The 144,179-nt window shown below is 26.2% G+C and overlaps 1 protein-coding gene across 2 annotated transcripts; it reads right to left on the reverse strand.

Moving 5' to 3' along the window:
• Positions 1-15,928: 15,928 nt before the first annotated feature.
• Positions 15,929-101,762, reverse strand: LOC129976447 (uncharacterized). 2 transcript variants are annotated; one of them, XM_056090037.1, is made up of 4 exons: positions 101,545-101,762; positions 99,325-99,438; positions 17,207-17,316; positions 15,929-16,090 (listed from the first exon to the last, which is right to left on the reverse strand). In XM_056090037.1, exons 1-3 carry the CDS (start codon positions 101,709-101,711, stop codon positions 17,229-17,231), a joined length of 369 nt encoding a protein of 122 aa, XP_055946012.1. In that variant the 5' UTR covers positions 101,712-101,762; the 3' UTR covers positions 15,929-16,090; positions 17,207-17,228. The 2 variants fall into 2 exon arrangements, with proteins under 2 accessions (XP_055946012.1, XP_055946004.1); XM_056090029.1 differs by having other exon boundaries at positions 17,207-17,319.
• Positions 101,763-144,179: the final 42,417 nt, after the last annotated feature.

The raw sequence follows: 144,179 nt of genomic DNA on the forward strand, positions 1-144,179 counted from the left end.
ACTTATGGCAATTATTAATTAGTTGGGTAATACTTAGTATCAGTTATGTTCACACAACGTCTGCTTTCAGCGAAGCTTTTAATTCTTCCGCTGTTAGATTGGATATTTGATACCATGTATAATGTGATACCATGATTGAATTATTGTTTTAATTAATCGGACTGGATTGTTTCTGTGTAATAAGTTTCGTTAACCGCTTCTATAGATTTGGGAAAGAAAAAGGGGCTTTAACAAATCTAAATTCTTAAGATAAAAAAAATAATGCACAATCTAATACATTATGAATTTCTTTTCTTTTATATATCGAAGTTCTCTTTAATTTCATAATACATAATCGTTTAATTTTGCCAGTATCGACTAGAATTTTCGTTTTTTAAGAGAAATCCAACATTTTTTTTTTTTTTTTTTTTTTTGCGATTTAAAAGTATAATTAATGTTTTTATTGAAAATATAATTGGAATATAAAATTAAGAAGTATATTATTTTACAATAATTTCACATCGAAATATAATTATTAAAAATTTGTTAATGTGCTTCTACTTTTGATTTATTTTTTTAATAAAATTTTAAATTCTATAATAATTTAACATTATAATATGAAAATATCAAATAACTGTACTTTTAACCAACATTAAATGTTTTCATTTAAACCAAAATTCATTTAACTATACTAACAATTTAAGCTAGTTTGGCACGAGTTGCAGCATTCAAATAATATATTTAAAGAGTGATACATAAATCTTCCTTCTCATCATTTCAAATTTAAATTAAATCTTTCGACATTTTAGACACAAATCAAGGAGAAGCATTAATTACATTGGATGGAGGCGGTGAAAATGCTTAAAAATCAATACTAATCGAGCCTATTCTACACAGAAGAATAATTCTGCATTTGTACTCTGAAAACTTCAGTATAATATAATGGGTTTGAAATGCGATGCAATTTCCGCTGAAATACGTTACTTGCAAAGATATAATAATCATCAAATCGGCTACTTCTCCAAGAATTTAAATATCTCTCTCTATTTTTTTTTTTTTTAAAGAAATGTCGCTTCGCTTATTTTAATTTCTTTTCAATTAATAATAAAAGAGAATGCACGTACACTTATTGCACAGATCATTTGACATACCAAATTTGTTGCAAACATACTTTGGCGAAAAATGTCATTTCGGGGGGATATTTAAAAAAAATAAGCGAATTAGATTGGTGTATTTACATTATAATTCTTGAAAATAGAATACACACATACATTGTTGTTATGGAAAAAATCCAAAAATACATTTCGGATTGTTCGGTGAAACATGCAACAGTTTCAGTAAAAAATAACGATACTATTCTATATTCTACACAAAATAGAAGCAACAAAATGCAGACGAAGCCTACATAAGACAGAACTTGCAGAAAACAGTACTCACACGCAAGCAGAAAACCACTAGCCAATCAATACAACAAAACAAAACGTTCAGAGATAATTCGCTGAAGAGATTTCGCTTAATTACTTGCTTGTGCTCAACTCAAATGAGTGATCAGTCATTCCTTTCAGTTCTATCTTTTCGACCTTTTACCGTTTTCGTGACAGGGTAAAGAAGTTTAAGATACAGACGCTGAAATTCAAGTCGTAATGAAGATATCGCCAAGATTGACAAATATTCTAATTCCTTCAATTTTTCTTGTCAAATTTGTTGACATTGCTCCAACTCATTGATTCAGCATCCATCAGTATTCATTATTCTTCATTCATTAACTTTAAGATTAGAGCTTTTAAAATGCTTCTTATCAGAAAATCAACTGTGTAGGGAACTCATCTAAAAAAAATATTATATAATTTTCATCAATAGGTTTCATGAATGGATGCTTTGAAATTCAAATCGCTTTCATTGTTTGATCAAATTATAATCGCGTGATTTTTCATCCATTGATGGAAGCTAAGGAGAAGAGGAGAGGTTTTGCTTATTACTTATGTAGTTTACACGATGAATCGGAAAATGAAATTGCAGATAGATTTCCTAGAATTTAAATTTTTAAAAAGTAGCACTGTAATGCCTTGGATCTCAGCTTCATTAGGAATGTCCCATGTACATAATAAATAGAACAGAAAGATACTTATGATACTGATTTAATTCTATCACATTTTGATGCTTAAAAATGCATTGTTGAGAGAATCTGACACAAGAGATATAATTGAAATTTGACAGAACAGATATTCCTGTAAACTATGTGGCTAGTTATAGTATAAAATATAAACCGGTGGGAGTGGTCTCCTTAAAACGTTTTCGCATACTCTCTAATAAACTTGGTCTTGGCGGAGAATTTTACGAAATATTAACTTTTGGCGTGAATTTTTTTTACTGCATCTATCCATGAAGAGTTATTTGGCGATTAATTGTCGGAAAGCGTTATAGTATCCAAAAATCGAATTCGTATTTAAGATACGTTTTTCTCAATCGATTAAAACAAAAATTTGGCATAAAACTGCACATGTAGTCATAAAATCATATACCAGATTAATATATTTACATCTTGCACGCTTTTGAATAATCACTTTAACATTTTTTTTTTTTTATAAGTACAAACCGACAGACCGATAACTTGCTGTTGGATTTGGCTGCAAATTTCACAAGTGTCTACATTGTAGATGTTCAATCTATGTACCGAATTTTATCTATCTAGCTGTCTTCGTTTTGTAATTATCTTGTTAATTTATATTCAAAGAGCCGGATAGACAGATTATCTATGAACGGATTTTGCTCAAAATTTGACAAAAATCTACAAATTTTTTTGTAAATATATCAACTTTCAACCGTCAAACTCAAAGAGTTTTTTTTAGTCATCTTTGTCACATACATAGACATTTCCCCAAAAAAATGCGTTTTCGAACTCACAGAGATCTAAAGCGTGGAGATTCATCGAAATCTCAATTTTTTTTATTTTTTTTTGACGATTGCTATACTTTCTCTTATACTATATATACAAGAAAGTAAAAAAAAAATCTATATTTATTTTATAAAAATTTAGTTTTTATCCTTAATTATTTTAAATTTTAATATTTTTCCTATCTAAACTTTTTTTGTAATTTTGTATCTTTAATGCTTATATTAATCACAAATTTAATTACAATAATAACTCATTTATGAAAAATTATGATATACGATACTAATTTATTAGAAGCCAGGAACTTGTTAGGTTTCAGCGTCAAGTTCAAACAAGGTGGAAAAAATTCCTAATAATAAGGACATTGTAATGTCCTGATCTAAACTGATCAAATAACGAAGCAGAATTTCCAGACAATTCTTTATTTTACAGCCTTATATATACAAAGAACAACTTGTTCTAATCTTGGTTAAATAAATAGTTATTTACATCTGTAGTAGGAGATACAACAGTCAAAGTTGAAGGTTTTTCTGGAAACTCGGTTCTCTATCACGTCAACACGACCACTCCAGGGGTAGTTTCTCGGACTCCGAACTCGTGGACGTAGTCCAACCGTCTCCTGCAATTCGTTTCTTCTCTCCCATAAAAAAAATCTCCGCACTTTATTTCGGCGACAATCTAAGCCTATTAATTTACATTGGTCATTTGAGCTCTCTTTCGGCCAATTGGGGTTCAGCAATATGCTCTCTCAGCGGCGCCAGTGGGTCGTGGGAAGGTCCTTTCACAAAAAGAAACATATAGCATCCAGATGTTTGGACACCCCTTTCTCTTTGAAGGTGGACACCCCTTTCTCTATCAATACCTCTTGAATGACGATTTTGGCGACAGAAATGAAGAATCGTGAATATCCAAGAATCTTGGCGATATCTGTATCAGGACTCGAGTTTCTGTGCTCTTTTTTTAGAACATTTGATGTTCTGTTACTCTGTTACAAAAGCAGAAACACACAAAGAAGTTTCACACTGTTATTAAGTCGAGTGAATTCTCTCTTTGGAGTGTTGGTTTATAGTGAGTTTTGTCTAAACGCTTTGTATTGCGGTTGTTTAATTAATGATTTTATGCTTGTGTTTTATTGATTTCTGAAAGTGCTGTTATGAGTACTCATCAACTGCGTTTCGTATACAATAAAGCTGCTCTATCGCTTATTGAACCTATTGGACTTTTGATCATATACCAAGGTAGCAGATTTCTCCTTAATAATGTCAAAGAATTTTGTATATCTATCATTAAAATCCTGATTACTAAGAGCTTAAAATTTTTCTATCAAAATAATTGTTTGTTTGGAAAAGTAGATGAAGAAAGATTGTAGAAGAATGTGCACAAGATAAAAACTGTTATTTTTATGTTATTTAAAACTGATTTTTATGTTTGCTTCTTATATCGAACATTGTAAATCTTACATAATTATTTAACGTTTTCTTTATAACCAAAAAATGATATCACTTCAGTGAAACCAATTTTTATTTAAACAAAAGTTCGAAAGTTTTTTATATTATTATTATTATTATTATTATTATTGCTATTTTTGATGTACGGAGACCAATTTTTAATTTTATTTTTCTTTCTTGATTAATTCTGCTGTTTGAATCATCAAAAACAAAACAAAAATAATTATAAGTAGATAATGGATTTTAAAATTGTGACACAATAAAAGATAATCTGATAAAAAATTCCATTTCATTTTAAAAAGTTCTATTAGTGTCTTTACTACTACTTTTAATCTACTGATAAATATGATTTGTTCTAAAATCAGTTTATATATTAGAATTTCTTTATTTAAAAAATTAACAGACGACTCGTGTCTCTAGTAAGGAACATCGTAATAAGAAAATGTTTTTAATTTGATTGGTTTGTTTCTATTTTATTTTAAAAAAATTTATTTTTATTAATATAATAACGATAAAGTGCACGCAAAAATTCTATTTAATATCAACGGAACGCGGATGAGTATAAATAGAGTATTAAAAAGAAGCTTTACTGTAAAATATAATAATAGTGTTTTTAGAAATTTATTAAACTTAAAGAAAGAACTGTACTGCCTGTTTATGAGATATGCTATGTTGAAAACTTTTCAAAAAAATGGTATTACTTTTAATTTTTTCGTCGCTTTTGATACTGACATAAAATATTTCTCAATCAATGATATTTTTAGTACATAATTATATATAATTCATTACATGAGTGCATATATATATACCCTGTATTTTAGAAATTTTACGTAAAAAACTGTAAAGTTCTTTTTAAATAATTGATCCACAAGGCATGTGATTTTATTATAAATTAGACTAATTTTAAACTAAGTTCTGATGAGAACATGAATAATTACAGACAATTTTCCGTAAAAATTGCATTTTCACTTTCTGTCTGCATTTGCTATTATCAAGTTTTCTGTGTATGTATTTTTTTCAGCTTGATAAATATTTATCATGTGAAAATTAGATTTTCTTTGTGGGATGTTACATTGTGGAAAAGAGTACTATTTCTTCATTACTTTAATTAGAATCCTACTCAGAAATTGAGTTAGAACTACATAGGAACAGATAAAAATTTATTTGTTTAGTTTTTTTTTTTTTTTTTTTTTGTACAATTCTGTCCAACTTATAAAGGTTAAAAGGGAAAAATTTTACAATTTTATTTCTCATTCAGTTAAAACTAGTTAGCTTTTATAAAAATACGCGTAGGTTTAAAAAAATATGACAAATTTCATTTTACAGATTAAATATCGATTCATTTGACGGCGTTGTAGATAAGGTATTGGTAGATATGACGATTTCCTCATTTATAATATTAATTAAAAATTTTCTAGAAAATAAATGGAATTTTTTTTTCATTCAGTTTTTTTATGTAGTTAAGCAATACTGCACGTTTTATGTTTAAAGTATCTCACGAGAGTAACCATCAAACTGCCTAGGCTAGGTGAGTGCATGAATGACTGTCGTCACGACAACCCAAAGGACAAGAATTAAGGATGAATCCTAGTGGTCATCATTATCTATGATATAACTCCACCAGTAGAAAGCATGCACCGTCATAGAAGTGGAGGTAACTCGATCCCACGGCCTTAATGAAGAGAGGAGAATTAAGAACCGAAGAAGAGAGAATTCACCATCATTCCTGGGAAAATCTTAATCCCATATATGAGATGATCTCAGGTGGGATTTAACTTTCTAGTACAGAATATAAGAAGAGAATTGAGTATCCTGTTGCATATTCTTTCAGAAGACCTCTGCAAAGGGGAATAACCATGCTATTTACTTTCAGAAAAGTATTTCATATGCAACACAGATGTATAAAAGGACAATGGCGACAAGAAAATGATCAGGCGTGGTTGGTTGGTTTCAGAGAGTTAACATGTTGGTTTTGGACAGGTCGCACACTTTATTAACTGTGTTGGTCACTGTAACTGGGCATTAAAAATTGAGATAATAAAGTTCAGAAAATACAGTTTTTTCAAATATTAATTCATTAATTATTAAATTTAATTAATTTTTAATACTTTAAATAGAGGTTTAGTAGTTTGTAATGAAATTTGAAAACAACAGGCAGTAGCTCAATCGGTGAAATACAAAGATTTCAGTATTTTTCCCTTGAAGGTGAAGAATGCGAGTTAAATTCTTGCGAAAGTAGTAATTAATTTAAAAAAAATATTTTTATATTACTTGTTTGATTACATTATTATTATTATTTTAATTATATTGCTACTAATGGAATCTCCAAAATTTTTCGAAGTTTTCTAATAGTATTTATCATTTCTATTAAATAGTTAAGTGAGGCGTTGAATTAGGCTCAGCTATAAAAAAAAAGTTCAAAGAAGAAATTTAAATTGTTTGTACTGCGGTATATTTCAAATTACTATTTGAAAAGAAGTAATAAGAACGATCTCTGTGCACTGTACATTAGCGTTTTATATTTGTAGATTCTGAGTACATGTTAAAATTGGTATTTATTTTGTAGAATTTTTTTAAATTATTTAAAAAAATTTTAGCATTTTGATTTATTGTTTATTAAATATCTAGTTAAGATTTTGAAAATCCATTTTTAGCACTCTTTTACTATCTTAAACCATACTTAGTGCCTAATTTGATATTTAAAATAGATACAATTTGTTGGTTTCTAATAGTTTTCATTGGTCACTGTTGAACAATTTGTTTAAAAGAAAGTTTATATTGCAAGCATTCATAAAAGCACAGAAAGTAATTTTAGCTTATGGGAAGGTTTTACAGCCGAATATCGTAAAGTCAATCACTTAAAATAAAAATTGAGAACGAACTCTGTTAATTGTTTTCTGTAATAACTCATGCCCAATAAACATGTCTAAAATAAGTTAAAAAGTTTTAAAATTCTAAATTTTCAACAGTTTTGAACTTTTTGCTTATAATTTATAAGTGTCATGGTTTAGAAAGGCATAAATTATTTTAAATTTATTGAAAATTTAAATGGATGTACTGAATCAGACGTTTCTATTCAGATTTAACAGCGTTATCTCAATTAAAAACAATTAATTTTCATTTGTTTTGCAAGCAAATCAAAGGTGAGGGGGGGGGGGAGAATGACGATTTTCTTAAAACTCAATTCAATTCAATTAATCGCAATTTGTATCATAAGATTTTGAATTTATTAAAATAAGTCTAAACATTTTGAATTCTAGCTTTAATTGGAATTCAAAATTAAATTTATCAATTTAGTTAATAAAATGTTTTATTCAATTGCTTAGTAAACAATTAAAATGAATCATTGTTAATTTCAAGGTATTGTACACAAACATATTGGTTAAAATGTTTAACGATATCAAATAATAGATAAAGATATATGCAATTTGAATGAAAAAAATTAACTGAAATCTGTGCAAGGAATTGTTAAAAATAATAACAAAGTTGAATGAACTTTTTTTTTGCGTATATATTCTTGCCAGAATCCTAAAAATTATCGGACCGAAAGTTAGCAATCTAATGAATTTTTTTTTTGTGTGTGTTCCATACAAAAAACAGTAAACCACTCAAAATGAATTCGATAAATTTCGTAATATAAATATTTGTGTCCTCTAAATATTTTTTGTTGACCCATTTGCATGCTGGGAAATGACTAATAAAAGCTAATTAATGGAATTTAGTTTTTATGTTTTTTTTTTTTTTAGATTTAAAAGAGCTGACAGTATTTCGATGGTCTTTAGTTACTATGCTCATATTTATTATTATTTTTTAAAGAGAAATCTGAAACATTTTATAATGGGAATTATAAATAATTACCTATTCTCGAATTAACATTTTTGAAATTCTTTTCTACGAAATACCAAATATCTGACATCTTTTTGTGTTAATAATTTTCTTTTTATCAACATTTATTTTCAATTTTATTATTTATATATATTTTTTGCAATGCTATCTTTTTATTAAAGGCGCTTATATTTTTTATTAAAAATGAAAGTATTTATCTGGAATTTATATGCTCTGAGAAAAATTAATAATTCATAATATGTTACGAAACAAATTTATTTGTTATGTATCAAATTATAATGGCAAAAGAAGATATGGATATGTTAAAAATTTTTCTGATGTTAAAAAAAAAGACATTTTATAAAATTATAATCAAATTAGTTTTTAAACATATTTCAACTGCAAATAATGCCTTTTTTGGGGGAAGTATATCTTGTATTTTGTTTTCAGAAATATCGTGTTTCTAAATATGGCAATAAAGAAATGCTGTAAATAACAATGAAAGCTTAAAGGTCACTTTCGTTTCCATTTTTATTTCCTGATGTCTTAATAAATAAAATTTTAGAACTATTTGCAAAGTGCATTTTATATTTTTTGGAAGAAAATTTGGAATTAAAAAAGTCTTCTGTTTCTAATTGTTTCTATTATCAACTTAAAAATAGTATTAAAAACATTTTACACTTATTTGAAATAAAACAAAATTTGGGATTAAAAATTTATGCGTTCTTAATCCTATTTCTAATGATAATATTTTATATCAGAATGATGATACTATAATTTAATGACTATTGTTTTTCCAGTACTTTTGTCAATATATAAAGGGTAGATATGGCCTTTGGTCCCTGAATTTTGTGTAGATAAACTGCCATCTTGTGTAAGCATTTGAACTATCATAAGCAATATGGACTATTACTTAAAAGAAACCATATAGACTTTATATTTAAATGGAAATGTAGAACTGTTTATTTTTTTATATGTAAAAAATAAAATTTTTGAAGAACAAATTTCCAGAATTGTTTCAGGATTTGCTTTAATATTCCTGTTTTTGCCTAATAATTTGGTAAATATTATATTCATTTGTAAGTTCAAATATAATTCGTACATGCATGCTAATAGCTACAGCTTTTAACTCCCCCGGAGTTTAAATCTTACACAATTGAGATTAGGTTCTTTCTTTTCTCGTTGCATCTTTCTTAGGCTAAAACAGGAGTTTACAACAGAACAATCTACAAAATGATCAAAAGTACAAGACTCTTTTGGATGTAATTATAATCTTTTTAAAAAAATTATGCAGTTTAATTTTATATCTCAAAACAAACTAAAAAAATTAAAAATTATTTCTGAATAAAACTAAAGAAGATACAATTGTATTTAGAGAGCGCTAATGCTGCTACTACTAAAACATAGATGAACTTAACTACATCAGTAAAAATACCAAGTCAATACTAGCGAAAAGAAAATATAAAATTAAAAAAGGAAGAAATTAAGAATCCGGCCTGCAGACTTTCTCAAGGGTCACCCTCAGGCAAGGATTCAAACAAGGGAGTTTTTCTGTGGGGGTCTGACTTTGTTCAACAATATTGACCCCTCGTGAGCAGAAAATCCCCTGAAATTTAAGCTTTATAGATAAACCATTTTTTATAGAAATAAAACAACAAATTACAATCTCCAATTTGAGCGAAAATTTGTCAGAAAAATAAATTGAAGTTTATTCCAAAAGTGTAAACTTTTGGGCCACACATCCGGTATTATATATATAACATATTTTGATTGAAGTAGAATGCAGGTTCGAAACAGTGAAGAGACTTGGTATTTTTAATTACGTTTTATTCTATTCCGAGTGACAGGCATGATTATATACAAGAAAACGCAGCACGGGGCCAGTACCAGCCCAGTCACCTCACGCTGCTGACATAGAAAGACCATGGCATTCAGTAAAGCCAAGTTAATTTCCACAACTTCCTGCCATCTACAGGAGATAGCTTCCACGGAAGCGGGCTCTCCTTAAACTTCTCCATCGGTCGCACACAGAAGTAAGAAAAGGGAAAAAAAGGGTCAAACAGATGATCACTAACCTTATATAACATTGGATTTCTGGCCAGGCGCCAATTCAATACACGTGTGACCTTTGACACCTTTTCAAGGGTAAAAGTATCACTTTCATTTAATACGTAGTACTGATGACGCATTATTTTTACAAAAAGGGATTAATTAGACCGAAAGTGGAATTGGATCAAGAAATAAGAGAATATTTTAGAATGAAGTTACGATGGGCTATAAATTAAGATAAAGTTTTGGAAATTAATTTGGATTAAATTAAGAGTTTAAAATATCATTATATATATATGATAATAATAATTAAATACCACCATATTAATCAAACTGCCTTTAATGTTTCAAGTTCTCTATGAAACAGAACATGATAGATTTATATCTGATTGTATCAATGTATATAATTTATGAGAAAATATGCCTATCTTTTAAAATAAATCAAGAATTTCCATACACATTTTTTATTGTGGTCTTCCTTTATTATATCACTTATCTATTTATTCACGGATCTTAGTGTGTTTTTCGTCTTTGGAAGAATTCTCAAAAACCCTTTTTCTAGAGTATTTGCAAATAATCTAATTTTATTTAGTATTTGCAATAATCTAAATTTTATTGCATTGAAATTCACTTGTATAGTAATGATAACGATAATACAAGATGTACTTGAAATTTTAAATTAGTTTTAATTATGTTTTGTGGCTGACTGTAAATATGTCAATCAATGAGTATGTTTGAGATCTATTTTTTGAAATGTAAAACACTGAATTAGAAATTTTTAAAAAATTTTGAGAAAAGAAATGTTCTTTCAATTATAGAATCTCAACAAAAAAAAAAGATATACGCACATTAGTTTTTGTTTTTATACACAAAGCTTTGAAAAAACAAACTATATGTAACCCTAATTTTTTTTTTGGTGAAGATTAAATCGGCGAACATTAATGGCGGATTTGTAAGTAATTAAATGCTCTTAACTATCATTAAGATAAATTGTGTAATTAAAAGCTATTAACTATTATTAGAAGCTATTAAAATTAAGACCACGTGAATTATACAAAGTGTTATTGCTAATAAACAGACAAACTCAGAGAGTTATTAGAAGGCATCAAAAAGAAAAAGAGTGACCTTTTCCTATGTTAGTGATCTGTAGAAATCTGAGGGTGAATTTCAACAACTGCGCAGAAATCTTTGGTCTTAGATGAACAAGAATTGCAGTCGGCTATGATGTCCAAACCATACTGAACAGGTGAAAATCGCAAAAAAACATATGCAGGCTTGGAATTGTGAACACACATAATGTACACATGTGAAAGATGGATTATCCCTATGTCAGTGTGCCATGGAAATCTCAACAGAGGTTTAGTTTCAACATGGTGCAGGAATCTGGTTATTATTTCTTGAGCTGTTCTTGCAGTTCAAATGCTTGAATAGATAGACGTACTTCAATTCTCTGCAACATGCTCTCGAAAAAATATTTTAAAGTATGATGGCTGTGATGTAAAAAGGGATATAGTTTGTGCATGAAGGCATCCCTGCTTATTTTTCTCGTGAAGCTTATTTTTCGTGATATATATATATATAAATTCAAGTGTGAAAATTGTAGAAGGGTTAAAATTTTCATTCCTTCATTATTTCTTAGTCATCTATTAAAGATCATTGCAACTGGGAAAGTAATTGCTTCATCACATTTAATTACACATCTATTTTTATTGTTTTGAAACTTGAAATCACTTATATGTTAGAAGTCTGTAATCTTTCTCATATAAAGAACATGCATTTTTCATTTAGCTGTAAACTTATGTGTTCATTTGCTAATCCAAGTATTACAGCATGTTATACAAGATTGTGCGATGTATTCAATATTCAACAATATTGTATAATAGTGTTAATATTGGTTAATGTCCTATAATATTGTGCAATATATGTGTGCTATTACGAAATGAGTTTGAAATGTCTTTTTTCCTGATATCACATTTCTTTATTCTAAAAACGTTTGAATTGGGGTTTTTTGCACATTTTGCTTAAAATATAAGTTCTGTCGTAGAACAATGATTCTTATGTTGAATTTTTCAGATGCATTTTGTATGTTCAGAGCTGCAGTTGCTTTGATTCTTTTTTATAGCAACATTATAGGGGAATATTCGGAAGGGCAATTCATATGCATTATTGATTGTGATTGAACGTTTGCATGGTTCACAGAGCCTTTTGCAGCGAAAAAATAAGCAAGCAAAGATAAAATACCACTGAATAGTGATACATTTGTTGCGTTTTTTCAATAAATTTTAATATAATGTAAAATACCTTTATAGTCTCCTGTTCTTCATTTCTTTCCTATTTTTATTTTCTTACTATTTAATTAGTTTTGAATAAAGTAATGAATTTTTAGTTGTACTGTATTTGAATTTTCTTCCATTTTTTTTTAAAAAAATGTTTAAAGGTGAATAAGAATTTTCTTATATCGGATTATTAAGTTTCTAAATTCGTGTCATATGTATTTATTAATGTAATATGTATTTTAATACAGCGTAAACTACATGAAATAGTCATACAAAAGTAATATTCATTTTGTAATTTGTTGCTTGATAACGCATTTTAAATTCCAGAAAAATGTAGCGCAGAAAGCAAATGAATAAATTAAAATATTAATCAACTGCTTATCAGACAAACTCATTGCTGTTAGTTGAGATGAGGTGAATTCTTCTTATGTAATGTCGTGTATCACTACATTATGTTCAAATTCTTGAAGGCAATGATAAATATATGTAATAGGGATATTCATGCTTTGTTAATACAGTAGATAGTATTAGAAAGACCCATGTTGTATCATGTATATGGTGTAAACATCCAACCCGAGTGTTTGGATACCTGGAATCATCTAATATTTTTTGAGGAAACTTTTATTCAGAATATTTGGGTAAATAATTAGTTCGGTGGTGACTCCGTCAAGAAATGTGCTTCTAGAGAAATGATGCCATAGTATTTCGGTCCTGAAGTTCTTCATAACTAAAACAAACTTAATTTTTGATTAAAGATGAATGGGATCTGATGGTTCCATATATTGATAGACACAATCGCTAGATCTATCGTTGTTTATATTGTCTACTCATACACTGGACTTATCATACCTTGTCTACATTTAAAATTTCTGCATGCTAAAGATAATTCGGTTATGTATAAAACCGTAGTGTTTATATTTGCTTATGTGTGTAGAATGTGTGCGCATGTGAAAAATTTGCTACTTTCTTATTTCCTCATCATTGGACTTGTGATGGTGAGATGGCTTCACTATTGCAGCTAAATAATTGAGACTCAATTTTGAACACGTGATTCCATTTAAAGCTTTCACCCTACAAAACAAAACATTATGTGTTGATGATGTGTCCGCGTTACCACGGAAAGGGGGTGCAGTAGCTTCTGAGGGTAAAGACCCCTAAGCACCCGAGGGCAGAAGTCTGCCTTCTAGCTCATATGAAGATGACACACACACATTCGCTTGCACAACCCCTTTTTACAGGGGGGCACATTCACACACCTCACAGATAGAACACAGATGAAGAACAACCATGCCCGCACCGGGATTCGTACCCGGGAGGCTCAGATCACGGTGAAGGTGTGCTACCCCTATGCCAGGAATGTTAAAATAAAAACTAATACATACAATTTAAAACCAACGAGAGTGGTCTTACCCAAATTGTTCTCCCATACTCTCTAATAAAGGTATCACCTCAGAGAATATCGTGTATAACATTAACGTACAATAGTTACGAAATATTGACTTGTGACGTGAATTTTTTCTGTATCTATCGTGTCAAGCTTGGCGAGTTATTTGGCTATTAATCCCTGACATGCGAGTAATTATATCCGGAAATCAAATGTGTGTTTTAGACGCGTTTTTTTTAACCTATTAAAGAAATTGCCACAAACTACATTTGTATGCACAGAATCACATACTAAATGCGATATATTTGAATCACCATGACTTTGAGTCATCGCCTTTGCATATTTCTAAATGTACAGACCTACAAAAGGCCAATAACTTGATGGATTTGGCTCAAAATTTGATAGGTGTTTAGGCTATACATGCTAATACTGCTTGTAGAATTTTATCTCTCTAGCTCTCTTTTTTTGTTGTTATCGTGTTAAATTATATTCGAACAACCGGATAGACAAACCTTCTCTGAGCGGACTGTGTACCAAACTTCATCCGTATAGATCACAGCTTTTTTTAGTTATCTTTATCATAGACAGACAAACATAAATTTTCCAAAAATGTAGTTTTCGAACACAAGGATGTCTAAACCGTGGAGATTCGTCAAAATCTGGAGTTCGAATTTTTTGGCGATTATTTACTTAATTTTTTGGCGATTATTTACTTAATACTTTGGCGATTACTATAATACATATACGATTTTATCGTATATGTATTATAGAGAAAGTATAGTAATAGTTATAAAATAGTTTAATGTTTAAGAGAGAACAACTGGACTATATAAAAATTTATATCTATTAAATAATTCACAAAATTTGGTGAGAACAAATTGGTAATTAAATAAAAGTTTGAGAGAAATGATGTGTTATTTATGAAAGAGCAAAAAGGAAAATTTGCGTAGAGCTTCGATCTTTGATACAAAATATATACAAAGAATATTTATGACTGAAAGTGCAGAGAGAAATATAAGTATTTCTGATGAATAAAATTTATTCTGTTTTGTTGTTTCAGTATTAAGATGTGTAGTCTCACAAATGATTCCCTCATTTGAAATTTAAATATCTCGACATGGGAGATAGGTTGAAAAACGAAGCCAGTGGTATATTTATTATAAAAACTATAAAATTATTTTAAAGAAATTTCATATTTAGTTACAAATATTATTGATAGGACAAATATTCGCAGACAGATCTTTTAAAAAGTTCTCTGAAACATACAAAATTTCACATTCAGACAGCTCAGTTATTTAAATATGATAGGAAATTAATTTATTAGACAATCAACCAGGGCAGCTTTATAGTTTATTGAAGATGAGACCATATCATATTATAAACTTGATTGTTTGGCCTTTCTTGAGAAATAATTCGATAATACAGTTATTTTTAAGAAATTATTCCTCATTTACAGGAATAAGTATGGATTGACCTTTATATTCAACCGATCATATCCTTTGTGACGACTCTTTGTTATTGGGTACTTTGAAGGACTCTATTTTCTGAACTATGTTGCTACTCTGGACGATTTGAAGGGATCTGTGAAGTATGTTTATTTTTGATGATAAATTACAGAGGGGGCGCTGAAATTTTTAATCTTTGTATTCATTCTTTCTCTGCTATGGAAGTACATGTTTTAAATTGATTAAGATGAAATGATGCGATTTTTTTGCGTCTATTATAATATATATATTTTTTAAATTATGTAAAACGATAAGAGTGAACAGCTCTATCTGGTATAAATGTTAATAATAAATTTTGGAACTTCTGGATGAGAGTTTCACAGTTTTTGAAATAAAAACATGAACTGGTTTCATTTTTCTATGGATCACAATTATTGAATTATTTAATTTTTAAATGGGTATATTCTCTTCTGTACCAAAATATTATTATTCTTTGTTTTATGCCTATAAAAATTTCATTTTTTTAAAATTCATCCTAAGAATTTTCCATTTAAGCTGGGAACGGAAACTTTTCTATTTGCTAATAAGTGCATGACTGAATGAAATTGACAAAAGCATGACGGAAAAATAATTTATTTACAAAGCGCACATCTTAAAACAACATAAGCACATAAAACAGCAAAGTTTCAATAATTTTTTTAATCTTTAATTTTTTTGAATGATTACATTACATAGACTGGGAGACAATCATGAAAATAGGACTTGAAACAAAAGCCAATTTCCAAACAAACCTGTAAAGAAACAAATCAGTTAGTTGTGCAAAATTCAATCCACGCTCAATCAATTCAATAAAAAACTCCACTTATTACAATGTTATTAATTATTACCGTTATATATCTGAAAGTTTATCAGTTTCGTTTCAAAATTAGTTACTCAGATTTAATTGTAATATAATAAAGTTTTTCTCAATTAAAAACTAGGGATATGTTTGAATTGAAAGAATTTATCAAGCTATTTTTTGTCATCAATAATTCACTGCAGATTATTGCAATAAAAGATAAATAATAATTTTCTCGTTTTCCTTGGATATAGTTGATTGCTGTCAGCTTTTCCAAGATTAGCATTCTCAGATTCCTAATCTATAGTGTACAACGAAAGTATTAGAACCAACTAAGAAAAAAATGATCATAATCTACAAAATGTTATCATTTTCCACTTAAGAACGGCCAGAAGCCAATCAGGAGAAGGATAATGGGGAAGAAGTATTAGAAAAAATCAGGAGACAGCAAAGATCAGGAGACTGTTCTTTTGCTCAATAACTCAATCTAAATTCGTCTATTTCTATAATGATTTTCTGCTATCAGTTTTCATTTTCGTTCTTAATTTTAATGCTTATTTTCATCATTTTTGTTTTATTCCACGTTTGTTCCACGGCTAAAAATATCTAAACTCAATAAACGTTTTTTAAAGTCATAGTTAGCAGCCACTGTATTATTTCAGTTTCTATTTTCACTCTGTCTTCAAACTTGGAATAGGATTCTTTTATTTAATAAAATTCGCTTGAAGGTCAGTTTAATATAATGATTCAATGAAGAATTCGATAAAATAATCTCATTCAAACTTTACTATAATCTTTAAAAGAATTGGCAAGCATCACAGACAATATAAGTGATTTTTAAAAAATAAAAATAAAGTTTTAGAAGAAGAGAGAGAAAATATTTAAGTTATTGCTTACACAATTGTTAATTATTTATTTTAGTTTAAAACAGCTGCTAAATATGAGACATTTTTATCTAAGAATTTGCAGCCTTAGCAACTGAAAGGAACGAAGAAAATATTTTTGAAAATAATGTCAAACGGAATTCTTTTAAAAGAATTAATACCAAAATAGCTAAAAATTCACTTACTTTTTGAGGGATAGAATGGGAGTTACTTTTCTTCTGATTCTTCATTCTGCATGAAGTAATCCTTCAGAAGTTCCTTGATGATGTAATCTCGGTTGCCATCGTTATACTCGCTGCTGTGAACGAAAGAAAAAGAATTTCGTTAGTTATTAATTTAACATTACCAAAAGATCTTTTTTAATTTTTAATATAGATATTCAAGGATGCAGAGATATATAGAACAATTTAGAACATTTTTCAAGTAAAAAAAGGATTTCATTAACACTGTGTCTTATTTTAAAATTTTTTTTAAATGTCGAATATTTCTTGTAAATATAATCGTAAAAATAAATAACAAACTACTACCGTGGTTTTCTGAATGATTTCACAATGGAATTTTACTATTATCAGCCAGGTTTAAAAATAAAACAATTAATATTTTATTTTATTAATAGTCAAAAGTTTAATTTTTACTTTCTCATGTACGAAGTATAGCGAAAGTATTTTAATCGTCACAAATTCGAATTTCAGATTTTTACAGTTCTCCTCCTTTCAAACCTCCCGGAACCCGAAACATAGCTTTTTGGCATTATGTCTGTCAGTTAATCAGTCAGTTTGTCTGTATCTCATTTAGTCAATCTGTTTGTATGTCCTTCAGTATGTTTGTTTGTGAGTACTATAACTGAAAAACTTTTTGAGATAGTTGACAGAAATGTGGTATATACAAATGTGTAGATTTCTATCAATAGCACTCTATCTGTTTGACTGTTTGAGTATATGTGAACTCAATAATTACAAAACGCAAATGTATAGGAAGTTTCAATTTTATATTCAGTTTTATCATCTAATACATAGGTACTTGTCAAATTTTGAACTCTGTAAGACGGTTGAATGTGCATGCCTGTAAACATAAGAGCACATAAAAGCAGTGGGATAAATCTATGAAATTCGGTATAATTGTTTTGTGTCAAATTTCGGTGTCAATCCGTCGGCAAAATAGTGTCCGAAATACATATTTTTGCGATAAATTTAATAAAAATGCTAGATTTACACCAAAGATCCATATTTCGTTGCTATCGTTCACCAAAGCCATGCAAGGAATTCGTAGCCTTACGCAAACTCTACAATTTTGTGCGAGTGAAGAGAGATAAAACTTTACTTGGAAAAAGCTTCGAGTAGACCACTTCCGTTAACTTTTGGACAAATAAATTATTAACGAGCTATTTTAAGTTTTGATCCAAAAAATATTGTCTATTATTCATAGAAATATATTTTCTAATCAATTAGATTTTATTTGTCAACCTTAGAATTTTTTTCTATTAATATTAGAACAAGTAGATGCATATCACAGCTGCTTTAAATTCATGGCCCGGCACCACGTTAGAATGATATTCAATTAGAGATTATATCATCTTTTGATTTTTACATAATTTCCTTTTTTCAGAAAACGATATGAATATGCAATTCTAGAGGGAAAAAAATGCCATTTCATAATCGAAAAAAATCATCAATGAATACCATTATCAATTCTTTCGTGCCAACAAATTTCCGCTAGAACTGAATTGCACAAAAATAATTATAAAATAAGAGACATTCGAAAGGATTACGCTCAAAAACAAATCGGTATTCATATGGTTCAAAGCATTTCTTGAATTATTAATTGATAGAAAATGATTGGATGGACATTTTCATTTGAACAGATGCCAGTAGATCAAAATTTTATTCATTTTTGGAAATATAGAAGGAAACTAAAGTTTATTTTTTTATTGCTTGCTTTCGATCGGTGGTCTCTCATGCTAAAAGGACTTTATTAGCGGACTTATAGTTTTTGCATGGAATAAAGCATGGACGCAATTTAATAATTGAGAGGTAATAAGTAAAATTGTATTACCAACTGATGTGTTTGTAACATTTTGCTATTCATATAATTGTGAAATAAAAAATTGTTAACTTAGTTTTTTAAATATTAGTATTATGAAGATACCATTAGTTTCAAAATTTTTGAACAGATTAATGAATGCAGAATGAGATTTGATATTTCCGAAAACACTGTCGAGACACGACAACAATTGACATATCTTTAAATAAATTGAATGTAATATCTTCAATACTAAATACCAAGAAACTCAATATAATAACAAATCGGTGAACACATTCCGTAATGAGAAGCGACAGAAAAGAATAACATTTCACAGATATCAACACGTTTTCAATTCATAATATAAAATAGCTTCAAAAATTTCGATACTATTAAGAAAAAAAAAATGTAAGAACTTTTTAAAATTAATTTAAATGACCAGTTAATTTTTAAAAAAAAATACAATGACTTTTAAAACAGAATTCACCGATCTTGCGATATATAAACAAGAAAGAAGGCATAAAAAAAGTCTTCAAAATAAATGTTTTAACTGGACGAAAAAATGTTTTGTTTGTGGTAATTATTAGAAAAGGAATTTCCGGATATTTTCTCGTAATCTCTGCTAGAGTTAAAAGGAATATTATATAAAAAACGATAAAAAAACTCTATTCATGATTCGATTGTGTATAAAGCTGCTCTATCTTTCAATTATTTCCATAAAATTTAAAAATTCTTCTAGGAAAAAATATTTTAACTTGACAGTTATCAAGATCCTTGCATTTTTAGAGTATTTAGTCTTTGACAAAATCATTTCGCCGAGACAAAAAATATTACATTATAATATTCTGGTAAAAATAATTATCTTTTGATATAAAGATTGCGTTCGTTTCACAAGTCTTCAAAATAATCAAATTCCCCTTTTATCTACCAATTTCTATATGTATTTTATTCTTTTAAGAAAATTATCAGTTAAATAAATTACTCTTATCGTTTGCATAGTCCATGCATAGGACATTGTATAACTTTTGAATTTTAACTTTAAAATACTCTAAATACAAAGCTTGTCTCTTAAAAGAATAAAACATATCAAAATTAAATGAAAGCGAAATTAAAAATATAATAAATATGCAAATAAAAATGAATAAATAATATAATAAGTATGCAAATGAAATTGAATAAATATAAACATTATAATCGAAATAGCTCTAGAATAACAAATTCATTTTTGCAACAGCTCATTTTTTTTTATTTTCCATGCAAAACCAGCGTATTCTAAAAGCATAAACATTCAATAACAAAAAACGGTACACTTGTCCTCTTTAGTGTTCATTTGGATAGTGAACTCTTAATTAAAAATTTAAAACTGAATAAAAAGTAAAAATATAATAGCATTCAAAACAGAAATAAAGACAACGATTCAATGATTCACTTGTATAAATTTAACACAATGGCTACAATTCACTAAGACGTGAATAATGTTTATAATACACTCTATATTTTCATAAACCTTTTTTTTTATCATTTCTTTGAAAAATATCAGATGTTAAATTTAAGACAAAAATTTAACAATCACACCTTTAAATGAAACCAAAAACAAACAAACAGAAAAAAAAGGTGGAAATATTATTATCTGTTTAAATAACCAAGCAGCGACAAAGTTGTGAGTTTTGAAATGAAAAGATTACTTTAATAATACCGTTTTGATGTGGAATTCTTATGCGGACATTTTTCTTTCCTCAAGGTTTGTTGAAAATTTTAACATGACAATGATTTGTAATTTCTCATCTGGAATATAAATTAAAAAGAATTCAGAGAATTAAACAATAGATTTCAAAGCTGCAATTTCACGAAAACTGTGAAAATTTAAGCTGCTTTAAGAAAATGTAATGTAATAAGTACGTCATGAATTTTTAAAGATACTAAGCTTGTTCATTCGATATTAAAATTTTACAGAATTAAAATCTGTCAGTACCCCGAAATGAATGTTTTAACACAGTTCAGTTGATAGTGTTCAAAGTAAATAATATTAAAATAATCACATGTTGCTTACACAAATATTTCGAAGCGCCTATGCTGCAAATAAATTAATTTTTCAAAAAACAATTATGTCTTCTTGCTTCACATTTAAACCTTTGTTCATTGATTGCCTTATTTGAAGACAAATTGGTATGTTTTTAGTTAATTAATTAACAAGCAGCTATTAATTAATTTACATAGAAGGGGATTTCATCGGGAATCTTAATGTTATTGAAATTATTCCATTTTCTACTTTATAAAATTATTCAGTTTACCTATACTCTATAAAATGTAGAAAAATTAGTCCTCAAAGAATTAATACTCTCACAATATTTTGTACCAATATCTTGAAACGATCTTATTTATTTCATTTGTCTTATATTAAATGCTGAAAGGCATTTATAACTATTTGAAGTGAAAAAAAAAAGCTGTAAAAGGTCAGAATTTCTATCAGCTAATTTCCTATTTTATTTATTAGATGTATTTGGGATATTAAAATGTGTAAATTAAATCAAATAAGTTTGTTGAGTACCATCGATGTTTAATACCCAACAGTCTGAAAGAAAATAATTATTCAATTTTTCAGAAGGCGTATTGATAATTTTTAATTAACACTCAAGTAAAATGAGAACTGAAATATGGGCACTTGACAGGGATCAAAGTAAATAATATTTACAAAGAAATAAGCAGTTGTTGCTTTATATATTTGAAGAATGCTTCTTATAAAGCTTAGTATTGTAAAACACAATAATTTAAAAGTGATATTCTCCATTTATAAAAATATGTAGTTAAATTTTATTATTATGATAATTATTTTAATTACAATGTTTATACTATACAATGCTATACTACAATATTTTTTGTTTTATCATTTTAATTTGATTGTTTATGTAAGATATTTATTATAATGATAAAGAGATTAATTTGTAAATTTTATAGATAATTTTAAATCAATGTTTCTTAATAGTTTTATATTGTTAAGACCACATAATCAAAATTGGAATAACTTAGTTGGAAAAACAAAAGAGAAAATAGTGAGAGCTTAATTAACTTTTTCTTTATTGTTTAAAAAAATAAAAATTAAAATAATTTATAATATGTTCCAAAGAAATGAAAATATTTTTAAAAAATCATATCAGTTAATATATTGATGCTCATTAAACAAAATTTATTAGAAACTATTAAACTGAAATTGGGCAAATCGCTCATATTTTATTAATTTTTTTTAGAATTGCCAATTTTATACTAAAACAATCGAAATAATAAAATCAATTTTTTTTATTTAATTTAATTTTACTGTTCTTAAGAACTGATAAATAATATTTTATAAGTAATTGGAATATATACAAATTAACTCAGCAAGAAAAATATAATTAATAATCCGTTTAGTATAAAGCATAATGAAACTATAATTGAGTTAAATATTTGAAAAATTTTAATCGATGTAAAAATTTAGAACGAAAAAAAATAAATAAAACATAATAAAAACTGAAAGAATATAAAATTCATACAAAAAAGATAATCATTTGTTTTCAGATACAAAAATTTATAATAGCTTTTACTTATTTTAACAATGTAATTTCCCCTTAACTTTTTCATTCCAAAATGCGGAAGAATTTTCATGTAATGCGTTCGGTTTAAGGGAGTTTCTTTTTATTTACACAAATTAAAAAAAAGTAGTAACATAATTTGAGTAATTTTCCCTTAAAATTTTTCCAATATTTTAATTGGTGCTCTTTATAGGATTTTCCATTTAATACTTACACGATCAATATTGATTTTCCATTGGCTCAAAAATACGAAAAAGTCGTATTAATTATAAGTGTCAAACTTCGATCTCACCGTTTTCATTAAAAAAGATTATTCTTAAACGAAAAAATTAAATTGCTGCTGATATAGGACTTTTTTTTTTTCTGAAATCAATAATTATTTGCCTTCTTTAAAAACTGCTTGTTTGAACTAATGAAATTAATATTGCGGAAACTTTTCATGGGAAACCGTGTTAAATGCCAGTCAACATGCTGACTCTACTGAATCGGTTTCTGAAAAGAGGAATATAAAAATCTTTACTATGATTCTTCAATAAAAAGGCAAGTAGCAGCAGTCAAATAAGAGGGAAATCAAACAGTCGATAAATCATGATGTTCATTTGAAAATATATGCGAATTTTCTTTTAAAAAGAAAATATTTCACAATTTTTTTTGTTTAAATTGTTTTATCAAAATTAACTGATGATGTCTTCTTCCCTATCAGAATAAATTGATTAAATATTAATAAATATATGGATGAAAAATTTCACAAAAGCAATAGCGATAGCATTTTATCACACATTTTTAAGTAATACTATAGATAATTAAGTATCTATCTATACTTATAAATAAAGCTCAATGTGTGTGTGTGTGTGTGTGTGTGTGTGTGTGCTCGCGCTCTACAGGCCAGGTCATTTGACTTACAGCTACCAAATTTGGTACATGTATACCTTAGAGGTCGGGAATGTGCACCTGGGGTCCCTTTTTTTGAAATTTTAATTATTAATTAAAAACTAACCTTCCCGCCAAAAAAATCTTCAATTTTCCCCACCGCCAAATGAGTAAGGCTTCAGTTTTTTTTTCTCCCAACAGTAATAAGGCTAGGGTTAAAATTGTCGGCGGATTATTTCAAACGATTCTGTTTATTTTCTTAATGTTTTATGCATTTAAAATTAAACATTGTTAATTAATCCATGTTTCAGATTCATTCTGAAGTACTTTTGAATTAAAATAACACAGAATAAAGGAAATTAAAAATGTATAATCTGCATAGCATTACCCCAACTGGCGTAGAAAAATTCACGCATTTGCGTTACCGTAACTGGCGAAGAAAATTCACGCATGCGCATTGTGTTCTGATTGTTGACAACCGTTATCAACGGATGATTTAAAATTTTTTTATGTTAGTTGCAGGCTTTTGTAAGTAAATTGTATTTATGTTAGTTATATATTTTTTGTATATGCTTATAGTTTTAAGTACATCGTTTTTTAAATAGTTTTTTTAACCTGTTTTCAATGATTTAAATTATTTTTAGGTTAGTTGCATGCTTTTGTAATTAAATTGTATTTATGTTAGTTATATATTTTTTTGTATATGCTTATAGTTTTAAGTACATCGTTTTTTAAGTAGTTCTTTTAAACCTGTTTTCAACCGATTATTTTAAACGATTCATTTTATTTTCTTAGTGTTTGATGCATTTAAAATTAAACATTGTTAATGAATCGATCTGTTCATGATGAATCTGAGAAAATTTTGTTGACAAATTCTTGAGATATTACATAAATTAAGAAAGATATTCTTTAGTGCCCATAAAGTTTAAACACTCAGTGACTCTATTATCAGTAATCATATTATTAAAAAAATATGCTTTGTTTCAGTAAAAAATATTATTATATTAATTGCAGATTAATCATTTACACTTTAATTTAAAGCATAAATTTTACGAGAGCTAACAGAAAATTAGAGAGATACATATCACATTGTGACTGAAGGCCTTTATAATATTATGAGTGAATTATATGACTATCAAAATTTGAAGTTTTAAAATATTTTGCTGAAGAATCTATTAAAGTTGGAATTGCGTAAAATATTTAATGGTACGACTGGAGTTTAACCCCCTGCTTGGGGGCTAATTTTAAAAATAGCCAACAACGGCCTTGCGAAATGTTCAAAAGCAAAGGAGCAGATGTTCAATTATAGTGCATAATAAAGGTTGACAGCTTTGGCGCGTTATCGCAACTTGGCGAAGAAGGGGGTTAAACTCCGGTTCAACCTATTTAATTATTAAAATTTAAACGAACATTAAGATTGGCGAACCGGCTGGTCGTCAAAGGCGGCTAGTACTTATATAAAGCTCAATGTGTGTGTGTTGGCGCTCTACAGGTCAGACCGTTTGACCTGCAGCTACCAAATTTGGTACATGTATACCTTGGAGGTCGGGAATGTGCACCTGAGATCCCTTTTTTTGAATTTTTAATTAGAATTTTAATTATTAATTAAAAATGAACTTTCCCGCCAAAAAATCTTCATTTTCCCCACCGCCAAATGAGTAAGGCTTCAGTTTTTTCCCCACGCTAATAAGGTTAGGTTTAAGATTTTCCGGCCGATCATTTCAAACGATTCTGTTTATTTTCTTAATGTTTGATGCATTTAAAATTAAACATTGTTAATTAATCGATCTTTCAGATTCATTCTGAAGTACTTTTGAATTAAAAGAACAGAATAAAGGAAATTAAAAATGTATAATATGCATACAATTACCCCAACTAACGTAGAAAAAATCACGCATTTGCGTTACCGTAACTGGCGTTGAAAATTCACGCATTCGCATTCTGTTCTGATTGTTGACAACTGATGCGGACTTGATTTAAATTATTTTTAGGTTAGTTGTATGCTTTTGTAATTAGATCGTATTTATGTTAGTTATGTATTTTTTGTATGTGCTTATAGTTTTAAGTACATCGTTTTTTAAGTAGTTTTTTTTAACTTGTTTTCTTAGTGTTTGATGCATTTAAAATTAAACATTGTTAATTAATCGATCTGTGAGGAAATTTTGTTGACATAAATTCTTGAAGATATTGTTTAGTGCTCATAAAGTTTAAGCGCTCAGTGACTGTTTTCAGTAATCATATTACAAAAAATTCTTTGTTTCAATAAAAAATATTATTATATAAACTGCAGATTAATCCTTTTCACTTTAATTTAAAGTATAAATTCTACGGGAGCTAAAAGAAAATTAGAGAGATACATATTACGTTATGACTGAAGGCCTTTATAATATTAGAGTGAATTTAATGACTATCAAAATTTGAAGTTTTAAAATATTTTGATGAAGAAGCTATTAAAGTAGGAATTGCATAAATATTTAATTATGAAAATTTTAATGAATATTAAGATTGGCGAACCGGCTGGTTGCCAAAGGCGGCTAGTTATTAAAATAAAAGTTTAAAAAATGAAATGCCAAAACTTGACAAGGAAATATACATCGTGATACTCATATTAATATTTAATACGAGTATTAAATACGAATATTTTTAATTGAATCGTGTTTCGTGGCATTTTAATGGCCTTAGAAAAATTCAGTGCAACCTATCAAGCTATCTGCACAGACATAAAGAGAATCATTCTTCCTTAGCTTTAAAAAGGAGGATATCACGTAATTAAATATTTATGAATCAATGAAAACCAATCAAATTTTGTTGTTGATAATTATCCAAAAAATATCAAAAGAAATGGTCAAATTTCAGAAAAAGTACTTTACGACAAATAAAGAGGTATCATTTTGAACACATGTTTTTGTATTTAGAAATGGCATAGAATTCCTTTTTTTTTGCAATAATATTTTTAGGAATTATGACGAGAAAAATCAGGTTTAATTTTTAATTATTAATTTAATTAATTAATTTAAATAGTAATTCAAATTTTAAAAAAATCACTCCAAGAAGAAATAGGTACCCCCCCCCCCAATAACCACACATTCATTTTGATTAATAGTACAGATAATTAGATTTTTAAAAAAACTGAAATAACTCATTTAGAAAAATGAATATGAAATCTAATAAATGAATAAATACATATACTATTTATTTGATTTCTATATTTACTTCCCTTTCAAAAACTGGAATCTTAAAACTGGAATTGATACTTCCTTCATTTTACATAAATTTTATACCATTAAATGATTAATTTATCTGTATACTGCTCCTTCAAAATGAAAAAGATTTATTTATTTTACTATCCCAATTAAAGCTGGCTGGAAAAAAATACTGAAATGAGAGAAATGATTTTTTGAGCAAGATCTTAAAATAATTCCTGTTTAGGTGTGTTTCTAAGTCATAATATAACTTGTTTCAAACTTTTATATGATTCTTCTAGTCCATTTTTCCATCACAATTCTTTTCTAAATGTTGAGTTTTTATCAAAGAAAAGTTTTTTACTTTCCCCTTTTCTTAGCTGTTTCGTTTTTCTCCAGTTGTGAATGCATTTGAAACTTAATGCACACGTGATTGAAAAAGTTTGAAGTGGAATTGTGATTGAAAAAGTTTCAAAATGCTGATTCGAGAGTGTATCACAGAAGCATGTTCCAAGTGAAAACTATATATCATTTTAGAATTTTGATCATTGAATTCTGTCTGTGTTTGATAAGGAATTTGAAAATATTTTTGCTTTAGCAATAACAAAGTACTTGGAGCCATTATCACAAATGTGAAATATATCTGGCAGTATATTCTTTATCTAATATAATTTTTGATCTGCCAATAATAAATTAATATTTTCGTGATTTGGCATTGTGTTACTTACTAAGCACACTATAAAAAATTCTTTATACTTAGTATTTTTTCATATTATAAAAAAATTCTTTATATTTATTATCATTTTTCCATATTACAAGAAATTTATATATATATATATATATATATATATATATATATATATATATATATATATATATATATATATATATATATATTACCATTTTTTCATATTATAAGAAAATTATTTAAATTTATTAACATTTTTTTCATTTTTAAAAGTATGTACCAATCAAGAAAGGTATTTTTATTTCGAAATTTTGAAAGAGGAAAAATAAATTAACTAATGAAAGCAACTAAATCATTCATTTTTCGAACACTGTTAAATAAACGATACTAAACTCTCCGTTTTAAAATAATAATGGGCAGCAATTAGCTGAAATAAAAATTGAAACTTTAGTTTAATTACTAGTAATATTATGCCAATTAGGGAAATAATTGTATCCCTTCGAAAAGAAAACAAAGATAAAGTATTCTTATTTAAATTTCCAAATTATGTAGAGAATTAATGCGGGATTTTGTACTTTGTTAGTGGTAAAAGGAACGATGAAAGTGCAACAAACATGTTAAAGCCAGAATAATATTTCATCACCAATATTGAAATTAGAAGTAATTTTATAATTTCTGACATTATTTTGTTGCAGTCTGACAAAGAAAAGAAAATAATCACTTATGAATTCCGTTATGGTAAAAATAAGAATTGAAAATGGGATGATCATTAAAAGGATCCAAATTAAACAATTAGTGCATTTTATAAATTTGCGGAAAGGAATAGAATAAACACGTTTGTCAATAAAGGCTTTATATGCTTGTTAAAATGAAGAATATTGTTGAAATGAGTATTATAGACTATGAACCTAAAGAATTATGGTATTAGCATTTTAAAAAATTAATTTAATGAATAGGAATCAGAGCAATTTAAAATGACAATCCAAAATTTCTGTTTTATTATTATGATCGAACAGACGGGAAATATTTTCTTTTGTAAGATAAAAACAATTACACAATTAAAGTAAATTTATTTTGAGTTAAAATTGTGTAACTGAAAAGTAATTGGTGGATGTTTATCACAAGTTCTAATTATTTCAATTTCAACCATATAAAAGATTAAGTTTATTAAAAGTATGCTGCAGGATTTTTACATTTCTCTGCATATAATATATATATTATAAATTGTTTCATATAAGCAATAGCTTAAAAATACGAGCGTATGCTTATAATTGTTATTTTACAGATATTGAGCATTCTGAATGCTTAGCAATAAAATAAAATTGATATTATTCATTAAAAGATCCTTTCATAAAAGTGTAGTTTAAGCAATTAAATTCACTGTTTTCATTTTCTTAATGATTTACAAACTTTCCACATTGAAATAGTGCGCAAATAAAAATTGAAATAACTATTTCAATAACAGAATTACATAAACTATTGCATTATCAAAGATCTCTTTGTCTCGTGAACATTTTAATGTTTCTACTTTTTTAAATTCAAATGTTATCTTCCTAAAATCCATTTAATAAAAAATTGAATTGTTCAATAATTAGTATATAAAATGATGTAGAAACTTAATGTTCCATATGATAGTTTTCCATATAATAATGTTTTAGTAAAGTGATGAATATAATTTTAATTAAAAGTAGAAATTGGAAATTCGATGTAATTTACTCGTTGAGATTCCCTGCTTTTTAAAGATAATTTTTTAATATATTGATTAAATAAAAAAGCATTGTAGAAACGCAATTTGATTTGAAACTCACTTTTACATTATTCTTGCTTATCGTTTCATTATTTTTTTCCTTTTTGTTTATTTTTACTCACAGTAGAAATACAAATTTACCGAACAATAAAGAAAAACAAACAAAAAACATTAAAATTTAATTTTGATATGTTTCTTTTCAATTTTAATGTTTAAAACTAATTTCCTTTAAAAGTAATTTTCTTCTTAAATAAATTCACAGGATTGTCTTTCTTTTTTTTAAATTTTACATATTATTTGCTTGCTTCTTAATATTTAACAAGAAATTATACGGAAATGTTTTATAATTTCGTTTGTTTACATTCGCATTTCATGCAATAGCGAATAACGATGGACAGATTTAAAAGAAAACTCTTTCGATTACATTTGAAAAACCTCTTAATCTTATAAAAATATTTTTGCGCTTTATTCTTTAAGTGTTTAAACAAATATTTAAAATACAGCTTAATAGGGAAAAGAAAAGACCTAAATTGGGAAATGAAGAATAAGCAACACGGAAGAGCTTTGTTATTTAAATGAAATAACCCGAGAGATTTGAAAACTACTTTTCCTGGGTAATTTCATTCCGAATTTGAGGGAGAAACAAATCCTCAAGAATATCGTAAATGAAATGATTTACTCCATTTTACATTGCGAATAAATGTTTTTTAAATTTGTAAAAAAACATTAATTCGTAATTGAATTAAAATACCGACAAAAATTTGGCATTTAGTGATAAATTTGCAATGTTTTTCATTTAAAAGGTCGAGTTCAAATTATTTGCTGATCTTAAAGAATTTTTTTTAATATTGTGACTAATTTTTTCAAATTTAAGAATACTCTACTTCTTTTAGTTAGAAATTGTTTTCGTTTACTTTAATATGAATAATATTATATCGAACGGATAATTCAATAGCAAGGAAAAGTTTAGCATATAATGTACATTTTTCTCAACAAATTTCTAAGTTATTAATATTTATCTAACTTTCTTTTTTTAATTTTTTTATGTTGGATTAATTATTTTTATTTTCATATGAAATATCACTTCTTTCATATAGTTTTGTCTCCAAAACCTCAATTTTCTGGGATTTTCGGGTCACGAGGGGTCAGTTTGTTGGACGAGAGTCAGGCCCCTCACAGAAAAAATCCCTGGTTTGAATCCTTGCCTGAGGGTGACCCTTGAGAAAGTCTTCAGGCCGGATTCATTTTATCTTTCTTTTTGATTTTTGACTGTAAAATTAATATTTATTTCAAATTCTATTTTGGTTAAGCTCATTTGTGTTTTAGTTGTAGCAGCATTAGCGCTCTCTAAATACAATGTATATTTTATTATATAGATTCAGGAAATTTTATATAGATAATTTTCATATTGTTTATTTCTGGATTGACAGTTGCTTCTTTCATATAGTGATATTTTTATCACCGTTTCAAAAGAAATTTCACATGATAGCATGCAATTATTTTTGTTTTAATTTTTTATTTATTCATCAAATTCTTTTGGAGAACAACTGTTTCCCAAGGAATATTGTCAGCTATCAATTCCTATTAAATCTTTATGCATAATTTTTTGTTATAATTATTTTATAAACATATTTAAGCCTTAAATTGTGCTGCATTATTTTAATAACTTTACTTACATCTGTTTTGCTTATTGCGTCAATGAAACTTCTTAACAAAAAAAAAATCCTATGATACCATAGCGTTATTAAAAATTTAACTGTCGGGTTAAGGTACTTTCTAATCGCACGTTGCCTTTCATAATACATTAATTATGCATTTCATTCCTTACATTAACTGTGTAAATAATAAACAGTAACTTCCTTTTCAGCTATCCTAAATGGAAGAAATTTTAATTAATGAAGAAATGAAATTTTACATATTTGAAGAAACAATGAAAATGATTAGAATTTCGTTGCAGAAATAAAAAATATTGTATAAGAATATTAAAAAAAATAGTTAAAAACCAGAAATACTGAATTATAATTGAATTACTCTTAATTTTTTTTTTTGACAGATTTTGAGTTTGAAGATAATGTAAAAATTATGAAAATTTGGAAAAAAATATCTACAGTTTTAATCAAAAAGTTATATATTAAATTTCATATATTTAGATCACTGCATTTCTGAGTGAACATGTTCGTAAACACAAGAACTTTCTTTTCCTAAATGGATTTCTTCAAAAAAATCTAAAATAAATCAAAAAATTTTGATATTGAGGCCATGTCCTAGTTTGCAGTAAGTTTCCTTTTTAGCTTTAGTGTTATTGAGGTAGTTTAGCTTTCCATAGTTTTGAGTTATCTTATTCACGAGCAGACAGTTATAATTCCGAAAATATTTTATCAAAAAAGTAAAAACAAAGAGAATCTTCTAAGTTTTTTTGATCGGAGTTTTCAGGATTGCAATTCTTCCTTTTTTTATGCGAAAAAATCTTAGTTAAAATACTGAAGAGCAGGATTTTACGCTTTGCTGATCATTATCTTTTGTATAAATACATTATATTAAAGGGGAATACGGTGACTGTTGTTCAGTATTGGGTTCGAGATTCGATTATTACACTAGATTTATCATGCGCCTAAGGATAGTACAAGTTAAATTTATCTAATTTCAAACGCCCTCAGCTTAGTTCTGCATGGAATTTTAGAGGGAAAGGAGGTTGCTAGCATAGACCTTCTGACAATAGATTGAAATTCCATGATATGTCTCGATAAAAAAATGAGACATTAACTAACTCAACTACCTTAAGAAAGTCTCTAGATTTCTTTTTTCGTAAGGTACTTCCTTAATTTTAGTCTATCCAGTGGAAACTGTTTTGACAAAAATAAATAAATAGAAGACATCTAGACTGTCTGTTAACAATCTCTCAAATCTGGTTATAGGTTATCTGGCTTTTTCTCAATCTTCATGGAGTAATTCTTTTTCTTTTTGTTCTTTGCTATAGGCAATTTGTAGAGCAGTAGGACATTTTCTATACGTAATGTTTATAAACATTCAAATTATTAAAATCCAGTTGAAGTAAATAATAATTTGCTGGCAGAAAACAATTGTAATCTACTAATAGCATGGCCAAACACGAAATGACAAAGATATTGAAAGAAAATATTAGCAGTAACATTTAACCAGCCTTGAAGTCAAAATATGATTAGTTTATTGACTTCCGTTAATGACGTAGACCAAATGAGCGAGTGATATTTATAACCTCTCCTAACATTATAGATGGCGTAAGAAAATTATTTACACTGATGACAATTTCTGTCTTTTATTACAATATTTCTTAAAAAACTATTTTTCTCTAGCTTAATTGGATAGAATCTTTAAAGCATGAAATTACTAGTAAGTTCAAGAAAGTATCTTAAATATTTTTATATTTTATCTGGTAGCTTCCAACAAAAAAGTTTAAGACAATATTTAATACAACATATTCAACACATTTCTATTTAAATGTTTTGTCTTATAACATTTGAAAGTAAATTTCCGATTTAAATCTTCAGAGTAAATAACAACATGCAATATCTAAAGTAATTAATATTTCTAGAAATTAATTGTAAATGATATTAATTAAAGATAGTTGATTATAGAAAAAAGCTACGAAACGAAACTCCCTTTCTGGCAAGATTAATCAAAGACTTCTTCCGATGTAAACATTTAAATGTATGAAAATAATTAAGATTCATTTTATAATTATTAGATAATGAAGAAAATTGCAAAAGCAAAATATAAACGAATTTATCTTGGTAACTGCCAAACATATGACAGCATCTTTATTTGAAAGTAAATTCGTTAGGATTTATCATTTTTCATTATTAGTAATAGAATTTCCACTAATAATTTGCAATTAGAATTAAACTCACACTTTTCCGTTGCAGTTTCAAGTGTATTACAAGTGAAATATATTGTTACAGTGTAAATATGTATTTAATTAAGAAGTTAAGATGCATCTTCATTTAATACTCATTCTAAAGAGTAAATATGACTTTTTCTATTACAAAATAATAAGGTACGATTCCTTAAGTTATTTGAAAAATTATTCAAATTATATATTTATATCGCATGTCAGACATATAAATTGATAGCCTATTAAAAGTTAAAATGTGACATAAGTTACTTAAAATGTACTTATTTGTACTAAACAATATTCTTATGAAATTTTGTCATTCTTGAAAAATGAAATGCATTTTGGCAACTTATAGCACTGCGCGATGCTTAAAAGGCCGTTATGAAAGCGAAATCAAATCTATCACCGTTCTTTATTTTTACTGTTAAATGGCATATAATGAAAGATTTGAAACAAATATCTTACAAGGATTTGAAATACAGACAAATAAAATAATAGTTATTGGCTCGTGAACGAGTAAATTTGAAGATAAACTTATACCAGTAAGTTTATAAAGGTAAAAAACTTTATGTTAATTAAATGTAATTTGAAGAATCATTAATTTGAAAGCTATTGATAATAATTAAAAATATCTATTCAAAATTCCTTTCCAATACTGAATTAAACAATAGAATTTCATTTTTAAAATTATTTTAATTTTTGATAGTCTAAAGATCATTTTTAAAATTCTCTACCAGAGGCATTATTGTTGGGGAATCAAAATTTAATTTAATTAATGGTTATCTGGTAATTACGTTTTGGAAATATACACTGCTGCATTATCATAGAGAACACTCATATTCATAAAATTCTAAAATCTTCACAAGATTAAAAGGAAATCAATTATAAAATTCTATTTGTAAAAAAATAAATCTTAATTAAATGCATAAAAGTGTTCCATTTTGTGAACGATTTATTGTGATTGAAATTTTACTATTAAGGTCACTGTTATTAATTTTAATAATTTATTTCTGAGTATCATTTTAAAATAACCTCCATCTATTTTTTTTAACTTTTTGAGAGTTTTAATGCTAAGATGTTCTGCAGTTTTTATTCATTTTCGTATACCCGGAAGTTGCACCAAAATATGACAAAACCCAATTTCCTTTTACATTTTGTTCAAGAAGGCTCCTTATTGAGCTTTTAAAAGTTTCCTACAATAAAATACCCCAAAAAATGAGCAAACTGATAATCTCCTGTCATTTTTTATTTTCATCCCAACTGATTTGAAATATAACACAACGCATTATGAAAAGCTGATCCTTTAGGTATAAAGTTTGCTCCCTAGGGAGATCTTGAGATGTTTGGGAGAATTTCTAGAATACATAGGAGAACTACTAATTCGTATTTTGTCTCCTCCTTGAGGGAATAATATTGAATAAGAAACTTATGCTTGCTTCTACTTTTGGATATCATTTAATCTCTCATTTCTAAAGAGTTTTTAAGTGTTTATAACACGTTTTCCTAAAAACATTCAATCGATAGTGAAGTAAACAGGAGAAAAAAGGCATACTTTTAAAATTAAATTTTCACTTAGCTCCCGGGGGATGTTGTACCAAAAGACTGACTTTCCTTTTAAATGGCTTAATATTTTTTCAGATGATAATTCCGTCCCTGAGGTATAAAAAGTAGTTTTTATTAGATTGACTTTGCAAAAGATCCCAGTGAGAAAATTTAAACAGAAAAGAAAAAAAAAGTTCTATTTCAAAATGAAAAGTTTTTCATCGTTTAAACTTTTCAATTAAGTAAGCAGTTAATTCGACTTTTAAAGTCTACTTATGACTTTTTTAGGAGAACATGTATAAGATAATTAGCCTTTAATATAGAATACCTTAATGGTAAACTGTTGATAATATTTTTATTTTTGTTTGCATGACTGAAATGTAACGTTAATGAATGCTTAAGAATAAAATTCGAAAATGACATGACATTTCAAATGTTAACACGACTTCAAAAGAATGTTATTCCTATACTATTATGATTATTCTTTTTAAATAGAAAAAAAATGGCGTAGCAAGTTTTAAAGTGAAATACCAATAAAGAGTGGCGACTTAAAAAATTCTTTCAGATGATTACTCTCCAGACTCCATTTTAAATTTAATTTTCCTTAAAGAACATGCACAAGTAAGATTTATATATATTCTGAGTTTTATAATATATCTTTAGTAATTAACCAATGGTAAATTGTTCATATTCTAAGGCAAGAAAATGGTTCCTCTGAATATATTCAATTTTTATGGATAATTGCATTGTTAGAAGAAAAATATTTAGAGTATATGATAAATTGTAAGGTATGGCTATAACGTATTTCGAATTCTGAATTTTATAATTTTGTATCTTAAAGTAGCTAACCAATGGTAAATTGTTCATATTCTCAGGCAAGAAAAAGTTTCTTTAGAAGATATTACATTTTTATACATAATTGAATTGTTAGAAGAAAAAATACTCAGAGCACAACATGATAAATTGTAAGGTATGGCTATAACGTATTTCGAATTCTGAATTTTTTAATTTTGTATCTTAAAGTAGCTAACCAATGGTAAATTGTTCATATTCTAAGGCAAGAAAAAGTTTCTTTAGAAGATATTACATTTTTATACATAATTGAATTGTTAGAAGAAAAAAATACTCAGAGCACAACATGATAAATTGTAAGGTATGACTATAACGTATTTCGAATTCTGAATTTTATAACTTTGTATCTTAAATTTATTGACCCAATGATAAAAATTTCAAATTTCAAGGCAAGAAAATGTTTACTCCACAGATATAAAATTTTTATAGATAATTACATTGTTAAAGGAAAAAATACTCAGAGCACAACATAATAAATTATAAGATATAGTTATAACATATTTTGAATTTTGAATTTTATAGTTTTGTATTTTAAAATAATTAACCAATGGTACATTTTTCATATTTAAAATCAAGTAAAAGTCTCCATCTAAGACATTCAATTTTTATGGATAATTACGTTGTCAGAGGAAAAATACTTAGAGCACAAAGGATAAAGGTTAAAGTATGGCTATAACGTATTTCGAATTCTGAATTTTATAATTTTGTATCTTAAAGTAACTAACCAATGGTAGATTTTTAGATTTCAAAACAAGAAAATGTGTATTCCAAAGATATTAAATTTCTATGGATAATTACATTGTTAAAGGAAAAATACTCAGAGCACATCATGATAAATTGTATACTATAATATATTTTGGAATTTTTAATCATACACGAATTTTGCAGTAATTAACTGTGAATTAATTTATTTATTTATATAATTGCTTTATGAAAACTTTTCAGAAAAGTAACTTCCTTGTAATGCTTTCCCTAAATAGAATTTTTGCAAAGAATAGTACAAGTTGCAAGACCTGGTGGGAGGAGTATTGTCACATAACCCAAACTCCATCGTCCCACCTGCATTTTATTCGACAGCGATTGAAATCGAATTCCTTGCAAGAACTCTGTTTTTCTCTCCACCGTGTTAATATTTGAGAGCTTTGTTTCAGCAGCAAATTCCACTGCTGTTTCCTGAGAGATGTCGTAACCTTTCATATGCCTCGGAGTGCAAAGAGTCACAAACATTCTTAGAAAAAGTTCTTTGGATTTTCATTCTATTTTGATTTGCAGTAAAATGTGTTCAAGAGGTATGAATATTGAAGTGAGGTTGCAGAAAAGTCAAGGAAAAGAGCACTAAGCTACATTTTTGTCAACAAGTATTTGAAACATATATAGAGAGTGATATAAGCTTATATTTGAATTTTTACAGCTGGAAAAAAAGTTCATGAAAAAGATATGGAATTTTATATATTATGTGTCATATAGGGAAGATGAGCAATTTTTTTATAAAGAATCTAAGAAGAAAAACCCTGTCAGAATGAAACACGTTAACAAACAATCATAGACATTTTTTTAAATGTCTTCTTATTAAATGACAGATAAAATAAATAAAAAAGAATAGTTTCAAAATTTTCTTCATAAGATTTAAAGAAAAAAGAATGTTTAATTTTAATTTTAAAATATATTTCAGCACCTTGAAACATCACCTCGTCCTTATGATTGCGATTTAGGAGACTCATCTTTGTTAGACTTCTTGTTATGTAAAATAAGATGAAATGGTCATCATGTGAGCTCAGAAAATTTTTCTTTTTTATGTTGTTGTTGTTTCTAATGGCACTTGTCATAGACAAGCCCGCTGACTAAGTTAACGATTTTAAGCAGAGGGAGAGTCTCTTGTTTCTTCTTCTCTTCTAGTGCCATCTAGGGCCAAGAGAACGTCTACTCACGCGTCACAACTTTTGAAGCTCCTTTTTTATGCAATTAAAAATCAAAATAAATAAATGATTTTTTTAAATGAAAATGAATATTAATAATTTATATTAGAGACAAAATAACGAATAAATTAAAATTATCAAAATATTTTATTTGTGCATAAATACAATAATAATAAATATAAGGATTTGTTAATTGGATAGTAAAAATAAGGCTTGTTAATTGGTTAGTAAAAATAAGATTTGTTAAGAAAAATTGTTAATAAATATATATTTTTGACGCTTTTAAAGGCGAGAAATATAAGATGAGCTTAAAAAATATTCAGTTTAATAAAATTAAAAGCGAGTTTTATTTCCACTCAATATAACTTATATAAAAATAAAGGCAAGCAAATCAAAAAAATGAATTTATTCTATAAACGAACTTTCTTTACCTATTTTTGAAACAAAGTAATAATTTCTTTTTTATATAATTAAAAATTGAAGATTTATATATTTTATTCAAATATCATATCAAAGCTTAAAATATAAATAGAACATGTCTTTTTTTCAAAAAATGTTATTTTATTTTCTCTTTAAATTTTAAGGAAGAAACATTTCACTTTCTTTTAATATTCAAATGCATGCAATTCATGGGTGCGAATTTTATCTAGAATTACTCATTTGTTCTAACTTAGTTCAGACTTATCTTCATAAAATACCTTCATATATTCCAATTACAGGGAAGAATATTTCGTACATATTGTGAGAAACACCATTTAATATACAGATAAATATTTTGTAACGGAAATTTTTTAGGACTTCGCAAATATTAAATATTTTATTTTCATTTATATTTGATGTAAGATAATACTATACTAAAGAAGTTAGAGTAAACCAGATCATTGCATGCCTGTGACCTGGTTAAAGAATTCAAACAATGAGAAAATAAATATAATTAAGGAAACCCTTTAATTAATAGCAATTAACAAGTGAATAATATTTTTGTTCTATTATATTTAAAGAAATCTAATCTAATCTAAATATTTAAAGAAATGTTATACTATTTACTAAATTTTGACAAACATAGGGATTCACTAATTAGTTAAAGTTGTTTGAATGATGTGCGATAAAATTCATTTAATGCATCAGACAATTTAGTACAGTGAATTGAACCAATTATCATAGAACTTGAAAATAATTATTTCATTTGAACGACAATTTATGAGTATAATAGAAAAAATCTTTCATTTTATTACTAAAAAGTTATTTAAGAAAATGATGTAAATTATTTATTAGATACTCAAGATATACTTGTTAACAGAATGTTTTATAAATCATCAATTATTAGAGAAAAAATGAACAAAAGTTTCTCGAAACTAAATAAAAATACTTTGAATTTGGTTCACAATCTTCAGGTTATCAAAGTAAAATAAGATTTGACGGAGGAAAATGCACATTATTATGCAACAGAGAAACTGAAATCCAATTTTCATGCATTCCTTTTCCCGTAACATTCTGCTGCTTTTATTAGAGAAAAGCTAAGGAAAAGTCGTACCTATGATAAGATTATTTATACATGTGAATACCTTATTCTCGGAAATAATTTTTCGCATATTTATTCTGAAATAACTGCCATATTTTTAGTTTTTCTGTTTAGAAAATTGCATTTTTATTGCAGCATATTTGTTTGCGTTTTGCTGACTAAAAGTAAGATGATTTCTCCGTTCATTACATATTTAAAATGATTCGATGAAAAAGAAAATATTCTATGATACAAAGTTCAAAAATTTATGGATTCTGTTTATTGGATTGTGTTGATCTGATTCATCCTTAAAATGAATTTTTCTGTGGAATATTTTTGGCCCTTAGAAGTTTTATTTCCTATTTTCAGAAGAAATAGAATTAGAATAGAATGTTTAGGAAAATTATGGTCAATTGGAAGATATTAATACTATGCACTTTTATTTTTTCAGGCAGAAATATGAAAATTACAATGTTTAGTTGTTAAGAACCATTTAAAAAGAGCTCTCATAATATTGTAGAATTAATTAATAATATCACTTGTGACTTTTAAACTAAAATAAACTATTCTGTATTGTTAATATAAATTATATTATTATAAATACAATATATTTATAAATTATTAAATGTATCTTTCCATAATTTAGACATGATTTTTTAAATGAAAATAATACTAAGTATCCATAAAAATTGAAATAGCAAAAAACGAATTAAATGATATTGGATGAATTATAATAATAAAATGATACTTTCAATACGTTGTCAGTCTTTAAATGTTTTATGAAATTTCTGTACAAAAATGTAACATTATTAGGAAACAAATCCTAATTATATATTCTGCAACATTTAATTTTCCTTGAAATTTAATTTGAAAAAAATGACTTATTACAAATACCTGGAATCTTGTTTACCTGGAATCTTATTTAGTTTTTTTTTGTATATTGTGCATAAAATAATCAAAGATTCAGCAAAATTAATTAGAATGTATTTTCGAATAATTTTCCGAAACTGTATTTTTATTATCTACGATGTTTATTTACATTGTTGCCATTCTCAACTGTGAAACTTTATCGTCTTTAAATATATATATATAAAAGTCTGTCTATTTATTTAACGAAGCAATAATTAAATCGTCTGCATCAGTACAAGTAAGGCAAAGAAATATTTTATTAATTTTTTTTGTTTGACAATAGCTATTACTTTTTTAACAAGAAATGGTTGAATTTCATCAAATGAAGTATGTTTTGATGATCTTAGATGTTTTACATTATTTCTACTCTAAATTGACTTTTTTCATTCTGTTTAAAACCAACGGATAATTATCTATTTGTTTCTTAAGGATCATGAAAGTTGTCTGTTTTGAACAAATAAAATAAACTTTGGCGTTTCCTGGCTTGAAAATATATTTTATGGATATTTTGAAATTAATATATTAAATATTATTAATAGATCAAATTAAATAAAATACAGCATAGATGTTTAGGGAAAAAATTATATATTCGTCAATAAAGTAATAAACATAATTTGTTTTTTAAAAAATTAACTGCCAAATTATGCAGTTTCTTAGCTTTAAAGATTACCTAATAACTATATGTATGTCAGTAGAAAAAGAATTAGTTTTCGTAATCCATTTATAATTCTCATTTTCCTAGAAATATACTTAGATTCTTCAGTTTAGTCTAAGATAAACTCAAAAATCTTAATTAAGCTAAAAATAGATTCGTCTAAAATATTAAAACGTTTGGAAGAAAAGATACATCTTCTTTTAAATAAAAGCAAACTTACAGAGTTAAGTACTGAATCTATTATATATTGATGTATCATATTCTTCAAAATTTTGTTAATCGGGTTTCTAACTTTCAAGTATTTCAGAATAATTTAACAAGCAGATTTTTACAAAAATGCTACCTGAATGAAAATGGAGTTTCTAAATTTAGTATCAAATGAAAAGTTCCATTTATGAAAACGAAATTTCTCCGATAATAAGTGGTACTTTAATGATGACTTTCTAGAGAAAAGTTTATAGTTGTGTTATCATAATCTTCAAAGAAATTATTTTTCCTTAAAACTTAACGTTTTTTGGGAGGTGTTGCCTTCTTTCATGCTTTTAGATATTTGGTGTGGATCTCCAACATGACCTTAATAAGTCAAACTTTATACTCAAAAAGAATTATTATTTTAACATTTTTTTCACTTTTTTATTTGAAAAATAATGGTTGCCTTATAAGCACAACTTTAAAAATAAATGAGTAAAAAACTTAGTGGTATTTTCTTTTCCATTTTAAAGGTATGTTGGTTTCAAAATATTCTACCCAAAGAAGCTTTACAGAAGGAAGCTATTTTTAAAGGAAAAACTAAATGCATTTTTAATTAGAAAAAGAAATGACATTTTAAATCAGATATTAAAGATGTATAGTAAGAGATAGACCTTTCTTTCTATAAGCTACTTTTTTTTAGTGAACCTCTTTTGAAGAAGCGGAACTTTATATTCAAAAACAAATTGTTTCGTTGAATGGTGCAAAACTTTATTGCCCCAGACTTTTCTAAAAGATTTCGATTTCGTGATATTAATAGTTCATCTTAAATTTATAACCAATGGGAGTATTCTCTCCTCAAATTTTTCGTAGATAATCAGCACTTTTTTTTTCTTCTTGTAATCTTTTCCACATCTTTTTAACTCATAGTGTTGGAAGGAACAAGCCCCCCCCCCCCCCGAAAGTCATGAAAGCTTCTTAACATGAGTATCCCCATCTGCTTCCTGGTTTAGTATGACGCGTTTTGTGCCTCGTAATATAATACATTTTGTATACTTTCTTCCACCAGCTGAATCGAACATTTGACATAAATCTACAATTTGGGCCAAAACAATGTATTTTGGATTTCATTTATCTACACTGTTGAAATTTTGACTCTCTGCTTTTACATACAGGATATTTTTAAGCGCTACATACTAACTTAGAAAAAATAGGAAAGATAAAAAGGATTCAGAATTACATAGGAAAGAAGGGTCCAAAATGCTTCTTTCAAATGTTAAAAAACATAAAAATAAAGCAAAGAGACAATGTACAAAGTAGTATTAAGTGCTTTATTACATAAGAAATAGCACAATAGTTAGAAACATCAGAGTTGATGTTCAAAGTTTCGTCCAACGGCATTCAAGCCGGATTGCTACTTACACTGCGTGGATTAAAGAACATATTAAAAAAATGAATATCTGCAAACAAAACGTAAGCGAAACGATTTATGATCTCTTCACTCAGTTGCCAGTTACAGTGAGAAAGCCAACGCACCATAAATGTTCGCTTACAACGCCACCTATTCATTTCGGATCTTTCTTTTCCATATGTTTCTGATTCCTCTATGACTTTCTATGAATACCTCTTCTTTAAGTTTGTACGCGGAGTTCAGAAACACCCTGCATACGCGAATATACCACCACCAAATGGTTTGCCTCTTACAAATTTGATCTAAAGTTTGTTATAGAATCTACAATTTTCATGATAAATACCAATAAAATTTCGATTTGCATAATAAATTTTGTTCATATAGATAATTGGATTTTCAAATCATCGTGTACAAATGTATATGACAGACAAAAAAGCTCACTTTTTAAAGGATTTTTTTTTAAATTTTAGAAAACAAATTTACAAATTTTTGCTGAGACTGCATAACAACTTTCAGTGCTCTTTCTCAATTCGGTTTTGAAATATTCACAAACAGACATAAGATACAAACAGAGAAAGTAAAAATTGGACCATCTAAAAAAAAGCATACAAAAAATCCTTTTTTCCAAAAAAGATGTGTTTTGCGCTATGATATATACATATAAACACAGCGATGCCATATATTTTTTAAAAAGAGAATGGCAACAGTCTTGAACAGACATGCTTTATTTCACGTTTGATACTTTATCCTGCGGCATTCGAGCTTTCTTCTTATCACAAAATCGCGCTTATTTTGTAGGCGTATGTTTTTCGAGAGAAACAATGGTTTGTCATAAACTGAGTGACATGAACTTAACGCTGCAAGGTGAAAAAAACATCAAAAGTAGGCCTCAACAGTTTTTTTTTTACTGAAGTAGTAAAGACTGAAAAAACGGAAAGTCAGTGATACGTAAAATAAAGGCCAATGTCGAATAAATACCTCAGACACCGTGGGAGGATATCAATATGTTATGTTATCGAAATAACATAGGGTAATTGAGAAGCTTCTTAAAATAAATATTTTTTCATTCCGTGTAGAAAATTATAAAAGTAATAGATGATTTTAAAGTTAAAGCAATTCCTATCGGGGTGATTTTTGAAAAGAGTTTGATTTTCAAGTGTGACTATTATTATTATTTATTTATTTAGTATTATTATGCTTTTCTTTTCACAGAAAAAATTTGTGTTTCAATATACTTATAGGTTCTCTTACTGTGAATTTAGGCAGTCGCTTAGCTCATAACCGTTTTAATAGAAATGCACAATTAATTGGATTCCAGCTATTGAGATAAATGACATTATAATAAAAATAATTTATTGCTGGGCTGCAATAATAGTTCCGAAGGATACAATCATATAATTCAAAATTTAATAATATTTAACATGCTTTTTCGTGGATGAAAATGCATAAAAAAATAGAAAAACAAAAATATTTAGTCAAACTTATGATATATAAAGAAAATTATGTACTTCGAAAAAGTAAATATCATTGTATTGATTACAATTTTTATCACAAAAAGTAACATCACATTTAACTTTATGATAAATTGCTATGAAGAGAACAAAACATCAAATTGTATCATTAACGATATGAAGTTTTTAGAATATTTCGTTTTGCCTTTCAATCTATACGAATGTCTTAAGTTTCCGTAAGAACGGTATGATGGTTTATGTGACTGTCTTCGCTTTTTGGTTCATATAAAAATATAATATATATTAGTAACATATGTCCAAAAATGGAAGCACTTTAAGTTTACATTTTTGGTGATACGAGATTTTTTTTTGAGGAATTGAAAAATAAAAATAATATCTGCATGAGTGTGGCAAATCATGTTCAGGTCGTTAAGATCTATCACTAAAAAATTAAAGATAAAAATTAAAATATCTATCATTTAAAAAGTTAGTAATAAAAATTTTAATAAATAAATGTTAAGAAGAAGATTTTAATAATTAATGTTAAAGAAGACGTTTAAGGATTTAGTTACTGTAGTTAGATTTCTGTTTTTGAAACGGGTATTGCCCCAAAACTTTGATTAAATAATTGGAAATTTTCCTGAAAAGAAGAAATATTTTTCATCTAAAAAGATAACTAGTTCTTGATAGATAATGACTTGGCTGAAACTATTTTTGCCAATTAGAATAATTTATTAGTACTTGTGGTATTACGAAATATCAGAAATTTATTTTTTCAATATTTACAATACAAATATTTTTTTTACAAGTATTATACAAATATTTACAAATATTTTTTAGAAGCTATAATCGGTTGAATCATATTAATTAAAAATATATATGAGCTACAGATTAGATAATACTTATATTGCAAAAAATTGATACAGCAATTTTTCTAAGATAAGATTTTAAAGAAAATTAATTTAGCTTTCCAAAACTCAATTTTTGAGATCTATTTAAAAAAATCAATATAAAATTTTATATTTTATGATAATAACTCTACAAAATACAAGCATGAATATAAACAAAAATATTTTACCTAACTGAAATAAAGTACTCTCTTTCGAAAGTGTATATTGAAGAGATAATGTAAAGAAAATTATTTATATAACTTAAGAAAAAATAAGGATAACTTAAAAAAATAAAGTAAAAGAAAGAGAAATAAAGGAAATTTTGTATTCAACATTGAGAAGATATTTTGCTGTAAAATGGTAAAAACGTTTTTTGATATTAATAGACAGTTTCCAAATATAGTATATAAATTTTAAGAAAATTTCAACGTGAAAATATAAAAAAAATCATTTGCTTATTCAGAATAAATTCCCTTTTTAGAAAATAAAAAGTTTCAATTTAAAAAAAAAAAATTCGATCAGACAGTCTCAGAACTTAATAGAAAAAACTTTAAATACCAATATGGATAAAAGAAAAGATTCGAATTTTATAGAATGCCTACGATAGGATGGTTAATCAACCAAATCAGTAAAATTCTGAGTCGAAACAATGAAAGATGAAGATTAGAAGCTTAAACTATTTTTTTAAGAAAAACAAAGAGTATTTGTCCTCTAAAATATGATAAAATGTGCAGATTAAAGAATAAAAAAATAAAAAAGCCAAATTATAAAATCCTTCCAAAAATGAAACAAGTCGTCCATGAAATTTAGTTTATGGAAAATATGTGAAAAGCTTTCTAGAGTATTATTTACCTTTTATGAGAAGATTTCTATTTTTTTGTGCTTATAAATCGGTTCTAATACAGAAAAATAATACTTTTCGAAAATAACCATGTTTTTGTTAAAGAAAAAGCTTGAAGAAATATTATTTGAGATATCTTAGAGAGGTTCCTAAGTGTAAATATATTTTATCATCTAACAACTATTCATATGAAAAAAAAAAGACATTTCTTCTTATATTCTTTTTAGTTGCAAAAAGATAAGAGAATGATTATGAGAAAGATAAATAAAACATTTAAGATATATAAAAATATTATAAAATATCTAATATTTAATAAAAATATAAAATATTTATTAAATAAAATTTAATCAATTTTAAATTATAAAATATTTAAAATTTTTTTTATTTGTATGCAAGCACGTAAATATATTAATTTAAGATATAGATTAATAAGGTATTTGATGCAAAATATTATTTTGTAAAAAAAAAAAAAAATATGAAAACCAAAAGTAAATGGCAAATGTGTGAGGTGCTGTTAGAAATATTCTAACAAAAAATTTAAATTTTAATTCATTTGTTACAGAGAGTGTCTAGAATTCTTGATCTCATTACAGAATTATGCAAAAGAATAATTAGGTTTTTAGGAATAATTAGATGGCGTTTTTTGAAGCTACCTATTACTAACTTGGTTCATAAAATCTCATTTCAAAAAATTGTTATTTCTCAGAATATGTTAGCTAGTTCTGTATACAGCCTGATGATGGTTTAATGTGAAAATTCATAAAACTTTCAAAATTAATTTCCTTAGATTTTACTCATTCGTGGTTATGAAAAGATTGTGCGTAGCAGACGTCTTGGAGTAACTTACATGTTTTAAAGCAGCGTATCACAGCTGTTATTTTATCTATAACTCCTCAGATTCTTGCAAATGCATAACATGAGACTGAACATCACTTGGACATACGATAAGCAATCAAAAAATCTTACATTTATATTAATTAACTTTAGCAGTTATATTATAATTAATTAAACATTTTGCTTATGACTTCTAAGGATTTTTTATTTGACATAATTTTGTAATTTGTCCAAGGTTTCTATACATTGGAATCTGCATTTTAACAAATAATTTACAAAAATTCTTTTTATTCGTTTCAGATGAATTTTATTGCTTAAAGATTGCTTCAAGATATTGAGAGATATCAAGATTTTGATATCAAGATATAAAATTTTTTATGACAAATAATTTTTTTTAAACAAATTAAAAACAATGAATACGAATAATTTTTTTAAAAATAGAAACAATTAAAAATTTATAATTAAATAGATGATCTGTTTGCCGATATGTTATAAAAAAAGTAAGTGATAAAGAAACATAATTCATCGATGTTTTAGTTTGCTGATAGTGATCTAGTGATTATACAAAATAATTCTACTATAGAAACCGTTCTTGCAAATTGCATACTTATTGACTTAATAATTATTAAAAAATTGTAAACTATTTGAATGCATTCTTTCTTTTTATTTCCCCTTTAAAAATATTACAGTTCTTTATAATGATCTTATTTATATATTTTTTTTGTACTAGAAGCATATTATAAATTTATACTCCAATTTTTTTTGATAAATAAGCCATATGTAATTGTGGGTATCGAGGAATGATACTTTATGAATTTTGAAATCAACAAAATAAGTTAATAATAACTTTGGTAGAAGTAATTTTAGTGTTTATTATTCATGGTGAAAACAACGTACAATTAGTTCAAAAATGTGAGCCTAAAATTTACAATTTACTGGATCTAATAACAAAGAAAAATATTCTACTAATTCTTTAGTTGCATAAAACGATTCAAATTACAAAATATCACAATTACAAAATGAAATCTGGAAACAAAAACTGTTAACTCTTGATGTTTGATAGAAAAAAATAACAAAATATTCTAAAGTAAAATTGCAGTTATTTCATTTAATATGGGAGATAATATAAAATTGTCCGCTTAATGAAAGCCTCTTATCCTAAGAGAATATCAAAGAGCACAAAAAATACCCGAAATTCAACTTTTCACTTAAAGCTACACGGATAGTTTTAATTTCAAACCATAAGACGACATTTTGAGGTTATTAATGAAACCAAACAGCTCAACTTGAAGTTCTTATTTGAGAGACAGTCAACAATTCTTAAAATGAAATGAAGAATTGTTCCGAGATGTACTAGCCACAAGTCATTTATCCAACTTCATGCAAATTAAAGAGGGAATTGCATGTTAAAAAGCCATTTTTCAAGTCCAAATGTAAGACTTGATTGAAGTTCTGTTTTGCTTTCAACAACATCTTTTACTTTGATAAAGCTTTTTCAAAAATGACTTTTATATGTATGTGTTTCATATTTGTTCAGGTAAGATTTTATTTAAAAAATTATATAAATAGAAATGCCATAATGTTACTCAGTGGTATGTAGAATTGTTTTTGATGTTCCTCGAGCGTCGCTTAAAATGGAGTTGAAAAAAAAAGTAATGCATATTCTTTCATATTGTTATTATATGTTTTTATATTAATGTTTTTTTCGCGAAATAATTATATTTCAATTCGAAAATGAAAGTTGAAATAAATTTCAATTAAAATAATGGTATCATCTTATTTAATTTTAATTACAATACAAAAAATACAATTCATTGAAATAATATGTGCCATTATTATTATTAATATTTTTAGGAGATTTATTTGAGAGTTTCTACAAAAATCATCTTGTGAAAAAAAAATAAGTAGATAAAATTTTATGCAAATCTTAATATTTATGATAATTAATAAATGTTAGCATTTTTATAATCTTTATTATTAGATGTTTGTTTATAAAGAATAATAACCAAAGATGATGAGTCTTTTTCTTTTCTTCACCTTAAGGACTGGCACAAACGATTTACCACTTAATTAAAAGAACCTAGGAAATCTTAGCAGGGTTGACTTTTCTAACTTGTAATAAATTTACTAATAGTTATGCTTTAGAGTCCAACTGTTTGACCATGGTTCAGGTGGCAAGATATATTGCTTCTGAAAACAATGAAAAGTCATTGATCTTTTTTTCTCAATTAATTTCTCGGGAGACGCTGTCATTTTAGTTTTTTTTTAAAGAATCCTATTTTAAAACGATATATAGGATGATATTTCAACCATTGGCTATGAAAAAGAGCTCACATAAATTTAATCTGCATAACTAAGTTGGACAAAATAATATATTGTTGATCGGGAACGATTTTATAATTTATTCGGATGTTACAAGCTAATCAAGCCAAGAAAAAGAAAATACAGTTATAAGACACTCGTGTTTCCTATTATTATTGAGGATTTTATTCTATTAAATGATTTTTTTATGTTTGTAATATGTTTTCATCATCTTTTTGTTGAAAATTGTCAGAACGACATCTGTTACGTTACTTTGATGTATAATATAAATAGGTGAAAAATTAATAAAATTTGGAAATAATCACTTATCATAACTATTTAAAATGTGAATTTTTAAATGTGGAATTTTTTTATAATGTCAAAAAGATAAATATGGCAGTCATAAAATGTTAGTTTTCCTTAAATTAATAAATATTTTTTTCGATCAAATTTGCTTAGTTGTCAACCAAAATATATGGCATCAACAAAAATGCTTTAACAAAGATTTTTATAAAATAAAAATTGAAAATTTGCAACTTAAATTTTTACAAGAGGAGTTGAATATTTCCTGAAAGTATTTGCATTGTTATAAGATCTGAAGTAAGATCTAATGAAAGCTTTAAATAATGTTGAATAAACTGAGTTTCAATGAAGGCTTTGAATCAAATATTCGAATAATAGTTCATTTGTAAAAACATTAAAATCTTTTTCTGAAATATTTGAAAATGTTTAATCATACGGAAATATTTCAAGCTGAGCAAATTGAATGTTTCACAACTTTGAAAAATAATCTGAAATAGATAACTTCTAAAAGAAAATAAATTGGTTGAAAAATCGTTTGCGTGAAAAAAAATGTAAATGAACCGAAACTAACCAAAATATTTCTGTTTTTTTGACGTTTTTCATGGAGGAAAACAGCTAACAATTAGTCCTTTTTTCTACATTTTATAGAATCAAACTTTTCCATTATATTTTCTTTTGTCTTTAGTAAAGACATTTAAACTTATCTTTGTTTCTGTCGCGTTATGTTGATATGCGTTTTAATAAAAAAATCTTTCATTTGGATTGAAATAAAAAATAGTCTTGGTGTTCCATATGATTTTTTACGCAATTAATTTTGGATTATGAACTAGTGCATCTTTTTAAAAATCTTATCTTTGTGTTACTTTTTTCGGAAAATTTTCCATAATCATGGCTAAACTTTGAAAGAATGATTATACAGCATTTATAATATCCCGCGTAATCATTAGCATGCGGAACTTAAACGTCAAATTATTTTTCAAGCATATATTGAAGAATCTAGTACAGTTGTTATTCTTTATTTTTGTTTTTCTTTTTTTTTATCAAGAAGCTTTATTAATTATTAGCCATTAAATGATTTAAATGCCTGCGTTTATGATTTTCTAAAACTCTTCAAGATATTGATGATTAACTGAAAATTTTGGTTGGGCAAAGTTCTAAAAAGATAAGTGTTGATGAAAATTTAAAAAAATAAAAACAAGAGTGGAGTTTTAAAATAGTTTTAATTTAAAAATTTGTGACCAAAGTCTCTTTTTACTTTACCTAAAAGTATGCTACGTATTTTGAAATTACATTGTTTATTTGATGTATAAAATATATTTATATTTTTAAAATTTGTCTTTACTTGCTTAATTCACGAAAATTAATATCAAAATAAGATTCCAGCAATTTTTTTCAAGATGGATATCGAGATTGATATTTATAAAATATTTATATTGCTTCCCTTTTAATGAAGCAATTTGAATCTAATATATATATATATATATATATTGTGGAAAAGACCTTATTTAAAATAATTATTAGTATCTTTGTAAAAAAATTATTTTAAATGCGATAAATTATCTCCAAGTTTAGTTATTTATTATGATTAGTCTCGTTTTGAATCAATATGAGGTCTATTTTAGGAAAGATCTTGTAATTACCATATAAATAGTGGCGAGATGACAAAAAAATATCTGAGATGGCACCTCTTCCCCTAAATTTCCAAATAAAAATCATTTGACTTCGTTTATATACACCAGGTTCGATGGAAAGTAGGATTCTTCGGTAGAACTGAGCTTCTAATCAAGAATTCTTCGACTTACACATGGGAATATATCACTAGGTCACTGTAGCCTTTCGCTTCCAAGATAGTTGGTCAACTCTGGAGTCTACGTATGTATAGTTATTATAATAACAAACACAAGAACCCTGTGTTTGTTATAATAACAAGCGTCAGCATTATTTTTGATGGGTAGTTGAGGCTTCTAAAGCCGTAGGGAATCTTTCCCTTCGGCTACAAAACTGCTTGTTTGCGGCTTATTGCAATCATATGATGAAGAGAACAGGTTATGCTTTTCGAATTTCTTTCCTTCGACTGATGGAACAAGAAATTCGTTGCAGACCGATAATTTTGGTATCAAAACTACACACCAGCTTTCACTAGTTATTGTGTTCGTTTACACATGGGCATCCGATACGTTGATGGATATGGACAAAGATTTTAAACGCACCAAAGATTTTGGATTAAGGATCATACAACAAAATTCATCCCTTTAGAGTATTATTATTATTATTTGAATTTTTCAATTATCGCGTTCACATACATAAAGAGAGACATAGACTCCCTATTTTTAAAAAGCTTAACTTGATATTTTAATGTATGATGAATAAAAAACAGGGTAGCAATATTGAGATTCGCAAAGGTAATAGAGTATAGCATATCTATACTACTAATCAAGATGAATAAATGAATGTGTTTTGGCGCTCTATAGGCTAAGATCGTTTGACTTACGAAATTTGGCATATGTATACCTTAAAATATGGGAATGTGCATTTCGAAGCTATAACTTTGAAATTTTAATTAGAATTTTAAATAATTAAAAATTAAGGTGACTTTTTGGCAGTTTTCCGCAATAATTTCCAAAAATATTATTGTGCAAGAATGAATTTTATATCATTTAAAAATATTAAAAAATGTCTTTTTAATGAAACCATATATAATAATTTCTGAAATTTTCTGAATTTTAACAATTTTTTTAAAAAAAAGTTTTTTTTGGATAAATTTTAGCAACAAATTATAATGTTACCCTGAAATTAAAATCATTTCAATTGATTAATCACGCAACTTTCCTCCCATTCATGAAATCTAAAGAAAATGTTTCTGTTCAATATCTGTGTAGTTTACAGAATAAAAAAGTAAGGCTACAATATCGCGAAATTTGGACGATAGATTAAACGGATATTTACGTTTTTAGTGGCGCTATTATGTTATGGATCTGCCACATTTACTAAAGTTTATGCACACGATAAACAAAAATTAACTAAGACAGTTAAAATAACATAACTTTAATGTCAGAGAATCTGGCGGAATCAGGAATCGGATTCATAAAAAACGATTTATTTGTAATAAAATATAGCCAATATTGCGAACCATCTGCTGTCGTCTGAGACGACTAGTAAGTGATAAATACAACACACTTTTTAAAAATGTTTTTATCTGAGTCCCAAAAGGAAATAATACTTTTTTTAAAATCATAAATCCAAATGTCAAAATAAAAACCACAGAAGCGTGAAGCTTTGAATAAATAAACTGAAAATACAACCACATTTAAAATGCATTTTAATTTTTATTGGATATTTTCTTTCGTAAAATACTCATTGCGTTTTTGAGATCCACTTCTATTATTTTCTGAGCCACAGGCTTTTCTCACTTTTGTACTAATCTACTGATTTTTGGGAAAATGTTATTTTTTCCCTCATTAATATACTAATAGGAAAGTTTTTAAAGAATTCTTCATGTTTATTATTTTCAGGGGTTTTTTTTTCTTTGCTTTTATTTCTTATGTTATTCATCGTGAGTTGAAAAAATATGTAAAACAGCTAAGAGCTAGCTGGGAAAAAAAATGCCTTAAAGCCAGCCCTGCAACACCATATCCAAAACAGTGTATAAAATTTATCGTTTTCATTAAGTTAATATACATATTATAAATTGACATATAACATTTCATTGGGAAGAAAATTGCTATCCATTAATATTCTAGATTTCTAAAAGTAAATATTTGGAATTTTCTCAATCTATATATTTAACATTATATTAGTATAGTAATCATTCTAATTCGCATTAGTATTGTTCTTATCAATGACAAATTTTGAAATTTTAATCTTTTTATAATATGCTAAATTTCTTACTTAGTAGCTTTTAGTTAAAAACATGGATTTCGGAAAAAAAAAACGTAACAATGTAAAATTCTGATAGAAATACTTTAAATCAATTAAATATTAATATCTTGATTTTCTTATAATATTATTTGATTTTTTTATAAAAAATATAATTTTCTTGTCTTCATTATAATTATAAAACAATGTTTAAATATTATTATTTTTCTAGTTTTTAGTTTTTAATGCACTTTATTAATCATCATATTTATAAATATCAGAAATAAAAAAATTAAAAGTACTAAAGCTATAAAATCAATTTTTAGTTAAATGAATACATTAACTAATAATTAATTCTAAAATTATTAAAATATTCTATTGTCCTCGGATACCTTCAATTGTAAAAAGCGAGGAAAAAATCAATTGGAAAAAACCAACTTCACAAACATGATAGATATGAATTTAAATAAAAGTGTTTCAAAATGCAATATGAAAATATACTTTAGAAAATCTACTTGAAACAAGATTTTTCATTATTTTCAAAAAATAAATTTATAAATATAAATATTAGATTATAATATATTGCTTCGATTTTTAAAAATTTCATATAATATTGTTAAACAATAATATTAATGCTACTGTATACTTCTGATTTGGAATTCGGGTTCTTTGTCACCACTTAGAAATGAAAATAGACTATATTCCAAAGAAAAACAAGCTTTGCTCATCACATGTTTTGACTGATATCTGAATCTCCGTGTAGAAAGGCTGCGAATAACTGAACTCAAGTCCAATTGGTTTTTCTTGATTATGTGCGAATTAATATATGCAAGAATTTTTAAAGTGACAAGGCATAAATGCAATAATGACGATTATGCAAAGAAATCGGAAAGTGCTTGACAAAAATATAAATGCTGAATCACTTAGTAGCACTGTATTGTATCATACAATAAAGCATAAATACTACATCGTATAATAATACTATAAATACTATATCACATGAATATTATCACAAAATATTTGACAGCAAAATAAGTATGAACAACAAAAAAATTCTTGGTTAAAATTTTGACATTTGGTGTAGGAAAAACAAATTATGCATATGAAAATAAAATGGACCTTTCAACAATTAAAAAAATAAAGAAAAGTTCTACAGTCGACTGACATTGTTACACAGAGGGTTACTATTATATTCCCTTACTACAAACGAATTTTAAATATTAACATTGTAGTTTTCTATCTCATATATTTTGTTTCAACAATAGTGCTTACTTTAATAATTTAAAAGTTCCGCTAGCTAGTTATAGATATGATAAAATTTATTTCTTCTATAATATACGATTTAACTAAATTTACAAAATGCAGGATTTGAAAAGTTGAATGAACTTAATACAAATAATTTTCTCTATAGTTAGTTAAGCATGGATAAACTGAATTCCTCGGAATAAATTTATTAGGTAATAGAACGCACATAAATATAAAATTCAAATTTATTATGGTATTGTCGACAATTACTTCTATTGTTGATCATAACTTTATTCTTAAAATTCGGAATAGAAATGAAATATTTTGAATCAAATGTATAGAAACAGATTTATTTTTAAATATTATAAAATATGTTATATATTTAGAGAAATAAGATAGAATACACGAGATAATTTTAATGAAATCTGTCAGTTAAGATCATATATTCAATTTGCATTATCATGCTTAATATTAAGAGAAGAATTGCTAAATGATTGACTAAAATAAAACTGGAATTTATTATGGAATTGTCGACAACTACTTCTATTGTTGGCCATTACTTTAATTTTAAAATTCGCAATGGAAATAAAATATTTTGAATCAAATGTATAGAAATTATTTTCAAATATTATAAAAGATATATTATATATTTAGCAAAATAATCTTGGATACACTACATAATTTTAGCGAAATCTGTCAGTTAAGATCATATATTCAATTTGCTTTATCATACTTAATATTAAGAGGATTGTTGCTAAATGATTGATTATTTTAGCTGTATATAGCTGAATTTCTATTCAGCGAATATTGATAAGCTATGCACATCAAAAAAATTTCAAATAAAAACATAAAAAAATATATAGAAAATATCCATGAAAGGTTTCAGTCTTTCTCATGGATTTTTAACGTACATTTTATCCACTTTGCAGTCAAGAGGAATTTAAAAACTTCAAATGCTTACTCGAAGGTATCCATATTTTTGAAGAAGCCATTTTTCAAAGAATACATCGGCACACAATTCTGAATAAATAACGAAGTTCTTTGAAAATGATCATATAGCGCACATTATTTGGAATAAAGCGTTACATTACATCAGTTTCTAATTTAAAGTAAGCCTGAAGTTCTTTGCTAGGAAAACCAGTTTGACATTTAATAAAATATGGGAGTAAACTGTAAATATCTCATCCAGGAAATTATTTATTCATAACAACTTTGACTGCTGATAAAGCCTACTTTTCAAATTTTTTTTAGTGAGAAAGTGAGTAAAATGAAGCATCATTTAAAGTTCATCTAAAAATAATAAAGTATACTCTTACACATAAGTCAAACTCATTAGTCAGTGTAATTTAGACATTTATTCAATAGTATTCATTATAATTTAATAATATAAATAATAATGAACCGTATATAATTTTATACAAGAGCAAGATTTAAGTGTAGGAAATTTTTTTACGCATTTATATAAAATGGAATATTTTGCTGAAGTACTAGAAAATTTTCAGTACTGAATTTCTATTCAGTTATTAGAACGTAAAGTTATTCTAGAAATTAATTAAAAAAATTGGATCCTTAAATAAACTAAAATAAAAATGAAATATTTTTTCATGTGACTTTTTAAAATTGTTTATCTATAAGTATCTATTTATCAAAGTATAACTTTCACATGTATGTAATAAATTAAAATAAAATAATGAAATGTTCCAAAAAGTATTTAGTTTTTATGAAACCATTAAGAATAAAAGACATTTACGAAAACGAAATGAAAAGTAAAAGTGTGCTGTTAGAATCCAAAGAGCTTAAACTAATAACCAATATACAGTAAAAATTAAGATCGTTAATGATTTAATGAAGCATAGTTTTTCATTGAATAAATCAGTATTCCAGTTAAAATTCTGACTATGTTAAAAATGTTTTATTTATTTTGATTTATAAAATAAAAAACGACATTCTTATAATTTGAAGACATGAAAAGGATTAAATTTGGATTTATATTTTGATTTAGCATTTTTTTAAATGAAAAGACCTTTTATTATATTTAACAAACTGCGAAAGCAAAATAAACTGTGTGCCAAAAACAGAATAGCATGTTAAATAAAAATTTGAAGATGAATGCAAATATACTTAATCATTTATTTTCAAAAATAAATTTAGAAGAGAAAAATATGTAATTTTAAAGTGTATATAATTTAATGTTAGAAGGCAATCATTCTCAGAATTTTTGTTTGCATAAAGCTGGTGCATGGAAACTGTCAAACAATAAAAAAATGATTTTCAGAGTAAATCGTAACTGTGAAATAAACCAACGTTTCAAAACTGTAATGAGAACTAAAATTTTCAAATTTCTTTTTGATAATGCATAACATTCTGCATATGTATCTTGTATTTGTTGTATCTTGTGATTGTCTTTTAAAAGTCATAAAAAATTACTTTAAAATTTCCAGTATTTCTCACATCAAATTATTAAAGGAACTTTTTTTTAAATCAAAAGAAAAACATAAGCTGATCTTTCTGAAAATAGTGAAATGTTGAGAGTTTTGCTATTTTGCTTAAAACGGATATTGAATGGTGTTGAATTTCTTTTTTACATGGTGTTCAGAAATTAATTTTTATAAATAATAATTAATGGTACGTCAAGGAAATTTCGAACTTATTAAGGGAAAAAAAGATTTACAGTTGTTTATTTTAAGTTAAAATTTGCTTGTTATTATTTTTACAAAATTAAAATCATTTTATTTAAATTCCGATTTTATTCCTATTAGGTATACGCGTGATCAATAATCATCCAGCAAAAATTACATTTTGTAACGTAATGATGAAGAATCAAATATTTAAAAATAAATTTTGGTATATTCTATTCCTGTGTTTTCATGTGAAATTTTGCAAAAATGTTAGTAAACTGGCAGGAAAATGTTTGTAGTTCAGCCGATTTTATTAAAATAATAAACATTTGGGAATCTTTACTACTGATTATAAAATTTAATGAGTGTAACAACTACGAAAATTATTTAAAAAATCCTATAAATTTTGTTAAGTGCAAATAATTAGATTATAAAAAATCCATAAAAAACTCTTAAATTATCTAATTCATTGAGTAGAACTCAAAAGAAAACTAATTTTTACAATAAAATATTTAATTAAATATATTAAATCGAATGTTAAAGAAAATAAATAAAACTGTTAAATAAAGAAATAAAATAATAAAATAAAAATCAATTAATGTGCGATACAACTTATTTTTTCGTTCCATAAGAGAATCGAAATATATATACTTCTTAGGTACAATTTTATCTATAAAAGAAAGGCATATAAAAAAAATTTCCAACTTGAATGAAGGTTTAAATTAATACATTTAAAAGTGACCAATAATAAAATTTTGTTATAGATCAACCAAAAAAAAAATATAACCAGTCTAAAGTCTTAAATAAAAGAATTATCAACTACTTAGTTTTCTATGAACTTCGAGTTATATTATTCAAGTTTCCTGAAGCATCTGCATAAATGATTTAAATTCGTTCTATGCCCAAGAAATGTGCAGCATGGACTTAGTATTTCAAAGGAAGATGGCTTGCAAAAAAATCGAAAGTGCAGTAAAAGTTCAATAGATCAATATCGTCATGAATTTTTGAATAATCTGAAAGTCAAATAACCTGAATTCTTTTTCAGATGAAAATACAATAATAGTAGCCTAAAATCTAATACCAGTGGGAATTTTTGTTGATGTTGTAATGTACAACATAGTATAAAATGTTTTGTTATCGATTGAATAAATTAAAAAAAAATATTGTCGAGGAATAGAAAATTCGATTTGAGTTAAATTGGTTTAATGACTTGAGTTAAGAATAACATAATGACTTCAATTAATAAATTAATATTATTGTGTTATGGAAAAAAATCGAGCAATAACTTTCATTCTACCACGTACCATTAAAAGAAAGAATTTGGATGATGATTAATATATTAGCATTTAAGATGATTATACAGGGTGTCTCAAAAACCTTGACCACGGATTTTATTCCTTAAATATTGATCACATACTGTAAATTAGAAAGTTGTGTAAAAAAAAGGTACGAAATGTTATGAAATCGATTAAAATTTTCAGGGGATTAAACTTTAAAAAATACAAAATTTAAATTTTTATACGGAGCATGTACAAAAAAATTCCCAAGAAGCAATATTGCATTCTTCTTAATAGCTAATCGCATTCATGAAAATTAATACATTTCGATTAATTCAGATTGTTATATAAATGAAGTCTGCTTATTCGCGCCGCTATCAGACGAGGTCTTTACCAATCGATCTGATAGTGGAAGAGTGGCCGGCGTCTTGGCATAGATCTAGTTGTTCGAATCCCAGTTCTGGCATGGCTGTTCTTCATCTGTGTTCTCTCTGTGAGGTGTGTGAATGTGCCCCCCTGTAACAAGGGGTTGTGCAAGTGAATGTGCGAGTTTCATCTTCATATGAGCTAGAAGTCGGACTTCTGTCCTCGGGTGCTCAGGGGTGTTTACCCTCAGAAACTACTGCACCCCCTTTCCGTGGTAACGTGGGCACGGCATCATCACTGGAAGAGGGATTGTATTTTTCGCATTTTAAAATAATCGTAGAAAAAATGTATCAAAGTTGGCATTGGACTGGATTGTTGCTGATTTTTAAGTTGCAAGTTTCATAGCTTTTAGAGAGGGAAATATTATTTTTGGAACACTCTTAATCATCATGAAAATGCAAAGAAAACAAAACAAAAAAAAACCCAGAAAATTTTATTACTTGTGATTGGTATTTGACTTTTTTTTTATTATCGGAAAGAGGTTGCTCAATCTTCTATCGGAAATGTATTATGGATTTCTTTTTCTTCTTAAAAGAATTTCATAGACAGTAGTCAAAACTAATCATTGATTTTAAAAATTTCGTGTAGGAATTTCGGTAATTAATAAAAGAGTTTGTTAAAATATTAATGCTTGGTAGTAATTGCAAACTGCATTAGTACTTGTGTGCTTATTTTTATAATTTCAAGTATACAGATTTGAAACACCTTCTTACAAAAAAAAAAAATCGATTAAAATCAATCTCTATTAATGGATGTCTTAATTATCCAAAGAATCAGATAACCTAGGCTCTACAGTACATTAAATAATGTATATCACTTTAATGTATATTACAAATTTGGTACACTTTTAATATTACGATATCGGCGCTTGATGGTAATATGTGATTAACTACACTTGACTGTTATTTATATTATTATGTCACCAATCTTATATGACAACTGGCTCGGTGTTTTGCTTGAATGGCACAATTTTCTGATATGATGAGATAAGTGGCGGCAATGTTTTAACTTGATGATGACTGATGGCTTGTTTATCAAAAAATATGAATATTTATTTCAATATGGACATGGAAATTCAATTAATTTTACTATATGCTTTTTTAATATAAAATTAAGAATAATATTTTCTAGTTCAGGAGAACAATGAGCATAAACATTGTGAATGTATATGCATATAAACCTTTGTAATATGCAAAACTCATTTTGTTTGTATCTTGAATTAAAAGTTTTCATATTTGTTTTTAGAGCCTCTTATTCGACAGAAACAAATCTTAGAGATACTATTTGAAATCATTTGAATTTCTTGAAAGAAATAATTGCATAGTTTTGAAAATAATAGGCTACAGATGTTTAACAAGATTGTCTCCAAGGATTAAAAAGTGATATCATTTCTAATGTGAATAAATAGAGATAAAGTATCTTTTCATACTGAAACAAAATTTGCAATATTATTAATGCAGCTATATAAAAGAAATCTAGTGAACTTTCCAAGTTATTTATCTCTATCTATATGAATGCCAAAATTTTTATACCTGAATTTCTTTTTAAATACAATTATTGCCGAGTGTCAGAAAATCTAACGCATCTGCTTATTTTTCGAATCATTTTTGTAAAAGCGCTATTTCAGTTTAAGAATACTGATATTCTCTTGGGACGTTAACGCTCAAAGTTTATTCGAGTGAAATTTTAGAATTCCTTTCAAATATAGAAAAATATGATTATATGTTTTCTGCCTTAATTTAGTTGAGTATATAAGTTTATAACATTACTCAAAAAATACGGAATATATTTCTAAGCACGATATAAACTTATGAATAAAAACAATTTATTTAAAACTATGAAATATTTCCATCGAAATCCTTTAAATGTTTGTTTTCTACGTTAGAAAATCAACATTTTCATACACCATGAACTGCTTAGTTTATAGATGGATAGCCAGATAGCAATGCGAATTCTGATTCCATTAAAATAGTTCATTCTTAGATATTCAAAGGTCTATTACTAAAAATGATATTTATTCGTAGCCTTTTCCTGAAATTTTATATATAATAAAAATAAATTTGAAATGTAAGGACAAAATAGACTCAAGGAATTTGATATAAATTTGATATAAATTATTCCAAAAAAGGAAGGATATTGTCATAAATCTAACATATATATCTTTTATAATCAACAAAGTAAAGAAAATTCTGTTCAGTAAAAACAACAGTATACAAACAATCGGGAAAAAGAAAGAACAGATTATTTCGTCATATCTAGGGATGTTTAGCTAAAGTGAGGACATAATAGCAAAAATCTAAGATATTTAACTGCACATATATTTTCGCACTTACCTTAATTCCGAATAAAATTCCTTATATTCAATAATTTTAAATGAAATAAATGGGGAATGATTTAAATAATTTTATAGGAGACAAAGGATTGAAAATTAAAACAGCAGCAATGGTCTCCCCCAAACTCCCTCGCATACTCTCAAATAAAATTATTATGCTTTGTATGGCATTGGTTACAATAGATACGAAATATTAACCTTTGGCGTAAATAGAGCATTTTTTCTGAACCTCCTTGGCGAGTTATTTGGCGATTAATCTCTGCAATGCGGTTATAGTATCCGAAAATCGAATTCGTAGAAATACACAGGTTTTTCTAAGCCAATTGAAACAAAAATGTGACACAGATCTACAATTGAAGTCATAAAATATCGTACCAAGTTAGATTTATTTAAGATATTTCGTGTTTGAACTATCACGATTACCAGTTTCTGAAAGTACAGACCGACAGACGGTAAGCCAGTTGTTGGATTTCGCTCAAAATTTGATAGGTGTCTACACTATGGATGTTAAATCTATATACCAAATTTTATCAATCTAGCTCTATTTCTTTTGTAATTATCATGATGATTTATATTCTAACAACCGGACAAATGGACTTCTGACAGATTTTAATCTAAACTTAGAAGAAATCTACACATTTTTTCTAAATGTCATATACCAAATTTTATCTGTACTAGCTTAGAACGTTTTAGAGTTATCTTTGTCTTAAACAGATATCTTTGTCTGACAGATATTATCCAGAAACGAGGAAGTAAAAGAAAAAATTAAAAAAAAGAAAGGTTATCTTTAAAATTGGCCAAGAAAATTTTTACAAAAACTCTGATTTCTTTTTTTAAAAAGACATGCTTGAAGGTTGTCCTTTTCGAGTAACATAGTGTTTACATGCTTTTAATCCGATTCGGAAAGAAAAAAAAAACGAAAGAAAGAAAGGATTCATTGGGAATAGAAACAACGGTCGCTGAGTCATTTTTTTCAATGTGAGAAAATATTATCTAAAACTATTTATTTATGATAGTTTCAACTTCATTGGATAAAACTCAAAAATTCATAAATTTTCAGCGTATTAAAAAATTTCAATTCAAAGCAATTTTTGAAAATTACTTAAAATATAAATTAAGAATCGATTTTATTTTTCCATAGTTTGAGAGAAATAATTGATCTTTGAAATTTCGTGATGAGGGTCATTATGGTATTGCAAACTAGGTGTAATATATTTCAAAACAAATGGATTAAGAAGCATAGCAAAGAAATCAAATATCCTACATTTTTTTCAATTACTTTTACAAGAAGGTTTTTTAAATGATTTTATAAATGTTTTTCCTTTTATCTTTTCATTAAAACCATGTCTGTTTTAATAAATTTTCTTCTCGTAAAAATGGCAAAAGCAATATACTGCCCAAAATAATTTTAGACAAAACTAATTTAAATTTAGATTTTGAAAGGCTATATACAATTTTATTAAAAAAATATCTATAGATAGTACAAAAAATTCTCACGGAACCGCATAAAACATATTTTTTACTGGCATTACAGAAAAGTAAAAGATAATTTAATTTCATTTTATCATTATCTAAAATAAGTTCTTTTGCGTGTATTAGATCATTTGTGTTTTCCATAATAGTTATAATTTTATGCTTGTTAAATAATTTGTTCTTGCTAAATATCTTGTTGTTTATTTTTTAAGTTTATTATTATCCTAAAGTAGTGTTTGGATCCATGAAACTGCATTATTTATTTATTGTCGCACATTTACATTTTTTTTTTAATTGAAGAGGTGTTTTTATTCCCTAGCTGGCAACATTTCGATTCCTGATTAAGCTCACGTAACGATGAAAAAAAAATCGTTTGGAATTCTTTATTATTTTTTTTTATTCTTGTAAGTATTAAAAATATTCTTGCTTCATTTCCACGTTTTTTTTTTTTTTTGCTTCGTCTGTAAATAAATTGTTATTCTGATTACCGGTATAAAAAAAATCGTGTATCCCAAGGATATATTTCTATTCACTGACAAAAGGTAAGCCTTTTTTATTATTTTCTTTTAATAAATTTTAATATATTTCATTTGTTATGCTTCTTTATAAATTTTAATAATGTTTAATGCTATTATATGTGAAATTCGAAATTTTTTTATATATTTAAAATATTTCATCACAGTATTTATTTCCCGATTTTAGTCTTTTTAATTATAAATTTAATTAATTTTAATTACAAACAAAAACATATTAAATAAATAATACTCATATTTCGAATTTCTGATTTTTAATTTTTTCTATAAGAACTCGGACTTTATAAATGTGGAAATTTACTCTTGTGGTTACCAATTTTAATCTTATGTGAAATATTTTAAAAGAGATTTTTCTTTAAAATTAAAAAATAAACCTATTATTTTATACACGACTGCTATTTTAAATTGAAACTCAGCCTTATATTTCTAACAATTTAATGGAGTAGATGTTTTATAGGTAACATAAAATCTATTTGGCACTTCCTATGATTATTCTGCTTTCAACTCAAACTAAAGTAATAATGCTTTTCGACTTTCAAAATATGACTTTTTTTTTGTAAAAATTGAAAAAGAAAAATGTTACATGTCTTCAACATTCGATCCTTAGAAGCGAAGAGATTTAAAAGTTTAATCCTTTTGATAGGAACTCCATTTCGAAAGCGGGGACAGACTCTTTTCAAAAATGTTTACCAAGCTGAAAATATCTGGACTATTGAGGACATCACTCAAACGCAAACCAGTTGTTTCTAAAAAGGAGGTTGAAAAATAGGATATTTCGAAAAAAGAAACGGATCCCATTGAGATCTTACTTCAAATATGGTATTCCATAGATGCAAAAGGTGAAAGACTCCAGTTCTTATTGAATTTACAAGATAAAATATTTTGGTTGTGGAGTAAAATTCATACCTTAGATTTGACATCACAGTAGATAAAAACTTTCGGTAAATAATTTTTAATATTTTAAAAAAGAATAAAACATTCTTGAAAATAAATAAAAATTAATCTTTTACACAGAAAATTGTATTTTTTCGTTTATTTCTAGTTTAAATTAATAAAGTTTTAAAATTATTTAGAGTGTTATAAGAGATTTTAATACATTGTTTATTAATTATAATAATAATTTGTCTCTTGATGATAAATTTTAAACAATCATTTAAATAACAATTCCATTAAGTTCTATACAAAACCATTTATATTAAATCATTCATGACTATATGATGTATCATTAAAGGTAATGTAGTTAAGTTAAAATACAAAATTTTCTTTACGGGCATTTTATCTAAAAATTGAATAAATGATTTAAGTTAGAATAAATACTGTTTGCAAAAGCATATATTTTCTTTTGGTTTCTGACCGAAGTTAAAGCCAATTGTAAAGCAATCCATTTCTTGATAAATTAGGATTAAAATAATTTCGATGGTTTTTTAGTACGATGGTTTAATAACTTTTGAATTAAAAATAAAATATAATTCGAGAGGAATCGAAATTTATTTTACTTCATTTATATATTAAAAAGTTAAAAATCTTCTTTACATATAGTAAGAATGGCATTCTGACTTCGTTAATCAATAAAAGTTTTAATAAGATAACATTTTTGTTTGGTTAAGAAACAAATTTATGGTTCGAAGGACTTTTTCCTCCAAAATGTGTGTTTTCTTAACAAAGTAACGCCGAAAGTGAGGTTTAAAGTATTAAGCACAACATTATTAAATAAAAATACGATCCTATTAACTATATAGTAAACTATAAAATTTAACTAAATTTATGCTTTTCCAGAAGTTTAAATATTCCATTATGTTCAACACAAAAGCATTCTACAGTATTCATTTGAGAATTAAATAAGATTAACTTTTAATTTACTTGATTTGATATATTTAATTTGATATATTTAGTACTGATTTAATATATTTAGTTTTTTTTTCTATTTTAATTAAAGGCATTTCTCCGGTTTAAAACTTTTAGAGTCATTAAAATCTAATTCCAAAAGCATTCTACAGTATTCATTTGAGAATTAAATACGATTAACTTTTAATTTACTTGATTTGATATATTTAATTTGATATATCTAGTTTTTTTATGTCTGCTTTGATTAAAGGTATTTCTCCTGTTTAAAATTTTTAGAGTCATTAAAATCTAATTCTATAAATAATAAAGTCAAAAAATAAGAAAAGAGGATTTAAAATTTTTATAACGAGGGAGGAATATCATTTAATAAACATTATTCACGAATTTTGCCTTTATTTGCTACAAAAAATTTTAGAATTCAATCTTATCTCTAAGAACTCATTCACTTCGTGTAATATTTATTATTTTACTGACAGTATAAAAGTATAGTAAGCTAATGTATGTATTTATAAAACAGATTCAGTAAACGAGTGAACAATTTAATAATTGTAATAGCCATTGCTGACAATTTAAATCATAGGAAATTGGGATTGTTGATCTAATAAAACTTGCGCGCATTAATTTATTGGATAAAGGTTGGCTACTGGAATAGAAAATATATTTGGGACGAATATGTCCCATACGCTTTAAAAGGCTAAATTCGAAAAGAACGAGAAACCGCAATCAGCAAAATTTGGGCTGTAGGTGGTATTTATATTTAGAATGAAGAATCTACTTTTATGTGTAGTCAGCTGAATTAAACGCAGTATTTATTATCGTATTTTCAATAGTTTAACAAAGGATTGAATTACGCTCTTGCATTGCTGCAGGTTCACCTAAGGGAAATATGACCGCCATTAGTAGTTGATTCGAAAAAGCATACTTATATTGAAAAGTATAGTCAGTTGATTTGTTACGAAAAGAAATTGAACTCTCAAATTCATACATTTTACTGAAAATAAATGAAATGAAAAATTATGAATTGCTGGATATAAATTAAAGCTCAAAATATGCTTTTTTCCCAAGGAAATACAAAAGGAGTTCTTCTATATTAAAGATAAATAAATTGAAAGAGTCTGCATTATCAACTTTAAAAATTATTGATAGAAACAATAATAAAATAATAATCTTAGAAGACGCAAATGAATTGAAATCATATAAAATAATTTAAAATTCTAATACTTCACTAGGTATTGTTAGAAATATGAAAGCAACATAATTCTATTTGTTCTCTTAAATTCACCCAGTTTTCAAAATACAGTTAGAACAGATCAATTTTCACAACTCATACAACGAAGATATTTTCGACATTTTAAAAACCTTCATATACCACAAAATTTTAAAATGCACTCATTATTTCTTTCAGTTTCGTTCAATTCTTCCGAGCTATATCCATTTTCTAAAGAATTTAAGTTAATTGAAACATTTTTAGCCATCCTTACCTTGGACCGTGAATATTTTTTGTGGGTGTCATTGATACAGAAGCTAATTAAAGTTAATGATGTAAACATGCAATTAATCAGGAGAATTTTTCATTTAGGAGAATTCCTTAGAAATAAATAGGCTTCTAAGAAATTTGCGGGGAGAGTTTTGAATTTCAGGCATTGTTCTTTTTAACTTTATCTTAATGGTTTCTTTTACATACATTTTATTTAATAACTTCAATCTTTTGATGTGAAACTATTATTGAGACACATTGAACGCTTTAGTATCTGTTAAAATTGTAATTAAATCTGGGTAAAGGATTGTGTAGCAATATAAAAAAATTGATTAATTACATTCTTTGTGGAAACTCATGCATTTTTGATTTTGAAATATTTTACACTATCTATTATAAACAATTTAGAAATATTTCCTACTGCATTTATTCGAATTCCTCCGCTAAAGAATGGTTTAAGAATTTGTGTCTGATATATAATAAGAAGCTATTCATCAAAATTTCCATAACATGTTGTAAGATTTAAACATATCTACGAAGACAATATTTCCTTATGGTGATTATAAAATATTGTAATTTGTTATTTTCCAAAGTTATCTAAAGGAAAAAACTATTTTTCGCTACTTCAAACTCGTCGCCTATTGAAAAGCCTTCGTTTTTGAAATCTGAAAGCAGAATTTGCAATTTTGTATCATATATGTGAAATATTTAACTATCACTATGTATTATAAAATAGTTTAGGTAAATATATATATATATATATATATATATATATATATATATATATATATATATATATATATATATATATATATATTGTAATATAACTTGATTAAAAATAAATAAATTTAATTTGTTTTATATTTGCCGCCTTTTCCAGTGATCCAGAGACGTAAATGCTTTTTGAAATTTTCAGCAAAGGGCCTCAAGACTTCTACCTTTAATCTATCCCATGATTGCTTTATAGGGTCCACACTTTTATGTCGTTTAGTACAAGCTCTAGACTCCAAAATGGGCCATACACTGTAATCATGGGATTGAGATTCTCATAGTTTTGGTCTCTTTGCAGTTCTATCGCGATATAAACGGACATCAATTTTATCGTCGCTTCTGTATGTAAATTATCTTTTTCGTGGTGAAATAAATCGAAGTTAAAATGCAGAAAATTTCTCCTATTCGGCCAGGCAACTGCTAAAATATGTTTACGTATATACATCTCCAAAAATGCTATTTAGAGTAGCGTGTAGTATATAAATATCCGCAACAGTATCAGAATACCGAAATTTAATCTCTATCAGACATTTTTGAAATCAGTTTATGGAAAGAAATAGAAATGAAAACTAAAGCAGTTTCACGGAAATCAAAGCATTATTATTTTCTTTTTATCTTTCTGTCACAGGTATTATTTAACAGCAGGACGCTTTCCTTGCAATACTGACATCGTGACTTCGGAATTATTCTCAGTTGATGAATGAATAGCAAGTAAATTTATACTAATTGAAACTATGATTCAGTAAAATACAAAAAAGTTATTCCGTTATGGATTAAATGTGAAATAGATATTATTTACAAAAGCATTTGTGAAGGCATCCAACGAACATGTTTTGATTCATAATGTTTCATGAGGAATCAGCGTGCTCGAGGACGATCAAAGTTTATTTTTCAAAAACTAAATACTTATCTGTATGCATATAAATCGTGTAAAATGAGAAATAAATAATTAACATTCAAGAAATACAATAAAGGTAGGATTTTTCTTACAATTATTGTAAATCATTAATTTTAGAATTTAATTTTTCTTTCATTACCAAGTTGTAAAATCTAAAATTTAAAAATATCACGTTTAAATGAATTTATTTTAGTAATGTTAAATCTCTCGAAACAATTCAAAGGCATTTGTTATAATTTCGCTTATGCATCATTTTATTTATTTATCTTTTGAAGATAATGCCTGGAAAGACATATAAACCGGGCTGTAATGTAATAAAAGTTAGGAAGTCTTTACGTCCGAGACCTGCTTTCATATATAATAATGATTTTTCTACACGGATCGGATATTCATTAAATCAAGCGTTTTTCAGCTGGTATGACATGCAAATATGGAGGGTATGCGCAAGTTCAAGGAAGACCTAAGATTCACAACTACGAAGTCATCCCAAAATAATGCTCACGTTGCTGGAAAATCAAGACCTTAATATATTTAAACTATATTCAGTTCCATAGCAACTTTATCATAACATACTAAGCTAAATTGTATGGAAAAATATAAATCCAAATTTTACATTACCCGAGACAAAAGGGTTTAATGGAACATTTCATAGATTATTTTGATGATTTGATAGATTATTTTAGAAATATTTGATACTTTATTTGTTTTCTTTTTAAAATTAATTGTATATCTTTATTTGAATGCAATTTATCAATTATTTAAAGATACATACTAACATATGACACATAAAAATGTTGAAATACTAGATACTAGTTTTTGGTTTGCAAAAAAAAAAAAAAAAAAAAAAAAATCATACCACAGAAAAAGTCATCGCAAATATATGTTCTTCAAAATTTAAATAAATTTTTCTGTTACTTTTTAATGCTCTTTTTTTGCCTAACGGCAGTGTTTAGGAATTAAATATCTTTCAAATCAAACAGTGTTTTTTAGTATTCCTGGGAGTTATAAAAATGCAGAAAAAAGTTATTGCTACCAAATTAAGAGCACAAAAGGAAGGATTTATTTTCCAAGAAATTCTTTAAAATGTACTTAACTGTTTTTCTATAAAAATCTGAAAATTTTAATTAAAATTGCTTACAAATACTTATACATTAAGCATTTTTTACAGTTAAAAAAAAAGTTTTTAGAATAACATAAATGAAAAGAGGCGCATTTTTCACTTTGCATTGATTTCTATAGAGACGTAAAACATTCTAAGTATGGAAAAACAGGATCATTCCCTGAAAAAAAATAAGCAGCAGTAAATTTTGTGAATTGTTGGAAATTAAACTTTTTTTCCACCCCCTTCATTCGATTGAAATCCCGCAATTAAAATTAATCTTTGTTTAAAGTATTTTTTATGATAAAGTTCTTGAAAACAGCTTTGGGATTTGTTTGGCAGATTTTGAAGGAATAATATATGTATACTAAGAGTGTCTAATGCAAATTTAAATTCATTCTTATTGATTCACTCTTAATAAAACTAAAAGAGATTACACCCATTTTATTCTAAGTAAATATAACACCAGGACTTGAAAAATTAAGAGAGATGGTTAAAATGATTTTAAATAATCTTAAAAGGAATTAAAAAAGCTTTCGTCTAATAAATAAATTAATGCTTCTATTAATTCAATCGTATACTTTTCCTTGCGCCGGAAACAAATGATCTTAACAGCGTATTAAATACTGAAAGTATTAAATCCATGTAATTGACTCAGAGGAAAAATCTCCTATTTCTATTCGACCGTTTGATATTTTGTCTATTTTTCTGTAAATATATTTGTTAAGTATTTAAGAGCCAAATATGCCGTTTGATTATCTCTAGATTTGAAATGAATCTTCCTTGGATATATAAAAGAATAACTCTGTAAATGTAAGGAGTTTTGTTTTTTAATTTTATTTTAAAATGAGAGCAGCTTAATGGTTTGAATACATAGTGAGTTATGTACCAGAAAATCATTTGATTTATCTTGGGAATTAACGATGTATTTAATTGTAATTCTTTTGTTAATGATAAAAATAGACATTAATTGTTATTTTTTAAATAATTTTAGAAACAGACGTTTAATTTTAATTTTTCGTCGATATCTATGAGAAGTACAGAAGAAGAAATGTAATCGTCAGAAACTTCAAACTTGATACTTTTAAAAATCTCCACGTTTCAGATCTTCCAGAGTCCAGAAAAAAAACACATTCTTTGCATTATGCCTGTCAGCAAGTAAGTTTGCCACTCTGTCTGTCTGTCTGTGAGCACGATAACTCAAACACAGTGAGCTAAATGGCAAAAATTTGATACATGTATGTAAGACCAAATCTTTAGATGTGTATCAAATTTTAAAGAAAATCCATTCTCAAGAACTAGACCGGTCTGGCTGATCGACTGCGAGTGAATTCAATTGCTCATAAATTTGAAGAGATGGTTGTATAAAATTTAATAAGCATATTTAGCATCTTAAATATAGATACTTCCCAAATTTTGAATCAAATATGTCAAACAGTTGACCATCTATAAGTTTGTACTTTCGCATGCATATAAACGCGATGACTTAAATCAATGAAATTCAGCATGTTGTCTTGTGATTACAGTTGTAGTTTTGTGACACATTTTGATGCAAATCGGTTTGCAAAAATGTGACGAAAATACGTAGCGATAGATACAGTAAAAACGCACGATTTATGCAAGATTACTCAAGAAAAAAGCCAAAATCTATATTTTATAAGAATTTTTCACCAATACCATACAAGGCATTCGTGCCTAAGGTCTTTAATTTTATGCGGTGGAATGGAGATAAGATTTTCATTCGAGAGTATGCTAATTAATTCAAGAAGAGCACTTTCGATGGTTTAATATTGATAAAAAGATACATTTAACTGTAATTTTATAAATATATATAAATATATAATAGTAGAGTTTTATGCATATTTCTAGTTTGAATTTTGTTTTGTTGTTATTTTTAAGATGAGTAAAACCTGGATACAATATGGAAGTGCACTATGGCATATTGATTGTGTATGTCCCTCAGTAAGATACTTATATAAAGGAACAACAAAGATACCTTTTCAACACATACATTATTATGTCTGAAATATCTGTTAATAATGCTATCTTCATATTGAATGACAGGTAGTTTAATGAAATCTTTAAATTCTATGACGAAAAACCGGTTTTAGATTTTTTTTAGACACTCTAGAACAACTAATCTGTAAACAGAAATTGAGAATTATAAATTTAAAGCAATTTGCCAGTTTTGACAATACTGTCGCTTCAGATATTTATATGAGTCCAAATTCAATGTGCGAAGATTGGGTATGTAGAATTTAGAAGTCTTCAGTTATTTTTTATTTTTTTACTGCAACTGGGAATTTATAATAAAATTTCAATAACATTACAAAGTATATCAAAAATTTGCTGTTGAAAATTATTTATAATTTATTATAATAATAGATTTTTTTTTGGGTTTTATTCATATGTATTTTAGCCCAGCTTACTAAAGATAATTAACAATACTTATTACAGCTATATGTTTTCTATATTTAGAGTTCGTATCACATATTTAATTAACTTGATTCATTTAATAGGAAGAGACCTTTCAGATAACGTTATCTAATATATCTATTTTACATTCCATTGCATATCATCGATTCTCTTAAAATAATTACTTTAATTTAGAAATTGCTAAATATGTTCTAATAAAAAGGGGATTGTTCCGAAAATAAAAGCATACTTATTTTTCTTTCAGTTCTTTATTTGTTTGGTTATTTAAAGGAATGTATTAGAAATAAGGATTTTATATTGAGTAGAATAATACAATCAATAGGACAACGGTTTGCTTCTTAAAAACCCATTCTATACTTTTGCTGTAGTAACAAAGTCGAAATGGCGAAATTAGATATTCTGCCATTAAGATGATATCAAGGAAACTTGTTATTTATATAGTTTATTTATTTAATTTAGGGGAAATGTGTTTGATATTACTGTGCTAACGTTTGTTTCTTTACAAATGTATAATAAATAAAATAAAATCTGTTACAAAAAAGAAAGATAAAAACTTCTTATCAATTAAGGATAAAAACCGTTTGTTATTCTTTTTGATAATTATAATTACTTATTATTACTAGAAAAGTAATTAATCTAAGAAATATCTATTAAAGATAAAGATATTTCGCAAAAATGAATAACAACTTAAATATATGTGGAAGTATATAAAAAATAGAGGAAATCTAATCTGTATTAAAACATATTCGAATCTTGATCTTTTTATACATATAAATTACAATTTCTTTTTCATACTAAGCAGATTTAAATATCTTTGAGCATCATATTTATACCAAAAAAAACCCTTCTTCTCATTGGATATGACTTCCGTAATTAAGTAAAAGGATTTTATCTTTTGTTGTATGCCCATAATTTTATTAAAGTAGGAGAAACGTGTTTTCAGTAGATTGCGCCTTGAGTTAGCTGTAAGAATTAACATATTGTTTTTCATTCTCGTAAGTTTGTTCAATAGTTATTCATTATGTGAAAGCTTTCCTTGGAATTTCAAATAAATAAATAAATAAATAAAAATAAATTCGTTTATCTAGACATCAGGCTACAGTCCGGTTGTATTTTACAAATTAATTCGAAAAGAAATTGAGAAACGTTTTATCGATTTTTGATGTCGTACTTCATTTCTATAGAATGCGTTTTTAGTAGAAAATCTTTCAATATTTTCTTGTGTAATTTAGTTTTTTCGTTTGAAAATGATAATCATAAGAATTTGAAAAAGATATTTTATATAAATAGTTTCATAAACTATAAAATTTTTTACTGACAATGGATATCTTTAAAAAAATCAGCAGTAAATGAGCTTTTTTTCTTTGTTATAGTTCCTTGCTAATGAATATTTCATCTTTTACTGATATCAAATAATCGGTTTTAAAAATTTATTTATGACTTTTTTTATTGTTGCACATATTCAAATACGACCCAACAATCTTTATGTTTAATGACATATATAGCACATTAGAATTAATGCGTTTGAAAATATCTGAATCAAACATAATACCATAATTTCACAAAACGAAGTTTCATAAAGTAGTTAAAAACTCTTATGTAAAGAAAGAAAGTAAATATATTTTGTCTGATATTTATGAATTGCAGTTAAAAAAATGGGATAATATATTTTCGATGCTTAGAAAATTAAGTTTCCTGCTACGAATTATGTTTCTAATTTCATAAAAATATTACACAAATAATAAAAATTGAATCATACTCGTGCTACAAAAATTTATATTACACATTAAAGATAAACATTTCTTTAATTCTGAAATGAGGTACTCGATCAGTAAGCATACATTTAATATAAGCGCACGAGCTTATTTTAAGATTGAAATTTAAATTAACTATTTTAAAGATACATTTAAAGTAATTTAAAACGCATTAAGATTCCAGTTCAATTACTGTTACTGTTGCAAAATTTCTTATATTAAATGCTACTCAAATAAGATATTTTAATAATATAAAGTAAGTTCTAAAATTATTAATGCGTAATCTAATATTTTTATACATAAAATAGTTCATAGAAATACATCAAAATAACGAATTAACCGAAACATGTACGTATATTCAGATTTAAATTTAAATATTGCTAAGTTTTTGTTTTTTAAGATTATAGTTAGTCTAATAATATCTTACTTAAAAATGATTTCAAATGTATTGCTGATAGAAGTAAGTATTTAAATATAATTGATCATAATTATTTTTTATCATTATTTAAATTTTATGTTAGTCCTTAACCAAAAAGTAATTAATTGTTAGTAGGTAATTTGTAAAGTAATTAATTTAGAAATGTAAATTTTTTGAGTATTTCTTAAATTGTTTTTTCTGTGACCACGATTCATGCAGACTTGCATTAAAAATTATAAAAAGTTCGCTTTAATACTACAATAAAAATATTTTTTTAGATGAGAAATATAGTGAAATGAGCAGAATAAGATCGATCGACTTCGATGAAAATTTATCATCCCCAAAATTATGATTTATAAGCTTGCATTATTAATTTTTAAATGTTTTCTAAAAAACTGAGTGCTCGTTTTTTTGACATGTTTTAAAGGCATAAAAAAATTGCAAATAACCACAATCGTGGAAATTTTTTGAGGAAATCCATCTTAAAATAGCAGAAGAAATATGATGAATTAAAAGTACAGAGAAATTCTTATCAAAAATGGATTCTTACAGTAATGAAGTTTTTAACGTTTAAGATTGAATTTAATGCAAACTGTAATAAGTACCTATAAGAATATTAAAAATTTTATCAAACATCTCTACATGTTTACTACATAACTAAGCAAGTACCAAAATAGCAAATTATCAGATTTTAGTACAAAAATACCATACAAAAAAAATGAGATAAGTAATTTTACTATTCATTATCAATAATTCCCTTTTTTTTTTTTGTCATTTTGTATAAGCAATTGATAGATTTTAGAAAAAATTGAATTACTCTTTTAATTTATTCCTTTTATCTAAAATAACTTTATTAGAATAATTTATCGAAAAATTTTAAATTAATTTTTTTAAATTTAATTTTTAACGATGTATTTCTTCCCAAGAAATACGACATGACTTTCTTCATTGAAGCTTAAATGAATATAGAGCTCACTATTTAATTCTTGTTATTATAATTTCAAAAGTTACAGGAAATATTAATATTTAATAAAAAATGCTTAAAAGTATAAAGACAGAATAAGACATCAATTTATAACAGATCCCAATTTAAATAGATCAAGGTATTTCTAAAAGCATGTATTCTTAATCATTTTTAAATAAAATGTAAACATTTTTATTATACGAGTGACATTTTTTTCCAAGTTCTTATGAACCATAAAAAATATAAAAGTAGTAAGAAAAATGTATTTATTTCCTAAAGTTATGCACAAACATGATTACTTTCCGATATGATCGCCGCGAGATTTAGACATTCATCATATCGGTGGATCAGGTTTCTGGTCCGTTCTTCGAGTAACGCCGTTGATGTGAGAAGGGTCTCAATGTTCCTTCACCGATATAACAAATGCCTGCATTTTCAAGGCGATTTTGTTCGAAAAGTAAACACGGAACATATTTGGAAATAAATTCATTTTGTTCTTTAACCTTGTTTAATGATTGACAAAGATGGTTTATATATATATATATATATATATATAGAAGCAGGTGGCCGCAAACGCAACATACCAGTTCTGTATGACTAGTTGTGTCAGGAGACATTCTATATATATATATATATATATATATATATATATATATATATATATATATATATATATATATAGAAGCAGGTGGCCGCAAACGCAACATACCAGTTCTGTATGACTAGTTGTGTCAGGAGACAGCGAAGAGAATTAGATGTCGAATACCTGCCGAAGTATAAATGCATAGACATTTCCTTGACGAATGTACGACAGGTAAGCAGTTGATATTTGTCATGACAATCAACTCCAGGAAATGTTGATGATGAAATGCTGTTTACTTATTGTTCAATGGTCTTCAGATGCTACTGTTACCAGTTAAGGTATCATTATCACGAACGAAATTACCTATTAATAGGAATTTCGCCCGTAAAAAAATTATCAGACTAAAAGTACCTATCTTCGTTCAGGCCTATTATTTCACTGTCGTAATGAGCCCTCTTGAAATCCTACGTTCCGTTTGCACTCCCATGTTCCTATAATATTAAATCTTAGTTTTGTGTCCCGAACCGTTTCGAAAATTATTGAATAATAGTTGGGAATTATCCTTATATTAATTTCGATGCTATTAAAATTGATTTTATTTTTTCGATTTTTTCGAAAATTATTGAACAGTAGAATCACTCTTGCACTGTAATTTGTGGTATTAAATATTTATTTCGTATTCCAATAAAACCCCAAATTTATTGATCATTGTATTATACTTCCAGTTCGAAATCAAGCTATGATCTTGAACTGGGATATGCGAATACATGATGAGTACACTAATGAAAAGACGTCTGATTAGCGGTGTGTTTTTTACTTTTCTGGTGAGCGTAGTAATGTTTTAGGATCTATCTACATAACTCCTATCGCCAGTCGGAGGGATAGTATTTGTGCCTTTGTAGGTTCGAGTTACCTCCACTCCAATAATATTTTATGGAGGGATGTACTAGGGCCTTCAGACTTAAACACAATTTTTTGATTCTTGCATAGCAATAGTTATTCAGTTATTTCGGATATTTTGGCCAGCCAGATATAACTCTCATATGGGATATTTTAAATTATTTTGTGGGAAGGTATCCGTTTTCATGCTTTCATATTATAATCTTCATACTTTAATAATCTTCGCGTTCCTATTTAATAATAACAAATAAATTCAAATACATGTTTTCGAAATAAATTAAAATATACTTCAACTCTTGTCATAATGAATATTTCCTTCGAAAAATCGCACTCTCTATAATTTTTTGGAAGTAAATGTTGTTTTAAAAAACAAAAATATTTAGAATACTACCTTTTTGAATGAAATATAATGTATATATATTAGTTTACAATATTTCTGATAATGTTCTGTTTTAATTAACGAAGATCGTAAAATCGATTAGAAAATTTCCAAAGGTTATTACAAAGTTGGCATTACTAATACGACCATGATATCTCATAACACTTATAATTTAAACTGTTTCAACAAAAATCATTTGCTCAGAATTCTATTTTTGACCATCTAACAATGACATAATTAGCAAAAAATATGAAAAAAAAATCAAACTTGTTTACATTCATAATTTTTTACCACCATTACCTGTTAATACTTTATATTTATGATATAGATAAATTTGTTATTCACTAATAAAAATAAATAAGAAAGGTTTGAATTTCCTATATTCGTCACAGTCAATAAGATAAATCGACTAATTGATTTAATTAATCACATCTCTCGTAACACATATATGAAGAATAATGGCAAATGAAAGCATTTCAATTACATTTTTAATGAATTTAAAATGGGCAGCAATGGTATTTAAATTAAACGGTGTTATGAATTTTAAATGGAGATCAATGGCAAAAATTACTAATAAAATTAAATTAATGTCGATTGTCTTATAATCGGAATGCGTCATTAAATCATCGTTTCTGTTAATATTTTCTATTTATATCTCTTCTTAATAGTTCAAACTAAGTAATTTACTCATTCTAAACATATGATAAAATCTAAAGTGGCCTTTATTGTATTATTATAAATCAATTTTAACAGAGTTCCATTTTACTGTATTACTGTAAAGCAATATTAACAGAGTTCCGCTTGAAATTTTATTAATTTTGTTATCGTGAAATGAAAATTCATAAATGTTACGAAAAATATTTGATAAAGTTGATTTCCTGCTTTTCATGTTAATGAAGAGGTTTAATATTAAAATTTGTTACAGACTTTAATTATTTTTCTAAAATTTAGAATGTATTTTTCACACACATACGCACAAAAAAATATCGTACAGTTCTGTTAATTAAAGAATTCGATTGCTTCAAAATTTTTTAGTAAAAAATGCAATAGTTTTATTTCTTTCTTTCAAGTAAAATGATATTCTTTAAACTTCAATAAAGATGATTATTCCGTTCTTAATAAATAGATTTTGAGAAAAAAATGAATTAAAGTTGCTTGAATGTTTTTGTCAAAAAGAAACTATGAAATGTTGTTTTATATTATGTTTAAAAATATTAAAGAAAGTGAATATGTTATTACAGATTGTTAAATTCAATGAAATATATCAAAAGTGAAGAAATTCATATTACTTGAATTTTTTGACAACAGTCAAAATTTAAACCTCAATAACTTGAATATTGGATTAGTTTGCTAATTTCTAAAGACAGTTTGGTACTAATATCTTATTTTACAGATTAATGAAATATATATTCATCAGATTAATTTTTTTCACATTTTTGAACAATTTGTCAGGAAAGAAAGAATAAGCCCTTCTATTACATAAAAAATTATATAATTGAAACTTTTCGCAGCAAATGGTATAAAAATCATTTATTTTTTTCATTATTAAAATGCTATTTACTAAGCTTGGATTAAGAAAATTATTTTATATTTATTAAACAGATCTATAAAAATAATTTAAATAAAATCTGTCTGGCAAATTCGGTCAAAAATATGTTTGAAATTTGGTAATATAATTAAAATTATTAGAAAAAAATTATGTAATAATAAATAAATATTAAATTAAATCATTTAAATAAATAATAAATGAATTCATTAAAATAGTTTAAAGGAAAAAAAATGTATTTTAGAATTTTGCAGTACGCAGTCAAAATTCAAACTGTAATAATTTTCACTTTAGGACTAGTTCGTAGTTTTACGTTAAAAGTATTGTTTTTATATTTCAAAATGACTGCGAAATGTATGATTAAAATCTTGTTTGAATAAGAAAGTTTACCTTGGCAAACTCTTTTTCACGAAGAGCTCTGGCCTGCACCGGCAACTACCGATGGACATTCGGTGCACACGGCAGTGGCGTTCGCAGTCGAGGGCCTTCGCTTCCAAGGGGCAGATCAGCAAATAGGACAGCAAAAATGCTATCATCCAAAATCGGTAACTTTTCTTCATGGATAACATCTTGTTTGTTGGTGTTAAGATGGGAAAAAAAGTTTTTTTTCTTGTCCTGGCTAAAAAGCAGCTGCGAATTTATTGAAGTTGCTTTTGCGGTAGCGATCACTAAGAGCTGGTGAGAGGTATCGAAATGCAATGGTAAGGAAGGAAGCGCGCATTTTTCAATTTTTATATCGAACCGCCCGCCCAGCGTTGGCGGTAGGGTTGTTCCTTGGCGCAGATCTTATTCTTCGCCAAGTAATGGATCCCCACCAGGTATTTTTATTCGAAAAATGTCCAGTCTTTCAGATCTATTGATTTTTTCTGAAAACAAATGGCGTTGCAGAAACAATTCAACAGGTGAAAGTTAAAAAAAAAAAAATAGTATACTTGTGAATAAACCTGTTGCAAGAAAGATTTTGTTGCTAAAATTTTACAACTTATGAAATATTCTCAATAGTATATATTTGAAGATGCGGAAATAAAAATTTATTTGCAAATAAAGTAACGATAGTAATTTCTAAACATTATGGCACAAAATTTTCTTATTTGAGGCAGCTTTTATCAATTGATGGACGTCAGCAAAACTAGAACACTTTAAAAGGATTATCTAATGACAGATAAAAATTGAATAAAAAAAGTATAATATATTTTTTTATTCAGCCTTTGTGTAAGTGAATACGATATACCCAAAACACAACAAGCTAATTAAATGAAATTTGGTGTATGCCCTTACATCATGATGCAGAAGTTTGCGGCTGATATGATGCAGAAGTTTGGAGTGGGGATGCCAGCTCAGGTATCTTCCTCTTCATTTGACCGAAGATCAAAATTACTAAGACCTTTCTAAAGTGGTGCTATATTGCTTTAGAAACGTAATATGACAAGAACTAATATTTTTGGCTAGCAAATGATTACTAAGGAAAGGTTTACAAAATTATGACAGAATTTTATTTAATTAAAATTGATGTTTAAAAATTGCATTGGTTTTTGTTTTCCACCAAATAAATTTTTATCCCGTTTAAAAATCTCTCCTTCCAAAAATAGGGCTTTAGAAAATTGATTTTACTATAATTTCGCTGTAATTGTAATAATTTTTTCAAAATTAAATTTAAACACAGTTTGTTTATTGTAAACCAAATTAGTTTTACTGATTAATCAAATGTACTCTTTTAATACTGTTAATGCGGAGATAAAAAAAATTCTTTTCCTTTAATATTAACTTCAAAGCAGAATTTTTATTTTCGTTTTTCTTAAGATATTAATATTTTTAGTGTAGCATTATTTTGTAAATTGAGTGGTGTAAAATTTGTTACGCAGCCAATACAGAAAAATCAAATCCTAAAACCATATCATATTACGCAAAGTTATAAATTCAAAAATTAAATAGCTTTTATTTTTAATTTTGTTTATAAAGCTACATATTTCTCAAATGTGTTTCTCATAATTCCTTTATATGATCTGTCCAGACATTTTAATGGAGATGCCCCTTTTCATTCTTGAGAGTATTATTTAACCTCTCTTTAGAAAAGCTAAAATGCTATTTACTGAAATCATATCTCATTTTATAAATCCTGAGAAACAAACTAAATATTATATAAATAAATATTTGATGATGACTAAAAGGAGTGACCTATTGTTACAATATATTGGCAATGTGAGTTTCTCCAATGTTATGTAGGAAATTTTCTATTCTGTTATTAGAAGGCTTAGAACATTCTTAGAAGATATTTCATAGAAAATATAAATTTAAAATAGAAAAAGAAAAATATAATACAGATTTTTTAAAAATAAGCTTTATTTTCTTACAATTCTACAAGAAAATTTTTTTGACTGTATTTAGTTTAGATATTGCTTATTTATTATTTTGATGATTTTTTTAAAAATAATTTTTAAAATCATTTTATATTTCATTGAAAGAGTAAATAATTATTTTATATTTGTTTACATGCAAAATATATGAAGAGAAAGGTGGGAAACTATCAAAACGTTTGACCATACACTTCCTTGAGTACAAATAAATAAATATATATATATATATATATATATATATATATATATATATATATATATATATATATATATATATATATATATATATATATATATATATATATATATATGTAGGACTCAAAAATCACTACTATTTTAGAACGCACATTTAATTACATTTAGGATATATATACATTAACATAAAAGAATTGAACATTCAGTAGATTTCGTCGAATACGTCGCGTCTCGTCTTTCGTCCAGATCCGTCTGATCTGACACGTCTTCACTCTCGTCCAGATCCGTCTGATCTGACACGTCTTTTCTCTCGTCTATGTGCCGGTCTTCATTAATATCCCGGCTGAGCCCCCATATTTGTAGGACTCAGAAATCACTACTATTTTAGAACGCACATTTAATTACATTTAGGACGATTAGGACATTTAGGATATATATACATTAACATAAAAGAATTGAACATTCAGTAGATTTCGTCGAATACGTCGCGTCTCGTCTTTCGTCCAGATCCGTCTGATCTGACACGTCTTTACTCTCGTCCAGATCCGTCTGATCTGCCACTTCTTTACTTTCCTCCAGATCCGTCTGATCCGACACGTCTACACTCTCGTCCAGATCCGTCTGATCTGACACGTCTTTTCTCTCGTCCAGATCCGTCTGATCTGACACGTCTTCACTCTCGTCCAGATCCGTCTGATCTGACACGTCTTTTCTCTCGTCCAGATCCGTCTGATCTGCCCTCCGTCTAACCAGCGTCAACTCCGTCTGTCTAACAACCAGCAGATGGCGCTCGCCAACAGGCGCTCGTCACTACATATATATATATATATATATATATATATATATATATATATATATATATATGGAATTGCATCTGTATACCTGACCGTAAACACAATAACTCAAAAAAACCTATCACTTTATAAATGGAATTTTGTTTATTGTTTTACATCTAGAACTGCAGATTTGTGTTGAAATTTGAACTAAACAGAACTAGGTTATCTGTTTGTTGCTATAATCCTCGGTTTCTTAAAATGCAATAGAATATATAAATGAAATTCGGACATTTGGAGTACCAAAATTGTAGCTCTGTATCTAGTTTTAGATCTGACACGACATGACGAAAAATTTCAACCTGCATATATACATTTCTTTTCTATATTATGAAGCAAACTATATTTTATTACTATATCAGAAAGTCGATTACGATTATTCCCTCCAGCTTTTTTTTGATTTAGGTGTATTTTAAATAAGATTATAAATTTATTTTTTAAATCGAAAACAAGAATGAATAGTTCATAAGTTGTAAATTAGACTGAACTAAATTGAATTTTTCAATATTTCAATATTAGCCTTCAAACTTCAACAACTCAAAACTTAGAAATCAATTTATCACATATTTCAAACGTGCTATAGATATGATGAGATAAACATTTAAAAAATATATATTATTTGTTACTTTTATTCTCGTCGATATAGTATCTATTTTAGCAATCTTGGTTGTATATAATAATTTTATTTGATAACTTATTTAGTAATTATAAAAAAAACATTTGGAAAAAAATTGAAGGAAAACACATTAAGGAACAAACACAAATTTCCGAAAATGTTCTACCGAATAAATATATATTGCTTTGATTTAAAAAGTGCATGCATTTGAAAATGTTAACTTTAACGTTTACAAAAGAAAACCGAAATAAATTATATGACAGAACAAAATAGGTATTAATAAGTACAATTCACTCTATAATAAAAACATTATATAAATTATTTTCTAAAACATAGAATGCATGAATTGTGAAATCTTAATGTCGTAGCGAAAAATCGCCAAATATAGACATCCATTCCATCGAAAGAGATTCAAGTTCTTCTGAGAGGTTGTGACGTCATCGCATGTGGGGGAGTCGCCAGCCAATGAGAGAGCAGCACGGGAAACCAAACTAATATTTTAATCAAAACCTGCATAAGACGATACACAAATTTTATTTATCCGAATCCCAGGCAAATAGCGTCGTGTTGTAAATAAGTTGCTCGTACCTACTCCTGCAGAATTCGGGCCTCTATTATTTTTCCTTAAAAGAAATAAAATTCCACCGGAGGGCATTTGCAAGATTGGTTTAGTTCCATCTTTACATCAGAATGTTGTTGTTATGAATTCAGATTGAAATGTTCTGTTATTATTTTGCGCCACATTTCACAGAGTTTGTGACATGAAATTTTGCCTTCTGCTATTCTATTCATAAAACATAGATATTAATTTTTTTCAATTTTTGATAAAACGCTTGATAATGTATATTAATCGAACGACACTGAATGATAATGTATACTTATTCAAAACTTGCATACATTATTCAATTCGTTTGTTTTTTCATTGAAATTAATAATTCTTTTATTTAATAGATATATACAAATAGATTGATGAATAGATGATAATTTTGTTTCTCCAAATATTTACAATGTCGCTTTTTATCAACAGCTCGCCAGTGTGAATCCAATGATAAAATTACGCCTGTATCAAACTGCTTTCAATGCTGTATCAATTATGCTTTCATCATCAAACTACCAGAAAAAATTTGAATAATATATTAAAAAAACAGAAAATTAGTCAAACATTTATTAGGATAAAAAAAAAGGTTTTTGTACTGCACAGGAAGTACAAGTAAATGTCTGAAATATTTTTCTTTGAATTGCTTAAATAAAAATATTTAAAACAATTAAAAAAATAAAAATTATTTAATGCTTACTTATTACGACCAATATAAAGAATGCAAATTTTTTCAACAGTATAAAGCTAAAACAAATTTGAAATATTTGAGTAATTTCTGAATACTAAAAATTTATTTTTACAGTAATTAAACAAATTTATTAGTTCGCATGTGATTTTTTTTCTTTTCTTTTCTTTTGTCTTTTTATATATTTTAGACAGTTTTCTTCTTTTCTTCGACTTATTATTGGCTTTTACTACTTATTTTTGTTATATTTTTATTTTGTAAATATTTTTATTTACACAACTGTAAACAAAAGCTTCAGGATAAATAACAATTATGTGTTTGGCTTTTGTTAAAATAAATTATAAGAACTGCAATTAAAACATTTAGCTTGAGTTCATATAAATTTATATATCAGCATTTCCATTTATGATTTAAAATTTAGTTTACTAGGGAACAATCTCATAAACATGAAAATAGAAAGTTTTATGCTATTTAAATTGATCAAATAATAATTAAATATAATGCATGACGATTAAAATTTTAATATTCTATAAGAACAGGCTATTTCTAAAAGTCCGGATTTATTATTTTTAAATAATTGTAATTGTGTGTAAGCGTTTGAATATTTAGCAAAGCTAAAGCACTGTGAATAATTTTGCTAAATATTTTAGAAAAGAAATGTTTATATAAAGGTATTTAAATTTTTGAAAGACTGCCATCTCTTTTTTGGTGTGTTTTTAAAAATATTCTTTATAATGTAGTAAAAAAATATATTTCATTTAATTAATATAGTCAAGTATTTGCAAAATTCATAATTCCAATTTTTAAATTCTCATTTTGAATGTACCAGACAACTTCTTGGCGCATAACAAGTTTTGAATTAACTATACTGTTTTAAAATGGGTTGTATCTTTTGAATGAGTAAATGATAATTTTAATGTCTGGCGCATTTTGAAGTGAAAATTTTTAAATAAATTGTTTTCAAATTCCTTTAATATTAAATATTAAATTATATTTTTAATGAGAATTGTGAAGAGAAAAAAAATGTTGTATGTTTAACTAGAAAATATATTAAAAGCATGGGAGATATATACTTGTAGTTAGCTGTTCAACTTATGAGTGCTCAGAAATGATGTCAAAAGGATACTTTAACGAATTTCATAAAATTACACTTCAAAAATTTCGAATGATGCGGCCAAGTCAAAAAATATTTTCATATTTCGTCGAATATTATTTTCATATTTAGTCTAAAAACATTTTCTACAATTTGAATCTAACAACATTATTAATAAAATCACTTTTCCTTAATTGGCAAAAATAATTTATTTAAAAAAATGCATAACATATTTCAGTTTTATAAGTTAAACTGCCTATAAGTTAAAAATTACTACGCATTGTTTTGAGCAAAGATAATTTAATTTTTGTTTCAATTTTATCCCAAATTTTGAAAACAGCCCAGTTTTTTAAATTCATATTTAATGAGAGATTATTCGTAAAATTTATTTAAAATATTAAATTAGACTGGAACTAACTATACTCATTTGTCATTAAAAGTGACGAAAATTTATAGGAATGCTTTTCAAAACAGGATTTTCAAACACTTGTCTACAGAAAAAATCGAATAAAATGTAATTATTTAAATTAAAAATATTAATTCAAAAGCTAATACAATATCTAATTGGTTTTTAAATAACTTAATTAAAATTCTGAAGTTAATTTTTATCACAAGAAAGATTGCCTCATCTAGAAAAAGACATGGTAAAACAGGATGTGAACTAAATTTCTAATTCATACTATTTCATGAACAATTAAAAAATATCAGAAAATGTTGCCAAATTTCATTTTTATAATAAATTGAAAATAAATTTTATCCATATTTATTCTAGACCAATGCAACAAATCTGAGAGTTCGGCATCACTTATACGATACGCAATAATGCAATGACACATGGTTGGAGATGACAGTTTCATGAGCAAATAGAAATTTTCGCAGCTGCCTATAACCTTTTGGTCTAGAAATCTTTGTAGCTGCTTCTTCATCACACTGAGAATTAATTGCCTTATATAGCAGTTCGATAGGAATATTTTCTTATTTGGAGTATGTGTTGACTTAGGAGAAATATCTATCTGAATGTTCTAGCAAAGATTTTCAGAAAATAAAAGGTTACAGCAATAAAAATGCGATAACGATAATCACAGATTGTCAAGAAATGCATTAGAAATATTAATATCGCGATTAAAAATGCTGCAAGGATGGTTTTACTTCAATTGAAAATTGTATATTAAAAAATAATCATTTAAGGGATTTCTTATTTTGAATTATATTATAAGACTGGAAGTTGCATGAATATATTTTTTTTAATTTATGAAAATTCTAAATTACGATATATTATTTATACAAATAAGTATAATTAAGAACAGGTAATTATTATAAATATCAGGAAGTAAATTGTTAGCAATGGATTCAATAACTTAGTAAATTTTTTTTTAATTCATCGACGCTGATATCTATTGTGCTTATAATTTGCTTAAATTGTCTATCATTGATATTTAAAATAATTATTTAAACTCGTCTTCCTAGTGAATCACATGTCTATTTTAAAAGGCAGAATTCATGAATAATAGGTGATTATTTAATGTTCTTTTACAAATGGATATTGACTTAAATTTATTTGTCAGATTAAAACATTGAACACTAAGAACACGTTTTAAAATCGTAAACGGAATTTTTTTAAAAATCTTTTCTTATCTGTAAAACATGCTTTGCTGCATTTCAATTATACCGATGGGGAAGATACATGCATCATTAATTTATCGTGCAAAATAAATCATTCAAATTTAAAATAAACATCCGTAAACAAGTAAAAAGGATGCAATTATTCGATTATAAATATTAGAATTGAAGTTTTGATCCATTAGAATTATAATAGAAACTATTAAGCTAGTTTTACTTAAATATTACATTCGATGCATTTAAGTAATCTTAGCGATGGCAAAAATAAACAATTTCAAATAGTATTTTGAAGATGCTTTAATTGAAAAAAATACTTTTAAGATCAAATTTAAAAGAATATTTCATCAATATATCCTAAAACTGATTGAAAAATATTATCCGAAGAACGGTTTTAATTGGATTGAATAATAATTTTAGGATTACATTTGGAAGGATGTTTTATCATTTTACACTAGAACTGGAGAAAAAAAAATTCAAGATCAGTTTGATCTGTAATTGCTATATAATACTGAAATGCAATACTTATCTTTTATTTCCTCTAAGATTATTTATAAAGCTCTTAGAATCAAAGAATTTAGTAAAAGATATATATTCCGCTACAGTGAAAAATTATAAATACGTTATATTACGTTACGTTTTTTATACGTTATTGTATATAATTGTGTATATGTAACTTAAATATATGCCACTTAAATCCATTTAAAAGCAGCAAAAGTCAAATCTCTCTAATTTCTCAAGGAAATTTATTAATTTTACAAGAATTTGTTTAGTCTAAGTTTAGTATCTATATAGGCAACAATAATTTGTGCATTTGTTTGGAGGAAATAAAAAAATTTCTAACTAAGTGTAAGTAACATGCGGCGTGGGAAAATAACGGTCTGTCTAAAAAGAAATAAATTTTTTAAATTAATCAATAATTTATATCGTAACTTTTAATGAAACTCATTTTCATTAAAACATTTTCTTCTTTTAAAATATCAATTCCAATTTTTCCATAACTAGTCTAGATCCAGGGAATCCTTTCATAAGAACGCTAGGACTATTACATCTATTGGCGAATTCTTTTTTTATCTCTCTTAAATAATTTCTTAATCTTAAATATCTCTAAAATAATCATATCTTATTAAACAATCTCTTGTTGATTTAAATCTTCAAACCTTTAATTGAGATTTCTATTTTATCAACAAATAAAAGTGCACAATATCATATTTGGAAAAAATCTGATCTATTTTTGATTCATGCATGGACTACCCTCAAGTTTTGAATAGTCTAAATGTGATTTGGTTTTGATTATTAATGGCGAGACATGACACAGTTGTTTCAAAGCATTAGGTATGAATATCATTTGTAAAATATTTTGAATACAGATTTCTGCTAAAGGCCATATTTTCAGCAATCTTTGGATATTTAAAGGACGAATTTCACTACCAAAACCATTATTAGAGATCATTCGTTAACATGGACATGTAATTTTCTGATCTCCTTGGCAAACGGTTTGCTCAATTTAAAATGTCATTCACAGAATTAGTATGCAATAAACAATCTTTTCTTTTCACTTGATACAATGTTTCCAGTTTTGCCAAATTTGTAATACATTTCTCACAATTCGTAATTCATTAATCTTTGAAATATATAAAAAATGTCTAGTACACAATATAGTAGTTTACATTACCACTCATAAACAGTGCCAAAATGATATGACATTCCACAACAGAAATAGAATTACTTCAAGGTAAATGATATACAGTGCTTTTACTACAAAGTTACAGAATGAAATATTAAAGTTTTTCTTTGTGTTTCTCTTTAGACAAATCCAAAATATTGCCTTAAGAAAGATAACTGCTACGAATCTGCAATATTTCTTCCCTGGGCAGTGAATTTCAGTAGTTTTACAAACATTTTAATAGATGCTGAATGCAGGTCAAATAAAGATGAAGAGTTCTTTCTCGTCATTTTGAGATAAAAATAAAGTTTTAGATGATACGAGATGTACAACAATATTTTATTTAGGACTCGAGGTACAATAATTCTTCTAAAACATTCTAAGCATTGTCGTAAGCATACGTCACGTATAGTATAAGTAATTCTTCACATAATCACACTTCACTTCGTTGATATGAAGTGAAAGGAAGTGAATATTCTGTTTAGAGTGTTGAACATGGAGTGCAACTAGTGAACTCTAGCTGCAATCTGAAATTTATTGTGCGGCGTTATTACTTAGTTATCGGTTTACTGCATACATTTATGTTGGCGATTTCTGCAGTTCTTGTCTTTTTGCATGTTTCTTCTGTGATTGTTATTCATGCTTCAGATTTCCTGTGGAATAAAACCTCGTTATTTGTTATTGAGTTTAATGTGCTTTTCGCCGTACACCAAATGGATTGATTTTTTTCCGTAACAATATCTTTCGATCATAGGCTGTAATCATTGCATTTGGCTGTTTTTCTTCATACAGACATCACGTACTGCTTTATAAAAAAGAAAAATGCGAAAGAGATTTAAACTTCAATTCCAAAACATGATATGATATTTGATTAATCTATCTTTCATTTTGAAATTCCCAAATCAGAATTTTAAAATTTAATGATATAACATTAAAATATCCACTGTAAAGTATGTATTTAACACCATCGAAATGCTCAAAATTATGAAACCAACAGCAAAAAAAAAAAAAAAAAAAAAAAAAATGCAAGTATTAGTACTAAATATTTTCAAAAAAACATTAGAATTAGAGAAAAATGATTTTTATGGAATTATGCTTTTTTGATTAAAAAAATGCGTTCAAATATTTGCAATTTTTGAGTAAGTACTTGGGAAGATCGTTGATTTAAAAAAATATAACGTTTATGTAAATCTTTCTTATTATTTTACTTAATACCTAAATAAATTATTTTCATTTAATATTATTTTTATTTATTAATATTTATTTATTATTAATCAATTATTGATTATTTTCATTTTCACGCATAATAATTCCTATAAACATATCTAATTTGAAATAACAAATGCAATATCATTTTAATATATTTAAATAGGAATATACCGAAGAAACACTATAAGCTGAATTATAAACAAATTTTTAGCCTAAAGTTGGCGAAAGTTCTTGATTGGACAGAGCATTTTTCAACAAGGAATCGGCTTTACATTCAAAATCCAGTTTTAGTCAAAACGAACTCCATGCAAATGCTACGGTTATTTTTATCATGAGAATAATAAAATGATCCAGCAATCGCTTAGAGTACAGAATGATATTCTTCGAATTCCCTGTTGTGGAAAATCTTCAGTTCTTTTCCAAGGGCTCAGAGTAACTGTGATTCAAAATTCGTGATTCTAAAAGCGGAGGGGGAATCACTTTAAAATTGTTGAATTTCTGCTTCTCTTATCAGTATCTTAGATATTTAAAATATAAGTTGATTTCAAAATGGCGCAATAAAATATAACTCCATCAATAAGTTGATAATAGTCTACCGAACCCATTCATTTGTAATTCTAAATATTTCTTCTGTGAGGAAGGTAAGTCTTTATAAAGCGACTTGAAATATATGAAAATGGTTGTTTAATGATGAAAGTATAAGGATAAAACATTATATTAACTAGAAAAAACGTAATTTTCTGAAACTATTTTTTAAAAAATAATCACATTTTTATTGATTACAATAAGTAAATCAACTTTGCTGTATCATTATGCACTAATACTAAGGAAGATGTCCTATTATTGTTTTTAAAGGTGAAAGTCTTCCAAACTCCTCTCAAAGTAATTTTTTTTAAAAATCTCAAAATTTTGACATGCCCCAATTTCAGCCCTTCATTCAACAGTTTGTGTTTTGTTGAGAATTGATGTTCACAGAAAGACAGACAGAATGCCAAAAATCCTTTTTTGACGATTTCAATGCTTTCTCTATACTTCGTACATGAAAAGTAAATGCTTAAAGCCAAGGAATGGAAAAGAAATGTTTGTAAAATTAAGTAATCATCTAAAAAATATATTGGAAAACTGTGCTTATTCAGCTCTCCAACAAACATTTAAATCTCGTTCTAAGAATAAGATATAACAAATTAAAGACTAACAGACTTGGAGACAGAAAGAACTAATGATCATTTTTACATGGAATATTACTCCCTAAAAACGTTTATGCGGTCAGTGTTGTTAACAATACAGTACTATAAAGGTCATCCAGTACATTATAGACTTTTTTTCCGATCTACTACTTTGGAAAAGTCATATTTTATATGCATGAAAAAAATTTAAATAAATAATGAATTTGTTTGCTGTGATTATTGGAAGTAAGTCTTATATCTTTTAAAAGGTATTAATAGAGCTAATTACAAAATAAGTAGTAAATAAAACAATTGCAAAACAACAATATTTTTACTCTATTACGAATTAACAAAATGACAGTATTTTTACTCTATATTTTACAAATATTTTTAAAGCAGTTTTTCAAGGGAATATATTCTAACAGTCCTGAAAATCTTTAATTAAAAACTTTTTATAAATCTCTCTGCTTTTGAAAATTCCATCTAGGAATATTAATTTACTTTACTAAGAGGCTTTTTTTGGATAAGTTTGTCAATAGAAAGGAATGAAACATTATATAACTGTCTCACAATATATTTAACATAATAAAGTGGGCAGGTCAAAATGACAGCGATTTAAGTGAATTTAAACAAAGTTAAATTTATAATTATAAGCTATCACAAGTTCCATCAATTCATGTTAAATGTTGATATCACTTTTAATGGGTTAATTAAAAGTGATATGGGTTAATTTAATTTTAATGGGTTAATTATAAACCCTTTATAATTAAAGGTTTAAATTATAATGGGTTTAAGATCAATTTAAAGAAAATTAAATTTAAAATTATAAGAAATGCACAAGTTTTATTAAAGTGTTAAATGCAAAACCAAGACATCCCTAACATGACAATATTGAAAAAATATTGGTCTCTATTAATGCAGAACCTCTTTCGGCATATTAAATTCTGGGAAAAAATAGGATTTAACAAACAATCCAACATCGAATTGCGATTCTTTAACTGCCTTAATGTCCATTTTGATAATTATTTTAACAAGAGGATTATTATTCTGACTAAAAAAATTAATCCGCAGATTCAAAGCAATTATTGATATCACTTTTTAAGTATCTTAATTATTACAGTTCTAGCTGCGAAAAGTAACAAAACATCACGTAATGAAGTTTCTAAAGTGAAGAAAATACTCAGGCAGAAAAGGTAAAATACATTGATTGATTTAATGGCCATTTATGTAGAAAAGGACTATTATCTTATTTAAAAATGCACCCGCAAATTCTAAGTATATATGTTTTAAGTATTCTGTTTTATAAAATAATCCAAAATCTACTTCATACAACTTCATTCATTCGATTACCATTATTAAAAAAAGAGACAAAAATATAAAAAATTATGGAGAAAATAAAATAATTACTTGTCTTTTTACAAATACAAAATTAGGAATCGTTGTGATAAAATAATATATTTATCACAACGATCGGTTGATGTTTTATTTCATTTTTGCTAAATATACTTTTTTTACATAAACTACAGAAACAGGAAAAATGCAATTAGTATTTTTAAAAAATATAATTTCTACTTTAGGATATTACGAAAGGGTGAATCGTTACAAACATTAAATGTAAATCATAAGACGCTTTACGACCAGCTTGTGATAAGAGAATTAATCAAGTAATTGAAAGTGAAAAAAAAGAAATGTTTAATAATTATCCAATTGATAATAAATTTATTTCTAGAATTAATTTAAGCACAAAAAAAGAGAGGACAAATAATAAAAAAAGAGATATCCATTGAATATCAAATTTTCAAATAAGAAACAAGTTCGTACAAAAAGATCCTAATGGTCTAATTTATTCCAACAACGGAATATATTAAAATAAGTAAGCTTTTAATAATTTTCTATAAATAATAAGAAATATGATAAACCTATCAATTCCTTGTAAATATTCTCGTAGGTTGGTTAATTATTATTAGTAGATTTAAAAGAAGGACTTTGAATGATTTAAATATTATAATTTGAATGTATTAAAATGAACAGATATATACATTTAATGTTCTTTTGGTAATAATTTGAAAAATTAGAAGCAGATTTTTATATAAAATTTATTTATTATGACCAGATTACATTAGAAATTAATTTTAGTTTAAATAAATGATATGAATTAAGAAAATGCATTCTTCTAAACATTTATTGACATGTGTGTACTACATGGATTCGCCGTTTTAAAGAAAAGGGCAATTCAACTGAAAAATGGTATTTCTTATATAGCATTTTAGTCATTGAAATGTGAGATGTAAAATTCCTGCTATTAAATAAATACACATATAAATAAAGACGCAACATACTATGTGCACTGATTAAAATCAGTTACTTTCATTTCAATGTTATAGAAATTGACGAAAAAAATATTTGTATATTTTACAAGTATCAAATTTAAATTTTGTGCATCATCTTATTAATTTACAGATAATATTTCAACCAGTGAAATGTATTTCTGTTTTCGAGTCATTTCAAAAATATCATTTTTGCTCTTCTTAAAATATAATGTCCTGAAATTTTTCTATTAAATGTTTAATTTCTACAACCTTTTTCTAGCCATTTTGCTATTTTATGTATGTTTTCATATGAATAATTTAAAGAATACTCAAAGCCAACATCAACTTAATTTCGCCATTTTGTATTTACAAAGATCATAAAAGCAGCTCTTTTGGAATCATTTCATCGCTCTCAGCGCCTTAAAAACGAATGAATAATTTTATATCATTAAAATTAACAATGATGTAAAGGCGGAAATTTGAATAGCTCATATGATCCAAATCATAATCTCAATGTATGGCAGCATAGAAATTTTTATATGCTGTGTAGCAGAGCATTACGTAGATTTTATTTGTGCAATTTTGAACTTGTGCACTCTCTACACGGTTCAAATTTAGATAAAATTGACCATCTGCATATGGTTCATTCCAATTTTGTATTTATTCTTTTCAGAATATTTGCAATACGTGAAATGAATTTATGATATTTGTGCTGACTCACATGAAATGTCAAAAGTTTTTTTCTTAGTTATCTGTAAATTGTTAATCATTAGTATCATTTTGAATAAAAAAAATTTTTTCTCAATTATTTTGTTTCATTTTTACTAAAGATTATTTTCCTTAACGCCGCAAAACGACTATCAAAATTCATTTGTATTTTGTTATGACAAAAGCAATCATATTTTTTTTTAATAATTCGAAAAATACAAAATTTGGCATAAAAAGGAAAGAAAAAAAAATGAAATTTTTGGAGGACTTTTTTTGGGTCCTTTTTTGTTGGTCTGCTGATATAAGAATTAATAAATTTTGAATTGTATTTCATAATTCCAACAAATTAAGAATAAAAGTTAAATATCATTCTGCATCAAAATTTAAATGAAAATTAAGTAAATTTATATTCTAATTTAATGCTATAATCACGAAATATTTTTTCGCTGCCTTAAACATTTATCTTAACAATATTAATTTTTAAAAAGAAACTATAAATATATCTTCTAGTCAAATCATAATGCTCATTTACAATTTTGTGATAAAATCATCACTTGATTATCTGAAATGCAATATGCATCAATCCACAACTGATTTAAATAAGTGAATGCAACAACTCCATCTAAAATTATAAGAGTTTAAAAAAAAGGTAATTATATTTGGAAACGATTGAAACATTTGAGTCAATTAATAGCTCAATATTTTAATGATTCGGCATTTATTTTTCCCCCACTCTCATCCATTTATTTCACAAAATCTCATTTATCTACAAGATTTACCGTTTTATTCCAGAGGAAAATATTTCACCTTCGCAGCAAAACACTTCCTTATTAAATTATGAAACTCCGTTTCTATCTTTATTATTTTATTTGTGAAGTAAATACAAATTGCTGAGCAAGATTATCCTGTTAGTTTAGTAATAGGATTTAAAATTTCTCGCTTATAAAAGGGGAAAAATGCTCATAAATAGGAACAGATTTGCTCTTCCAAATGAAAAATCTAGTAAAATTTAGGTGATATTTTTAGAGCGTGGGAGAGGGATTCGTCATTTCGCATTGGTTGGATGTAATTTTTGATTTTTATCTAAGGTAATTGTGAATTTTTTCAACGATTGTTTTAAAAAATAAGAAAATAATTTATTTGGGGAAAGTTCCATGTTATCAAATATTCGTTCGTATTTAAATTGTTTTTTGGTTATTTCATTTGTTTCTAACTGAGGGATGGAAAATAGAAATTCAAAATGTGAAAATGGGCTTAGATTTTTGTGCTTCATGAAAAAAAAATTAATCATTTCCATTAAATTAGAAAAACTTTTAAAATATGATCTACAATTAAAAATATAAAACTGCATTTGAAAGCGAATGTAAAAATACAAAATATGAAAGTGGGTTTAGATTTTTTTTCCTTCATAAATAAAATTAACCATTTCCATTAAATTAGAAAAGAAATTTTTAAAATGTGATTTACTGCTGGAAACATAAAACTACATTTTAATATGAAATGAAAATATAAAATCCACATTTCTCTAAAAAAAAAAAAGTAAAGGATGCATTACAGTACCAAAAGACTTAGAAGATTCAAAAATGTTATTGAATTCTGATTTAGAAATGATACATTGTATTTATCTTCTTTCTACGGTATACATATTTAATTTACTCTATTTTAAATTGCAGTGAGAATTATATGAAAAGGTTAAAGAGTCGATAAAATAAAGGTAGGATTAGAATAAGAGCTTTATAATAAATAGAAAGTGTAGACTATTTTAGAAGTCAAAAGCTTCAATATGTTATTGTAAAGGGAAATATGATTTAGCTTCAGTATATAAAAAAAGGTCGCCTTCCTGAAGGTTTAAAAGGAAAACTGGACCACATTTGCATTTCTGTTGGAGGGGGAAAAAGACTAGTAAAATCTTCGCAATCCTAACCACAGTAATTTATTGCCAAATTGCAAAACGATCTATCACTTTTTTCAAAAATGCTGGTTTCAAGTATTTCCCACAGATAGAATCCACGACTATCATTTTATAACTGTTGTTTGTAAGTTAAATCCTACCTTAACCCATAACCCATATTGACCAGTAGTGGGAAATGTAAAAGGCAGTGTCTTTGAATGATGAATAAATTATTTTAAAATTACGATATTTAATTTATTATAAATTATGAAATGTTTATACAATATGAGATTAATTTTATAAAAGTGAAATTTATTCAAAATGTAACATAGATATGAATTATGTATGCAGCAGAAAGTTAAAGAAAAAGAAAAAAAATCTAAAAAATGTAGAAGCTAATTTTAGATATTACAAATTATGTATTAAAACTGTAAATTACATTTATACCAAAATTAACTTTACGATGTGGAAATACACCTTGAAATAAAATAGGAGACAATATTTCTAAATCAAATGCAAAAGCATTTTTTACACCATACTGGCCTTTTTTGTTATTATGACACTTGATTTGTTTAAATTCTTAATGTTTCTTTTAAATGCCGGTTATATATTAAATTTAAAGATAATATCCTTTTATGTGCGAGCGTAGTAGATTCTCGTGAAATATTTTGTTCAAAATCATTAACCTTCTAAAATTCTTAAGGAAAATGGAAAAAAAAGGGGTGCAGTTTGAAAGAGCAAAGCACAGATAATAAAGAGTTTTAACGGAACTGATATAGGGTAACTAACCCTTAGAATATGGCAGATAATTTTTTTTTATTTCTGTAGAATTTGGAAGCAAGATTTGCATACACTTAAAAAAAGCAAAAAAAAAAAAAAAAAAATCAACAATTTTTTTTTTCTCTTTAAGCCCTACAGATTAATAGAATATTTCATACAATGTTCGACAATAATATAAATATTGAGTAAAACTAAATATAAAATCAACATTATTGTGCAGTATATAAAATTATTCAAAATTTATCAAATGTTTTAAAAACCTTGCTGAAGTTCTGGCACTTTTTTAACTTAATAATTCATTTTACTGAAATTTTACTAAAAACTTGTTTTTTTGAAATATTTTTACATAAAAAATTATTTTAAATCTCAATTCGTTGTGAATCCTGGGCCACCTTCACTGATAAATATATTAAGAATATATAAAAATAAGATAATTTTACAGAGTTTCTCTTTCTGTCTAAAGTTACAATAAAATCTCTATTTTTCAGACATTTTTAGTAAATATCCCTGTATGCTTTTTGATCTTGCAGATATTCAAGCAAAGCACATGTATTTTACTTTCAAAACTGCGATAGATATATCAATGTAATCCGAGAAAAACTATTTTCAAAAATAATCAAAATTCGAAACATAGTCGATATAATGCCACAATAGAACGAATGACGGTTAGATACTTTGTATCAAGAATTTTACTTAGAAATAAATTGGATGAAAGCTATAGAAAATCGACATTTTTAGGAAAAACAGTTTTTTAACTTTAGGCGGTAGAAGTGACTAGAATTTCTATGTATTATATATTTTTAAACACATTCTTTTGCTTTGATACTTTTGAAATAGTGTAATATTCCGAACGCAGATATTTGAAATTCACTTTAAAAATATCAAGATTTAAATTTTTTCTCAATTCTTTCACTTTACTGAACAAACTGAGAAAAACACTTTATCCTTTTCAGTCATGACAATACCGTTATTCCTCTGTAAAATATTCGTAGCATAACACTTTCTAGTGGCATCTTTCAAATAAAAGTTACAAACACTCTTTCTGATAACTTACTGTCCGAATCGGATGAATATACTTGTGATTTTTTTATTCTACATTTTTAAAAAAATGAGAGCCATGGTGTGTTTTGAAAATCTTTCATATTTGATACCTTATATTTTATAAAAGTTTGAAGAGAAATTGCTATTGTATTCCTAAAACCTTTAAGACTATAAAAGAGAACTGAAATATTTATGATCTAATTTTCTTTTAATAATTTAATGTAGATTAAAATAATATTGGTTTAGGGATTATCAAAATTTTTATTATAAAATATTACACTTAAATTAAATTAAAAATTCTTATTTACACTTAATCCACTCTTGAAAATTTTATAATATAGAGAAAAATTGGAAGGCAATTGATAAAAAAGGCGAATCCATTAAAAATTGAGAGCAAGGATATGATAAGGTAATTTCAAGAAACTTTAATGAGTTTTGGAGTCTGAACATACAATTTAAATTAAATTTTAATTAAAATTTTCAAGAAATTTACATTATTTTTAGCAATATTTATTAGAACTAGATTACTAGTAATGAAAAATGAAAGGAGATTCGATCCCCTAGTCTGAAATATTTTAGCAGTATAAATTTTTAAAATAGATTTATCCTTTTTTTTAATAAATTTAAAAAAATACTTCTAAGTAAATCAACGATAGTTGATTTATGAGCATTGATTTTTGAGGCGTTTTCTTGCTTTCATCCGATTTTTAAAAGAAAGAGGGCACTAAGCTTCTCATTTCTAGCATTAGTCTAATTAAGATACTTCAAAATATTGGAAGGTTAGAGTTTCTATTCCAACAATAAGAAAAATTATGTGTCTCTTCAAAAACCACATAGATAGCACCTGATAGCATGCTTTTAGACAAATGTATTCTAGGGCATCTCTTGAAATATCTTAGAAAACTACTTGTCCCTAAATCCATATGGGAAGAGTATCTAACAGTAAAGCAAGAGCCTCGAATATTCAATTCAACACACTCAACGAAAAGGGGAGTTATTTATTAGGGATATCTAGCGTCTAGGGGATCCACAGCAGTTTCGTTGAATGGATGTTTGGTACTCATGGAGTTAACTTATATTAATTTATACGTTAGAGTTTGGTACTTAGAGTTACTTTTAGTACTTATAGAGTTAAATCGTATAGATATGAATTTAATACTGCTTATTTAGCACGCAAATTAGAATTTTATGAATAAGACTTCCCTTATTCCTTAACAATTTTGATTGATCAAAGATTCTAAAGATAGAGGGATAATTCGAAGTTTTACATATTTAATTAAATCATATTTAATTTTTTAAAATAGATTTAATCAATTTGGAGATTTGTGATCATTTTAGAGGACTTTGATGACAAATTCTTTTAAATTTTGAGCAAATAAAGTAGAAAGTTTTTTTTTTTCAATTTCGATTTTCCTATAAGAATAAATCGTTAATGATGGCGATAAATTAAATTTGAAAAAACATGTATAGTTAATTGGTTGCATAAGAAAGTGACGCTCATGCAAAAATGCCGATTTGTACTGTTTCATTTATATCAATGAGTTTAATTAAAATGAAATTATTGTATAAAATGTATTTAAAGATATTTTGAAAAATTATTAAAATTACAAAAAATATGTGGAAATAAAACTGATATCATTAAAAAATTAAATTTAAAAGATAAAAAAGCAAAATTTTTAAAGCTTTTATTTATCTCTACTTATACTTTTGTCTGTTAAATAGATTGTAATTTAAAAAATAGTTTAAGATCACATTGATTCGTTTCTCGTTTTCTTTCATTTTCTTTGAGATTCCTTTGAGCAGTATACTGACGAAATATTCAATATCCAGTTTAAAATTTTTAATAATTTGTTAAATTAAAGTTTTATTTTATGGTTTTTTTTTTTTTTTTGATATCGGAAAAAACTTGAAATAGTTTTATGGCATCAGGAAATCATTTTATTTCTACTTGCCGTTAACTTAATATTATCTTTTGATAATCTACATATAAATGCTCAAATATAAATATAAATGTTCAAAAAAGGTTCGCTATTTCTAGTATTAAATGAATATAGATCAATTTAGACTCTATTTTGATTTACCAATCCTCAGCTTTTTGCCAAAATTATAATAGAATAGATTCTCTTTCTACCATCTTAATTTATCTGGTATGCATTCTCAATTCAATTCAATCAATTCAATTTCAATTGCGACTTCATTTATTTTCTTTTCACGATATTTCGGTAGATATTTGTTTCGCTTTTTGTGGAGCTCGCTGTTGTGGAGTTCTGGTGAATGTATGAGACATAAGCTACAGTACAATAAATATTACTAGAGGATTAGACTACTGTGGTATTAAATGTTGCTGTTTTTCTTCCGTTAATTAGGCTTTTCTTATAATCTATGAGAATTTCATTTGTGATTCTAAACAATTGCTTCAATAATCGAATTAAAGAAAAAAAAATATTGCGACATAGGGCCAAATGATGTTAAAATATTAATAAAGTTAAGAGATTAATAATGTTAATAATTTTAACGTTGTTAATGTTAATAAAGAGAAATTCATTCATAAAGAATGGCAAAGATTTTTCTGTAAAAGAAGTTCTTAAATTTTCTTCTTAAAACTGTTTTTGCATGCATATTTTTCGAAAGGTATAAAAATTCTTGTGTAAAAAAATGATAATTTATATTTGATAAAAAATATTCTAAAATAGTCGATAAAAAAAATTGAAAACTCTTAAATCATATATGATTCAATTGCTAATAGTATGCCAAATTCAATCTCATCTTACATTTATTTTACAACGCCGGGGTTTTTTATAACATGATCAATTTTTTTTGTAGCAATTGATAAATGTACCAATAATGCATATTAAAATTTAAATTATGATTTTTAAGTTGAATATATCTTTTAACACAAATTAAAATGAACATGTTTCAACGAAAGATCATTTAAGTCTTTGAATCGTTGATTTTAAAATTACCACACACGAAATATGTATAACTTTGAGCTTGGATTGAGAGACGCTTGAAAAGGATTAACTAACGCTAAATTATCATGGAAAATTAATTTTTATTAGACAATAAACATTTCATTCAGATTATCATCAACATTTATGTATATCAAAAACATTTCCATATTTTTTTTACCAGTCCATATTTTTTCCATCATATTCAGAAAGAAAATTCGTTGTACCTGGAATCGCTTTTCTTTTGTTGAACAATATCTGGTCTGCAGTAGCATGGCCCAATACGATTTACTGAACTCAAACGGCAGAGCTCTGAGCAGTTATATTCCTTTGTTTCAGCCCTTCCAAAAGAAATTCAATCATCAGTGGATAAAGCAATGCACTTTTATTGTTTCAAATTTGTAAGATTTTGATCTAAACTGACAAGTTTCGGATAGGCTCCGTACAAAGAAAAAGGTTTTGAAAATTCGATAATAACGTAGGAGAAAAGAAACAAGCCAAAAGGCATACGAACCCTGATTTTATGTTTAAAAAATTCAGTAATTACTATTATACTTGCCCATTATTTTATTTTAATTCATAATCAAAAAATCATTTGCTTAATTTATATGAAATTGAGATGTTATGGTTACATGAATGCAAGACTTCCAATATGATTAATATATCATTTTAGTACTATACATTTTAAAAACTATTGTTTTTGGAATTATTTTAAAAGCGTTTTTAATATCTTCAACAGAAATAGATTATTGTTTTAATATTAACAATGAAATCATTCAGGTAATAAAAAATTTATTTTGTTAAAGCATGAAACAAAATCTAAAAATTAAATGAAAACGATTTCTTTGGTTTTGAGAATAATGGAAGCACACCGAATGAAATTTAGCATTTGAAATAAATTCGATATCATTTTAAATTTTCAGGTTTCGGAATAAAGTCCTTTTTTTTCAAAAAATAATTTAGTTTTTGCTAAATTAATTTCATGAAATTAACATAATTCAGTTTCAATTTTACTAGGGTACTTCACAGTTCAATGCAATTAAATAAAAAGAGCTGTATGTTTTGAGATATAATTAAATAGTTTCGAAAATTTTATTGAAGAAAGTTTATGATAAACTACTGTGATCAAGAAGTATCGGAAATGGTATTATACAACAAAAAAGATATAAGATTATTAGTCAATATTTATTGCATTACTGTCTACAAATTCTGTCTACAAAATCTTTTTTTTTTTTTTTTTGCAATAATGCAAATATTTTTGTAGCAGAATTTTGTCGAAATAAAATTCATTTATATTCTTTTCTAAATAACATTCGATCATTTTGAAAAAGTGACAAAATCAAAATTTGTATTTAATTAAAAACAAAATTATATTCAGACGATAATATAAAATAAAATACTGAATGTTGCCAGATTTAAAATATGTCATAAGAGTTTGATAATCGTTTGCAGTATATATTTGTTTTGAGTGAAATATTCTCTATACTTATTGATCACAAAAGTACTTTTTTAATCATCTTTGTTGTTTTATTATTATAATGTTCTGCAACGGATTCAAGTTGTTCCAATCTATGCAACAAGCTACAAAAACATATGTAGACATTCCTATATTTCTATGAATTCGAAATATCAAAAACGATCGTTGATTTCAAATTGCAGTTATGCTCAACTGCTTATGGTTTCTACAATTTTTTTATGTAGATATTTTATGTTTCAACATCCAGAAATGAATAATTTATGATTAAATCGCAAATAATTTTGAAGAATGTCAAGAGTTTATGAATGATTGAAATAGCTTTAGTAATAGCATTTAGCAATCAAATTAATGAAAGAAATTATGTCTTGTAAATGTTTCAAAGGTTTATAAAAATTATTTATTCTGAATTCAGAATAACATATACATTAAGAAAATATATTTTGATTGCAAATGCATTTCTAATGAATTAAATCTGAAATGCATTATGCTATGACATCTTATTAACATTTCTCAGTTTTAGAATTTTTCCCACAAATAACTATTCTAGAAGTTGTAAAAATAATCAGGAAATTCAAATTGAGTAAATAACATTAATTATAAATCAAGAATTATCTCATTTTGGTAAATTTTACTTTTCATCAATCATACCGTAGGAATACGATAAGCTTGCAATTATTTGTTTAAATATTGAATTAAAACAAATTAATGAAATCATTTTATTTTTTTTCCTTCAAATTTTACATAGAGAATTTTTGTTGTAAAATTCAAAAAATTGATATAACATGTCTTTATTTATATAATGTTATTTTTCTTTCAAATAACAATTTATCTTTTAATATATTATAATGGGATAATTAAGCACATCATGCGTTACCAATGCAATTAAATCTCTCAAGGAATTAATATTTATCAAATACTAATTCTATTGTGTAAAACATTTTACCAAATAATTAAAGAAACGCTACAATACCTTTCAGAATTTCTTTTTCCAGATAAAATTTGAGATCTGCAAAAGCAGCCTCTGATATGAGGGACTCCACTTTTTAAACAGAGTTCGTTGCAGTCAATTGCTTCTGTTACTTCCATCACGGTTAGGGTGATTGCCAAGAGACACGCAACAATTGCCAGAATTTTCATTTTTAAGCAGATTTTGGTTAACCTGTGAATATGATTCTATGTCTTTGAAAGAATTGCTATTACTCTGTGTTGGGATTAGCGAATCAGCTTGCTTTTATATGGTTTGCCCAATGGTCACAGTGGCTTTTGTTTTAGGGTTACCATATGTAATAAAGTTTTCTACTCGCCAATTTATTTATAGATGTAAACAATATTACTCAGCATGAATATTTTTCTTATTTTAACTGTTTGTAACTATTATAGAATTATATGTACTAATGGAAAAATGGTTAACACAATAGAATAAGAAAATTTGTTTCATTAAAAAAAATTATCAAATCTTCAGGAGCTTTTAATGTTTGCATGGATATTTAAAATCATTTTTGGTATTGAACATAAATGTGCGAGTTATTTTTCCTTCAACTTAAAACAAAGATGATTGCTAATAAGAAATTTAGGAACTTTTAAGAGGAATTAATTAGGAGAAAGTTAGGAAGATACCATTTCTGTTAGTTTGAAATATTGAACACAAAAGAAAGTAATTTTAACAATTTGAAACGAGAAAAAGTTTTTAATTTCTGGTCTCTTAAAAATATCCAGTTTTATAATGATTTTGCATAACATGCTCTGTTAAGTTTATATGTGGATATTTTGTATATCTGAAAGTTAAAGCCAAATGATTAGACACATAATGTTTACTAAAATGCTTTATAAAGAATCGTAAGAGTTTTAGAAGCATATTTTTAAAATTAAAATAAGCCAATTTATTTTAATAAATTAAATTGTAAAATGAGGAATTTTATTTTAGTAATTAAAGCATAAATTTTATTAATTTTTTTTATTTATTTCTGTAATATGAACGGATTTTTAAAATAAATAAGTACTGTATTTGTTTAAAAGAAAATTCTGATTTAGCTATTTAAAGTTCAAACTTAAGAGGAACCTAGAAAAAACATTGAGTTCTGTTTTTAAAATGTATTGTTTTTCTGAAGAATTCTTAGTAAATATCTAATTATGTTTAACATTTTAACAATTTAGAGTAGCTAGTATTACAAAAAAATTAAATAATTTTAAAGTAAAGAATTAACAATTTATCCTTTACAACAATTGTAAAACATTTGGAGCGGCAATAAACTCGCCAAGTTGGAAGAAATATTTTTTTTTTTCATAAAAGAGATCACTGTACAGAATGGCTCGACGCTTATTAAGAAAAACGACATTCCATAATAAAATTAACAGTCGCAAAATTCAAGAAGCTTTTACAATCCAGTCTTAGTAAATTTATGAAAACATCATTTCTATACAGGGTCTTCCTTTGCATTCACTGAATGCAGAAAATATGATACATTTATTTTTGTTTTGCAATAAAATATTCTTATAAATTGATCGTTTCTAATCATGTAGTGGAATACAGAGAATATATTCGCTGCCCTGCCATTGAAATGATGTGTTGTATCTTACTAATTTCGTTATATAAAAACAATTCTTTTTCTGTCCATTTTCTCCATATAATTTATTTAACTGATTTGTTTTTCTCATATTAAAAGCTTTAATAACTAATTGATTACTTCAGATGGATATGAAGTATTTCTAATAATGTCATTTAAACATATTCCATTGATTTTTTAAAATTGATATTAAAGTACAGTTCATTTGCTATACCGATAAAAAAAAATGTTTTTTTTTTTTTGAATGAGTGGAAATGTAGAAACACAACCAATGCCTATTTTTGTGAAACATGTAGAATTATCAATAATTATCTGTTAGATAATTACTGAGATTGGTTTGATAGTAAATTAAAGTATATGATATCATCATATCTTTTCGAAATCAAAATAATGGACCGTTATTAAAGAATACGATAGTCAGTTTAAAAGGCTAACATAGTTTTATGAAGAAACTTACGATAATTCATGCTAGTTAAAATGTAGTAAAATTTATTAAACTTATTAAGACATATTAAAAAATTAAGTATTTTTTATTTAATAATCAAAGTCAGCATGTCATTTTTAATTCATTGTTAAGTAAATTTAAGTACAATAAATTCTCAGGAACTATTGAGATGTAGAATCATTGTATTTTCTAAAGTAATTCTACTTCGCTGTAAAGTCAATGCAGAAAAAAGACTTGTGCTGTTGTAAACATTTATATGAAATCATACTAAATTATTCATTTTGTTAAAATTCTGGTGTGTTCAATAAACCGTAGAAAGGTAGCTATTTAACTAAGTATGATTTGAATTGATGAAGATATTTCTCTTGAAAAATATTTAAAGAAATTATTTAAAATGAATCAGGTCTAACAGTAGGAGAAGATGTTTTGAAATCTTTATTTCTTTTTCATTAACATAATCCATGCTTTGTTATTTTCCATTCGAATCATATTTCAATTTCTTAATTTAAATTCGAATTTACAGAAAAACTTAAAAGACGTTCTTGAATTCGTCTGAAATAATACTTTTGAGTCAGCGTATTAGGAGATCGAAAAATAAATTACCCATTTGTTTTTTGAAAAAAAAAAAATAGCTTTCAAGAAAACATGCTGCATGTTTCAAACATTATAATATTTATAATACTTTATGAGATCCCAGACAATTGGTTAAGAAAAAATATAAATTATTCGTTATTTCTTCTTTATTACTGAATTTTGAAACGACCTAGCATAAACAATAAATATTTTATTTGTGTGTGTGATTGAAAATTAATTGCTTCCTTCACTCAGTATTAATTTAACACTTTAAATAAAAAGAAAAACGATGAGAATCGGAAAGATAGAAAGATGATATTTATTCTATTTATCAATTATGATTTTTTTCATCGTAAAATATAATAATTTTCCTGGAATTTTTGGAAACATTAATTGTTTTTAATAGATACATATTGGTATATTTTAGAAACTGAAAGAATTGTTATTAATATGCAACACCTTAACTACATCATATAAAAAATTGCGTAAAATAATAAAGAATTGTATTCCACGTTGCCTGTAGCAAAAGTTTAAAATTTATAATGCATGGTTCTAGAATTACTTATTCGTTTCATCCATCTTGGTTCAATCACATAAGGCTTTTAGTTTTTCTTAATTCCTTATCTTTTCTACTCCTTATTACTTAGTTAAGTGTTCTTAAAAAAGTAACTTCCTTTTAAATACCAGTTTAAAAAAGCACAAACTACATCTGTATAAACTATCATGCCTAAGAGCATGCATATTATAAGTGCAGAAAATCCAAAAGTTAAAAACATTTTGAATTTGATACCTTTTCAAATCAAAGAAAATGACTATCTTTAGAAATAAAAGTATTTCTGGATTCTAAATAAAATTAAATCCTTCATCTTCCTAAAAGAGAAGAGAAACAAAAGGCTACAATTAGATCTAAAATCCTGTCTAAACAACGAGAAAAATACTGTTTTTAGAGTCATTTTTATAGAATTTTACATCCACAAATGTCAAGTAAAATCTTTAATATTATTAAAGTCAGTTCGTTTCTATTAGACACAGGTTTATTTTGAATTCGTAAGAAAATACACCATTAAAATTTTGCGAATGAAATCACACCAAAAGATATTTTTAAACTGCAAATGTTTCTTTGATTTAGAACATACACAAAGAAGTTTTATTTAATAGTTTTTCATCATTGCAGTGGTGAATCTTGTCATAAGAAAATGATTCAAAATAAACAATTTTTTTGTGTAATCTTTTTTTCTAATTCTGAAGAATTTAAGCCTGTTAACAAAACTTTAATTTCATTATTCGTTTGAAAAAAATATCAAACGATGTTTTAAACTGCTGTTTGTTTCATAGAACCCGTATTTACAGAATATTTCACTTAATTGCTATCACATCTCTTTTCAAACAAATTGTTTATGCTTTTCTGAATAATGTTTTTTAAATACCTAAATCAGCGTGGTAAGAACAAACACAAAATGTTTAGATATTTTTTTCTGAATAAGGAAGAACTTATCAAAATGTTTTTAATCAATAAAAAAGAAATATTTACCTTTTTGCTTTAAATGAACGAATAAAATATAGATATAAACCAATATAAAATAAAATATGCTTTTAAAACATGACAAATTAATTAATTTCAAAACTATGATTTAGAAATGTGAATGTTTTTATTAAAATATTTTTGAATTCTCAACAGGCAAAAAACAATAACCTACATTTGTTTATTAATATGATTTTTCTTATATGTCATGCATAAGAAACGAAGACAAAAGGTTGTACGCTATTAAATAAATGCTTTTAGCAGAAATATTATACATAAGTTTCGCATATTTTCACATGCTAAAAAAGCAAATGGCAAGGAAAATACAAAACCAATTTGAGTTTTTATTCATGTTTATTAAGCATAGACTTTAAAAAATAAACATATTCAACTATTCCATAGGCAGTGAAGGTTTTATATATATTTTAATAATATTTTATTCAGTTTTGAAATAATTTTTTCCAATGGTACGATAAAGAGAAATAAAAGCGCTTCGATTACCAAAATATTTTTTAGAATGTTCATCAGGATAACCATTATTCGTAAAAAAATTTCAGATTCATTCTTTTAATTGTACAATATTGCTTTTCTTAGCAAAGTGATTCATTATTGTAAAACAAATCCTACTCTTCTCTTTCTCTTTTTTTATATTTTAATTAAAATGAAAAGTTTCATTTAAAAATAGTCATGAATTTTACTTGGAAAAACACTATATCACTATAAATATTTCTTCACTGTATGCAGTTTTAATAATTTCGAAGAGTGCATTTAATCTAAAATAAGAGGATTATTATCTAGTATTGAAATTCTTTTTGTCTATATTTAGATGTAAACATGTATTTTCATCAACATTAAATTAACTTGTACTTTATTTCTCATTTGTTCTTCATGTAGATATTTCAAGATATTTGTGTTCTTTCAGAAAATGGTAATTGTCTTTAAGTGTTTTGTTCATTTACAGATATTACCTTTTCCCCATTTTTACGAAAAAATAATCATAACTTTAAAGTTAAAAAATTATAAGCAGCTAACGATAAAAAAGATCACAGAATAAATTTGGCATTAAATTAAAATTATTTTTTTATTTATCTTATCAGGAAAAACTTCCAACATATTTTGCATCATAACGCAGATTTCAGATTAATAAGTGAATTTATTGAACATCAAGCATATAAAAATTAGAGAACGAGTGTTAAGCATACCATTTTCTTACACATTCTGGAAATTTACGTCTAATGTTTTACTGAAATTACTTTCCAAGAAAAATTTAGGCAAACTATAAATCTTCCATGCAGTTCAAGAAAAATGAAATATTTACAAATGCTACAAACAGTGAAAAAAACAACAACAAGAAACAGGAAAATGTTGCGAATAACCTTTTATACCAAATAAGTATTTAAGAAATGGCGTTGTTATGCTTTTAATGTTATTTAAAAAATCTGACTCTTTAGTTTAAAAAAAATCTTAAATTAAAAATTATATTTAATTTTTAGAAGACTAAATTGCATATTTCAGAATTTAAAATGTAAATCAACCATTTTCTTCATTTTTCTTTGATAGTATTTCATCTTAAAATTTGAAATTTAAAATTTGGAAATCAACTATAAGTTAATAATTTTCTATCATTATTTAATTTTATATATAGTTAATAATTCTGCTAAAAACGATGAATATCAACGTGGAATATGCTTGTCTAAATATATTGAATTTTTTAAAATTACACCAATCGTATCTCGCTTTTCAGAATTCTTTTTATAAATGCATTAAATGTTCATAAGTTAAATTATATTTGAGAAGAATATATTGTATAAATTTTGGAAAAAAACATAAAAAAAATTCTCTTTTTTATAAAACGGTTGGAATATATTTAAACGATTATTTTATTTTTAATTATTTTTAGAATGATAGGAATGATTTTTTTATTATTATAATTTAAAGCATATTGCATTAATATTATATAAGCTGATTTAAAAAAAATCTTTTTGAACTAATTGTTAGAAATTTTCGTAAGTATTTCAGAAATTAAATGAGTTAAAACAAATTATGAATTTCATTAACTTTTCTGAAGTTATCTAGTAAAATGTTTTAAAGCACAGTTCATTCAATTAGAACATCGAAATATAATACTTAGGTTTAACTTTCAGTATTTTTCATCATGTTTTAATCTCTTTCTGTATGAAGATGTTTAAATGCCCAATTTCTTTCTTTTGTAACTATTTGTTTTATATGTTGTAACACTATAATTTTGTGGTAAATATATACAATTTTGCATTTTCTTCAACTTTATTATCAATTTTCTTTTATTCCTTTTTTTATGCTATTACATGAAATTAATGGATAGATTAGCTTTTGTTACTTAGTATTCGATTCATCTCTCATAAAATATCAGTATATTATGCTTCAGTTTAATGGTAGAAAGTAAATCGAATTTCTCTTGCTTGTATCTAATTGTTTCATGTTACTTTATTATTTTCTTATATATTATGGTATATTTAAATAATGGTTTCTTTAAATACATGTGATCATATTGTGATTCGATAATGATACAAATATAATAACTGTAGTCAGGCAACAATTTCAGGAATGTATTCTAAGTCCCAAGTTTCAACAATAAATATCGAAATATGGATAAAATATCAACCTATTTTTGAAAAGATGATATCTTTTACTGAATTAATAAGGATTGCCACTACTAAAGTCATATTAAAATTTTTTAAATATATGAAAAGAATAAATGGAATCTTGCAGAGAAACTGACGCAACCTTAGTGCATGAAATCTATTAAAAAAGATGCTGAGGGTAATTCACATACTTCTTGACTAATAATTCAGAATCCATAAAACAATTCAGGTATCTTAAACATCATTTGAAATCATTTTTGAAAAATGATTTCAAATTTCAAAATAATTCTTAATTCAGAATATGATTCCTTTTTAATTTCGGTTATGAATTTATATTTCGTATTTTACCACATGTAATTGGAAGCTTCTATATTGTATTTTTGAGACATTAAATCTTTTTTTTCTACGTACCTATAAAGGATATGATTTTCAAATAATCAAATGACACAGCAGCGGGCTTCATTTAAAATATTATTGTTCGAAGGAAACAGCTTAAATAGTTCTTTATGATTTGGTGATTTAGGGTGCTAATTTGAGATCTACATTTTGAATTATATAAAAAATCATCTTGAGTAATCTTTTGATCATGAAATGATCATGAAACTTTCCAACTTACTTTCCAATAAAGATCTTATTCACCACCATCCCCGTATAAAATGTAAACCTTGTCCAAGGCCTCAAATGCCTGGCATTGGAGAACAATAATAACGAAATATAGAACTTGGACCTAAATCTAGCATTTTTACTGAAACTAGATGCGAATAAGAGTTTTGGAGACCAAAAATTTAACATAAAATTATACTTATAATCACAAGATCACATTCCTAATTTAATTGATTTAAATCATTGCATTTATGAGTTGCAACGTTTATATGCATGCGAAAGTACAGACATACGGTGAACCCTTCGAAACATTTTTTTTAACCTAATAAGAATCTACATTTTAGATTCTAAACCTGTGCGCCAAATTTTATTCATCAAATTCTTACATTCTATAATTATCGAGTTTACTTGCACTCGAACAGTCAGACAGACAGGCAGACTTCATCTGAATGGATTTCGTTCAAAATTTCATAGAAGTTTACAAATGGGATCTAAAATCCATACACCAAATTTCAACCATCTAGTTTTTGAATTATCCCACTCATATACAGCCAATTAGACAGATGGACAAAAATAATGACAAAAGTTTATTTCCGGATTCAGAGAGGTAACAAACGTGGAAATTTGCGAAAATCTCGAATTCTAATTTTTTGATGATTACAATTTCTTTATATTTGATATACAAGAAAGTAAAAATAAAAATAAGTACAGCAACAATAAATTCTGTTAAAATCAACTTTATAAATAAGGCTTGAATTTTTTTTTTTGTGAAAGACTTCTTCTCATGTGAAATGATCCTTTCTCTACATAATATATTTTTATTTATAATAAGAAATAATTATTATTAAGTTTTAAAACTGATTTGATAATTTTTGGACAACTAAACAACAAGAACCAGTTGCTGATACTAAAACATATTAATAATGTCACTTTTATCATCAACTCTCGATAGATTGTGATGAAATTCAGGTTGAGAATTTTTCCAACTTTTGAAAAGTTTAGCATTGATTATCATGAAAAAATGGGTGATTGATTATTTTTATATATCCTGAATGTAAAAACGCTGAAAAAGAATACCATTATTTAGCAAGCAGTTGATAAATGACAATGTTTGGAGAATGCGTGATAAATTCAATTATTCTTAGTTGAAAGAAATTTAATTCCGTAACGTAACACATATATTAAATTAGCACATATTTTACACATTTATTAAATTAGAGATATTATCAGTGGTTTTATGAAATCTTTTGCAAATTTTTTTTTCATTAAATCAACAAACTGTAAGAAAATTTCTATTAAATATTTTTAATATTAATTTTGTAATATTTGTATAATTTTATTTACGTTTTACTCTTAAGATAAAATTAGACATATAAATAAATAGCATGACATAATTTTCAGTAATTATATACATAATAGTGCAGAGAGATAAGAATATTGAAATTCAATAAACTTTGCAATGAATGTAGTATATACCAAGCGAGTTTTATAAAGTAAAAACGCTTTAAACATTAAAGATGAAAAAGTGTATTATATTTTCTAATTCAAGTCATTGTTCCAAGATGAATAGAAATATTTCATTAAAGATAAATAGCTGCCATTGCTTTGTTGTCAGTTTTGAAAGCTATATTATCTTGACTATCCAACAAATATTTTCATTATGTTAAATCTTTGGTTAAACTTTTGGTTTTTCAAGACGAAATTTTTATCTGAAAGGCCTTGGAAAATTATATTTATACAAACGTGGCTCTTTCCAAGCAGTGATAGGTAGGTAAGTTGAGTTTTTTTTTGACAAATGACTCATATTTTACTATATTAATAACATAATCATTAGATTTAAAAATAAATACAACAATAAATCCGTTAGACATTTTGGAAGAAGATGAAAAATCCAAACCAACCTTATTTGAAGTTAAACTGGTTGGTAAATTAAGTAACTTCTCTGATTGCCTGTTCAAACCGAAATTCATTTTAATTAGATCATTAATGTAAATGTGCATGTTGTATCGAAAATACAATTTTAAGTAAACAAAAATAAGAGGATGCGAAACTGTATTAGCATTACCAAGAGAGAGAAAAAATAATTCTAACAGGTACCATCAGACATTCTGTTCCTTTTTACCTATAGTTTGAAATTAAGTCCACTGGTTATTATATTACTGTTATCTTGATTGTTAGAAGAGAAGAAATTTCTTTTACCTGTACATGCTTCTTTTTCCAGTGTTATCTAACAATATGGATCTGCAAAAACATCCATTTATTCTATGAACTCCACTCATTTTACAAAGTGTATCGCAGTCTTTAGCCTCTATTTCCTGAAAGACTGATAAGACGAACATTGCAATTAAAATGAAAGCAAAGTAGCTTTTCATGTTGAAAAAGTAAGTTTCTGTTGAGAATCAGAAAGAATCTGATGTAATAGAATGTTAAGTATTTTCAGGTTCAGGAAAAGGGTTTTTATACTCTTCTTCAGGAGCCATGTTACTGATTCGTAGGGTTACTGCAGTGTACTTGCAAATGTTCGCCAACCAGTATCTCGTTAGTTTTTATTTTTTTTTTATTTTTAATATTTCCTTTTTGACGTTCAAGAGAAATTATCAACCATTATGCATAAAGATATAAAATATTTTAGAACCCTGTGAAAAATGTGTAGTTATTATACTGGATGATTTTAATAACAAGTATAAGATAAAAAAATGAAAAAATTTAACTTGAAATTTTTTCCAAGTGAAGGATTATGTTCAATAAAATTTGAAATAAATAAATTTAACATTTAAAAATATTTTTATATTCTTTTACTTTTCTTAAAAATTTGTTTTGATTTCTTGCACTACCGTATCAAATTATCATATTAAAAATTTAATTGAAAGCTTTCGATGCACATATGTTTTTGCAGAATTACTGAATATTATTCATTATTCCATTATTGATACAACATTAAGTGCAAAATAATATATATTTTTGAGAAATATCAATATTTGAACTTTTAAATTATCTTAAATAATAAATTTTCTTACAAAAGAACGATAAATACACTTAAAATATTTATTAATTGTTTCTAAGTATTATAACGTCGATAATCTAGCATTGCATTCCTTGTTAGAATTTGACAGTTTCAGCAGGGTGAGAAGAATGCAGGTTAAGAAAAGGAAAGTTAAAAAATTTTTTGTTTGAACCTGCTAAATTTCAAATCATTAAAAATGCATTTTTCATCAAGCAAAATTACGTTGTTTTTTTAGCAGATTGTTTGAAGAGAATTCCTATTTTCAAAGTACCTCAAAAATACATTTAGAGGCAAAATATGGCTTAAATTGAAAATATGTACATGTCAATAATTTTTTAACACTGGAGTGTTTTCTCTGCATAGATTTAGAATTATATTTTGCAGTATTTACTATTTATTGAATGTGATCAATGACCTTGGTGTGACCTGAAATGTAAACTATTGCACATATTACATACATTTTATGATATTTATTACATATAGAATATTATCAGTGACCTTGAATTTACCTGAACAATAGACTGTTGCACAGAAACAGATTTTTTTATTATTTCTATTATATATATATATAGAATATGATCATTGATCTTGTTTTAAGAGGTTATTGGTATGATTTCAAATTATATTTGTGACTTTTTTAAAGAAATATTTGGATTGTGATTAGTAACCTTGATGTGATCAGAGCTATAAACTGTTGCATAACTTTTGAATAATATTTGTAATATTTATTATACGCAGAAAGCGATGAATTCAATAAGCAGTTTCTCGGACATTGAATTACATTTTATAATATCTAATATATATGTTGTATAATTTTCTCTACATATTTTTTATTTTGTCATGCTTTCTATAAAAAATAATTATGAAAACAGAGTTTTTTTATACATACATATAAATCCGACAATGAAGTGTTGAGAATCTGTTTTTTTAAATTGAGGCTTTTTAGGTTGTTTCGGAAATTTTTCAAATATATAAACATACAAACAATTTTAAAACTATGTTTGGTAAGAATCTTTAATTACTTAAGCATTTTCATCAATTAATTTTTTTTAACATTCAGTTTCTCAATATATTGCATGCTTAAAAAAGTTTAATTGATTTATATGAATTTGAATCAACTTTTAAAATTAAAATTGGTGTAAAATCACAAAATTGGGCGAAAAACTTTCCACTTAGGCAACCTTTATCTTTTTGTAAATGTGAAAAATGTGCATTACAGATTGAATGAAGGCAACTGACATTTCAATTAAATATAGAACAAGCTAGGAATGACGACATGAAATGCAGTTCCCTTGATACCTTTCAATTGTATCGAAAGGGATATAATTTCCATACTTACAAGTAAATAATGGAATTTATTTCTTTGTTGATTGTCTGATGCATATAATGGCAGCGATAAATATCTAAAATAATTTCAGTTAATCAGTTTCATATTTTTTTGTGGTTAAACCTTTTGATGAACACCGAGGAATAGTTTCAGATTTAAGTCAAATGATTTAATTGAATATTTTTGTAAAATCAAGGATTGTTTAAAAGTAATTAAGCTCTTAAATATCGTTAAAAATAAACTTATTTCATTATTAAAATCCAGCCATTAAATAAAGAAAATATTCTTTGAGAAGCGAAGAATAAAATATAGAATTATTTATAAATGGAATAGATTATTACAAATCTGGAAAGTGTTCATGCGATTAGATATTAGGTTAGGTATGCAATTTTATTAAATCTTACTGAGGATTAAATTCTTTTTTTATTATGATGGCTATTTTAACAACAAAATATTCTGTTATCTACACATTCATTTTTTTTTTCATTTTAAAATGTCCCTGAAGATTTCCCTGCTTATTTGCTAAAAAACTATTAGGAAATGATTTATAAATTTCTATCTTACGAGTTATCAGCTTGTTGATATTTAACCTTATAATGTATATTAAGATATAGTATATAAAGGAATTTTACAAAATTATCACAAAAAAATATTTTTTTTAGAAAATTAAAAAAAATTAAATGTTTATTTATTTCCCTTTTTAAACTCTTAAGTTTAAATTTGCTCTGTTTATTTTATAAATAAAACTTTTTAATTGAGTCAAGTTCCATGATATCCTTTTACATTTAAAAATATAACTGCTCGATTAAATTATTTTCTAATTCTAAATCATGGTTCTACAATATTCCTTTCTAATATCTTTTCAAATTTTATGCTAATTAATGGAATCTTTCTTTCCTAACTTTCAACAAAGGATGCAAATCGCTCGATTAAATATTTGATGAAGAAATGAAAATCGTCTGAATTTCATTGCAACAATTAAAATTAATGCTGAAAGTGAAAAAAAATTAAGAGTTAGCTAATGTAAAAGTAATATTTTTTAAAATTATTAACCGGAGTGAAAGTTATTTCTTTATAATATTTTGGAAAGTATTTGTAGGAGAATGGTAAAATACCCTTAAATGTTTAATTGATTAAACACTATGTAATGTTAATTGATTTTGTTAACTTAATTGCAATTTCCTATCAACTTTTTTAATTGATTCAAGAAAATCACTTCGTGGTTCGCATTTCCACCTTCAAAAGCATATATCTGGCAAATATGGTACTTGTTGATCAAAGCATCTGTACTGTAGAAAACACGCAAATGCACGTACCTGAATGTATTCACGGACTTAAAAATTTTTTTTTAATATATATATATTGTTGCTGGAATTAATCTTTTTTTCTAAAACTTTCCCTCATTTTATATTAAAAGTCATCTATAAAAGAAAGTAATTGATTATACATTAAAATATCGCTACATGAAATACAGAATTATATGACATATCCAAATTTTGATTCATTTATTATGATAGCAGAACTTCAAGCTCTTCTTTTATTAATATTTTACTATTTATCTTTATAATTGAAGAATCTCTCAAAAATTTCTATAAGAGTCAAAGGAAATGTTAAGCAACAAAATAATTATTTACTATAAGCCCTTCTGCATAGATATTATTGTATGAAATATTTTCAAATTTGTTTGAAATTTAGAACAGAAAGATAAATTAATTCTATTATAATATTTTGAATATAAAAACTAAAAACCATATTAGCAAAAGTATTGAATTAATTTTGATAATTTAGGAGAAAAAAGAAGGAGTAATCATTTATATTACAGTGCATGTACATGAATAATGTACATTATTTAAAACGATTTAACGAGAATAATGAACGAGAACGAAACGAAACGAGAATAATGATAAGGGAAGGAATAGGTTTTAATAATAATAAATTCTCATTATTTTTGTTGAAATATGCTAATGTTTAACGTTTCAACTATAATACACTTTCAATTACATTAATAAAGAACATGTGAAAAAAACCTTGAAATATATACTGTGTCAAATTCTAATGCTTTTTCGTGAACTGAATTATTGACCAATTCACTGAAAACGATGCCTGCCAAAATTACCAGAAACTAGTAGTAATATCTGAGGCTACAATTCAACAAGAGGCCAACACGAAATGAAAATGCATTGCTTTGGAATAATAAAGTAAGTCTTGTGTAATCCAATTCACCATGATAATATATGACCTTTATACTGTTCAGTCCTCTATAAATGACTGACTAGGATTATGCTTGATCTTATCTAGATGGATAATTCCAAGGGTGAATAGCGATATAGAATTTATATATAAATATTTTTAATATGTACTCTAAATGCTGCTTCCTTAAAATATCAAACATCATTTACTAGTTTGAAATGCATGTCATTAATTAATTGGAAAGTATTTAATTTCTGATGCAAAATTGTTTTCCTGAAGAAATTTCTTTTCTAATCCTTAAAATAATAAAAAATATTAATTTTAACAATTTAAACAATTAATGTTTGATATTATAATTAGGTATACTTTTTATTATGGATTAGAGTCTGAAACAAAACAATTTATAAGTAGATCTTGGTGCAGGAAAAGGTATTTAGATCTTATATCTGGATAAACAAACATAAAATATTTCGATTTTTCAGATAGTGCTTATATTTGCATGAAAGATATATAAATGATTCTTAAGGGTTAGAAATTGAAAACAAAGGAACTATTAACAAAGATTCTTATATAAATCCTTAATTATACTCCTGAAAGCATTTAAAAAATAGACAGCTTGATTAAAATTAATGAGATAAACGGTGCAGATATTCATTTCAATTATTTATTACATACTTAGTAATATTCTGTAAATATATTTGTTTTGTATTATTTTGATAATTATGTAACCGTTTTTATTTAAAAATTTTAGAATTTCTGTTCTCAATATGATGAACTTAATTATGATTTTTAAATGATTAGTTGTGAAGTTTAAAACAATGAAATAAAAATTAAAATAAAACATTATACATTGAAAAGTAAATATAAAAATAAATATTATTTTAAATCTATGAATGAATTTCTTTCCTGCTGCGATACCCAAAGTTCATGTTTATTTTTGGCACATATACTAGAGGACACAGTTTTTTGCAGTATACTGGATTCTCTACCTTGAGCATAATGGAATATGTGGATTGGATAGAACAGACAAAAATAAAACATCTGTTCATTCTTCTTTAGAAAACGATTTTTTTATCGAAATTTGTGAGATACCGAAATTAGTTTGAAATCTTTAATATTAAAAGAGTCTTTAATACTCATTTGTGCTTATGTAATATTTTAATAAATGGATTTATGGAAATTATATTATTGTTGATTATGGTTATAGGTATGTTTTATATATATTTGCGTAAGCAATATGATGATGCAATGATAGAGAAATTTAGCGAATGAAATCATCGTAAAATGCATTAGGAAATTCAATCCTCGATAAAATATCAGAGATATATCTAAATTGAAATAAAGATTTCGGAGTTCATTAGTTTTTCTAGCTTTGGGAGTTCATTAACTGAAGAATAATGGAAAACCGCAATCTTAATGAAGTAATTAATTAAAACATTTTTTTTTTTATTTTCGATAGAAATAATAAAAACAGCTTTGCGTATGACAGCTAAGTTTTAAAAGACGTGAATCTGCTATTTTGGTTAAACTGATATGTACTTGCAACAAGTTAGAATCGAGGAAAATAGCCTTCAGAAAGACTGTTTGTAATTTGAGGAAAAAAACGAAATATAAAATTTACTTCTACGCACTTTTTATATTCATGATAAATTGACAATTATTTGCATATGGAATTGAATAGAATGCAAATAAGGCCACAATGATCTTGTAGTAGTAACCAGGTTTCGAGGCTGTAGAGTCTCGGACTCAAAATTAGGAATCAATGCGTAAGCGAGTCTGGTACATGTTAAATGAATCTGGAACAAATTCCCTCTTCTTCTAATGTGTGAAAATTTGAAGAATCGATAATGACTCAGATGTTGTACTCGTTTCTGACCATGACTCACAGTTAAAATATCGTGCACAAAACAGTCCTTGAATTGTTTTGAAATTGAAAGTATATATAACTGAACTGAAAACTACCTTAATTTATGACTATACAGAAGAATTCTGAAAATAAGACAACCTTTGAAATCTAATAGTACCATGTTAAATATGAAACTAATTGTATTCAGCATTTGAAACGAATATAAAGAAGATGGGCTTTAAATAAATGAAGATAAGTTTTATTACCTGAAAACTAACCAGTCAAAAATTTTTTTAAATCATCTGAAATAATTTGTAATTTATAATTAATTGTGAGTTATTTGATTTAATACATTTAAACTTTATTAGAAGTTGAAATACAGAAATTAAACAGATATTCGTTTTAGACATTTTAATAAATTCAAATTTTATTTGCTGAACAGTTTTATAATTTAATAAGTATCATTATTTTTTCGCATTTTGAAGTTTCTGATGGATTCTAATTGATTTAACAGTTAATTTCTAAGCGATAGATATAGTGCACATACTTCAAAAGTCAAAAAGTTTTCATAATGTTGTAAATAGTTATATTTATACTTTTTAAATTAATAAATGTATTTCAGAAAATATTGCGTAATTTAAACTTTATACATTTCTTTATTCTATTTGTCATATTTCTAATATACAGGGTGGTTATAATTAAATTTTCCCTATAAACAGCATTCTACAACTCAAACGGGTGAACGGATTGCAGCGAAATTTGGTATATACACTATACACGAAATGCATTTAAGAAACAAAGATATAATTTATGCAAAAATACTCCACGAGAAATAATGTCTTAATGGTTGAAATTCAGAAGCCTGAATTAATTTAGTGGAAGAAAATGATCGTTTATAAAGCGAGCATTATAGAAGGTACTCACTGTAATTATGGATCAATAATTGCTTTCTAACCGTTATATAAATACATGCTTCCTATTTCTAACGGTTGTTAAATCATTGTAAGAGTTTAAAAAGTATTCATTATCTCAGTTTTTTTAAAATTTAGTTTTTGATATTTTAACAATGCAAAATAAAACTTTTATGAAAAATTAACGAAAAACATCTGAATTCTTAAGAAATAATTGGATCATTGTTCTCTTTTTACATGTTTAGTTACTCCATTTTGCAATTTTATCCTGATAGAAAAAATATTTTTGAAAGACAAATTGAGATTTAAAAAAAATTGAAAAAAAAAAATCTTATTATCAAAAGGTAAAGTGAAAAGTTTTAAAAAAATTCTACGTTGTGCTAGAGAAAATATCACATTTAGAGTAATTGATATATATATCTTTAAAATGTTACACTGATCATTAGGAAATTATCTCTTACAGCTCAGTTTTGAGGTATAATTCACTGATGTTTTGCAATTTAGTGTTTCCCAACATTGGATTGCAAAATCTATATTTCCTATATATATATATAAAGAGAGAGATTCCTTTTATGGTCACATTAAGATCATAACTAAATGTCACATTGAGATTTCTACATCATCATATGGGAAAAATAGTTTGATTCTGAAGGAGGCAAAGTAATGTTACGAAAATCTCATTGGATTTTGAAATTCTAATCAGGAAGTAATTTTTGAAAGAAGGTCTTCCTTAAGGATGAAGGTATTATTTGCATTATTTAACCAAATTTTATTTAGACAAGAATATAACACCTTTAAAACATGCAAGTTTTAAGACATCTCAAGCCGAGTAAGGGGGATGTAGGACATTTAAACTTATAATTTTTCAAAATTTTTTATTATTTCTTTTGATATCCAAAACCCTTCTGAACACGTTTTGGTATTGTACATGTGTGTACGTTAATTCATTTAAAAGACAAAGTAAAAAAATATAACGGCTACTAATAACTTTTCACACATATACATTTGCTTAAAAGTAATTTTTCTTAATATTACATTTTCAGAGCTTATGTGCAAGATTAAAGAAAAATGGTTCACTAAATGAATATGAAATTTTTCAGGTCTGCTAATACACGCATAATAAAGAAAATCATGAAAAACCAAAACATTATTACGTATGCCTTTTTTCAGTGTTTGTTAATAGGCAATTTTTTTTTCAAAATTTCGTTTTTATGTTTCAACAATATAAAAAGTAAAACAAGTACAGTATATGTATTAAAATATTTATCACTTTGCATTATTATCAAGTTATGTTCATTGGGAATAAATTGGTGTGCAATTTGGTAATATAAGGTATTATTTTCTGAAAAACTTTGCGCGCATGCTAATTCTGTTTTCGGAAATTTATAAGAAATATCTTTTATTATATACTTTAATTACTGAAAATTATTTAACTGACTTAAAAATTCATAATTATACGGTTAAATGTCTTATAAATGTGTGGTAAAAATCTATTAAGTTTAAGCTTTTCTTTTTAAAGTTACTGAGAGTCATATTTGACCAACTTTCCAATTCTGTTTTAGCTATTAATCCTATAGCCCCTTAAGACTTTTTGTCTAAAGTTATGAACATATTTGAGATTCTACAAGCCTTACAGAAGCATTAGAATAAGCAAACTTCTATTGCACTATTTTTCAGAAATATCAAGGCTTCTTAAAAGATTTGTTGGGATAGTTAAATGATGTTTCAGGGTTCTAAATAATACCCTGATAGATTTAAGGCATCTCATTTTAAGCCAATTTTGTCTTAAGGCATTTCACCGTAAGCCGTAATAGTCTTAAAGCATTTCACCGTAAGCCGTTATAGTCTTAAAACATTTCATCACAATCATGGTTATTTTTTGAGATATTACATACCTTAAATAAAGCTAAAGCAGGTGAATTTTTATTTGGTTGACACCACAGAAATATGGCAAAAGATAATCTGGAAGAGGGATCAATATACCAATTTTTTCATTAATGTTTTAATCGATTAAAAGCATCTAATATTAAGTCTTGTAAGCCTTAAAGCATTTGAAGTCATGTCTATTTGTGATATCTTACATGTTTACAATCGAAAGCAACCAAACTTTTGTTAGGTTATATCTCAGATATAAAGTATAAACAGATCTCCTGAAGGAGTGGAACAATATATCAAGTTTCTCATTAATATCTTGACAGGCCGCAGGCTTTGTTACAGCACAATATCGCTGATCGTACAGAGAAGCACTTGCTCTTTATTAAAATTGATTTTATAGCAAGAAATCTTTTTTTTATGTGCAAAATAAATGTGTTTTTTGTCCAAAAATCCTGGATAAAATGAATTTTATTTCATAAATGTAAAACCGATAACCTATTGTAGAGGTAATAAGTACTTGTGTTGTGGAGTAAAAGTTATATAGTTATTAGCCTATATGACTTTTACTCGGTTTCATAATTCAACCAAGCATTCATTTGCATTTAATCTTTTTTTTGAGCAGTACAGACGGGATAGATTTTTTATAAATAAAGGTTCTTCATTTCTTATCATAATTACGTATTGAAATAATCACCACATAATTTTGAGAAATGCATAATAATAATAAACAATGGTAATAACATTTTTTACTGAATTCAGAAAATCTAAAAATAAAGTGGTTTTTGAAATATTACCAAAAGAGAGAGAAATCGTTTACTACCATAAGAATTTCTTGAGTTGTTTACCATTACAGTGTATCTAAAAACAATATTCCCCATCTTCAAAGAAATTTATCTAAGACTGTAATAGGTAGGAACTACCACCACCCTACTTAAAGACCCTGGATAATTTGTTTTAATTTTGTAGAAACAACTGGAAGTGAGAAATTGAGATTGGAATCATAAGAACCCGACTGCTGTATTCACTACCACAGAATAACCCCTCCCATTAAAGACAAATTTCGTCTTTGGAATAAAATTAAGTCGATCCCTCACCATTACTGTTCCCCCAAGGAAGTGTAAGTCTACTTACTTCTCCACAAACTCTCATTCACGAATTCGTTGTATCTCCTAGTGGGGGGGGGAGATAATCAAAATTTACAGAGCACTTTCTGACAGTCATTTGTCTAAATTTAATTTCTTTTGATAAAGAACATTTTTCAAATTATAACAACTTTCGTAATTTCAATTAATATAAGCTTTTTCAGAAATTGTTTTGATGGCCAATAAAAAATATATTAATAATATCTGATAAATTTGTTTGAACCTTTGAACTATATCAAGATATCCTTGAACATATAAACTCCAATTGATTTTGAACAACTTTAACTGAAATAAATTTACAGTTGCATCATGCAGAGTGTTATTTATAAAATTTCAATTCTTAAAGTGATATGAGATCTTATTTTTCCTGTGTAATTCGAGATATGTTTATATAATCCGATCTTTGATCTGTAATTATAATCGGGTTATAAAAAATAAGCATTAATTTATAATGATCTTTTATTCTCAGATTAGATATTTAAAACTTATTTATTTTTAGAGAGGAAAGTAAGTATAATTTCTTTGAATTATATAATATTTATGAAATCAGTACTTGTATTACGTGTCAATTGCTAATTTTTAGTTTGTTTTCTAAACAATGCAATGTTTCTGAAAACAGTATTAAAGTTTTAAAAAATAAGAATTGACTTTCTCAATAAATTGCAAAATTTTTTACCAAGACGAGATTTTTTGCATTATAAAGTATACAATATTTTTTACCGTATTTCCTACAGAAATGGAATAAAAGAAATAAATATAAACAGTTTTATGTATCTCGCCAAACTTATAGAAATAATTGTAAATATGAATGTGAGCAACTCGAATGCATAGACCAGTTCTTATAAAATCGTTAAAGATTTTCAATTTTGAAAATTTTTACAAAATGTGTGAAAGTTATTAAAATGCCTTTTCCTTTTGCGCTTAAATGATTAATATACTTTTTGAATAAAATAACTTTGTTAACACACTATGTATATGTTAATAAGAGCATTTCTTTGAATTGTTAGATAAGGCAATAAAATAAACTGTATTATGCTTTAAATGTAATATGAATAATGATATTAATACTTTTATAGATTATTGGACTACTTCAATAGCAAATAAAAATATATTTGTTTTGAAATATAATAAGCAACATATCAGAATCTCAGCTTATATTAACGTTTGCAATCTCTTTTAAACATCTATCACAGGTTGAGATAAGTTGGTTAGTAAAAAATATATTTCAAATATTTTTATATAGAGTAGTATATGTTTACAAGATATTTACAGATTCATTTTGAAGTTTCTTATTTTCAAGAAGTGGAATGCTTTTAAATGTCACATAACTTCAGAATACATATGCCATTATAAATTTCATAACATTTTGTTTAGGACTGATATTTACGAGAAAAGAAATCTAAATTCGAGACAAAACTTATTACTAATTTACAATGATTTTAATATCAAAAAGTATTTTTTTAATATCTTTTATCTCATCAAACATTTTCCCCCAACTTCCATTTTGTGATTTTTATGTTCAACTTTTTAAAAACTTGTCATTAACTTCTGAGCAAAATAGTAACAGTAATTTACTTTGAATCCGTTGAAGAAATATTTTTTTAAAATCTGAGAATTAGTATAATAGAATGTCATATTTATTTTATAAAATTACATCACATTCTATTGCTATGATCAAAATTCGAATTTATTGAAAAGCTTCTAGTTCCGTTTACGCTAATTGATTTTATTAATGCCAAATATATTGACGCACATTGCGGGTTAAATGAAAGAAATCATATGAAGCCTCATTTTCTGATTCATAAATTGTATTTATTAATCCAACACATTTTCATCAATCTACTTTAATTTCTTAATGCAATTCCAATCCACTTCTTCAATAGATATTTCAGACGGAACTGCATATTTCATCTAAAGGGCAGACGACATATGCGAAAAATTTATTTATTTGATTCCGTAGGCGACTTTTATTTGATTCCGTAGGCGATATTAGCTATTTTTTTGGTATTTATTGCGACTTTAATTTAAAAAAACGGCTGTATCCTCCTCCATTGCATCGTTATAATAGGGCAGTAATTTTTCCTGGATCTTTCCCATTTTGCTGTGGAAATGAAATTAGATAATGCTTATTTCATATAATGCTGGTAATTGATAATGCGATTCTATGTTTATATGGGAATTCATGTTCTAATACTTTTTTTTAACTTTCTGACATATGAGAAATAATTTTATAATATGTCAAAACACGTTAATAAATTTATTAAAAAAAATGAGAACATATTTTTGATAACTTATAAATGTACCAACATATTTATCCTTTAAAATGTTCTTTTACATTAATTTCAAATAAATATCTCAAGACTTCATCTTAAATATTATATTATAAGATTGACTTATTGCTAATATTTAATTCGGTGGTAGTTTTATGTGATTCAAAAGATCTATTTTCATATAAAATTTTGCATCGAATTTACACTAATGACACCAATTATGATTTTTTTTTGTCAAATTTTATGTCTCTTATCACTTTAATTTTGTATTACACGAAATTTTTTGCTTAATTGATACATTATTTTAAAATGATAACCAAAGAAAATATTTTGTGAAACCTATCAAAAACACTTTTTATTAGGATCTAAATTTTGAACATGAAAACAAAGCTTGCGAAAGATGTAACTATCAAGGCAGATCAATAAAGTTTGGTGTTTATTGAATCAATACAACTTTTCATTAAATGGCTCAGAATTTTTCTCCTTGCATGTGATATATGCATGCGTTAACTTACAAGGTAAATAAAGCTTGCAAAGAATGCATTCAATGTTTTGCATCGCGTTGGATATATTAAGATGCTTAACCTTTAAAGTTAATTGCTGCCTTCCAACGCCTTCTCATTGAAGGAATTAAGAATTTTCTTCACACTGCATCTTATATAAATATGCATATCATATTTGTCTATTTAAGCTTCATGCTATGAATTGTTTTCGAATGAAATATTAGACAAATTTTAGTAAATGCGTATGGATTCAAAACATAGGAAATAATATATGTGTTAATAAGTAAATAAGTAGTGAAAAATTAATAAAAAAATGCAATATTTATAATGAATGAAATATTAGACAAATTTTAGTAAATGCGTATGGATTCAAAACATAGGAAATAATATATGTGTTAATAAGTAAATAAGTAGTGAAAAATTAATAAAAAATACATTATTTATAAGGAAAGTGCAATTATTTTTTAAAAATTTAATTATAATTGCGTTTTTTTAATGAAAAGTTTTCATGTTATTAAATTTTAAAAAGTGGTTTCCCAGAATTTTTTTAGCATATTTTCCAATAAGAGTTGCAATTTTTGTAACATGAGGAGATTAGTAATAAGATTTGCAATATGAGGAGTTGCAATTTTTGTGTCTTAGCACAAAAATTGTGCAACTTGGGGAAAGCTTCAAACTCCTCAAGTTAAGAAGTTTTAATTTTTTAAAATTCCTCATGAAAGCCTTTTGTGTTTCTTATTATGGTTGAGTGTGCAAATTTTTATTTCTCGCCGTTGTAAATCAAAAATTTGCCAGTGAATTATATTTTTATTACGGATATTACTTATCAATTTTCATTTTTTTTGCATTACGTTTTGTTATAATTGATTTTTTTTTGTTTTTTTATATTATTGCTTTTACATGTTTAGAAATATATATATAGAGTGCATAGTCAACCCATTGACAAATTTGATTAGAAGTTTGGTGCGGAACAACATTTTAAATATAAAATCGATTTACCAAATTTTATCCATCTAGCTCTTTACTTTTAGTGATTACTGTGTTTACTAACACTCGGCAGTCAGCCAGACAAATTTCATCCTTTTGAATTTCTTTCAAAATTTGGAGGAAATTTACAAATTTGATAAAAAAGCAAGACACCAAATTTCAAAACTTTCTCAAAACGAATTGGAAATATCATATTAACAAACAGACGGATCGACAGATAGACTTAATTTCAAAAATGTGTTTTTTGGGCTCAAAACGATTTGAAACTAGGATGTTTCACAAATTCTCAAGAATTTTTTTTTCGAAGATTACAGTATTTCTCCGATATTCCGTATAGGAGAATTTAAAAATGAGATACAAGTTGTTTCTAAGAAACCATCTTTGTATTTCACAAATTTTGAATTTTATTATTATAAGTATTAGTTATATTTTAACAAAATCCGCTGAAACTATAAACCTGAACACACTAAGTTAAATGCTCAGACGGATCTAATCCATAAATCTATGGAAAAAAAAGTACCCATTTCGCTCTCTTTATTTTATCAAGCAAAAACGTGCCCGAGGGAATTTTCTGCCGACGTCCAAACAATATTTCCATTCGCAGTTATTGCAATGTTTCTTCTAAACGATTTGACACGAATATCTCTAAAAGGCAGCCTACTTAATATTCTACCTGTGTCTGAAAAAAAAGATAAGATAGATTCAGCAATTCATCGATTTTTATCTCCTTAATTTTTTTTGGCTATCTTATCGACGTTGTCTACAGGGACAGCCACCTAGTCTCAAAGTGTACAATGTTTTGATTGTTGCGATGACTCGCGAGTCGACAAGAAACTGCACTACGATGTAGGATACAGAAAACAAGACGGGAGAAGCTTTTTCCTTGTTAAAAGCAACATCCAGTGCGCATATGTTGCGTCTCTGGAGATTATGTTTTTTTAGCTTTTCGTAATCCAGATGAATCAAAGCAGTGAATAAAGATGACATTTTGTGTGCTTTCTTGTGCTTCAGCTTCTTATCCTTTCTTTGCAATATTGTTTCGATTTAATTTTCCTCCAGTTTCTGCTGCAGAAATTGTTTAAACTTTTAACTAGATACTGTTTTCTAAAGTTTAGTGCATAATGCTTAGAAACTTTTACTTTGTTGAGCAAAGCAGCAAGACTGAATGAAGAAATAATGTGTATAACAATAATTAAATTGATTTGTATTAGAAAGCTATTTTTTAAATTTAGGTATTTGCCCCAAATCCAAATAAATCATAGCAATTAGAACTCCACTACTTTAAACAATTTTAAAACATACTTTGCTTCAAAAAATAAAATTTTTTCCAAATCTTATTCTATATGCAATTTATGGTTTTAGAATAACAGAAACTGAATTTTTTTCGTTGCCATTTGAAAAACACTAAATAAAGAAGGGAAACGATATTAACTATTATTTTAAACTTCTGCATTAGTTCAAGTCACAGCATAGGATATGCTTAAAAATTGACAGAAAGTGTTATACAACTAAAATTCTACAATAATAAAAATACCAGATATATTTGGAACCCAGCTTCCACGCTCATCAACGGAAGATAGCTTGGTCCAGGGCGTCGTAATTGGCAAGGGGCGCGTGTACATACACAACAAATGTTTAGAGGATTCAGGTTTTGAGCCTCGATCGGAGGTCGAGACATTATCACTAGGATATCACAACCCCATCATCGCGAACAAAAATTTTCATAAAAATTTGATAAAATTATAAGTCAGTATTTTTTTCTTTTTCGGAATTAACAAACAGTCGCGATTTTTCTAGATTGAAAAAGTAGATTTAAATTAAAAATTATTCAAACTCAAAAATGCGAAAATCTTCATCTTTTATTTTCATGAAAAGAAAAATAATAAATAGGCTAAGGGTGCGAAATGTGATGTGATAGTTTTTTTTCCTATTTTTTATTTTTTTTAATTAAAAAGTCGTTGTGTTAGACGCAAGTTTATATAATGCTTGTATTAAAAATCCTCTGACATCGGGTTACAAATATAGGACTGGAGAGTGAGAACGACATTTTTCTATATTTCTATATTCTCAAAAATTTTCAATAAATTATCAGAAAAGCAATTTTTTAATTATGCATAACTCTACTCAAATGATTGAGAAAATACTGAAGCCGTAAATTTTTTTTTTAAATAATAGATAGTGTTAACAATTGATCCGTTTCAATAAATTCATTTTTTGAGGTAAATAGATTTCCTTTACAAATTTTTTTCGGATGCTATTTTTTGTATCATAAGTGGATAAATTTTTATTTGAATTCTTTCAACATTAATTTGCTATTTTAAAAAGATAATGTAAAAATGCTACCTTGCCTCGGTACTGGACAAAATGAAAAATTGAATAAAAATTGAATACATTTTTATTTTAAAATACCTATAGATAGTATTCTATTTAATTAAATATTGTCAAGGAATTATTCTTAAATGATTTGTAATGAAAAGCTTATAATATTTAAAACTTCAGGTCTCTGTAAATTATATATTTTTAATTTGTACAACTAAATATCGATATTTTTATTTAATAAATATTTGACACAATTTTCTCTGGAATATTTCTCATGCCACTGTATGTAGCACTTGCAACATTCTATTTTAGTCCTTTGGTATTGGGTAAATAGAACTCACAAAATACAAGAACTGCACTATAAGTTTTTAAAATTCCAACTAATGTCGTAAGTGTCTACCCTTTGTTTTCTTAAAAGAAGTAAACTTTTTCGCAAAAGTTCCCTTTTTCGATATTCGGAATATCTTGGATTTCTTGCTTTAAATGTTCTTATAATGCTTTATGTATTCAATCTAATCTTTGGAATATAATTCACATATATTCTAAATATTAGATTCTTAAAATATTATTTTAAGGTCTATGTGTTTCACAATATAATATGAATTAGCTTATGGATTAAGATGACCAAGAAAATCACACAAAATAAGTTTAAAATGTCAACCCAGCTCCATCCAAAAACATTAAAAAATCTTTGAGGCAAGATGATAAGATCGTCAACATACCTGAGTCATCTTGCTTTGTCCAGAAAATTAAAATTAAAAAAAAATCTTGATTTCTTAGATTTGTAAAATGTGAGCAGTGATTGTAGAAAGTATTTTGTCGAAGGTAGCCATGTATAGCAAAGGATATATTATCGATTTATCTACGAGAATTTATTCTTAGGATTTTGAAAATTATTTAAAATAGGCAAAATGTACGAACATCTTGTAACAATTAAAAAAATATTAGTAGTGGTTTTAGAGCGCCAGTTTTTAGTAGCCAATAGTATGAAAGGCTTGCAATATCCATACGATGACGAAATTCGGTGGCCAAATATGTATAAAATATAATTAAACAGTGATGGTGAAAAGTATTTTGTCTAAAGCAAAAATATATAGCAAAGAATATATTCTCGACTTGTCTAGGAGAATTTATGCTCAATATTTCGAAAACTATTCAAAAATGAATGAACACCATGTAACAATCAAAGAAATGTTGCCAGTGCTTTCTTTTATTGTGCCAATTTTGAGCATGCAATAACTTGGAAGGTTGCAATATCCATACGGTGGATATGTTACCTTGTTCGTCAACTTTCTCCTTTTCAACATATATAATTTTAAATATCCATCATTCAGTATATGCTTTATTATTCTCAGTTTGGTTAAAAAATTTTGTTATCAATAACGAGCTACATTTTCATTTATATCATAAATGAATGAGTTTCTAACTATGGCTAATAATTAGAACAAAAACATTTTGTTCTAACAAAACAAAAATATTTGAAAAAACAAAAAAAAAATTTGGAGATTTGTTTTGTTTCCTGATTTTTTATACGCCCATTCAATCAGAATGTATAAGCATACATTTTCATTAAAATTTATATTCTGGTAATGTTACTTAGAATAAAATTTCTACAAGCAGTCAAGCAGTGATTTAAAGTGAAGCGAAGCAAAAACCACTTTCATGAAATTGAAATATCTTTTAATGCCAAGCATTTTGATATTTTCTATTAAAGAAGTAAAACAAAACAATTTTAAAATCTCAAGTAGTTTTAAATAAAGAGAGAAAGAGACATTTTTTTAATTAAAGATTAAAAGGGAAACAACTTCCAAACGATTTTACTAAATAAAAGACATTTTAATATGAAAACAGCATATAAATAACTTTTCATTTTACGTTTTCTCCTTTTTAATCTATCTTTATAAAAAAAAGACGGAACAAGAGATCTATCATTATATGATATTCTTATTTTCATAAAAGATTTCATAGAAAGAATTATTGGAAAAAATAAAGCTTAGGGAAAAAAAAATCGTGCATCCCTGACATTATACTTGAAAATTATTTTTTAAAAAATGGATCATTCAATTGATAAAAAGGCAATTGAATAAAATATATAATTTAAAAAAAGAGTTTTAAAGACTTATAATTAAAAAAATCACATAATACATATTACAACTTTAAAATAATTTAAAATTAATAGATATTTGTGTTATTGTATATTTTCATAGCTGATTGTATAAATGAATATCGAAATACTAAAGAAACAAAATATTCTTGAAGTAATATCGTATCTCAGAGAAATGACAAACTTCAACTACATATCATTAACGATTCTTTAAAGTTTCATACAACATTAGATTAAGTATTTCCGTTTAATCAAATTAAAAGCAAGCCTCTTAATTACTTTTAAAACACTGAAACTACCCACTTACTTTGAAAACGATTTTTTCTCCTTCTCTGATAAGAATGTAAAAAAGCGATTATTTGTCTTACTCATAACTCTTAATATTGGACTAAATTTAAATTAACTCATGTGTGGACATGCCAAAAATGATGTTTCCGCCCTTTTATTTAGATTCTTTTATTTTCCTATTTATTTTCCGACATTTTAGGCTTTTGATGAAGAAATGAAATGAAGGAAAAAAATATTCCAATTAGTTCTACTCCACATGGAAAGATGCGGATTCCGACTTAAATAATTGAAAGGAATGCCGATTACGCATGTAATTCATAATTAATCGCTCTAGAATTTATTAAAATTCAGATGGAAGTAAAAAAAAAAACCCTCTAATTTCCTCAACCGCTAATGAAGATTTCAAGTAGTTAAAGCAAATTGCAAGAATAAACGGAAGAGTCTCTTTCATTTCTACAAGTTAGAGAAAAAAAATATTGTCGTTTCAAAAGTAACATTTAATTGAAAATAAATATGCTGAGAGATCTAAAACTGAAGATGACGATTTTAAAAAGTTTTTTGTTTGATATTTATGAAGCGAAAGATAAATTGAAGCAAATCAAATGTCAGATCCAGATTGTAAAAAAAATTATTTGGGATAATGGAAATTTTAATGTGTTCCATTTTCTGGCAATTAAATGGCTTTTTAATAATAATGGGATAAATTAAATGCAATGGTCGATTGGACAACATTCTGAGCTTTTTGTTAGTAAAAACCAAAATGTAAGCAATCAAGATATGTTTGGATTGACTTTTATGGAATTAAATATTAATTTTCAAATGAAGCAGTAATGAAAGTGTTTTTTAGATGATTCTTTTGTTTTGATGAAACATACCTTTTCAGTTTTGTTTTGAGTAAATGATATTGCTAAAATAAGCGGCGGATGAAACAGTTGAAAATAATTATAACTATTTATAGAACTACAATTAAGAATTGCTTTTTCAAATTATGAAATATTTTAGCTTCTATTGTGCATTAAATTTTAATTTCTGAGTAATTCATATCTATAAGGACCCTTCTCAAATTTTTATTTATAAATGTTCAAAGTTTTATGAAAATAATTAGCAACTATATTTTTATAGCTTATATTAGGAACTTTAATAAAGCAAAAACTTAAAAACTTTAATAAAGCAATCAGTTTTTAAAATATTTATAGGTAATAATTATAAGATGTAAAGATAAAAAAAAGAATTCATTAATGACTTTATTAAATTGTGGAAATCATAAATTTTTGAGAAATTAAGATCTGTACAAAAATAAAAAATATAATGCACACAATTGTTTAATTTGTATATTTATAACAATCGTTGTACTGTAGATTCATTGTAGTATAGATTCACCTGCTTTCAAATGTTCTATACATATGCATAATTCTAGATCGTAGAGTTCTTATACTAAACCAATAAAAGGATTTAATTTAATTAACTATAATGTAAAGATTCTGAATGAAATAAACGTTTAGTGTTAGCAAAAATGGGCGTATATATGTAAAAATTTCTGAGAGTCTCTCCTCTAGAATTTGGCTCCATATAACTGATCATAAGAGAAACATGTCGTTTCTGTCAATATAGTGATTTTTTTAAGGACATCATCCATGAAATCTACGGTCCAGAAAGTCAGATGCATGTAGGTAAACTCTTCATTTGTATAAATACCATTTCTACATTCTTTGCACCATAGTTGAAAATGAAACTTTCTTGTGTATGTAGCTAACTCTTGCATTCGTATAATCGCATCTACCACGTCAGGGAAGTATTTCTGACTGCATTTCGAGACGATTGGATGAACCTCAGGTTCCTTCAAGTTTTTTCCCTGGCACCAAAATATTTTGTAAGGTTTTATTTTTAACTGTTTCTTTAATTATTGCTATTTGCATTATATCTTAGGCCAATGTAATATATATATGTTCCTAATATGAACAGAAAATAAAGAATGTTAAGAATTTTTATTTCAAATATATAAAATTAAAGAATTATAATTCCTTGGGAAAAAAACTTTTCATAGATTTATTGCTAAGAGAACTACTTCATTTTTTTTTTCGCTTTTAGAAATGTAGTAAGGGCGATAAGTCATCACAATGATGCTTTATTTAAATAGCTTTGGGATAATAATTTTAAAAAAATATTAAATACAGAACTTTTCTTCTCTAATGCTAAGAGTTTAAAATTATTGAAATACTGTAATTAAAAATGATATCAAGAATATATATTTTAATCTGAATTCATATAATTATTTAAATGAGAACCTATTTTAGTTAATTTAAATATTCATCTAATGTAACAAGGGTATGTGTATAACTTATATCCAAATTTATCAAATAATTAGATATGACATTTTTTATTAATTACATCATTATATTGCTTAATGCTGAATTAAATTTTACCACCAAATAACAGTCATTGTCCTTAATGAAGATTTAATTCGAAATCTTGAGAGCTCAATCTCACGTATATAAATATTCTTTGAAAAATTAACATTTGGGCACGTGCAGGAGTTAGTAATGTTGAAAAACTGCACTTATTTCAGTGAGTAATTCCAAATGGATATTAAGGAATTTTTAATTTACTTTGATACATGTGGTTTTTAACCCAAATCATGTCATCTAATAAACTGGTATTAGTTGGCAATGCTGGGATTACATAAAGATTAAATTTCGATTCTCTGATGAAAACAGATGAAAATAATTCTGCATTTTTTGTTCCATTCTTAAACTTGCTTACATGAAATTTCGGCATTCTCTTGTATTTTTCTTATTCTAAACAGGTGGGTGGTTCAGGGATTACATCTGGATCCGAAAGTTTTGTTTACGATATCAGGAGACAAATTCAATAAACAACAAAGCAGGAAATGGCTGAAAAAGGTACTCCACATCTATTGATGACAGAAGAATAAAAAGATTATGTCTCCAAGATAGAAGAATGTCATCATCGGCCATCATAAGTCAATTGAATGATGCGGCATTTATGTCAGTTCCAAAACAATGAGGAGAATATTATTAGATGTTGGATTCAGCTGTAGAATTCAACAAAAAATATCCTTTTCTCAATTTACAGTAGCGTATAAAAAGATTACAATGGGCAAACGAACGCATTAATTGAACAGATGATCAGTGGGCTCAAGTTATACCGAATGATGAAACAAAGATATTGTTATTCGGTAGTGATGGCGAAAGTATGTAAGACATAGAAAAAGCGTAGAGTTACATCCTGACTACATTCAGGCACCTATGAAGAACTTAGTTAATGTTATGATTTGGCCGTGCATGTCGCAGACGGTATTGGTCGCCTTCATGTTATCTATGGGACATTAAATGTAAGAAAATACATTGATAGTATTTTAGAACCAAAACTTACACCTTCTATTAGCGATCTCCTTCCCAATAACGCATCATTTATTTTTCAGCATGATTCAGTTTCTTGCCACACAGCAAAAATATCGAATGAGTGGTTTAGAACAAAGAGCATTGAATTGTTATCATGACCAAGAAACAGTCCTGATCTCAAACTTATTGGGAACTTATGGCACCGTTTCAAAACTCTTATACATATGAAGCGTTCCTCAAATAAAAGAGAATTAATTGAGACTATAATTGTTTCCTGACATCATGAAATAATGAAAGAAGAGTTTAAAACTCTCGTCAGCTCAATGAAACATCAGTGTGAAGCTGTAATAAAAATTAAAGGCTACCCTGCTAAATACTGATAACTCACTGCAGTCATCAGCATCTAATGTATCTTGATAATTATTGCCGCTCAACTTTTTTTGTATTGCAAATATTTGAATTTTGCTTTTTGTATTGAAATCGGCATAAAATTATTAGTAACTTTTACTTGCTTTTTTTTTTGCCTTTTTCCTGGCAAAAAAATTGTTCAATCTTTCATTAATGTTTCTCCAAATAAGACCACTGAAAATTAAGTCAATTCATATTATCAACATTTCAGGTTCAAATTTCGCTTTTATTCATAACCTGGGATATAATTTGACTTTAAATTATAATTTCATTCTATAATTTAAAATAGAATAAAACTTTTCAAATCTGCTCCAAATGATAAAATAAAATGTTTGAAAGGTTGCATAAAGGAATGAAACGTGCAGACGATAAAGTAAAATAAGACTTTAGAAAAATTAATACGGTGTTTTTTTAATTGAATTTTAAAACATATCTATGAAACATTAGCATATTTGAAGTGCTTTCCTCATTTGAATCCTCGAGCTTTTATTAAATAAATTATGCATCTCTCTAATAAGATTACTTTTCAAAAAATTAGAACGGACTTTATTTTGCAAGAGAACAGAAGCATGACAAGTTTTTTTGACCTGCGTTTGAATATATAATTCTAAAATTGCTATTTTAAGTATTTATATAGGCTGAAACGAATCTCTTACTATTTTGAAACATTTCTCTTGTCTATTTTTGTGTGAATATTTTACTTTATAAGAAAGTCGAATTCTACGCAAGCAGTGGGTGTGAATTAAATTCCTTTTACAAGAAAATTATTTCACTATTTATATTAAGGACAAGTTGTTTATCAAACTCAAGCTATTCTAACAAACTTTTACTTTTCTTTGCATTATTTATAAGACGGCATTGAATCATTTCAACTTCTAATTGCACCATAAACTTGCATAAAGCTATGAATGTTGCCATTAAGAATATGCATTCTTCATAAATAAATTCATTCCATATTTCTTTTTAGAAGTTGTGTTTTTAATCTCAATGGAGTATTTCCTTCTGGAACTTGAATATGCAACCACTTGAATCGTAATAATGAAAATGCCTTATTCGAAGAACATTTGAATCTGAGTTTCTTTTTCATGCTAATAAGAATTATTTTACGACCATTCTTAAGATTTGCGTATTCATAAGCACGCTCCCTGAAATTATATCTAGATGCTTATTGTTATAGAGTCTTCGTACGTATAACTTTTGTATTTTCAGTTCTGGAAGATTTCTTCATTTTGAAATGTTTTTAAAACAAGAAAATTGTATGAGATTTAATTTTTTCTTCACGCAATAAATTTATCATCTCTCGCATGTAGACAATAAAAAGCCTTTTTTATGACATATGTATTATAAATTAGTTAATTAAGTGAAAGATGGAACTTTAACGCAATTAATTTTGTGATGATATATCTGAAAGCCAAAATATGTCGCTACACAGGAAAGAAGAGGAAAACATTAAGAATTATTTTGTTCATGATTTGTTCTGGAAACTAAAATTTTAAATGTTATGAATACGTTTTTGCTTTAAATGGCGATTTATTTGTCGAAAGATTCTAAATAAATGAGTTGAAATCAATTTTTATAAAAAAAAATAATATTTTAAAAATGTATACTATATTTAGAAAAGTAGCATTAAAAAAACATAAAATTGCTACTGCTTGCTGAAAATTATCATATTTTAATGAAAAGCATTGCATTGATTAATCATATGCAAAATATATTAATAAGATAAATTTATATATGTTGATTACTATTATTTCAATTTTTGGTAAAGATAATATATATCTTCTTTTTCTATAAGGATTCTTAAACTTTTTTGCATTGTCCTTGATATTTCAATATCAGTTTCAAGATAATTTCAATAAAAAGTATAATCAAAATGTATTGTATTTGGTTTTAGTGAGTATATTCAATATTCCCTGTAACCTTTTTTTATTCGCATTACTAAGTAACAGTTCTTGAGTTTAGTTTTGTTTAATTATATTAACGTTCTCGTGTTAAAGCAAAATTGAGAAAAGAATTCTTCAGAGAAAATATTGAGTAACAAAATATGCTATTATGAAAAAAATATCGATATAAAAGAAATTTCGAGGTATGTAAAAAATAAATATGAAATTTATATATATATTTATATATATATATATATATATATATATATATATATATATATATATATATATATATATTAGAATAAAAAAGTACTGTATATACTTTTATGTTACTTGAGGATTTGACCTCTCTTTTTTCATTTTTCATATTATCGTTTTATAAATGATATTTATTCTCAGCTTTCAATTTACCCATTTTCTGTTTTTATTTTATGATTGTTTTGTCATGTACATTTGCGTAATTTTGTGTCTTCATTGTTCCTGTTACCAGCATATTTCTATCAAATTTTATAAAGCAGAATAGCAGTTTAGGTTTATGTAGGTACTAGGTACAGGCCAATATTCCTCAATTTTTTTTTTACTTTAAACACTTAAACTTATATGCTGGTTGGCTGGAGAGAACTAAGAATGATTAATACCATGAGCAGTTGAGCAACTTTATGGCTAAAGTTGCAGGCGCACGGACATGTGTTATTTTTGATTCCATGATTGAAATCGTACGATGCATTTTAATGCATTGTATGAGCAAGTCTAGCAGAAAGCAAACTAGCGGTTTTGATATCAAATTAAGTATTAAATCATTGGAAAGATGTATAATTTTAAATTTTATATTAAAATAAAGTCTTAAAATTTTGAGAAAAATATATAATAAAATAAAAAAAAAAGTTAAAATCATTGAGTATGGAATGCCTCAAAATTTGCGATTTTGATCGAGAGTGGAGTCCAGATAAGAGCAACAAGAGGTCTTGTAAAGACCTATTTGTGTAATAGAAGCCCCCAATTAGCTATATGATGCCAGACGAATATTATAATGATAAGATATTTCACGACAAAAGCCTTAAATAACAGCCTCATTCATAAAAATGAATATATCCGTTGTTTTCGAATAACAGTTGAATTATGCTCCCATACGAATGACTTGAGAAGTGCAACCATTTTAAAGAAAGTAAAACAAATCAACGGGAAAAGCCATTTTGAAATTTTATCACATATTCCCAAATAAAGTTCTTTGTAACCATTAACCAAATTATTTTTATTAGATGTTTATAATTGTATTCTTATCTACTATGTCATGATAATAAGTGAACTCTGAATTCATGTTTTTTTTCATACATTATATCTTTCTCCAGATAGTTTTTCTATAATATGTCAAAGTAGAAAATATTTGTAAAGTGTTTCATTTTATTATCATTTCTTATATGTTTGTAAATTATGTATATAGTTATTTTAGTTTTTTTCTACTGTAAATATTTTAATGTTTAATAAAATTCCCTTGACATGCCCATCAAACCGTTCAGTGATCAGAATGGTTACGGATACGGAGGTATGAAATGGCGTTTTGTACCTTATGGAAAGTTTGAATTTTGAATAACGCCATGAACATGTAGCTTGCTCAGAGTATTATCACTAAGGAATCGAAGACTTGGCGCAGGCAGAAGTGTAGCAATATAAGCAAGACCCTCACCAAGAGTGATAGGTTCCCCTCATGAGCATTTTGTGCTTCATAATATAGTAATGAAAATCAAGTATGAATTTTAGAAAACATTTTTTCGACTAATTTAAACGAAAATTTGGCACTGAATAATTTTATATCCAAATCACTTACCAAATTTGATTTATTTAAATTGTTACGATTTGGTATTATCGTTTTTACATGCATGTTAATAAACAGTCCAACACACAGCTAATCTTTTGCAGGATTTTGCTCAAAATTTGATTCGGATATACATTTTCAGTACTAAAATTGTGACCAAATCTTATCTATCCAGCCTTTTATAATTTCTAATTACTTAATTAATTCTAATTGGCCACTTGCGCCCGAAAGGACAGAATTACTCCTGTGATAAGAACTTACTGTGATGAGAGTCTTTAAATTTCGTGAAAGTAGTGTGTACCAAATTTCATCTATCTAGCTGAAATAGTTTCTTAATTAGAATCTAGTTGAAATAGTTTAATTTCAAAAATTGCTTTTTTCCAGATTCGGGTGGCATGAAACATTCAAATTTCGAGATTGAATCTTTTGGCTATTGCAATAATTTCTCTTTGGTCACTTCATATATGGAAAAGAATGAAGGTTAGTCTAAAAATCAATCGTACTTCTTAAGAAAACAAAAATTGGTGGTAATTTTACCGTAATTTTATTTCCATCAAAAAATTCCACGCTAAATTCACTTTCCGGCGTAATTACATCCGTTGTTAAACATCTATAGCGGCATGGTGCAAGTTTTTTCAATACCTTTTACAAAAAAATCCCATCCAATATCTTTCAAGCAAACTGCTAGTTCAGAATTTGTCTCATTTTCTCGTCTTTCCACGTGCTCAGAGTCATCCAAATCTGTCTCTTTATGTCCTTTCTCAAATATATAATACTTAATCGAGTTACTTTCACATCAAATTACTAGACACTATATTGACATTTCGTGCAATAGCCGATACATTTCAATGTAGTTATTTCTTTCCGCACATAAGAAACGAATCACTTCATGCATTTCTTATATGGATGCCATTTACAGCTGCAGAGATATATACTATTGCGTGAAAGCCAATGCTTCACATAGTACAGAGAAATTCTGAGATGTTGCCACAAAGATAAATTAAAATAAAAAAAAATCCATAGAAAATTTTTGGAAAGAAGTGCAAGTAACATTTCAAATGACTTATACATAATAATGTGTGAGCGCAATGACATAACATCAACATCAAAAGAACATTTGTGTCCGTCTACTTTAAAGATGCCAGATGATATCATATTGATGGAATATTTCAAAATAATCACAGCCAACAGATCCATTTTTTAACTAATCAAGTAATTAAGTATATATAATTTAAATATACTTTAATATGTATATAATATAACTGTATATAATTTAAATATTCATATTCGAATATTTAAATATATAATTCAAATTATGTATATGTTCAATTGGGCCCTTTCTTAATGGCGCCGGAATGATTATAATGGCTGTAAAATAAGCATTTCATAAGTATAGATAACGTAGCATTAAAAAGGCCAGTTTCAAATGTCGGTCATTAAAATCTCAAATGCAAAAATTTTCAAAATGAAAACAGGAGAAAACTGGTGAGTCATTAAGTTTCATCAGAAACAATTTTTTGTAAGGTTTTAATTGATCTTTTCGATTCATGGATGAATGTAAAGTTACAATAATATTATTCATGACAGAAATTGTATTAAAAATAATTTCTGTCATGTGGTATTTGTTATATCACAGATAATGATATTTTCAAAACAGCCGCGTGTAGTAAAAATCATTAAATTTATAATGAGAAACATGTTTGTCAATGCTTAACGATATCCTTCAGATGAAAAATGTGGGTTATAGATAAATAAGTATTTAATTTCATGTATAAAATAAAAATAAGGATACTGAAATAAAAAAAAACCATTTGATATTCTAGTTCAAAACAAGCTATAATAACAATGTTTCATATTCGAATCGACTCTTAACTAGATTGCATTCGGTGGGTAAAGAGTCTCAAATTACCTAATTAAAATAAAGATTACCAAGCTGTAAATTTAATCATGTTATTAAAATAAAAGGTGAAAATTAGGAATGAATATTCAAAAAAATCATTTTTATCACACCTTCAGCACTGACAAAACATGGGAGTGGAAATACTGATGAAATAATGAAATATTTTTAAATTATATTATTAAAACCAGCGGGAATTTTCCCTAAACTTTTCCTAACTCTCTAATAATATTGTCATGACAAAGAGCGCCTTTCAGGACATTGAGATACAATAGTTACGAAATATCAATCTTCAATTTTAATTTAGCAATTTCATTAAATCTATCGTGGAAACCTTGGCGAGTTAATCACTATTAATTCCTGGTATACACTTTAAAAGTATTTGAAAATCGAATTTGTAGTTACGTGTTTTTCCTAATAGATTGATACAAGGATCTGACACAAATCTGCATTTGTAGTAATAAAACCACGTACCTCATTTGATATATTTAAATCACTGTGTTTTTTTAATTATCGCATTTATATGTTTCTGAAAGTACAGACCGACATGCAGTCAACCTGTCTATGGATTCGTCTCCATTTTTGATAGGTGTATACATTATACATATTAAATCTGTGTGCTGAAATTTATCAATCTATTTCTCTTCGTTTTGCAGTTAACGCGTTAATTTATAATCGAACACATAGACTTCCTCTGAAAAAAATTTTACTCAAAATTTGATAGAAACTTGCAAATTTGGTATAAAGACCGTATATCGAATTTCAGTTATTTAACTCAAAACATTTTTCAGTTATTATTGTCACAGACAGACAGACATTTTCCAAAATATATATATATATATATATATATATATTTAACTCAGGGAAATCTAAAACGATTCGTAAAAATTTCGTGTTTGAGTTTTGTGAGGTTTACTATACTTTCTTTATACTACATATACGAGAAAGTATAAAGCCTTACCATAAACTGCATTTAAAACTAATATTAAAGGAATTATTAAAAACACTGAAAACAATGGTATAATCAAAAGAATGCCATTACGAAAATAATTTATTTTCAAAGGGTATGAAAGTATCACTAGTTACGCGCCGTAATACCTTTCATATTTTGAAATAGAACTTTCTTATTTAATATCTAATATCTAAAAGTAATTCCATACCGAATTTAGTAGCTTTAAAGCAAGCTGTTACCCTACGGAGTCTTGCGTTCTATGCATTGCGAACTTTATATCGCAATTTATAAAAAGAGCACATCAGACTAAAAATAATAACATGTTAAAAATAATGCTTTTTTGAACGAAAATACAATAGTCAATTACAAATACTGCTTTTAACACAATTATTAAAGTATTAATTTTATTAATGTTGTTATCTTTAAGAAAATCCAGTACTTCTTTGTTACTAGAAATTATAATGTTGTCTTCATCTTTGATTTTGTTCAGGATAAATTTTAAGTATTCAGAGAAAGGTTTTACCGTAAAGTAATTATAATTGCCAGTGCTACAAGTCATGAATATGAATTTTAATGGATTTTTTAGAAATTTAACTGCTGGGAATAAATAAGGATAGTTAAGAAAGCAAGTCTTAATTTTGGGGGGGGGGGTTGAGAAAGCTAGCATTTTTTTTATCTAATTCCTTTTTCCTGGTGTTCTTTAAAATATAAGTTGCGTTAGAGTTATATTCATTGATTAAAAGTTCTTTATAATAATATTTACAAATTAAACAGAAACTATTTGCTGATTTATCTATTACTGTAATAACAAATTTTTCTTTTACATTTTTTATTTCATTTTTTAATGTTTTGCTAAAATAAATCCCGCGTTCTTTAGATCTGTCAATATCAGTATTCATTTTTATTTTAATTTCCTCTAAAATTCTCACTTTCCATTCTCCGAAATCTTCCGCAGGCCAATAGTATTTTCTAGATAATTTATGTGCATTAATTAAAAGTTCTTTATAATAATATTTACAAATTAAACAGAAATTATTTGCTGATTTATCTATTACTGTAATAACAAATTTTTCTTTTACATTTTTTATTTCATTTTTTAATGTTTTGCTAAAATAAATCCCGCGTTCTTTAGATCTGTCAATATCAGTATTCATTTTTATTTTAATTTCCTCTAAAATTCTCACTTTCCATTCTCCGAAATCTTCCGCAGGCCAATAGTATTTTCTAGATAATTTATGTGCATTAATTAAAAGTTCTTTATAATAATATTTACAAATTAAACAGAAATTATTTGCTGATTTATCTATTACTGTAATAACAAATTTTTTTTAAAAAATTCTTTATTTCATTTTTTAATGTTTTGCTAAAATAAATTCCGCTTTCTTTAGATCTGTCAATATCAGTATTCATTTTTATTTTAATTTCCTCTAAAATTCTCACTTTCCATTCTCCGAAATCTTCCGCAGGCCAATAGTATTTTCTAGATAATTTATATGCATTAATTAAAAGTTCTTTATAATATTATTTACAAATTAAACAGAAATTATTTGCTGATTTATCTATTACTGTAATAACAAATTTTTCTTTTAAATTTTTTATTTCATTTTTTAATGTTTTGCTAAAATAAATCCCGTGTTCTTTAGATCTGTCAATATCAGTATTCATTTTTATTTTAATTTCCTCTAAAATTCTCACTTTCCATTCTCCGAAATCTTCCGCAGGCCAATAGTATTTTCTGCATAATTTATATGCATTAATTAAAAGTTCTTTATAAAAATATTTACAAATTGAACAGAAATTATTTGCTGATTTATCTATTACTGTAATAACAAATTTTTCTTTTAAATTTTTTATTTCATTTTTTAATGTTTTGCTAAAATAAATCCCGTGTTCTTTAGATCTGTCAATATCAGTAATCATTTTTATTTTAATTTCCTCTAAAATTCTCACTTTCCATTCTCCGAAATCTTCCGCAGGCCAATAGTATTTTCTAGATAATTTATATGCATTAATTAAAAGTTCTTTATAATAATATTTACAAATTAAACAGAAATTATTTGCTGATTTATCTATTACTGTAATAACAAATTTTTCTTTTAAATTTTTTATTTCATTTTTTAATTTTTTGCTAAAATAAATCCCGCGTTCTTTAGATCTGTCAATATCAGTATTCATTTTTATTTTAATTTCCTCTAAAATTCTCACTTTCCATTCTCCGAAATCTTCCGCAGGCCAATAGTATTTTCTAGATAATTTATGTGCATTAATTAAAAGTTCTTTATAATAATATTTACAAATTAAACAGAAATTATTTGCTGATTTATCTATTACTGTAATAACAAATTTTTCTTTTACATTTTTTATTTCATTTTTTAATGTTTTGCTAAAATAAATCCCGCGTTCTTTAGATCTGTCAATATCAGTATTCATTTTTATTTTAATTTCCTCTAAAATTCTCACTTTCCATTCTCCGAAATCTTCCGCAGGCCAATAGTATTTTCTAGATAATTTATGTGCATTAATTAAAAGTTCTTTATAATAATATTTACAAATTAAGCAGAAATTATTTGCTGATTTATCTATTACTGTAATAACAAATTTTTTTAAAAAAATTCTTTATTTCATTTTTTAATGTTTTGCTAAAATAAATTCCGCTTTCTTTAGATCTGTCAATATCAGTATTCATTTTTATTTTAATTTCCTCTAAAATTCTCACTTTCCATTCTCCGAAATCTTCCGCAGGCCAATAGTATTTTCTAGATAATTTATATGCATTAATTAAAAGTTCTTTATAATAATATTTACAAATTAAACAGAAATCATTTGCTGATTTATCTATTACTGTAATAACAAATTTTTCTTTTAAATTTTTTATTTCATTTTTTAATGTTTTGCTAAAATAAATCCCGTGTTCTGTAGATCTGTCAATATCAGTATTCATTTTTATTTTAATTTCCTCTAAAATTCTCACTTTCCATTCTCCGAAATCTTCCGCAGGCCAATAGTATTTTCTACATAATTTATATGCATTAATTAAAAGTTCTTTATAAAAATATTTACAAATTGAACAGAAATTATTTGCTGATTTATCTATTACTGTAATAACAAATTTTTCTTTTAAATTTTTTATTTCATTTTTTAATGTTTTGCTAAAATAAATCCCGTGTTCTTTAGATCTGTCAATATCAGTAATCATTTTTATTTTAATTTCCTCTAAAATTCTCACTTTCCATTCTCCGAAATCTTCCGCAGGCCAATAGTATTTTCTAGATAATTTATATGCATTAATTAAAAGTTCTTTATAATAATATTTACAAATTAAACAGAAATTATTTGCTGATTTATCTATTACTGTAATAACAAATTTTTCTTTTAAATTTTTTATTTCATTTTTTAATTTTTTGCTAGAATAAATCCCGCGTTCTTTAGATCTGTCAATATCAGTATTCATTTTTATTTTAATTTCCTCTAAAATTCTCACTTTCCATTCTCCGAAATCTTCCGCAGGCCAATAGTATTTTCTAGATAATTTATATGCATTAATTAAAAGTTCTTTATAATAATATTTACAAATTAAACAGAAATTATTTGCTGATTTATCTATTACTGTAATAACAAATTTTTCTTTTAAATTTTTTATTTCATTTTTTAATGTTTTGCTAAAATAAACCCGGCGTTCTTTAGATCTATCAATATCAGTATCCATTTTTATTTTAATTTCCTCTAAAATTCTCACTTTCCATTCTCCGAAATCTTCCGCAGGCCAATAGTATTTTCTAGATAATTTATATGCATTAATTAAAAGTTCTTTATAATAATATTTACAAATTAAACAGAAATTATATATATATACACTTTACTGACTTTATTTGAGTCATAATAATTGCGAAATCAAAGCATCGAATAATCTGGAGTTGGTCCAACTTGTGTCAATAAACTAAAACAAATCTTTCGAAAGGCATCTTATTGAAAATAGTAAAATTTTAAATATTGTTTCATTTCAAATTTATGAAATGCTAAAATATTCTATTTAAAAATGGAACTTTTTAATATATTATATATATTTCAGAATGGTAAATATCCATGCGCAGAAATTCACCTTTTATAAATGAAAAAAGTATAACCATATGATAATTCTCATAAAAAAATGTGAAATTTTCTCTTGCAATTATCCGGCTAGAATAATCGTGCTTCAA

This window comes from Argiope bruennichi, chromosome 1, assembly GCF_947563725.1.
Source record: "Argiope bruennichi chromosome 1, qqArgBrue1.1, whole genome shotgun sequence".
NCBI lineage: Eukaryota > Metazoa > Arthropoda > Arachnida > Araneae > Araneidae > Argiope > Argiope bruennichi.

Coding starts and splice junctions, on each gene's coding strand:
- LOC129976447 (XM_056090029.1), bottom strand. CDS start 101,711: ATGAAAATTCTGGCAATTGTTGCGTGTCTCTTGGCAATCACCCTAACC. Junction 99,439..101,544: donor GGAAAAAGAAATTCTGAAAG/GTATTGTAGCGT, acceptor TTCTTTTGGAAG/GGCTGAAACAAAGGAATATA. Junction 17,320..99,324: donor CAAAAGAAAAGCGATTCCAG/GTACAACGAATT, acceptor TTTCGTTCACAG/CAGCGAGTATAACGATGGCA.